Source organism: Rana temporaria, chromosome 1 (assembly GCF_905171775.1).
Source record: "Rana temporaria chromosome 1, aRanTem1.1, whole genome shotgun sequence".
NCBI classification, from domain to species: domain Eukaryota; kingdom Metazoa; phylum Chordata; class Amphibia; order Anura; family Ranidae; genus Rana; species Rana temporaria.
The window spans coordinates 535983025-536127203 of record NC_053489.1 but is presented as its reverse complement, the minus strand read 5'-3'; positions in this window follow the sequence as shown (position 1 = coordinate 536127203).

Sequence of the window (144179 nt, the reverse complement as noted above, 5' to 3'; positions counted from 1 at the left end):
CTGCAGTGTGCACCTAAAGCTATGTGGTGTGTGTACTGTCTGTGTCTGTGCTATTTTTCTCAATGATTTTCATCCATATTGCAGGGACCAGACATTACATTAAAGACGCAAGCAGTTTTAAATGACTTTTTTCTTATAGTAATCTCATTTTGTGCAGGGACAGTTCTAAACACGTGCCACTCCACAGCTATACTATAGACACCCAGCAGGTACAATATTTAAAGGAATTTTTCATTTTCTTTTTCACTTTAAGCATCATTAAAATCACTGCTCCAGAAAAAAACGACCGTTTTTAAAACTTTTTTTTCATTGATGCAAGTTCCCTGAGGCAAAACCCGGGTTCTCAAAGACGTTTCACATCAATAACTTGCATATTAGGCTTTAAAATTAGCACTTTTAAATTTGAACATTCGAGTCCCATAGACGTCAATGGGGTTCTAAATGTTTGCGCGAACGGTCGGTCCTTTCAAAGGTCCTGGTGCAAACCGAATGGGGGGGTGTTCGGCTCATCCCTACACTATAGTATGCATTGTGCTATGATCTTTTTCAGCCTTTATATTGTAAATAGTTGGGAATGTATGCTTAACATAGTGTCTTGCATTTGGATCACTGATCATTTTTAAATTAGAAAGAAAGCCAAAGTTGCTTTTATAGAATGCTGATGGGTGAATGCTGATAATTTAAAAACTGCTGCTCAATGCTCGAGAGTGGGAAAGGAATGGGCCACATGGGAAATGAGGTTGCAAATGATGAACATATAAGAGGCTGATTGAATAGGACAGACACTAAAATGTTTAAGAAGTTTCCTGAAAAAAAAAAAAGAATTCAGAAGGCATCGTAATTTTTCAGAAAATTGTTGTTAAGTTTTGAATAGTTTTGCAAACATTTCCCGTAGATTGAAAAAAACAATAAGGTTGTGGTTAATTGCCACTCTGCATTAAACTGTCATAAACTGGTGAATAGGGATGAGCCTAGAACCCCCCCATTTGGTTCGTACAAGAACCTTCGAACAGACCGAACGTTCGCGCGAACATTTAGAACCCCATTGAAGAGTCTATGGGACTCAAACATTCGAATTCAAAAGTGCTCATTTTAAAGTTATTGTCGTAAAACGGGTTTGAGAACCCGGGTCTTGCCCCAGGGAACATGTATCAATGTAAAAAAAAGTTTTAAAAACGGTCGTTTTTCCTGGAGCAGTGATTTAATGATGCTTAAAGCGAAAAAAAATTTGAAAAATTCCTTCAAATATTGTACCTGCTGGGTGTCTATAGTATGCCTGTGAAGTGGCACGTGTTTAGAACTGTCCCTGCACAAAATGAGATTACTATAAGAAAAAAGTAATTTAAAACTGCTTGTGGCTTTAATGTAATGTCTGGTCCCTGCAATATGGATGAAAATCATTGAGAAAAATAGCATGGGTTTCCCCGCCCCCTCCCCCCAGGTCATTACCAGCCCCTTTGGCCCTATATACTTTGAACAGCAGTATACAGGCGGTGCAAACAAGACAGGTAGAATCTGTTTGTAATTTTGAACTGGTACTTCTTTAAAGTGTAGCTCCAGCCATAAAATGTATTTTTAAGCTTTTCTGAAAACATAGAGAAGGGTTATCACCCCTGTAACATTTGTTTTGCTGTCTGTGTGCATCTGTTCAGAAGATTGCACCTCACTTTCTGTCCCAACAGAAACAGACAGTACACACACCACGTAGCTTTGGGTGCACACTGCAGAGGACACAGACAGTACACACACCACGTAGCTTTAGGTGCACACTGCAGAGGACACAGACAGTACACCACGTGAAAGTACTTGCAGCAATATACCCTGCCTGTAGTATTAATATGAGAAGATCTCTGCTTCTAGGAGTAAATATGAGAAACACCAGCTTAACGTTAGGTGCACAATGTGCAGAGGAAACGGACAGTACACACACCACGTAGCTTTAGGTGCACACTGCAGAGGACACAGACAGTACACCACGTGAGAATACTGAAGCTAGCACAATCACCTGCCTGCCTGTCAGTAAATTAGGAAGAGCGGATCTAGCTAAACTATACAGTGTATAAATATATATACAACACCTGGGATGCATATATGGCCTCTACACACTGTAATTCTAACTGACTAGCCTGCCTGCTCTATCTACCTGCAAAAAATGACACTCTCTCTCTGTCACTCTCTGTTCTCTCTTAACCACCGCAACACACTACACAAGGCCGACCTGCAGGGGGCCTTTTATAGTGTGGGGCGTGTACGAAAACCCCCTGAGCCATAACCAGATTTTGCACTCTCTCGTTTTAATAAACAACCCCCAATGCTGTGCAAGTTGCTCTCTTTTTTCAGAGAGATAGTAAAGAACTGAAAGAGTGAGAGATAATGACAGTGTCTAGTGTACCAACCGGAGTTCCCAGAACATGAGATTACTAACAATTAGGCAATGTTTGATGTAATGCCAAAGCCCTGGGTAAGTATTAAGTATTTTAATGCTGCATTTTTTTCTCTCAATAAAGTTTTATTGAAATACAGTGAAAGCATTACATTAATACAATGCATCTAGGTTGTACAATACGTAATGATGTATGTAACAGTGCGCAATAGCACAATATGTCATAGCTCTGAGAAGCACAGATTGAGTTTGTTCATTTTACATTTATTGTATATAAAACAATATCCTGGTTAAGGCTTAATATTTTTATAAAAAAAAAAAAAATGCACCTTTCTATGGTTAGTTATAGAATTTACAAGCATCAGCTCTGCATAAAACTATTCACCAGTAGGGATGAGCTTCGTGTTCGAGTCGAACTTGCACAGCATTGGGGGTTGTTTATTAAAACGTTGTTTATGCAACTCTGCATAGAAACCAATCAGCTTCATGGGATTTTATGCCAAAATGTAACTGAACAAGCTTAAAGGGGTTGTAAAGGTAAACAATGTTTTCCCTAAATAGCTTCCTTTACCTTAGTGCAGTCCTCCTTCACTTACCTCATCCTTCGATTTTGCTTTTAAATGTCCTTATTTATTCTGAGAAATCTTCACTTCCTGTTCTTCTGTCTGTAACTCCACACAGTAATGCAAGGCTTTCTCCCTGGTGTGGAGTGTCTTGCTCGCCCCCTCCCTTGAGGGGGGGAGGGGGGAGCAGGAGAGTCAGGACGCCCACTAACACACAGCTTCTTTCTCTATCTGCAACATAGAGAGCGTCCTGACTCTCCACACCAGGGAGAAAGCCTTGCATTACTGTGTGGAGAAGAAGACCAGGAAGTGAGGATTTCTCAGAAGAAATAAGGACATTTAAAAGCAAAATCAAAGGATGAGGTAAGTAAAGGATGACTGCACTAAGATAAAGGAAGAAAAATGTTTTACCTTTACAACCCCTTAGTAAAAAGCTGATTGACTACCATGCACAGCTGCACCAGATTTTAAGTGCACCAGTTTTAGTAAATCTCCCCAGCTGTATCATGTAAAAAGGAGAAGCTGACCCACCTAGAAACACATGTAGCAACTCCTTAGAATATAGCTTCCCTGCATTACTTAAATGTTAATGCTGAACTCCAACCATAGTGTTACTGTTCTGCAATGTAGATGTTCAAAAATTATGCCATAGGTTTTTGCAGCTGTCAGGGATGAGCAGGGACACAGAATCCTATGTGGAGAGAAACATGTCTCCCAACATGGACCCAAGACACCATGTTTTTGGAAGTCTTTGATCAACTGTTGACCCCACACAGGGATTATAAAAAAAATATGAAATTTTAGAGCCATCAATCATTCACAGCCTTATGATCTAGCTAGTTACAGCGCCTTGATAAAGAATTCATCCCCCTTGAAATTGTCCACATTTTGTCATGTTACAAACAAACACGTAAATGTATTTTATGTGACAGACCGACACAAAGTGGCACATGATTGTGAAATGGAAGGAAAATGATAAATGGTTTTCAAATTTTCTTTACAAGTAATTATGTGAAAAGTGCGGCATGCATTTGTATTCAGCCCCTGGAGTCAATACTTAGAACGTATACGTAGAACCACCTTTCACTGCAATTACAGCTGCAAGTCTTTTTTGGTATGTCTCTACCAGCTTTGCACATCTAGAGAGTGACATTTTTTCATTACTCTTTGCAAAATAGCTCAAACTCTGTCAGATTGGATGGAAAGCATCTGTGAACAGCAATTTTCAAGTCTTGCTCTGGGAATTATTAAAAGTTTAACAGCCAAACCTATTTAGTGGCCTTTCATTTGTTTCAACACATTTGCCCAAGTTACACTGTAACAATGCTTGTGGTAGCTTCATTATTTGCTTCAGTTATTTATTTTCAAACCAACAAAAAAAATTCTTGAAATGAAAACTTAAAAAAAAAGTTAAATTCATTATTTCCTCCAGTGACACTGTGATATTGCATGTGGTGGACTTTTTCATGTGTTTGTCTTACTGCTGTTCATTCATACCAATGCAGCACCCTCTAGTGTAGGTCAATTTATTTGGTATGACTCATGGTAGTTGGATGAGTCTGAACTTAGGTTGGGTCACTGCAGGTCAAGCTGGATGGCTCTACAGGGCAGGTCTCTGGTACCTCCCCCTGAATCTAGAAGCTTGAAGAAGCTGTTGGACGTTAGTGGGCAGAGGCAAGGAGGTCCAGATCTGCATACTTGGGGGAATCTTGCCAATTCCCAGGCAGAGGGCCTGGCAGGATGGCTGGGTCACCCACTAAATATGGTTGAGCCTGGCCAGCAGGGGAATCAGGTGGAATATGGAGTGCTGAGGTTGCTGTCATGTGGCCTGAGAGGGTACCCCAGGCTGGGGGCTTTGCCTCCGGGCTGGAGCTGAGGAAAGGAAGGAGACCAAGCCTAAAAGAGGAATCTCCATTACCTTTGGACATCTGGGCTGGCATGGGAAGATCTGATCTGTTGGAGGCCTGAACAGGAGTCTTGCTCAGTGCAGCGAGGAGCAAAGGACAGTGTGAGTACCTCAGCACATCCAGGGGCATATAAGGGGAAAGACTGCCAGACATAGCATACTTTCCAAGGACAGTGTTGTGCTAAATCATGATCCCTTGTCTTGGGCAGGTAGTCAAGCAGTCAGGTGGGCTGGTAGTCAAGCAGTCAGGTGGGCTGGTAGTCAAGAAGCTGGGTGGGCTGGTAGTATCTGCAAGTGTCAGTCTACAGAGGAAATATAATACTTCTGCATACAGTTTTAAGCTTTCAGCTAATTCTTTAAAGGGGACCTAGAGCTCCTGGTTCATAAAGAATCCTGTCACTGATCCATAGAGACTGCCTTTATTCCTATAGAGAAGGAAGTTTGTCCTCATCTGTTGTTGTTCCAGTCAAGTTGGGCATCCCATAAACCCTATACCCTATCCAAGGTATTTCCCCTAATAAAACAACAAAAACAAGCCAGTGGACATATTTCTTGTGTCTGGATGGAAGTTGAAAATGCATGTTGTCTGACTGTGCAGGAATAGGGGAACCAGTAACTAGCAGCTCCTGTAGAGGGAGTGTTGCACCAAAATATTAGAAATGTATTTATTAAATTTTTTTAAAGGGGTTGTAAAGGTAAATGTTTTTTCATCTTAATGCATTCTATGCATTAAGGTGAAAAACATATGTGTATTAGCGCCCCCCCCCCAGCCCCCCTTTACTTACCGGACCCTTCGAAAGACCCGTGCCGTGAACGTGCAGGCCTCTGGGTTGATTGAAAGCAGTGCAGCCATTGGCCTGCGCTGCTGTCAATCACATCCAATTATGCAGAGCGCCAGGGGGCAGGGCCGAGTGATAAAATGAGCGGCTATGGCCACTGGCTGTATCACGGGAGCGCGCCCGCAAGCACTCAACACCATGCTCTCTAGCTCCCATTAAGGTGTTGAGTCCTTGCGGTGGGAGCCGAGACTGCTGCCGAGGGACCCCAGACGACCAGGTTCGGGGCCACTCTGTACAAAACTAGCTGCACAGTGGAGGTAAGTATAACATGTTTGTTATTTAAAAAAAAAATACCTTTAGTGATCCTTTAATAAGAAATTTAAAGCTAGTAGGTGGTAGATAATGATGTTGTTAAGGCAATATGGGCACAGGAAGAAGATTCACAGAAGCAACATGCTGGGATAGGGGACAAGGGGGCCAAAAACAGGGACCCGGAACATCAGTCATTAGGTAGCAGCTATAATGCCATTATCTGTCAGCGAGGTACACAGGAACAGCTGCATCCCACCGCCAGGTTTGTTCTCGGGAACACAGTCATTATTTTCTGTTATCTCTCTTTTTGAAATAAAACATTATAATAAAGTAAATACTATAGCATTAAACTAATTATATTAAATACTACAAATTCAAAAGATTATGAGGATATTATAAAAGATTACACTGACATTATATAAGATTACAAATATATTATATTAAGACATTTTTAAGAAAACCATTACTTTAGGCAGATTTAAAAGAAGGAAACATGTCGATATTTTTAAGATACCAAATGTTGATATTTAGCAAAAGCAGATGTGACCAGATCTGTGTAGCTGCACAAATGATATTGGACCAGAGCCAAGTGCAGTTTTAATATTTATAAAATATTAAGATTTATTAGTAACACAGCAAGTGAAAAAACAATCCAACACCTCAAACATATACAAGCAATAGTGAAACACATGTGACCAGTGAAACCTAGTGAAAAAAAACGAACAAACTAACAAAGCAACTTTCATATAGTATATATACAAAGCAAGGTGACAGATTGGGAAAGGCTGGGTCAGGTAGGAGATGCAAGGCACAGTTTGTGAGATGGGTCACAAAGGGAACAGGCAGAGGCAACAGGATCAGGGGAACGTGTTCAAGGAAGTCAGTGTAGCAGGCACAGAAGCAGGATCATTGGTTCAAGGGCAGAAGGATCAAAACTTTGGCACACAGGGAATGTCATGGACGTTCTGCCCGCTTCCGTGGACATGCGCCTGTGCGCATGCGCGAGCGCGCGCCTATGCGCATGTGTGTTACACGGCCGTTGCCCGCATCTGTGCGCATGCGTGCACGTTAGGCGCACGTCATACGCAGCGTCCTGCTGCCTATAAAAGACACTGCCTGAATGGGGCACATTGCGGCTTGATCTGCATGTGTTCCCGTGTTCCTGCTTTTGCATTCTGCATTCTGTTCCAGTGTATGACCCGGCTTCCTGACTCTGCTTCCTTCTCCAACCCTGACCCCGGCTTGTCGACTCAGCTTGTATCCTGCCTGATTACCCGTTACCTGAACACGGCTTGGACTCTGACCATCCTTCTGCCTAGTGTCTATACTGATCCCTCCAAGTGCATGATCCGGCTTGTCTGACTCCGCTACCTACGTCTGCTGCTCTGCTGACCCTCTTCGGCTGCTCTGCTAACCTGCACCCGCTGTTCCGCATTCTCTATCCTGCCGACCAGCATCACCTGCTTCCTGTCCAGCAGTTCCAGCTTCCTCTGCAGCAACATCAGATCCGGCACCTTTACTTCACCGTGCTCAGAGACCACTGTCCCCATTCCAGCGGTCTCTAAGCCGGGGTTGTACGGGAGGTCTCCCTCCACGCTTCAGGCTCACACCCAGGTACGTAACAGGGAAAAACAATGAGGCCCCATTCACATCTCCTGATTTGGGATCACTGGCAGAATTGCTGCAGTTCTAACTGTGATCCCAAATTGAGGGTTGATCACTGCACAATGTACAACATGAGTTTGGGTGTCATTATCCCTTAATTGCACCCCAAATTCAGGTTCAGCACAATTCACCAATGAGTGCCCAGAAGGGGCATCAAACGGCATAGAAAGAAGCACCCTGAATGGGTAGTCCCCCCTGGCGGCGAACACGGGAGGAAATCATTATCAGACAGACTAAAATTATATAAAAGAATATATAATAGAGAACTTTAGGTGAGTCCACACATATGGTGTAAAAGACATACACACAAGAGGTGGGGAAGGAGAATTGGGAAGAAGAGAGGGAGATGTGGGGAAGGGGGAGAGGGAAGTGAAGGGGATATGGTAAGGAAAGATAAAAAAAAGTGGGGGAGGGGGAGGTGGAGAAGCAAAAGGGGGGAAAGTAGGTAACAGGGAAAGAAAAAATAGGAAGTGGAGGGAAAGGGGGGTTGGGGGGGTTATGGGAGAAAAAGCGGAAGAGGGGATTGAAAATAGGGGGTGTGACAGACTCACCTGGGACAGAGAATTTTGGAGAGGACTGAATGCTAGCCTCTTGCCTTCCAATTATGGGCCATGGATTTTAAGGGAACAATACTCTTTGCGAGGTGTATGCCTGGGGACCTTGAAGTAATGTTACTTTGGATTCAAGTCCATGTCCCCTCAAACAGACTCTGGGAAACCTGTATATGCCATATTAGAAAGACTGACTGATTCATACTGTTAGGAGGTGCTGATGTCAACTCCAGCCAACTGTCTGCCTGTTATAATGTAAATGAGTCTAGTGTGGCTTCTCTTTCAGCCATTGTCGTCTGAGCTAATTGACCCTGCAATTGTATGAAGGAGTTCTGTGTTGATATGTATGATAATGTGTATTGTAGTTAGGGAGCTAGGAGACAGCCAGGCTAGGAACTCAAAGGTCATGCCTAGGCTAGAAGGGATTAGTTAATTAGCTCATGTTAATTAGGTCTGGTCACCAGTGTATTTTCAGAGTAATAAGAGCAGGAGGTATGCACCTCCTCGTTTACTGTATATATGATTTGTATTCCTTTCAATAAAATCTCATTCCTGTTTCACCCTCAACACAGAGCCTCGTCTTGTGCTTGGGGAGATATATTTGTATGGGTTTCTTGTTCGACTGGTTGGTCTGTTCGGTAGCTGCCTTTGTGTTCGGGTATGGAATGTCCTAAACGACTTTAACCCTTTTCATGTCGTAACAGGGGGGAAATAAAATGGGGAAAGGGGGTGGGGGAGGAGGTGAGGAAGGGGGAGACGGGGGGAGGAGGGGGGAGGAGAGGGAAAAGGGGGTGGGAGGGGCGGGGGAAGGATTAGGTAAGAGGAATGGGGCAAATGTGTGAGTCCAGTCAAATTGGAAAGTCCCATCCGATAGGAACGTAGAGATAGTATAGCACCCGGGAATGTGTACAAAACAAGGTTTTTGCCCAAATTTAAAACACGAACAAGCGGGCTGGTGGATCCAGCACAATTGTTGAATCAAGGTGAGTTAGCACTGGTACCCTGGAGCTGGTGGTTGTTCAAGGGAAATCTGTGGAAATAAACATGGACACTCAGTCCATAATGAACCTTCAAAAATGCCTGCAGTAAGAAAGCGCCCAGTCAGTGACTTCCTGTCATAAGAGACAAGTGCTGCTGGCTTGGCTAAGTGGTACCTAATAGTAGCTTTGCTGAAGAGGGGAGCATGACTTTCCTTCCTGTATCTGTATAGTAGAAATTCCTAGGTAGCTTCCATCTAGTGAAAGGCAGCCGTTAGGCTGCCTTTTAAGCCTCCAACCCGGAATTACGTCCGGGCGCATGGAACGACGCTGGTCTCTGACGTGATCGTGTCCGTCTTGCCCACTGCGCATGCGTGAAAGTATTAACGAGCGTGCGCATGACCCTCATAGTATTGACGACAATTGCATCTATGGGTGAAGAAGGGGGAGGCATTCCTCGGTTGAAGGACCCTCCTCCTGGTGGAGAGATGCATGTCTGTCACCGGAGGAGAAAAGTACACCTCAAGCCATTGGTTACCATTGTAAGGCATGCCGAACAGTACTAATGAAATAAATACAGAAATAATTAATTTAGTTGGCACAGATCCGCCGAGCAATTACCAACAAATGTAAACAGATAAACACAAACAACAATAATGCTCCAGTCAGAGGTCTCACCCTAACTAGTAACTTAAGATTATAATGGATATCTGAAAAACAGAATTGAATTCATAGGACATGGCATGTTGGAGAGGAGAAAATGTCTCCATTGCGGAGAGTAAAGTTAGTACCCTCCTGGATCCACAGACAATGTAGGCAATGACCACAGCGAAAAGTTCCCCGAGCGCCCTCCATTACCCTTGGGCTGGCCCTGTAGTGACTGTTGGTGACTTTGTCCCTGAGAGTGGTGGTGCTCCTAAATACCAATTCAGGGTTTGGCCTTACATATTTGCCAAGGACATGGTGATCTGTTAAGAGATGCCAATGTTCTAACAGTAATGAATGTAGCTGATTGTGATGGGTAGAAATTTTGGTGACAATTTTCACTGTCTGTGGTCATGCGGCACGAGGGGGGCCATAAAGTAAGCACAGTCTGGTCTGTGCAAGGGCCTTATTATAGGCCTTCCTGAGGTTGGTATGGGTGTATCCCTGAATCAGGAGGCAATCACATAAGGCAGCTGCCTGGGTATGGAAATCCCCATCCTTTCGTTCATTTACGGCGCAGTCTGAGATACTGGGCAAATGGAATACTGCGTATCAGAGGGTGGGGGTGAGAGCTGGAGGCGTGAAGTAGCGTGTTGCCCGCTGTAGGTTTCCAAAATAAGGTACCCACCCCTTCTTGTCTAATCATTTAATTGAGGCAATACCCCTGAATTAACTTTATAACTATAACATACATGTTATACAAACACATTATTTAATTTGAAACTTGCTAAAGAGGGCATGGATTTAATCACTGGTAAAATATAAATTTCTATACATTTTTTACTGATATTATCTGTTTACTGTGCTTATATATAGTCGCTGTTATTGCACTTGTCAAAATATATATTGCTGCTGAAATTTAATTTTCAGTTGCTTTCACAATACATTTTGACCTTGAGAAATACAGTAGTTGGATTAACATAGCTCATTTGCCTTAGGGCAGAAATTAATTAATAATACAAATCTGACCAGTCTCATTATCTCTTTGCTTATACTTTAATGTAGTCAGTCAGTTCCAGTAGCAGCTAACACTGTTTGTTACAATAGAATAGTTTTGCTAGTTTCCTGCATGATGCTATCTACAAAATAATTAACCTCATGCTGCTATGTGTGCTCTTAATCATACTGTATCTAGATTATAGATAATCTGTGTGAGAACATTAGATGGAGGCTACCATTTGACTATGGGGCCAACTGCCCCTTCATTATTCACCTGTACTCCAATTGTTCTATGATAATAAAGAGTTCTTGGAAAACAAAAGTTTAAAGTATTTCAATTTGTTCAATATCTGTTTATTCATTTTCAAATAGTTTCACAAACATAAAACACATACAGTGGGGAAAATAATGGTTTGATCCCCTGCAGATTTTTTAAGTTTCCCCACTTACAAAGAAATGAAGGGTCTATAATTGTTATCATAGGTGTATTTGTGTAGGTGTATTTTAACCACTTAAGGACCGCCCCACATACATATACTGTGGCAGGGCTTGCATCATCACATACCTGTATGTGTATTCTTCCTTTGGTTCTGATGTGCAGGCGCGCGCCACTAGAGCCGCACTGGAAGCCAATCAGTGGGTCTGCCGGCCACCCGAGATCGTTCGGGAGAATGACAGATCTGCGGTCTGTCTATGTAAACAAGGCAGACTGTCGTTCTGTCAGACAAGAAGAGAGAGATCTGGGATTCCTGCTAAATAGGAACACAAATGTGTCTCTTCTTCGAGTGAGTCCATCCCCCACACATTAAGAAAGCACACCCAGGGAACACAGTTAACCCTTTGATTGCCAATGTCATTTATACAGTGTCAGCTCATTTTTTTAGCACTGATCATTGTATTGGTGTCACTGGTCCTCAAAAAGAGTCACTTAGTCAGATTTGACTGCCATAATGTCGCAGTTCAGCTAAAAATCTCTGATCACCGTCATTACTAGTAAAAACAATGAAAAAAAAAGTTCATACATCTATTTGTAGATGTTATAACTTTTAAGCAAACCAATCAATATACACTTATTGGCCTAAACTGATGAAGAGATCTGATTTTTGAATTTTTTTATTGGATATGTTTTATAGCAGAAAGTCTTTTTTTGTTTTTAGAGCAAAAAATAAGAACTGCACAGGTGATCTCAGTAGGAATTTTGGTCCACTCTTGTTTACAGATCTTATCTAAATCCTTAAGGTTTACTGACTGTCCATTGGCCACTCAAAGTTTCAGCTCCCTTCATACATTTTTTATAGGATTAAGGTCTGGAGACTGGCTAGGACACTCCATGACCGTAATGTGCTTCTACTTGAGCCACTCCTTTGTTGACTTGGTGGTATGTTTTGGGTCATTGTCATGCTGAAAGATCCATCCGTGACCCATCTGGATGGAGCTGAAACTTTGAGTTGCTAAGTGACAACCAAGAAGCCTTAAGGATTTAGAGAAGATCTGTAAAAAAAAGAGTGGACCAAAATCTCTCCTGAGATGTGTGCAAATTTGGGGCCAGATTCACATACAAATTCATTATGCTGCGGCAGCGTAGCGTATCCCATTTACGTTACACCGTCGCAAGTTTACAGCATAAGTGCTTGATTCACAAAGCACTTACCTGTAAACTTGCGGCGGCGTAGCGTAAATCTGCCCGGCGCAAGCCCACCTAATTCAAATGGGGCGGGGACCATTTAAATTAGGCGCGTTCCCACGCCGAACATACTGCGCATGCTCCGTCCCTAAAATTTTCCGACGTGCATTGCGCTAAATGATTTTGCAAGGACGTCATTGGTTTCGACGTTAACGTAAATGGCGTCCAGCGCCATTCACGGACGACTTACGCAAACGACGTGAAATTAAAAAATTTGACGCGGGAATGACGGCCATACTTAACATTGGTTAGACCACCTAGAGGGCATGCTTAGTTTTACGCGACGTATCTCTACGGAAACAACGTAAATTTAGAGCGACGGGCAAAGCGGACGTTCGTGAATCGGCGTAACTAGTCATTTGCATATTCTACGCCGACCGCAATGGAATCGCCACCTAGCGGCCGGCCTAGAATTGCAGCCTAAGATCCGACGGTGTAAGTCACTTACACCTGTTGGATCTTAGGGCTATCGATGCGTAACCTGATTCTATCTCAGAGATACGACAGCGTATCAGGAGATACGCCGTCGTATCTCTTTTGTGAATCTGGCCCTTGGTCACTAACTACAAGAAGCGTCTTACCTCTGGGCTTGCCACCAAGGGTTTGTCCACCAAGTACTATATCATGTGTTGCTTGCTAATAATCATACTTATTTCCCTCACTGAACTGCAACTCACTTTATAACATTTGTATCATGTGTTTTTTTTCTTGATTTTTGGTTAATATTCTGTCTCTATCATTTAAAATACACGTATGATAAAAATTATAGACCCTTAATTTCTTTGTAAGTGGGCAAACTTACAAAATCTGCAGGGGATCAAATAATTATTTTCCCCACTGTACATAAAAAAAAGGAAGGAAAATATAACAAATACGAGGGCCCAGATTCACAAAGCACTTATGCCGACGTATCTCCAGATACGCCGCGTGAGTGCAAATATGCGCCGTCGTATCTGTGCGCCGGACCCACATACTAAGATACGCCTAAAAACAGGCTTAATCCCACCAACGTAACTTGCCTACGCCGGCGTAGAGTGGGCGCATATTTACGCTGGACGCATGTGGCGCTCCCATTGGTTTTCTATTCAAATATGCAAATGAGGGAGATACGGCGATTCACGAACGTACGTGTGCTCCCGGCACAAGTGCGCGTAAGTTATACGTACGTCGTAAAATTATGCCCCATAAAGGAGGTGTAACTCAGCAGCATCCATGAAAAGGGCTGCACCAGGGAACACAAGCCGGCGTATTTTACGTAGGACGTGAATATGGCTGAGCGTAGGTTACGTTCATGCCGTAGGTAGTGATCCGATGTATCTTAGGGAGTAGTTCCGATGTGATTCTGAGCATGCGCACTGGGATGCGTCCACGGGACGGCGCATGCGCCGTTCGTTATACGTATCTGTCTGGCACTCGGCCCATCATTTGCATGGGGTCACGCCTCATTTGCATGGCTCACGCCCACTTCCACCCACGCTGGCTTACGCCTAGGAAACCCAGCGCAGTTTTGGGAGCACTGGCTTTGTGAATTCAGTGCTTGCCTCTCTGCGTTGCGTCGGCGTAGCATACAGGAGATATGCTATGGCGGCATAAATGTGCACCGCTGTCTGTGAATCCGGGCCAATATGCTTAGCTTTGTAACAAATGGAAGAATGTCTACAGTTCTTCATCATGATATCTTAATTCAGATAATATGCAACAAACTTAAATCTAAGGATACGCAAATCTAAAAAAACTTTCAGTAATCTGAAAAAAATAAGATTGCAAAAAAAGAAACAAAAGGAAAAAAAAGTGTGTGGGGGAATTGGAGTTTTCCCTTCATTATTCACAGGTTCTGAACAGGTAATAATTGTACTTAAAGGAGTTGTAAAGGACAACATTTTTTTTGCTGAAATTACTGTTTACAGGGTATAGAGACATAATAGTTAACTGATTCCTTTTAAAAATGATTAAAAATAGATAAAAATCAATCATATAATGTACCTGCAGTTTCTAGTTTTGTTTTTGCATGTTGTTTCCTGCTTCTGTGATGTACAGAGCCACAAAGCCAATACAGGACAGTGATGGTTTGGAAAGCGAAACTGATTGGTGCTGTGGGGTTTTAGACACAAAGTAATCACACCTCCTTGATTAGTGACCACAGAGAGAAAGCTCCCAATACTGTGGTTATCAGAAAACAGACAACCAGGAAGTGTGGAGATCAGAGAAGAATTGCAGCAACTTGAGAGCAAAAACGAACAATGAGGACATGAAAACAGCACTGCATTAAGGTAAAGGAAGCTATAAGATAAAAAAAAATCCTTTACAAACCCTTGAAGCCTCAATGAAGCTTAGCCAAAAAATCCAGTAACTTTGAGTCCTTACATGTTAACCCAGTCAACCAAAACTACATATTGCCAGTGAAAAGGAAAACAAAGATGTTAAGAGACTTTCTCTCTTGCTAGAGAAATATTTAACACATTTGATTTGGTTACATTGACTTTAAAATTCCTTAAACGATAACAATAATGTTAAATTCTTTTAGAACAGAATTAATACTAGGCCTAGGTGAAGTAATGTAAAATAGAACATCATCTGCATAGAAAGAAATGTAATATTCTTTATCTTTAGTGATAATAACATGTATAAAAGAGTTGTTGCGTATAGTCATTGCTAAGTGCTCCATTGTAATCACGTATAATAGTGGAGATAGAGGGAAACCCTGATGAGTCCCATTAATAATCTTAAATGGGGCTGAGAGAGTGCTATAGGTTTGTACTTGTGCATATGGAGTGGTGTATAATGCTATTATTTTATTAATCATATTGTTGCTAAGGTTAATCCGACAGAGTGAGTGTAGCAAAAATCTCCAGCTAAGATGATCAAATGCCTTCTCGGCATAGTTCGAAAGCAAGCAGGCCAGAATCTGACGCTTCTGTGCAAAATAAATAAAAGAGAGAGTCTTTATAGTATCGTCACAAACCACTCTGGGTCCTACAAAACCAGTCTGATCTGTATGAATTATACAAGTGAGTATTGGATGAAGCCTATTGGCAATAAGTTTCACATAAAGTTTTATATTGTTGTTCAATAAAGAGATGGGACAATAACTGCTTGGATAGTTTCATCTGTGCCTGGTTTCAGAATTACCGAGATATGGGCATGTAAGGCCTCCTGCAGAAAAAATTGAGACTCCAAAATTGAATTAAAAGACAACAGAAGAAGTGGAATCCATAATGGAACAAAAGTTTTATAAACACTGATTACAAAAGTCATCCAAGTCTGGAGCCTTACCATTTTGTGCAGACTGAATAGCAACTAGAAGTTCATCAGAAGTAAACGGAACATCCAGAGAAGGACTTGTAGGTGGATCAAGCCTTGAGCCATCTTTGTCATGTATGAGATTGTTTAATTTTCAACCTCTTAGAGCCCTTTCACACTGGTGCGTTTTTGCAGCATTTTTGCCGCGTTTTCGCTGTAAAAATAGCGCTATTAAAACGCTCATAAACGCAACAAAAACGCCCCTCTCCATTGAAATGAATTGAAAACGCTGTAAAAACGCTGTAAAAACGTGGTAAAAATGCGGTAAATTTGCGGTAAAATAGTGGTGTTTTACTGCTATTTTAACGCTTCTCTATAGTCGTTTCCAGTGTGAAAGGGCTCTAAGGAATAGTGGGCAGTACCAGAGTTAGATTGTGAGATATTATATAATGAAGAATAGTAATCACAAAACGTCTCAATTTCCGTCGGGATAAAATCCTACGGATTTTTCTGACGGAATTACGTTAAAGCTGTCTTGCATACATCCAAAACACGGTGACATACAACACTAAAACGAGCCGAGAAAAATTAAGTTCAATGCTTCCGAGCATGCGTCGACTTGATTCTAAGCATGCATGTTTTTTTCCGTCTTTTGAAAAAAGAAAATAGAAAAAAAAAACTTCAGCCCTGGAAGATTTTACCACCTTCCTGACCAGAGCACTTTTTACAATTTGGCACTGCGTCATTTTAAATGACAATTGTGCGGTAATGCGTTGCTGTATCCAAACAAAATTTGTGTCCTTTTGCCCCCACAAGTAGAGCATTCTTTTGGTGGTATTTTATCACCTCTGTGTTTTTTTGTTTTTGTTTTGCGCTTTAAACAAAAAAAGAGCGTCAATTTAAAAAATATACTGTATATTTTTTTTACTTTTTGCTATAATATCCCCATATATATATATTTTTTTAAAACAGGCCAACATATATTCTTCTACATATTTTTGGTAAATAAAAATGCAAAAAAAGTATATAGATTGGTTTGCGCAAAAGTTATAGCATCTACAAATTATGGCATTTTTGTTATAATTGTTTTACTAGTAATGGTGGTGATCTGCGATACTGCAATACTACAACATTGTGACGGACATATCGGATACTTTTGACACATTTTTGGGACCATTGACATTTATACAGCGATAGGTGATATAAATTTGCACTGATTATTGTGTAAATTTTACTAGCAGAGAAGGGGTTAACACTAGGGGGAGATCAAGGGATTAACTGTGTGTTCCCTGGGTGTGTTCTAACTGTATGGGGATAGGACTGATTAGGAGAGGAGACAGATCATTGTTCCTACTTAGGCTGTTAAAGGGAAACCCATAAATGTATGGGATTTTGCCCAGAAGAGCCATTGTGCCGCAGTAAATATGCGTGAGCTGGTCGGGTACCGGTTAATATCTAGATATCTAGATCTAGTAAGAATGCAGGACAGAATCTTTTTTTGGAGATTTAAATAAGATGTTTAATTTGTTGAACATTGCCTCCTGTCTGTCTTATAGATAAAAACTGCCTGATCTCTACCCATCAAATCTTAAATACCCATGTTCAAATGGGTAGCCAATATGTTAGCCAAGATCTAGATCTAGATTGTGAGATGGGTCAGAAGTTAGACCAGGAGATTGTGTTTGTAATTTCCTTGAGAATCATGTTGATTGCAGCATAAGCATACTGTAGCTTTGCTCGAAGAGGGTTCAGGTGTACCAGGGTGAGGGGGCCAGATATAGAAGATATGAACGTTAATTTACAAGTTTCTTGGAAGCATCTGAGGGTTGGGCCAATAAGGGGATGAAGATAGGTGTTGATCGGGATGTGTTTTGAGTGCCTGCAGGGTAGTAGGTGCAGGGGGAGTGAGGAGAGGGAGGCCTCAAGGTGGACATAGTCTTTGGATCTATTATGGATATTCCAGTCTACAATTCAAGTGAGCTGGCACGTGCGGTAGTAATTTCTAATGTCTGGTAGGCCTATCCCCCCTTTGAGCTTGGGTAGAGAGAGGTGTGAATAGCTGATTCTGGGTCTGCAGCCTCCCCAGAGGAATCTTATAGCTTTGAAAAAAATGTGTGGGGATATGAATTGGTGCTGCTTGCATAATATAGAGGAGGCGAGGTAGAGCGTTCATCTTTAGACTGGCTACTCTACCAAACCAAGAGAAGATAAGTTTGTTCCACCTTTTAAAATCATTGGTAAGGCATTGTAGGATAGGTAGATAATTCTTGCTGTATACGTTTTTAAGGTGTCATGGGAGTTGAATTCCCAAATATGTTATGTCATCTTCCTTCCATTGGAAAGGGAAGTTGTCTTTGCATTGGGTGTCTAAACGGTTAGGGAGAGAGACATTCAGGGCATAAATTGGTTAATGCTAGGAGGTTGGGAAGTGAGGTATGAGGGTCAGTGAGAAAAAGAAGGATGTCATCAGCGTAAGCCGCTAACTTGTATTCGTTATTGTCAGTTTGTACTCCCTTAATATCTGAGTTGTTTCTGAGGCTGCGTAGGAAAGGTTCTAAGGTAAGCACAAACAATATTGGGGAGGGAGGGCAACCTTGCCTTATGCCATTGCGGATGGGTAAGGCATTTGACTGGAGGCCGTCAACTCTGACTCTAGCAACTGGGTTGGAATATAGCGCCATTATAAGGCTTAATAAGCGCTTATCCATGCCTGTGGATCGGAGAACCAGCTCCATGTAGTCCCAGGCCACCCTGTCAAATGCCTTCTCCACATCCAGGAAAAGGAAGAAACCTGCTTTGTTGTAAGAGGTCAAAAAATAATGTAGGTTTATTGCTTTTGCCAGGGATAAAGCCCACTTGGTCACAATCGATAATGCGTGCGAGGAGAGGAAGCAGACAGTTTACTTTAATTTTTGCAAAGATTTTACTATCAAGGTTCAGTAGGGATGTTGGTCTGTAGTTTGCTATTTGTGTAGGGTATGATATGGAGATGACACATATAATGAAGATGGAAGAGCTGCTCACCCCGGAATTGCATAATATGGAAAGGTTCCCCAGTGGGGTTTTTAGGCAGCGATGTCAGAAAAGTAGGTTAAATTGTTGCTATATAAAAATAGTGTTTATTACTGAAAATCTCAGATGTCAGAATGAGTAAAAATGCAATATATAGAAGGCAGGTACAATAGTAAAATATCACATTCCTTGATGCAGTAAACTCCATATTATTGTACAATGTTGAGCCCCAACACGTTTTGACCTGTTATTGGTCTCTTTGGGGGGACAATTATTTCTAAAAAATATTACATAAGTTCAAAGTTAAAAAAGGAGAACATGTCAACATACATCAGTAGCAATAAAGTGCAGCGCAAAAACATATAAATTAAACAATATAAATTAAACAATAGTGATCAAATGTACAAAAATATATAACTCTGATAAGAACACAAGAAGTCCATAAAGTGCATCAGTGAAAAAGGTCCAAAAGGTGCTCCAAATAATGTAGTGACTTAATGTGATAAATCTCATAAATCTGTGATCAGCAGGAAAGGTTCCTCCACCAATAGTTAAGATGGTCCCTCACCTCAGCCATTCGACCATGGCTAGGTCACAAAACTTTTGAAAAACCTCCAAAGGACGCTCCCAAACTTTTAAAAGGTAACCAGCAGGCAGCAGACGGCTCAGCACTCCCAAAGACCACGGAGAAATATATAAGACAAAAAGGGGACAGACTAGTGCTCTCTGTCTTAAACTGAATTTAATAGGTAAAAGTAACAAAATAAACTCACATAATAGAACACTCAGAGCCGAGTGTGAAGCGTGACAGCATAACACGGAGCTCCAAGGCTGCCGAATCTTTACACAGCTCACACGTTAGCGTTGGGTCAGCGAGCGCGGGTGACGTCACGAAGCTCCTCCCCCTCGTACGCGTTACGTTCCTATGGGCGGAACTTCCTAAGCGTGGGGTGGAGAGGCTAACGTGAACGTCCCGCAACGTCATAAGTAGTGTGTGGTTGCCATCGCAACACACCACACCAATTACCTGCTAACCTGCGCCATCTAGTGTCTAATTAGCAAAAGGCAACTAGTAAGCCATAACTTAATGCACAGGATAAACAGTCCACCTTATAATAGAAGGACTAGCAGGTTTCAAGAAACTTGATAAATAATTTTAAAAATCATTATAAACGTGACGTCAGCCACGATCGCTTCACCATTACAAAAAAGGATACCACATAATATTAGCAGATAAATCCAGTAAAATTTACAACTTAAAAACACATATTTTAGAGCATTAGAGATATAGGCATATATTAACAATATATTCAAGGCCAGATACCACTGCCTTTAAATTTCATTACCCTTATATACAGAAATGGGCATGAAAATTTAAATTAAAAATTGTGTGTGCAGAATCTAGTCATATAAAATGTAAAAGATAAAGATATATGTTAATACCTAATTATTAAGATTAATAAAATGAATAAAAAATTGTATAAAAAATTGTATAAAAAATACTAAAATACAAAATTCCCCAAATACTGAGTAATAAAATTTAACGATTAGAGATAAAACAATTAAGATCGAACTCAACATTGAGGCCTAATGGAGCCGAAACCTTGGTTTCATAAATCCAAAAAGATTCACGACGGCTCAACTGTCGTATATAATGTCCTCCTCTCCAATGTTTAGTGACCTTTTCTATACCCCAAAATTTCAGGCCTTTGGGATCTCTACCATGGCATTCCCTAAAATGTTTAGAAACACTATGAGTCCTAACGCCACGTCGAATGTTGCTAATATGTTCTCCAACCCTCACATGCAACTCACGTGAGGTACGCCCGACATATTGCAATCCACACTGGCATTCAAGCATATAGACCACGCCAGTGGTCGAGCAGGTAATTAATTGTTTGATTGGATATTCCATTCCAGTGATATTAGAAACAAAGGACTTCCGTTCTTAATATTACGTTTAACATGTTTACAGGTTGCGCATCTGCCACAGGCATAAAAACCTGATAAGAAATTAAAAAGTTTGGGTCTCGGGATGACAGGTGGATCTATCACACCTGGAGCCAACCGATCCCTAAGCGAGGGGGCCTTCCTATATACAAATTGTGGACGTTCTGGAAGAACCGGACCTAGGACCACATCTCCTTTTAAGACTGGCCAATGCTTGGCCACAATCTTTTCAAACTTTTTGTGTTGGATGTTATAATCCAACACCATTTTGTAATTGGATCTATCCACTTCAATCGTAGGGGGTTTATCCATAATAATCAGATTCCTGTCTAGGTTTTTAACCTTTTCCATCTCTTGCTTCACTGAAGACATAGAATAACCTTTAGACACAAATCTAGTGGCCAATTCCTCAGACTGTACCGCATAATCGGAATCCAAAGCACAATTCCTACGGAGTCTGACGAACTGGCCACGAGGAATATTACATAGCCATAATCTATGATGGCAGCTTGTTAAAGGGATATACCCATTTCGATCTACAGTCTTAAAGTGATTCCTAGTAGCCAACATGGATCCAGATTTAAAAATCTCAAGATCCAGAAAAATCACCTGATCAGGGGAAACAGTCCAAGTTAGGACAATACCCTTATCATTGGAATTTAATTTTGCCATAAAGGTCTCCAATGAGGACATATCACCCTCCCAGACCATCACCAGATCGTCTATGTATCTGCGGTAGCAAAGAAGCTGAGGAGGTCTGTCATGGAAGACTACATCCCGCTCCCAGTGGGCCATAAAAAGATTGGCCACACTGGGAGCAAAACGGGCTCCCATCGCAACTCCTCGCTGCTGTAGGAAAAATTCCTTATTAAACCAAAAGTAATTTTTTAATAGACAAAATCTCAAACTGTCCAAAAGAAAATCAATATGTTCAGGATTCAGATCAGTGGACTCTAATGCCCATGCCACTGATGCCAAGGCTGCATCATGCCCAATTATGGTATACAAAGAGCCTACATCGGCAGTTACCAATATAGTACTGTCTGTACTATGCAACTTCCTAAGTTGCATAAAGACGCAGAACGACCGCCTGGCCGTCCAATTGTAAATGGAATTGATTCCGTTACGTCCCGTTTGGGACAATATTTAGATGTTTTTTTGCAGCCTTTGGTTCATAGAGTACCTGCCTATCTTCGGGACACAAAGCAAATTATTCAAATCTTGAACTCTATTCCCTGTACAGACAGTACTATATTGGTAACTGCCGATGTAGGCTCTTTGTATACCATAATTGGGCATGATGCAGCCTTGGCATCAGTGGCATGGGCATTAGAGTCCACTGATCTGAATCCTGAACATATTGATTTTCTTTTGGACAGTTTGAGATTTTGTCTATTAAAAAATTACTTTTGGTTTAATAAGGAATTTTTCCTACAGCAGCGAGGAGTTGCGATGGGAGCCCGTTTTGCTCCCAGTGTGGCCAATCTTTTTATGGCCCACTGGGAGCGGGATGTAGTCTTCCATGACAGACCTCCTCAGCTTCTTTGCTACCGCAGATACATAGACGATCTGGTGATGGTCTGGGAGGGTGATATGTCCTCATTGGAGACCTTTATGGCAAAATTAAATTCCAATGATAAGGGTATTGTCCTAACTTGGACTGTTTCCCCTGATCAGGTGATTTTTCTGGATCTTGAGATTTTTAAATCTGGATCCATGTTGGCTACTAGGAATCACTTTAAGACTGTAGATCGAAATGGGTATATCCCTTTAACAAGCTGCCATCATAGATTATGGCTATGTAATATTCCTTGTGGCCAGTTCGTCAGACTCCGTAGGAATTGTGCTTTGGATTCCGATTATGCGGTACAGTCTGAGGAATTGGCCACTAGATTTGTGTCTAAAGGTTATTCTATGTCTTCAGTGAAGCAAGAGATGGAAAAGGTTAAAAACCTAGACAGGAATCTGATTATTATGGATAAACCCCCTACGATTGAAGTGGATAGATCCAATTACAAAATGGTGTTGGATTATAACATCCAACACAAAAAGTTTGAAAAGATTGTGGCCAAGCATTGGCCAGTCTTAAAAGGAGATGTGGTCCTAGGTCCGGTTCTTCCAGAACGTCCACAATTTGTATATAGGAAGGCCCCCTCGCTTAGGGATCGGTTGGCTCCAGGAGTGATAGATCCACCTGTCATCCCGAGACCCAAACTTTTTAATTTCTTATCAGGTTTTTATGCCTGTGGCAGATGCGCAACCTGTAAACATGTTAAACGTAATATTAAGAAACGGAAGTCCTTTGTTTCTAATATCACTGGAATGGAATATCCAATCAAACAATTAATTACCTGCTCGACCACTGTCGTGGTCTATATGCTTGAATGCCAGTGTGGATTGCAATATGTCGGGCGTACCTCACGTGAGTTGCATGTGAGGGTTGGAGAACATATTAGCAACATTCGACGTGGCGTTAGGACTCATAGTGTTTCTAAACATTTTAGGGAATGCCATGGTAGAGATCCCAAAGGCCTGAAATTTTGGGGTATAGAAAAGGTCACTAAACATTGGAGAGGAGGACATTATATACGACAGTTGAGCCGTCGTGAATCTTTTTGGATTTATGAAACCAAGGTTTCGGCTCCATTAGGCCTCAATGTTGAGTTCGATCTTAATTGTTTTATCTCTAATCGTTAAATTTTATTACTCAGTATTTGGGGAATTTTGTATTTTAGTATTTTTTATACAATTTTTTATTCATTTTATTAATCTTAATAATTAGGTATTAACATATATCTTTATCTTTTACATTTTATATGACTAGATTCTGCACACACAATTTTTAATTTAAATTTTCATGCCCATTTCTGTATATAAGGGTAATGAAATTTAAAGGCAGTGGTATCTGGCCTTGAATATATTGTTAATATATGCCTATATCTCTAATGCTCTAAAATATGTGTTTTTAAGTTGTAAATTTTACTGGATTTATCTGCTAATATTATGTGGTATCCTTTTTTGTAATGGTGAAGCGATCGTGGCTGACGTCACGTTTATAATGATTTTTAAAATTATTTATCAAGTTTCTTGAAACCTGCTAGTCCTTCTATTATAAGGTGGACTGTTTATCCTGTGCATTAAGTTATGGCTTACTAGTTGCCTTTTGCTAATTAGACACTAGATGGCGCAGGTTAGCAGGTAATTGGTGTGGTGTGTTGCGATGGCAACCACACACTACTTATGACGTTGCGGGACGTTCACGTTAGCCTCTCCACCCCACGCTGAGGAAGTTCCGCCCATAGGAACGTAACGCGTACGAGGGGGAGGAGCTTCGTGACGTCACCCGCGCTCGCTGACCCAACGCTAACGTGTGAGCTGTGTAAAGATTCGGCAGCCTTGGAGCTCCGTGTTATGCTGTCACGCTTCACACTCGGCTCTGAGTGTTCTATTATGTGAGTTTATTTTGTTACTTGTACCTATTAAATTCAGTTTAAGACAGAGAGCACTAGTCTGTCCCCTTTTTGTCTTATATATTTCTCCGTGGTCTTTGGGAGTGCTGAGCCGTCTGCTGCCTGCTGGTTACCTTTTAAAAGTTTGGGAGCGTCCTTTGGAGGTTTTTCAAAAGTTTTGTGACCTAGCCATGGTCGAATGGCTGAGGTGAGGGACCATCTTAACTATTGGTGGAGGAACCTTTCCTGCTGATCACAGATTTATGAGATTTATCACATTAAGTCACTACATTATTTGGAGCACCTTTTGGACCTTTTTCACTGATGCACTTTATGGACTTCTTGTGTTCTTATCAGAGTTATATATTTTTGTACATTTGATCACTATTGTTTAATTTATATTGTTTAATTTATATGTTTTTGCGCTGCACTTTATTGCTACTGATCACTATTGGGATTTCTATTTGAATTTATCCTCCAGTGCTGGCTTGCATTTTTTTAGTTTAGTTGTGTAAATTTTTCCAGCGCGGAATTCCTTTTCTATTTTTGATGTCAACATACATCACATTGAATCTACCATAGTGATATATTTACCGCTAAAGCAAGGAATCAACGATATTTTGAGCCATTGGATAATCCGGAGGGGCTTGAGGCTACCCCCATCTTCCCAAGAGTGAAGAGCCCACCCAAGAGGGCTTACAAGGAGTCTCATTAAGGACACCCTCTAGGTGATGGAGGAGCCGGCGCCTGCAATGAACACCCACGATAGCCATAATTAGTTAGGAAAAATTGGATACGTTAATTCTGAGCACACCTGCCAGAATGACAGTTAGACCATATGTATAAGAGTATAGGGGCTAAAAGCAATTACAAGTTTCCAATATATATAATGGAAGTCAGGGCAACCTTAGGCTTCCAATAGGGTAGACTAACCAGTAGTGGATAATGGGTAATTAGAATAATCTAATACTATAGTGGGTGCTAGTGTGAGTGAATGTGTGAACCAATTATTAGGAAGTACAATAATGTTGTATATAAAAGACTGCCAGTTGGGACAGTCAAATGGTGCATAGTATAAAATTGTGTGAATACATTAATTCAAGGATTGGTGGAAGTGTAGGGGAAATTAATAAATGCATAGTGTGCCCCAATATAAACTTAAGCAGAGACAAAAATGTGATGGAAGAATAACCAAAATTGGAAAATAATATGCATAGATAGTGTAATTGTTACCTGGTGCGGTGATTAGTTTCTATAAGTTCTGTATCGTATGTTGGTGGGAACCTGACTGCAGTTGTGCAGGACAGGTAGGGACGCGGTGCCGAGAGGACATAGATGCAATGGCATCCAACCTGGCCTGTATGGAATCTAGTAATGATTCCCTAGTGACCAGTCACTATATATAGCCCTGTGGGTGTGGGTGGTGATCAGGATGATCGCACGCAGGCGCCTACAACTCCACCAACCAACCAAGAGATATGGCTTCCCGGCCACCAAAAAAGCGGCCCACGTGTAGCTCCCTTGGCGTCCCGGAAGGCTGTACAGCCCCGACCGCTGTCGTCCCCTCCACCGCAAAGCAATGTGACGTCATGATGCTGTGTGCACGCCGAGACCTTGTGCATGCGCACTACACCAATGTAGTCCAGAGAGGATCAAAGGGACGCCGCCGGCAGGGTGAAGCTTGCATCGGCGTCCGAGGGTTGCCCCTCGGGCGCCATTTGAGCAGAAAAGGGAGACATGAGAATTTGAACATCCCCCCACCCTGCCGGGAAGCACCAAAAGGCAGGACTCCACCTCCCATAGGATTGGACAGGCACAGCCAAGTTCCACCGGAATCCCAAGCGGCCACAATTTTGTAATATATGTATGGCAAAGTACCATCAATATTACCAGCTCATTGTGATATGTTTAAATTTAGGATACAGAGAGAAAAAAAGAAATATATTATTAGATGTATTTACACACGAGCTGTGTGTGGATTCCATGGCTGAAACTCCTTGCATATATTTATATTGGTTAAGTTGGAAAAAATATTCATTAGAATATTTGAACATAACGCACTGCAGGAGTCTATATTAGGTTCCTTCTGATGCATAAAAGGAGAATATTTAAATCCGATCCCCCCAAAAGGAGAGGTGGATATACACCTATAACGCCTAAATCATAGGAATGACCCATTTCACACCCTAGGGTGTGGGTCATAGGTTAAGGGTGCAGAAGTTAAAAGAGCAATAGAAAGGCACACAGCTCGTGTCTTGAGGGAAAGGGGTGTTTCACCACCCAAAATTTGTACGATATGGAGATGACACATATAATAGAGATGGAAGAGCTGCTCGCTCCGGAATTGCATAATATGAGAAGGTTCCCCAGTGGGGCTTTTAGGCCTCGTACACACGATAGGATAGCCAGAGGACAACGGTCTGAAGGACCGTTTTCATCGGTCCAAACCGATCGTGTGTGGGTCCCATAGGTTAGTTAACCTTCGGTTAAAAAAATAGGAACTTGCTTTAAAATTTAACCGATGGACTCCTAACCGATAGGTCAAAAGCGATCGTTAGTATGCAAAAGCATCGGTTAAAAACCAGCGCATGCTCAGAATCAAGTCGACGCATGCTTGGAAGCATTGAACTTCATTTTTTTTTCAGCACGTCGTTATGTTTTACGCCACCGCGTTCTGACACGATCGGTTATTTAACGTATGGTGTGTAGGCGCGACGGACCATCAGTCAGCTTCATCGGTTAACCTAAGACAACTGTCCTTCAGACCGTTCTCATTGGATGGACTGATCGTGTGTACGAGGCTTTAGGCAGCGATGTCAGAAAAGTAGGAGCCCTTGTAAGCCCTCTTGGGTGGGCTCTTCACTCTTGGGAAGATGGGGGTAGCCTCAAGCCCCCCCGGATGATCCAGCGGCTCAAAATATCTTTGATTCCTTGCTTTAGCGGTAAATATATCACTATGGTAGATTCAATGTGATGTATGTTGACATGTTCTCCTTTTTTAACTTTGAACTTATGTATTTTTTAGAAATAATTGTCCCCCTGAAGAGACCAATAACAGGTTGAAACGCGTCGGGGCTCAACATTGTACAACAATATGGAATATAACGATATGTATAACAAGCTATGTCTACTGCATCAAGGAATGTGATATTTTACTATTGTACCTGACTTTGTGTAGGGTATTTCCCTTCCTTGGGAATGATGGATATATGTTCTTCTAGCAGGCTAGGGGTAAGTGGGAGGTCAGGGGAGAGAGAGTTAAATGCTTTAAGGTAAGGGGCGAGAAGTGTACCTGCAAACATTTTCTAATAGACAGCCGTGAGGCCGTCTGGGCCATGGCTTTTCCCAGGTTTTAATTGTTTAAGAGCTGTATCCCATTCTTGTTTTGATATGAGGAGGTCTAACTGGCCTGTGGTGTCTGGTGAGAGTGATCTGGGGCAGTGTTTACCCAAAAAGCTTTCAACGAGGGTTGGCCTAGTTGACGGTCTTGGTTGTTGTGGTTTTGAGGATGAGAGGTTGTACAAGTTTGCGTATAATGGATCTCCTTTATAGTAGAATTAAACTGATTGTAAAGTCTGTTACACCACTCATACCTACAGGTAAGCCTATAATAAGGCTTACCTGTAGGTACTGTAAATATCTCCTAAGGTTGCACAGTTTAGAAGATATTCCCTATATATGATTTTGCCAACGTCATCTGCTCATGTGCACCAAAGAAATGGCCTGCTGGTGCCGTTTCTTCAGGTCCCGTGCCGTGACCAGCAGCCAATCACAGCCCCGAAGCCCATGAACAATAAAGTAACTCTGGTAAAAGATGTTGGCCGTGTACTTGGTGTGTCAGTGCCGATCAAGGGCATTATTGTAAGATAAGTATTGCATAATGAGCTAGTATGCGATGCATATTAGCTCATTATGCCTTTGTCTTGCAGGTTTTTTTTTTTTTTAAATGGAGGTTTACAACCTCTTTTTTTTTCATTTTGTATAGGGTAAGGGAGGGTTATACACAGTACCAAGCACTCAGTGCAACACTTGCTGCCAATAATGAAATTTGGTGTATACTAAAAATTGGATCTTGTATGACAACTAAGATCTCAAAAGTCTAAAATCTCAAATCTCACAAGCATATACCAAAACAGTTGTATATACCTATACATTAAAAACTCTGGTGTGTATGTGTGTATTAAGAACCAATTACACACATAGTATCACCTAACCATATCAAAGAAAGTCCTGGAGGCTAAACAACAGTCTCTGGCTGAAGCAAGGCTGCCTCAGAACCCAAGCACTGTAACAGAAGAAGGGACACCAAGCTGCCAATATAACGCAGCTTGAAAGCTCAGTGTAAAGCTGTTTTCAGACTGTGCTGGAGCCGCTGTGGAGATTGAACAGATGCGGGAAGGTGCAGAAAGCCAAGCAGCCACCAGGGAACAACCACAAGGAAACAGACCGGTCAGAGAGCTGTCAAACAATGGATTGCTGTGGCCAATCAGGAATGCATTTCGGAGGCAGGACCATGCCTCCTTCATATAACCCCTGGATATATATTTTTTTGACATCTGTATTATATTGGGGATATTTCTCTTCACTTCTAATCCCATAACAAGAAAAGATAATCCCTCAAAATTAAGGGTATCCTGGGATGTTTACCGGGGTCACCAGAAGTAGCGTCCCCATTGGAAGATTTCCCCTCTATTACTATTCTGGTGTCAACCCAAAATTTGTTTCTCTTACTTTCACATTTTTGATGATAATGGTAAACAAGACAAATAGAGAGGGCTAATCGCTCCAATGGGGGAACAGATATCATTAAACATATGACAGGTGTTTTAATTCCTCTTCATTCTATCCAAAAGTAAAAAGAGAACGTTTTTCCTTTAGTTATACTTTAATGCAATGGGGTTTTCTAGGACTTGAGAAAATTCCTTTGAAATAGATGGGAGATATAGGTTAAAGAAAATGGTTTTCCATTATCAAAATTATTGCTGTGAAAAGGCGTTTATCAAATTCATGTAGGATTTTGGTTGAGTTGCTTGAGAAATATGTTTGACTGATTTTCAGATGCAGCATTTTTATCAAGAGGTCACTGCATCACAGACATTCGCCAGGAGTGCATAAGTCTTTTTGCCATTAATATAACATTTATTTTATTCCCAGCACAATTGTTTTTCAGCCTGGAAAGCCAATCATAGTAGAATTAACATTTTGCAACAGAGTTGTTCTGCATGCATGTTTTAATCAATCTATATATTGTCTATATAATTCTTTTGTATCCTTATCTACATACTGTATATGTGTTGCTGTGCTGTCATTTAATGTTCTTATCAGTTTTGTAAAACAATGCAATCACAGCTACCTTGCATTATAAAGCAGCATCTACTGTATGCTGCTTGATTTAATAGGCACTAATTTTAAAATCACCAATGCAAAGCCAACATTATGTTTATGTACCCATAAAACTGCCAGGTCTAAGCAGATGCCTAAGCACTTTCTGCCAAATATATCAAAGTACAACCGGCTCAGCAGTTTTTATCAGTTGCATAAGAAAAACAATATTTTACTACCAAAGGAGAAGCATTTAAAAACAACCCACATTCTGGTTATAAAACGCAAAATTCTGTGTCTGAGTCACTGAGAGTATAGAGTTTGCCCAGGCACCAGAGTATATATATCATTTTGTGTCATTTTATGAGAGTTGAACTACAATCTTGTAGAATCACCTGCAGGCGTACTTACCAACTCATCAAGAAGAGGTGAAATACTGTGTATAAAGAAACCTTTGAGAAGGCAGCATTATATCTGATTAATGACACTTTAGTGTTTGACATTTTAATAGCAAAGTTGAAGCTTTTGACTGTATAGTAAACATGACAAGCAACATAGATCATGACTCAAAAGGTGATTCCTGAAATAAATGAACAGCAATTTTACTTGGAATGTAAAGCACAGATACTAAGAGTGTTTACTATACTGATAGCATCCTTATAAAATAGCAAAGTATTCAGCTTGTAGAAGGGAATAAGAAGTATGTTTGCAGTATTTCAATCATGTGGCCTCTTCTGTGAGTGACTGAATAAGTCAAGTGGCTTTTATAGCAAAAGTCAGAAGGTGAGATAAAAAGAACTGGCATTTCTCATACACAGTGGATCGTTTCACATTTTCAGTAAATTGCCTTTCCAAAAAAGAGTGTCGGCAAGGAGAAAATGGCTGTGTCCTTTTGTTTGCACATTGAAATGTTCACTTTAGATTTAAACTACTTTAGGAAAGCAGTGGTATTTATGGCACAGTCCACATTTATTTGGTTTAAAAGAAAACACCCAAGAAAATAATACTGGGTCTCCAAAACGTTTAATATCTGAAGAACAGACAAACTGTACACCCAAGAAAATATTATTGCATCTAAAACTTTTGATATCTGAAGGACAAAAAAAATGTACACGAAGAATGTTCATCCAAAATGCTTAACCTCTTCATGACCATGAGTACTTGTGTATTAGTGACCAAAGTGATCCTGATCAGAACACTTAACCTTTATACTGTGTAATAGTCCATCTCTATCTGGCACTTGGAAAACCGAGACAGACTGGTATAAAAAAAAAAACATTTTTGCAGCGCAGTTTGTCAGGTTATCAAATGAAATCAACTGGGAGTTGATGTGTTTGGCTTTCAGCTCTTTCACTGTCATTGTTGCTGTTGGTATTGTAGTATCTGGTAAAAGTAAATGTACAATGCATTTTAAGGTGAATACATTGTGCACATTCATGAGTATTTTACTGCAGTCAGGCATGCTTTTATTTTTGTGCAGTCACAAGCAAACTCCCTTTATGCCCTGGGACCTTAAAGAACCAATCCGCCTAAATAGTTGTTTCAAGTTTTCATGGTACTGGAAAATGAAAGTATCCTAATAGTGAGGATCATTGTCAGCAGTTAAGTAATATTTCAGCATTACATAGGAGCTCCATTCAAGGAAGCCTTTTGAAGTCTTATGCTGCATACACACCATTGTTTTTCTTGTTGTTCAAAAACCGACATTTTTCACGACATGATTCCTCTCCAGCCTGACTTGCATACACACGTTCATGCAAAAAAAACGTCCGACCAAAGTGCGGTGACGTACAACTCGTATGATGGGACTATAAAGGGGAAGTTCCTTTCAAATTGTGCCACTCTTTGGGCTGCTTTTGGGCTGCATACTTGATTCTGAGCATGCATGTTTTTTTCCCCTCTGAAAAGCATACACACGACCGTTTTTCACGAGAAAAAGACTGATGTGAAACACGACGAGAAAAAAGAGAGCTGGTTTTATTTTTTTGTGGGCAGTTTTTTCGTCAAGAAAAGTGCTAGGGTGCATACACACGACCGGTTTTCTCGTCGTGAAAAACGGTCGTGTGTACGAGGCATTAAAGCATCAACCACCCCTCTACACATTCCCCTGATGACCCAAAAGTGCAAAACATGAAAAGGACCCTGAAAACTTTTGGAGCTCTTCTCCACCCAGAAATCAGGTGAAATACAAGATGGTGCCAGCAGTCAGCATGCTCAGCAGCAGCCATGCTCCCCTGCATCCAGCAGCCATTTAAACTTTCTGTGGAGAATAAGTAGCAATGGAAACATTTATGTGGGGGGATAAACCTCTGAGGTCATCCTATGAGAGCTAAGCTCAGAATGGGATCTCCAGAGCTGGATCCAGAGGTGAGTGATATTCAACACTGATGAGATGAATCTAGGGTATAATACTATTGCAAAGATTTTACAACTTCTGACCAGCCTTTATCAGATACTACTTTTAAAGAGATTATGTTATCATTTAAAAGCTTTCTGCATGCTGATATGACATCTATGATGGTGAATATTAAACCCTTAAACCTTATACCTGCTTCCCGCGCCGAGTTTGAACCACTGCGCCGGCATATACCGAGTGCAGTACACTCGGGTATAGTCGGGCAGGCTCGGCTCCTCTCGTGGTCACGTCCTGGACGTACAGGATGCACAGGACACCGCAGAAGGACGCCGGACCCGACGAGGAGGATACCACCGAAGCCGCAGACGGACGCCGGACCCGACGAGGCCGCCGATGGACGCCGAGCAAGACACCAAAACTGTAAGTACTGAAATGTTTTTTTTACAGGAATGCGGGTCCACTTTAGGGGTGCACGCTATACGCCGGAGCGCGCAATACCCCGATAAATACGGTATATTTTTTACATGAAAGATAAATTAATGACGATAGAAAGATCGCACCTCTCTCAAATTAATATTATGTCATCACATTTTATGCTAATATGTTACAGGAAGAAAAAAATGAATCACAATTATAAAAACTTTATACAATCATAAAATGATATAACAATAAGAATAGTCAGTCAAACTTTTCTTCACAAAAAATAGCAAAACTCATATAGTCACCCTATTGGATAAGGAACCTAAACTTGTTTGAGCCTGGAATATTTTTTTCCTGAGTCTACTTCCAAACATAACAACTTCAAATCAATAGGGCACCCCTCTTCTCCTCCATTAGAGGATACCACTTGAACATCTGCTACAGGTGTTTCTTACCCTCAACCATGTTGTACTACTCATAACAACAAGTGCTCACTGTGGCTTCGACCTACTATGTCCCACCACAATAAAATGTAGCATGTTGCTACCCAAAAAGTTGGTTGCTACATTCTTTTTTTAACTATCTTTATTATTGTTCAAAATGTACTATACTGCATATAACTCTTATTCAAACTACACTCTACCAAAGAACCCCAACTCTTAAATCTAAGGATAGCTGCTACACGACCAATATTGAAGACCCTTGTGTATTTAAGGTAACAGCTTTTCCTTCTTCATTCTGCTTTTCAAGCCAAAGTATGACTGTTTGCACTCATTATGTTACTTAAAATAACATCCTTTAACCACTTCAGCTGAAGGTTTTACCCCCTTCCTGACCAGACAATTTTTTGCGATACTGTACTGCGTTGCTTTAACTGACAATTGCGTCTTGCAGTCAAAGTGCAACATTATAAGCTTGCACAAAACCCATTTTGTCATGGACAAACACCCAAAAATGTCCCAGTATTTAAAAGGCTACAGCTTTTGTAAAATGGAAAAGACAACCAATAAAACACTGAAATTTTTCCTTTTACAAAAACAGTGGAAAATCTCAAAAGAAGATACTTTTCATACATAAGATACATGCTATTACAGTTTTATGCTCCAAATTCTGGTCAGATTGTTTTCCTTTTTGAAACTTTTCTCAAGAGCTCAGAAACTTAAACAAGGATCTCTAAAATATATTCAGAGACTGCAATGTGATACCTAATAATCATATGGACTTCTCAAACCCTTCTGTGAGAAGTAGGACCACTCACTAATCCCTATTACATTAATGAAATGTTGTTGATTTATAGAGATGTCATCACTCCACTAAAAGAGACAATAGATTTTCCTCCAATGTTCATAAATCATATTCTCAATTAGATATTTTTTTTTTCATAGCAGATAAATAGGCTAAATAAATAGCCTCCTCTACTACAGCAGTGGCAATAGAGCAGGTAAATTACTTGTACATAAACTAAAACAATGCCATGCTGCAACTAGAGTTTCTTATCAATATCACATTACAGAGAGAAAAGGGGCCTATATTTAACGTACATCCAAAACAGGGTGATACTGCAGATGCACCAGTAGTCAGTGAGCCACCGTCCCGATATTAATGGAATTGACTAAAGGCTAGTTAGCAGGGCTCAAGTCCTGCGGGAACGTGTGGGAACAGAGTCCATGCACTTTTTTCACAACAGGAACGCAGTTCCCTTTGCAGGACTAGAGCAGCCGAGCCGCCCGAGCCAATCCTTCACCAAGTGGCGATGCCCAACTCAAGTCACTGTCAGGGGCAGGCAAACCTTAGTAATCCTTTATGTTACTGGCCGCTTCCTGTATATGGATTCATCAGGTAGTGTGCGGGTATTCTGTCACTTCCTCGATGCCGCAATGTCTCCTGGGAGTTTTTGTCATTGTTCCCAGGAGACATTGTGGAGGTCTGCCGTGAGTTATCGCGGGATTTAGAAAGAATATACGGTTTAGTAATTATGCATATGAGCGAATCTTTTTGTTTTTTTTTGGTGGGGGAGTGGATCTTGGGTGGGAGTTCCAACACTTTTTTCCCCAGGACTTGACCCCTGCTAGTAAGTTGGACTTTGAAGGCACACGGTACATATAGTAAGAAAAATGTATTATTATAAGAATGTCATAAAAACAGTTACAAACATAAAATCGAAAGAAATTTAGTTGGTCCACATAGGTTGTCACAATAATGATACAGTTCTACCATAAGAGGCTCAAGTGTAAAGCATTATTTTAAAGTTGGCTGTATAATGTGAAACCAAGTGGAGATCCAGAGGAACAGGAGGGCTTGCTCTTCATATCACAATATCACCTTACAACTAAAAGCAAGATCTCTGACTTTTTTCAGACCCTATAAAGTTGATTTACTAAAGGCAAATAGACTGTGCACTCTGCAAGCGCAGCTGCTCCAGATCTTAGTAAATGAGCAGAAGCTCTGCCGACTTCCATCACCCAATCATGTGCAAGCAAAAATGCTGTTTTTTATATTTTCCATGCACATGATTGGGTATTGCTTGCAAAGTGGATATTTACCTCATTTACTAAGCCCTGGAGCAACTGCACTTGCAGAGTGCAACTGCACTCTACAAAGTGTGTAGTCTATCTGCCTTTAGTAAATCCACCTCTATGGGATTGATTTACTAAAGGCAAAACCACTCTGCACTACAAGTGCACTGCAAGTGCACTTGGAAGTGCAGTCGCAGTAAATTTGAGGGGAAGATCTGAAATGAGGGGAAGTTCTGCTGATTTTATCATCCAATCATGTACAAGCAAAAATGCTGTTTTTTTTTTTTTTTTTCCTTGTATGTCCCCCTCGGATCTACAGTGCTACAGATCTTCCAAGTGCACTTGCAGAGCAAAGTGGATTTGCCTTTATTAAATAACCCCCTGCCTGCAAACTGTAGATTGTCCATAGCAACCAAAACGGTCCTATTATGTCAAAAGTGGTTTTAGAGCAGCTCGAAAACAGCGATAATACATTATAATCACTTGCAGAATTGTGCGATAGCGATTTGTGGTGAAATTTGTCATAAAAAATAAAAGTAATGACAGCGACAATTCTGCAACTGAGCAAATTTCAGTGATTTTGAGTTGATTACATTATTGAATAATTTTTATTATAATTATATTATTACTTGTTTTAATTATTTATAATTCTTTATTATATTATAATGTATAATTTTTTTTTTTTTTAAATCATACCCGGGATGCCTACTAGACTCTTGTTTGGACAGATTTAAGTTAGTTATTCCTAAGAATTACAGGCCTACAATATAAAACACCTAATTTCCTTGCAAAATAATGGTACCCCTTTCAGCACCTTTTTTCTGAAATAATCATACCGCCAGGGAGGTTAAACGAAAATTATTATCTAACAAAATTACAAATTTCGAGGTCATTTTATTTTGGTTTTATTGCAGTAAACAATCAGGAAATATAACTTCTGTTTATTTTGTCCATGTGGATTTACAAACTTTGTTCTGACCATGAGTAAACCAGCTTATGGAACCTCAACAAACATTTTCATAAAGGTGAAGAGAAGAAAGAAGGACTGTATGTTTGTCAGGATGTGACACAATAGGAGTGATCGCAGTGTGGTAGAAAAAGGTTAAGATATACTGAAGATTTTTCTTTCACTTCTGAAATGCATGTAACCATTGCCAAGTTTATTGATAACTACAATCGGAGGAGAATCCTTAATTAGGCTTTACTACATGCAAAGTTAGGAGATTGGGGATACAAGACTTATTGAAAAAAGTAATTATGTCTGCGCTGAGAAATACTACCACTAAATGGGGGGGGGGGGAGGGTGTAGGACTGAGGTATGGATGGGTCTGGGGGGACAGGGAAGTAATGAGATGTACATATACAGTGAAGGTCCAACTTGGAAACAGTGATTAAATCAACATAAATCTGGGCAAAACTGTGATAATGTGAAACATAAATCTGAAAAAACTTCAGTGCATCTGTATAACAGTCCCGAGTAAACTCAAATGAAGAGAGGGAGCCAAAGTTCCAAAGAATGCTGTCTGCAGAAATCAATAGGTGAATGGTCGAAAGTGAAAAAAAGTTCCAGAACCAAATGAATGGAGATGGTAAAATCAAATCCAAAACGTGCACCCACACCGTTAGTGATCCTAGCAGCTTACCTCCCGGCTGTCACTCAAAGCCAAAATAACAGTGCTCTAGCCTCTCGGTGAATGGTTGTCTTCCTGGTGGATCTCAGTAGTCGGCCATATATGTGGGAAATATAATGAAGATGCTGAAGCGTGGTTCTAATACCACAAAAAAGGGTTACTCTGTATATAGTGGATGGATGTGAACTCACACAACTTACACTCTGTGTAGGAAAGGGGTGCCTATCTCCACGAGCGCCAAGCTCGTCTCCCTAGCTTCTCACTGCCACAGCTCTCTCCCTTCAATGTCCGTGGAGCCGATCGCTCATATGAAAATGGAGGGGGTGGAGGAAGGAGAAGAAAGGGGGCACATCGCGTAATTCCGTACAAACAGGTTTTATTAAAACGTGAAAAACATCAATAAAAAACTCACATGGGGCAGTCTTGTGGCGGTATCATATCCTACGAGCGCCGTGCTCGTTTACCGTCAGGTGCTGCTACAAGTGCTCAAAGTCCCGACGCGTGTTCGTCACATCACGTGACTTCATCACCCCCTCCATTTTCATATGAGCGATCGGCTCCACGGACATTGAAGGGAGAGAGCTGTGGCAGTGAGAAGCTAGGCAGACGAGCTTGGCGCTCGTGGAGATAGGCACCCCTTTCCTACACAGAGTGTAAGTTGTGTGAGTTCACATCCATCCACCATATACAGAGTAACCCTTTTTTGTGGTATTACACGCTTCAGCATCTTCATTATATTTCCCACATATATGGCCGACTACTGAGATCCACCAGGAAGACAACCATTCACCGAGAGGCTAGAGCACTGTTATTTTGGCTTTGAGTGACAGCCGGGAGGTAAGCTGCTAGGATCACTAACGGTGTGGGTGCACGTTTTGGATTTGATTTTACCATCTCCATTCATTTGGTTCTGGAACTTTTTTTCACTTTCGACCATTCACCTATTGATTTCTGCAGACAGCATTCTTTGGAACTTTGGCTCCCTCTCTTCATTTGAGTTTACTCGGGACTGTTATACAGATGCACTGAAGTTTTTTTCAGATTTATGTTTCACATTATCACAGTTTTGCCCAGATTTATGTTGATTTAATCACTGTTTCCAAGTTGGACCTTCACTGTATATGTACATCTCATTACTCCCCTGTCCCCCCAGACCCATCCATACCTCACTCCTACACCCTTCCCCCCCCCCCATTTAGTGGTAGTATTTCTCAGCGGAGACATAATTACTTTTTTCATATTATCACTTTTTGTCTAAATAGTATAGACCTTTTTGTTTGCTGCAGTGCTCACATTCACCTTCACTTTCCCCCATTGCCCCCCCTCACCTCCCTTCCCTCCACTTATCCATTACAGCGCAGGAGTTCCACCTAGTTTTGTATACAAGACTTATTGCATTTGCAGTTGTGGTGAGTTCATTACCTAAGGGGAGTGGAGCTCCTGAGGTGTGGTGGGAATTTAAAGATCCCATCTGTCCTAAAAGACACGTTATAGTGGTTGCATTCTAGATTATCCATCTCTACAAACTTTTATAAAGAGTAACAGACATTGAATTGTTTTAGCACACAGTACACATAGCACTGTCTTTTTTGCATAAGATTAATATAGGAGTAGCAGGACTAGAAGTAGTAGTTTAAATAATACTGGTGCTTTTTAAAGCGGAAATCAAGAAACAAATAAACAAATAACCTGTTAAATGAAAATTTAAATAGGCAGATTTTGCTCACCTTATCCCCCCTTAATCTAGAGATTCCCCAAGCAGTGCACTTTTTCTAGGAAACACAAGGGGTCTTGTAGAGTAGAGCTGAACCGATCAATCCCCCGGTTTGGTTTGTGCCAGAACTCTCGAACATTACAAAAGTTCGGACCCAAACCAAAAACCCTACTAAAGCCTATGGGACCCGAACTTGAAAAACCAAAAGCAACAATTTTTAAGGCTTATGTGCAAGTTATTTGAGCCATACATATGGTATGGGGGACATGTATCAATGCTATTTTTTTTAAAGATCTTTTTACAGGAGCAGTGATTTAATGATGCTTAAAGTGAAACAATAAAAGTGAAAAATTTCTTTAAATATAGTGCCTGAAAGGTCCTCCCCCAATCCAGTGAACAAAGAGAGAATATGGGATTCCCACCTAATTGTAACTACTGCAGTACTCACCGATATTATCGGGGGGTGCAATCTGATACGAAATATGACAAAAAATAAATAAAAGAGAAACAGACTTCTGCACACCCTAAAGAGTTAACTACAAGTTTATTAGAGCTATAAGCTATATCAAAAACATGAATAAGACATAAAACCTGGCCCCTAAAAATAGGTGGACCTGCCCAGATCATTCCCCATTAAAAGAACCCCAATAACGGCATATACTGGTAACTAAACAAACTCGATTCTTCCGCAGGAGGACCGAGGTACATGGATAACGCAACCACCCTCCACAAAACACAGACACCCCCCCTATAGATAAAGAGCCCAATTGCTAGCTAAATATGTCCCTGATAGTTCCCACACAGGACAGTGGTTCCCTGTAATCACAGGTGATAATGTCCACTGTCTATGTGTGGAAACGCAGTACAGAGAGGGCATCTGGAAAAGAATATGTACAAACCACGTGAATATGGTAAAAATAGTACACCACTCCACTCTGATGGATAGCTTGTGACAAGCAAGATAGTCAATTAAAATACCAGAGGGACAAGGAACCTGATGGGAAGTAGGAAAGTCCTTCCATAGAAATTACCATGTCAGACAGGTGTAACCTCCATATGGATCTGATCTCATTGATTCTTAGAATTGTTTGAGAGACATAGAGGAGATGGCAAGTCACTGTAGATGTTCATAATGTTATTCACCAGAAGTGCAATAAGTAAAGTCGCAATATTATGGCCACAGTTAGACGGATTCCCATATCATACGGGTATAGTCCATTCAATCAAAATAATAGTGATGTAGAAAACTGTGTCCATAGAGCTGTTTGTTATATTGCTAGCAGCTGTTACTCATAGAAGATCAAAATCAATCCATAAGATTTATATCCACAGTGTTGGGTAGGCAGCTTGTAGGCAGACAAGTAGCATTATGGTTATGGAAAACAGTGATTGCAGTAGTATTTCAAAGCAATGTAACACACAGGTTTACTCACTGTTAGCTGTCACAAATAGCTCAGAATCGCAGCTATTCAATCCAATATGTTGTCACAAGTTGCTCAAAGGGATTGCAGCCAATCCATCCATCTGTGTATATCCACAGCACTGGGTGCACTGCTCATTACTAAAGTCTGGTGAAATAATAGTTAGTACTGATGTCCGGTGGGAAACAAAGTTTGGTGCCAGTATCTGGCTAGTGCCAATGTCGAAACAGGATATATAGTAAAATGATGATCTCCAGTCTCCAATCCAAACAGTTTAGAGCAGCTCCATGCAGAGGGTGGTGATTGTCTTCAGTATAGACCATTCATGTCTCCATGTGGTGTCCTCCAGTAAGCTGCATAGTGGCTCAAAGTGTGAATGTCACTGAGCTAAAGGGGGTAGCAAAGCTCAACATGTATGGGGGGGCGTTGATCCCCAAGAGTTTACATGTTTCGTTCCATGTGTCTCAGAACTTCGTCAGAACTCCCCCAATTCATACCAGGCCCTTGGTTGGTGGTTGTGGGGATCTGTGGTCAGAGGGCTTATTGGAATCTGGAACCTCCCTTCAGGCCCCAGATCTTGCCCCCCCCATGTGAATGAGTATAGGGTACATTGTACCCCTACTAATTCACTAAACAAAGGATCATAAATAAATACAGGAGGCAGTATTTGACAATTCATTTATTAAATATTCGGATATTGGATATTTGGACTTGAGATGTAAGCAAGTAACAGAAAAAAGTGCTGCGCTAAAAAATATGCCTTTGTGTTTTTTACACATATATTCACACGCTAGACTATGTCTGTAGAAAACCACATAAGAAATAATATAATGACACCACTAACTCAAATTAGTTTAAGTCTGTGCTCAATTATTGTGCAGCATGTGAACTTTTAATTAATTAGTTTTTCTTATCCATATATCCAAACTCTATTAATTGCCTATAGACGATCACATGCACAAAGTGCTTATTAGTGCCACAACTTAATGCTAATTAAAGTGATTATGTGTGACAAATAAAAATGATATGCATTAATGCTCAACTAACATCTGTCATAAAATACATCCAATATATTTGTGCTCATAACATTCACAAATGTGTTCCCATGCACTACAGAAATGCTATGTGCAAAGTGCTATTTTGCTTGATTCACACACTGACATGCATAATATATACAATCCATTCACAGTTCAAAAAAATCCAAAGCAACTGGTGATAACAAAACGTTTCCTTGTGTCCACTCTGGTGCTCCCCCCTTTCCGTATATGCGCTACCCTTAGAGCGTGTGACCCTGCAATTAAGTCTGGTCAGAACACGCCTCTGGATTCAGTGATTATGTTGGAATCCTGGGCTGGTTGCTGGTAACGTGTTCCACATGTGTATGATGAAAAAACCTTGATAGTGTGATATCGTTTAAACAATTTATTGTGTTAATTAAACTTAGCCCCTACTGTGTGGTACTCACATTTCATGGGTGCTACAGTGTACCACTCTTTACAAGCTCAGGGATACTGCTGAAGTAATATGTCCTTTCATTTAACTGAGAACGCTCCACTGCCTCCTGCACCGTCATGTTCCTTTCCCCTATGCGTGTTGATACCGAGATTAACTCGTATCTTCCTCAGGGGGATATATCCTTTTCATTTTTTTGAACTGTGAATGGATTGTATATATTATGCATGTCAGTCTGTGAATCAAGCAAAAGAGCACTTTGCACAGAGCACTTTTGTAGTGCATGGGAACACGTTTTTGAATATTTTGAGCACAAATATATTGGATGTAGTTTATGACAGATGTTATTTGAGCATTAATGCATATCATTTTTATTTGTCGCACAGAATTACTTTAATTAGCATTAAGATGTGGCACTAATTAGCACTTTATGCATGTGATCTTCTATAGGCAATTAACCACTTGACCACTGGGCACTTAAACACCCTTAATAACCAGACCAATTTTCAGCTTTCGGTGCTCTCACATTTTGAATGACAATAATTCAGTCATACAACACTGTAACTAAATGAAATGTGTGTCCTTTTTTCCCACAAATAGAGTTATCTTTTGGTGGTATTTGATCACCTCTGCGGTTTTATTTTTTTCGCTATAAATGAAAAAAGAACGAAAATTTTGTAAAAAAAATGATTTTTTTTTATTTCTATTATAAAAATTTTCAAAAAGTAATTTTTCTTCATTAATTTGGCCTAAAATGTATACTGCTACATGTCTTTGGTAAAAAAAAAAATTGGATATTATTTAGTCTGGGTGAAAGTTATAGGGTCCACAAGCTATGGTGCCAATATCTGAAAATTGATCACACCTGAAGTACTGACAGCCTATCTCATTTCTTGAGACCCTAACATGCCAGAAAAGTACAAATACCCCCCAGATGACCCCTTTTTGGAAAGAAGACATTCCAAGGTATTTAGAAAGAGGCATGGTGAGTTTTTTGAAGTTGTCATTTTTTCCCACAATTCTTTGCAAAATCAAGATTTTTTTTCCACAAAGTTTTCATATTAGAAGGTTATTTCTCACACACAGCATATGCATAGCACAAATTACACCCCAAAACACATTCTTCTATTCCTCCCGAGTATGGCATTACCACATGTGTGAGACTTTTACACAGCGTGGCTACATACAGAGGCCCAATATGCAGGGAGCACCATCAGGCGTTCTGGAGCACCCAAGCCAATTCTGACATTTCTCTTCTACATGTAAAAATCATAATTTATTTGCTAGAAAATTACATAGAACCCCAAAACATTATATATGCTTTTTTAGCAAAGACCCTAGAGAATACAATGGCGGTCGCGCATGGTATTTGCACAGCAATTTTTAAAGTTGGAAATAAAACAGTTTTGTGCTTTTAAAAAAAAACATTAAAGTTAGCCCAATGTTTTTGCAAAATATGAAAGATGAAGTTAACCACTTACCCCCCGGACCATATTGCTGCCCAAAGACCAGAGTACTTTTTGCGATTCTGGACTGCGTCGCTTTAACAGACAATTGCGCGGTCGTGCGACGTGGCTCCCAAACAAAATTGGCGTCCTTTTTTTCCCACAAATAGAGCTTACTTTTGGTGGTATGTGATCACCTCTGCGGTTTTTAGTTTTTGCGCTATAAACAAAAATAGAGAGCCAATTTTGAAAAAAATTAATATTTTTTACATTTTGCTATAATAAATATCCCCCAAAAATATATAAAAAAACATTTTTTCCTCAGTTTAGGCCGATACGTTTTCTTCTACATATTTTTCGTTAAAAAAAATCGCAATAAGCGTTTATTGATTGGTTTGCGCAAAAGTTATAGCGTTTACAAAATAGGGGGTATTTTTATGTCATTTTTATTATTTTTTTTTACTAGTAATGGCGGCGATCAGCGATTTTTTTTCCGGTATTGCGACATTATGGCGGACACTTCGGACACTTTTGACACATTTTTGGGACCATTGGCATTTTTATAGCGATCAGTGCTATAAAAATGCATTGGATTACTATAAAAATGCCACTGGCAGTGAAGGGGTTAACACTAGGGGGTGGGGAAGGGGTTAAGTATGCCTGGGTGTGTTCTTACTGTGGGGGGGGGGTGGCCTCACTAGGGGAAACACTGATCCTCGGTTCATACATTGTATGAACCGAAGATCAGCATTTCCCCTGCTGACAGGACCGGGAGCTGTGTGTTTACACACACAGCTCCCGGTCCCCGCTCTGTAACGAGCGATCGCGTGTGCCTGGAAGCGATCGCGCCCGCCGGGCACACGCACGGGAGTCGCTGGCGAGCGGGGGGCGCGCGCGCGCCCCTAGTGGCGGCTGGGAGAGAGGACGTCATATTACGTGCTCTCAGGGCCGTCTTTAATATGGTTTGGGCCCTGGGCAAACATTTTTTTGGGGCCCCCCTCCAGCTTATTTTGGGCCTGGCTGGTTCACATGTATGTTTTGGCGGTCCTCATTTGTGCAGGTACAGCAGCCCATTGATTTGAATGGGCTGCCATGCTTTTGTTTCCTGCAGAAGGTGCATTCAGCATTTTAAAAATACAGTTGCCTTGAAATCCATTCTGCTTTTGCACCATGCTACTTACCTGCAGTTCTTGCACACACACAAATGCACTGTGTTTTTAAAAGCGTGACCTAAACGTCTAAAAATGCAGCAAGTTTGACAGTACGGGAACTGCAGATAAGTCACAGCAGACAGCAGAATGGACAGACAGTGCTGTGTTTCAGTGCTTGATGGGCATAGGCATGCCGTGTGCGCAGCCTATTACATGAGGCATGCGCTTTTCTTTGCAGGAAACGCAGGCATGGCGTGCTGTACATTTTAAAACACTGGAAAGGGAAGCAGTACTGTCACTGGCTGCGTACCGCTGATGATTTTCAGCCTGATTTGTGGGCAGCACAGGGGCTTAACGGGCGGCAGGGATCAGGAATTATGGGGCCACTTACACAGCTTCAGGCATGGGCCCCCTGGAGCAGAGAATCGGGATGGGGGGGTGCTGCCGCCTGAAATTGAGAAGCGGGGGGGGGGGGGGCTGCCGCGAATTTAGAAGCGGGGGGCCCTTTACAAAAAAAATAAAAGTAAAATATATATAAAAAAGGGGTGTAGCCATCCGGGGCCCTGGGGACCTCTGAGCACTTTAATAAAAAGAAAAAAAGAAATAAAAAATATATATAAAATATATATATATATATTTTTTTTTTAAAAGGGGGTTGCCATCTGGGGCCCTGGGGACCTCTGGGCCCTTTAATAATTTTTTTTTAATAAAAATAAATTACAAAAAAAGGGGGTTGCCATCCGGGACCTCTGGGCCCTTTAATAAAAAATAAAAAAAATATATATAAAAACAAAAATAAAAAAATAAACATTTATAAAAAAAATAAAAAAGGGTGTTTGCCACATGGGGCCCTGGGGACCTCTGAGCCCTTTAATAAAATATATAAAAAAGAAATAAAAATAAAAAAAAGAAATAAAATAATATGAAAAAAAATTATACAAAAAGGGGGGTTGCCATCCGGGGCCCTGGGGACCTCTGAAACCTTTAATAATAATAATAATAATAATAATAATAATAATATATTATATATATATATATATATATATATATATATATATATAATAATAATATATATATATATATAAAAAATAAAAGAAATAAAGAAATATATAAAAAAAAATAGTTTTTATAAAAAAAGGGGGGTTGTCATCCAGGGCCCTGGGGAACTACGGGCCCCTGGGGACCCCCAAACCTCTAAAAAAAATTGGTTCTTTAATAAAAAAGAAAATACAAATATATTAAAAATATATATTTTTTTTATTTAAAAATAAATAAAAAAAGGGGGGTTGCCATCTGGGGCCCTGGGGGCCTCCGGACCCCTGGGAACCCCTAAAAAAAAATGTCCCTTTGAAAAAAAAACTCTAAAAAAATTGTCCCTTTAATAAAAAATAAAATAAAATATATTAAAAAAATATATTTTTTTTATTTAAAAAATAAATAAAAAAAGGGGGGGTTGCCATCTGGGGCCCTGGGGGCCTCCGGGCCCCTGGGGACATCCGGACCCCTAAAAAAAAAAAAAAAAGTTTTTTTTTTTTTTTTTTTTTTTAAGGGGGGTTGCTTTGGGCCCCCAATAGTGACAGGGCCCTGGGCAGCTGCCCTATTTGCCCTGTGGTAAAGACGGCCCTGCATGCTCTCGCCCAGCAGAGCCACCTTGTGGACGTATAACGACGGTGCACGGTCCGCAAGTGGTTATGCTGAGTAAATTGATACCCAACATGTCACCCTTCAAAATTGCACACGCTTGTGGAATGGCGCCAAACTTACCTACTTAAAAATCCCTATAAGTGATGCTTTAAATATTTTTACTGGTTACATCTTTTTAGTTGGAGAAGAGGTCTAGGGCCAAAACTATTGCTCTCGCTCTAATGTTCGCAGCGATACCTCACATGTGTGGTTTGAACACCGTTTTCATATGTGGGCGGACATCATATGACGGCCGATGGGCAAGAAGTGGTTAAAACACATTTTGTTTTCCAGAGTATTTTCCGGATATTTTATAGTATTGTGCGGGGGTATTGCAGAGTATTGTGCGGGGGTATTGCAGAGTATTGTGTGGGGGTATTGCAGAGTATTGCGTGGGGGTATTGCAGAGTATTGCGTGGGGGTATTGCAGAGTACTGGCAGGGGTATTGCACAGGGGGTATTGCAGAGTATTGTGCGGGGGATATTGCAGAGTATTGTGCGGGGGTATTGCAGAGTATTGCGCAGGGGTATTGCAGAGTACTGGCAGGGGTATTGCACAGGGGGTATTGCAGAGTATTGTGCGGGGGTATTGCAGAGTATTGTGCAGGGGTATTACAGAGTATTGTGCGGGGGTATTTTAAAGTGCTGGCAGGGGTATTGCAGAGTACTGGCAGGGGTATTGCACAGGGGGTATTGCGCGGGGGTATTGCAGAGTATTGTGCGGGGGTATTGCAGAGTATTGTGTGGGGGTATTGCAGAGTATTGCGTGGGGGTATTGCAGAGTATTGCGTGGGGGTATTGCAGAGTACTGGCAGGGGTATTGCACAGGGGGTATTGCAGAGTATTGTGCGGGGGATATTGCAGAGTATTGTGCAGGGGTATTGCAGAGTATTGCGCAGGGGTATTGCAGAGTACTGGCAGGGGTATTGCACAGGGGGTATTGCAGAGTATTGTGCGGGGGTATTGCAGAGTATTGTGCAGGGGTATTACAGAGTATTGTGCGGGGGTATTTCAGAGTGCTGGCAGGGGTATTGCAGAGTACTGGCAGGGGTATTGCACAGGGGGTATTGCGCGGGGGTATTGCAGAGTATTGCGCAGGGGGTATTGCAGAGTATTGCCCAGGGGGTATTGCAGAGTATTGCGCAGGGGGTATTGCAGGGTATTGCGCAGGGGGTATTGCAGAGTATTGCGCAGGGTGTACTGCAGAGTATTGCGCAGGGGGCAGGGGTATTGCAGAGTATTGCACAGGGGGTAGGGGTATTGCAGAGTATTGCACAGGGGGTAGGGGTATTGCAGAGTATTGCACAGGGGTAGGGGAATTGCACAGGGGTAGGGGTATTGCAGAGTATTGCACAGGGGTAGGGGTATTGCAGAGTATTGCACAGGGGGTAGGGGTTTTGCAGAGTATTGCACAGGGGTAGGGGTATTGCAGAGTATTGAGCAGGGATGGCTGAATCTGTGACTGCAATAGTCACAGATCCAGCCCACAGCGCTGCTGACACCCGCGCTCCTCTTACACTGTACCGATCGGTACAGAGCGAGGAGGGAGGAACCGGCGTCATCAAATGACGCCGTTTACATGAGATCGCTCCATCATTGGACAGAGCGATCACGTGGTAAACAGCCGCTATCAGCGGCAATTTACCGTGATCCGTGATGCGCCGGTTCCTCTGGACCCGGCGGTCATGGACACTCCTGTGTGCTTGCCCCAGGGGGCGCGCGGGAGCGCTATTCTGGGAGGACATCCATGGAGTTAAGCGACCTTCTTATAGACGTATATTGGCCCAGATTCACATAGAATCGTGGCGGCGTAATGTATCATAGATTTGTTACACCGCCGCAAGTTTTCATCGCAAGTGCCTGATTCACAAAGCACTTGCGAGAAAACTTCCGCCGGCGGCCTCCGGCGAAGCCCGCGTAATTCAAAGGGGCGTGTGCCATTTAAATTAGGCGCGCTCCCGCGCCGGATGCAGGAACAACGCCCATACTTTATACAGCACATACGTGTTCTGTGTAAAGTTAGGGCACCAAAAATGACGACTAACTTTGCGATGGGAAACTAGACTAGCAGCGACGTAGCGAACGCGAAAAACCGTTGTGGATCGCCGTAACTCCTAATTTGCATACCCGACGCTGGTTTACGACGCAAACTCCCCCCAGCGGCGGCCGCGGTATTGCATCCTAAGATCCGACAGTGTAAAACAATTACACCTGTCGGATCTTAGGGCTAACTATACGTAACTGATTCTATGAATAAGTCGCATAGTTAAGAAGACCCTAAAGCAGAGATACAACGGCGTATCAGGAGATACGCCGTCGTATCTCTTTAGTGAATCTGGGCCATTGTCTATAAGGCGGTGATTAAGTGGTTAATAGAGTGTGGATATAAGGACAAGTAGAGAAACAAATTAATTAATAGTTCACATGCTGCACTATAATTAAAGGGGTGGTTCACCCTAAACACTACTTTTTCTTATTACACTGGCCCCCCACATTACAATACGATTAAGGCTATTAGGGCCAAATCCACAAAGACCCGGCGTAACGGCGAATTTCTAATTTAAGTTACACTGCCTTAAAATTTCTACCTAAGTGCCCGATCCACAAAGCACTTACCTAGAAATTTCTGGCCGTGTAACTTAAATTCCGCCGGCGCAAGGCGTTCCTCATTTCATGGGGGCGATTCCCATTTAAATGAGGTGCGCTCCCGCGCCGGCCGTACTGCGCATGCTCGTGACGTCATTTCCCGACATGCATAGCGCGAAATTACGTTCTGTCGGGCTTTGTGGATTGCGACGGGTCAATAAAGTTGCGTCGGAAAAAAAAAAGATACGGCGGGAAAAAAAAAATTCAAATTCGAAAAAAAAAACGCGTCGCTAGACAGAAGGGTCTGCTTTTACATGGTGTACTAACTTTACACCTTGTAAAAGCAGCCCTAATTTTGCGTATGCAACTTAATACTTACGGAGAAAAAACGAAGCTGAAAAGCTGTGTGGATCTCCGTAAGTGCTAATTTGCATACCCGAGGCGGCATTTCGACACGAAATGCCCCCAGCGGCGGATGCGGTACTGCATCCTAAGATCCGGCAGTGTAATTCAATTACACATGCCGGATCTTCTCCCTAACTATGGAAAACTGATTGTGTGGATCAGTTCCATAGTTAGGACCAGGTATACGACGGAGTAACAGCAGTTACTCCGTCGTATCTCTTTTGAGGATTTGGCCCTTAGTTTTTTTTTGATGCTGTACATACCTTTGTACAGCATATTCACCCGTGGCTTCCGGGTTGCGAGTCCCGCGGGAGTGGGCGTTCCTAACATGCCTGTGATTGACGTTTTGACCAAAAACGAGCTCCCCCCATCGCGTAAGCCGCGTCACGGTTGGCGAAAGGAGCTGAACGGCGAGTCGGCGCTATACTGCGCATGCGCATCGCCGTTCGGCTCCTTTCGCCAATCGTGACATGGCTTACGCGACGGGGGGAGCTCGTTTTTGGTCAAAACGTCAATCACAGACATGTTAGGAACGCCCACTCCCGCGGGACTCGCAACCCGGAAGCCACGGGTGAATATGCTGTACAAAGGTATGTACAGCATCAAAAAAAAACTAATAGCCTTAATCGTATTGTAATGTGGGGGGCCAGTGTAATAAGAAAAATTAGTTTTTAGGGTGAACCACCCCTTTAAGCACAGAGTTATTCCGCGTACACACGATGGGACATTCCGACATCAAAACCGTGTATTTTTTTCCGACGGATTGCTCGCTCAAACTTGCCTTCCATACACACGGTCACACAAATGTTGTCGGAAATTCCGAATGTCAAGAATGCGGTCACGTACAACACTACGACGAGCCAACAAAAATGAAGTTCAATGATTCCGAGCATGCGTAGGAGTCTTGTGCGTCGGAATTGTCGAAATTTCAAAAATAACTTTTGTTGTCTGAAAAATTGAGAACCAGCTCTCAAACATTTGTTGTCGTAAATTCCGACAGCAAATGTACGATGGAGCATACACACGGATTTTCCAACAACAAGCTCACATTGAACATTTGTTGTTGGAAATTCCGACCGTGTGTACGCGGCATTACACTAATTTGAGTTAGTGGTGTCATTATATAATTTATTATGTAGTTTTCTACAGACATATAGAAACTGAGGGGGGAAAATGGGGGGAGAGGGTAGCGCAAGTAATCACTGATATATAGGTTATCGATATAGGTACCTATGGTTGATCATGTACCCTGTTGGGTTTTGTTGCTGTAACCAATAGACAAAACTTTAAAAAGGAGGGAAAGAACTGGGGAAGGAAGATAGCCTAAGGGAATGCTATTCAGAAAGAGGTTACCTATAGCAACAAGTAATGATCTTCACATGAATGTATGATACAATTTAAATTTGTATTCTGTATCAAAAAAAATGTACATAAAAAATTGCAGTTATCTCAAAAGTAGATAGATCAATATGGAATAATAAAAAACACATGAATTGCCATGGACGAAATTGACAGACGGGACTAACAATTACAAAACATAAACACAACACTGTCCGGACGTCATTGGTTCAGCTATAAGTTATATGCACACCGTACATATGGTTTCGTCATAAGTTTGACGTTTTCAATGGGGATCTACATTGAAAACGTCAAACTTATGACAAAACGCGTCTGGGATGGCGTGCAGTGACATCACCGCGTTCAACGCAAGGTGGAAGGGCTCCTATTGTGCTGGCCGGCATTTGTTTGTTACATGCTTACAATTCACGGATGTCTGTGAGTAAGATTTTATACTTATTAAACCTGCTTTTTAAACGTTATCACGTTATGGTCCGGTTTCTTTCAATTATGTTTATGACCCACGGATCAGTCACCTGATACGGATCTGAGTCTCCATATTCTGAGGACAACCCTACTGTGGCTCTGTTATGCCTTGGTTTCATTTGCTGTTGGATCATCATACATTGCTGATTTTTATCTGCAATATGGTAAGCTGCTCTCCATGTTGTGGTGGAGGATTCCACGGATGTCAAGTGCACCTGGGTGTCGTTCCTCCTGATTTTCACTATCTGAGGCGTCCATTCAATATTCAACATTCATTTGGACTTTGTCCATACTGTCATATTTATGCCAGCCTTGCTTGCTGAGTATATGTATTAGTTGGCGCAGTTTACTCTTTTTTCTACTCACTGTATACACAGCACACAAATACCACAGTGCGTGTACCCACAAAATATGCTTTTATTACCGTGCCACAAATGAGAGTCTAACGGACAGCTTTGACAAAAAAACTGGAAGCTAATTGGTTTCTATACAGAGCTGCACCAGATGTGCATATGGTTCAGGAGTGGGTAACACAGAAAATGCAGGGATCAGAAGTGGTTAATACAGACATTACAGAGGTTGAAAGAGGGTAACAACACAGGGTGCAGGGGTTTAGGGTGGGTAACAGGCTATTGTATAGAATTCAGCCAAAATGATTTCCTCCTTCCAGTACAAGCCCATATCTCCCATATTACAGATCTCCACCAACAGCTTTAAATCATCCTTTCCAACCACCCTCCCCTTCCTTTCCTGCCTTACTCCTAGTACAAACCTCTCTCCTCAGTACAGGCTGCCCTCCCAGTCTAGCCCCAAGTACAAACCCCTCCATGTCTAACCCCTAATACAGACATCCCTTTCCCAGCCTAACCGCTAGTACAGACACCCCAGTACAAACCCCCTTCTAGCCTAACCACTAGCAAAGTCTCAGTACAGTCCCCTCTTCTGGCAACCCCCTCACTTCAGGCTAACCCCCAGTAAAGACCCCCTTCAAGCATAAGCTGCAGCACAGACCCCTTATACCACCAGACTCCCCCTTCCCCAGTACAGACTATCCCCAACAAAAATCCCCCTCCACTCAGAACAGATCTTGCCCTCAACGTATTTGATGCAGTGACATATTGAAGTAAGGGGAGCTGTGTCATGTGATTGGACACATAAATGTGCCTCCCTCCACTTTCAACATTATTATTATTATTATACAGGATATATATAGTGCCAACAGTTTGTGCAGCGCTTTACATCAGGGAAGACAGTACAATCACAATACAATTCAATACAGGAGGGATCAGAGGGCCCTACTCGTTAGAGCTTACAATCTAGAAGTAGCTGTAAGACTGGCAAAGTGGCGCTGTGTTCTTATATCTTAGGAACTGCAACATCCTAAAAAAAAAGAACCTCAGAGTGTTGGCACCTGCCGCAGACCGCACCCCTTTAGTAAGTCACTAGTGCTGCAGATCTCAGCATTAGGGATGAGCTGGACTGCCCTGGCCTCAGTTCGAACAGTGTCTGATAAACTTCTAATAAGTTCAAATGCTGTAACCAAACCTTATTGAAATTAATGGGAATTAAATTTGTTAAATCAATAAATGTAATTTTCTAGGGTTATAGTCAAAGGGCTGTCAAATAAATAGCACAGGGGAGAAAAACCCCTTTAGGAAAATGTACCAGCACAAAAAATGTAAAACAATCTATTTTGTGGGATGTAGATTTGTTTTTTTTACAGCACTCACATTTACAAAGGAAAAATGGTTTTAAATTGCCAGCTAATAATATTTAATGTCTTGCTTTAAAAAAAAAAAGCACACAGATACCTTAAAAGGTTCCCTAAAATTGAAGGGTCTGTGTGCCATTTTTTTCTTAAAGTATTCGGTAATGAAATGCCATTTGCTGGCAATTTAAACTGTATATATTTTTTTCTTTGTAAATTGATGTAGCTCTTCCCACTGCAAAATAATAAAAAAAAAAGATTGCATAGACTCTTCCGAAAATGGAGACCAGACCTAGTTTGGATTTTAAGTGGGTACTTCATGCAAACAAACAAAAAATAATGTGAGGTCCCTCAGGAAATCCATACCAAACCTTGGGTCTGGCATAGACGTTATTCATGACCAAAACATTTTTGCTATTCAGCACTACGCTGCTTTAACTGGCAATTGCGTGATCATGCTATACGGTATGCAAATGTAATATTTAGAATTGTCTTCACAAAAATAGAGCTTTTATTTGGTGTTATTTGATCACTAATGTTAATATTTTATTTTTTTGCCATATGAATGAACAAAAACAAAACTACATGTCCCAATAATGGTATATTAACTGGTTGCCGACCAGCCGCCGTCATTTTACGGCGGCAGGTCGGCTCCCCTGCGCGAGAGCACGTAGTATAACGTCGGCTCTCGCGCAGGCCACTAGGGGCGCGATCGCTCGTTACAGAGCGAGGACCGGGAGCTGTGTGTGTAAACACACAGCTCCCGGTCCTGTCAGGGAGAGAAATGCTGATCTTCTGTTCATACAATGTATGAACAGAAGATCGGTCATTTCCCCTAGTGAGGTCACCCCCCCTACAGTTAGAACTCACCCAGAGAACATACTTAACCCCTTCCCCGCCCCCTAGTGTTAACCCCTTCACTGCCAGTGGCATTTTTATAGTAATCCAATGCATTTTTATAGCACTCATCACTATTAAAAATGCCAATGGTTCCAAAAATGTGTCAAAAGTGTCCGAAGTGTTCGCCATAATGTCGCAGTACCGGGAAAAAAAACGCTGATCGACGCCATTAATAGTAAAAAAAAAACTAAAAACCGCAGAGGTGATCAAATACCACCAAAAGAAAGCTCTATTTGTGGGGAAAAAAGGACGCCGATTTTGTTTGAGAGCCACGTCGCACGACCGCGCAATTGTCAGTTAAAGTGACACAGTGCTGAATCGCAAAAAGTGCTCTGGTCTTTGACCAGCAATATGGTCTGGGGGTTAAGTGGTTAATTGTTTTTTTTTGGGGAAAGTTATAGCGTTTACAAATTATAACATTATATATACAGTGCCTTGAAAAAGTATTCATAACCTTTGACATTTTCCACATTTTGTCATATTACAACCAAAAATGTAAATGTATTTTATTGGGATTTTATGTGATAGACCAACACAAAGTGGTACATAATTGTGAAGTGGAAGGAAAATTATAAATAGTTTTAATTCTGTTTACAAATAAATGTGTGAAAAGTGTGGTGTGCATTTGTATTCAGCCCCCTTTACTTTGATATCCCTAACTAAAATCTAGTGGAACCAATTGCCTTAGGAAGTCACCTAGTAAGTAAATAGAGTCCACCTGTGTGTAATTTAATCTCACTATAAATACAGCTGTTCTGTGAAACCTCAGAGGTTTGTTAGAGAACCTTAGTGAACAAACAGCATCATGAAGGTCAAGGAACACACCAGACAGGTCAAGGATAAAGTTGTGTAGAAGTTTAAAGCAGGGTTAGGTTATAAAAAAATATCCCACAGAGCACTGTACAATCCATCATCGGAAAATGGAAAGAGCATGGCACAACTGCAAACCTACCAAAATTGGCTGTCCACCTAAACTGACAGGCTGGGCAAGGAGAGCATTAATTAGAGAAACAGTCAAGAGGCCCATGGTAACTCTAGAGGAGCTGAAGAGAACCACAGCTCAGGTGGGAGAATCTGTCCACAGGACAACTATTAGCACTCCACAAATCTGGCCTTTATGGAAAAGTCGCAAGAAAAAAGCCATAAAAAGTCCAGTTTGCAGTTTGCAAGAAGACATGTGGGGGATACAGCAAACATGTGGAAGAAAGTGCTCTGGTCAGATGACCAAAATGTAACTTTTTGGCCTAAAAGCAAAATGCTATGTGTGGTGGAAAACTAACACTGCACATCACCTTGAACACACAATCCCCCCGTGAAACATGGTGGTGGCAGCATGTGGGGATGCTTTTCTTCAGCAGAGACAGAGAAGCTGGTCAGAGTTGATGGGAAGATGGATGGAGCCAAATACAGGCAATCTTAGAAGAAAATCTGTTATAGTCTGCAAAAGACTTGAGACTGGGGCGGAGGTTCACCTTTCAGCAGGAAAACAACCCTAAACATACAGCCAGAGCTACAATGGCTTGGTTTAGATCAAAGCATATTCATGTGTTAGAATGGCCCAGTCAAAGTCCAGACCTAACCCAATTAAGAATCTGGGGCAAGACTTGAAAATTGCTGTTCACCGACGCACTCACAATCTGACAGAGCTTGAGCTATTTTGCAATAAATAAAGGGCAAAAATGTCACTCTTTAGATGTGCAAACTGGTAGAGACATCCCAAAAAGACTTACATCTGTAATTTCAGCAAAAGGGGGTTCTACAAAGTATTGACTTAGGGGTCTGAATACAAATGCACGCCACACTTTTCATATATTTATTGATAAAACATTTATCATTTTCCTTCCCCTTAACAATTATGTGCCACTTTGTGTTGGTCTATCACTTAAAATCCCAGTAAAATACATTTACATTTTTGGTTGTAACATGAAAAAAATGGGAACATTTCAAGGGGTATGAATACTTTTTCAAGGCACTGTGTCAACCTTTAGGAGATCCCTGAAAATGAATTTATTCAGGGAAGCCTACCCCACACCCACCTAACAACTGTCCCAGAGCCACCTCCATCAAATCATTCTCTGCAGCTATTACCTTTTGTACCACCCCCTCCCTTTAGAATGTAAGCTCTACAAGCAGGGCCCTCCTGTACTTTCTGTATTGAAGTGTACTGCAATTGTGCTGTCCCCCCTCTACATTGTAATGTGCTGTGTAAACTATTGGTGCTATATAAATTGTGTATAATAATAATAATAATAATAATAATAATAATAATAATAAAATGTATGTAGTCTGAGCCCTATGAGAGATGTGAACCACATAAACATGCCCCAAGACTAACAACATAAAGTAGACCTGAAGTGTGCCCTGGTCTGCTGGACAGTATGCCAAGAGAGAGGGGCAAAACACTTGGTTTAGGGAAGTAATTATTTATTTGCCTACTACTGGACAAGCTTGATGAAGCTTGCTGAAGGCTTGTAACATTTCTGCTTGCGGATTGGGAATGTATCAAGAAGAGCAAGTGGATTTCCACCTGCCCAGCTTCTTGATGACATGGTCCGGTACCCGTGTTGTGATGCTGCTGACGCTGCTACGATTCAGAAGGAATGTCCAGAATATTGGCTGGGGTCAAGGCCTAAGTTAAGCAAGAGGATCCAAATGTGTGTGGTGAACTGGGTAACACTCAGAATGTTAGTAGGAAAAGGTAGCAATGGGCTAGACTCCGACAGGCTGGGCAGATGAGCTAACAACTGGTCTAGAATGGCCACTGGGCACCAGGCCTTGTGAGTCTGGAAAAGTTTAATATCTACCCCGGGACCAGACTGTTGCATTTTATGCACTACGAAGTGCAGGATAAAGTGATTCTGATGGCGTGTCAGATGGCAAATACGTAGTACCTGACAGCCGGGGCCAGTCACAGTGAACTCGCTCGGGCGTAAGAAGCCATAGTACCAGGCCAGGTAGATGGCTGCTTGATTGACCAGGCTAGGCAGTAAACTGAAGGGGGAATGTGACAGGATGGTGGACATGTCTCTGAAGATGGCGCTAGTGACGGGTAGGCACTTGCTACTGGTTTGGGGCATCTGCCTGTGGATACCACAAAGGATAGTTTTGACTGCGAGGGCAGCGAACAGGGATGGTTTGGTAGGGTCCTGTAAGGAGAAAAAATTCTGGATGCCAGATAAGTAAAGTCTGATGATATTATGTGATAACGGCAGTATGATATGAAAGCCAGGATGTGCTTGAGATCTCTTGACACTGTCCCAGGTTTAGAGGTTAGGAACCTGTCGTAGGAATTCCAGGCAGTACGGTAGGCCTTCAGGGTGTTGCGGAATAATGACGTTGCTTCAATACAACATCAGCTGTAACCAAGGTGGGATAAGAGATGTGGTCTGGTCGGCTCCAGGTTCCTGTGAAAAGAATGACACAAAGTTAAAGCGGGTTACATTAAAGTTACATTTGCCCGGGATATAGATGAAATGCACATTGAACTGGTGCTGCGCAGGAAGGACATGATGGCTAGCGCTTTGGATCTGCCTTTGTTTATGATATTAGCTGTGGCCTCATTGTCTGTGGCAAAAGTCACTATTTTCCCTGCCCAGGCGCTGACCCAGACTTAAGCTGCTGTCACAGTGTGGTAGAGTTTGAATAGTGAGGAGGATTGATTGAATCTGGGGATCAGGAGGATTTCTGATGGCCATGGCCCTGCAAACCAATGGTGGCCAAAAATTGGTGCATAATGGGTCAACTTGTCAAGTGGAAGGCTGGTCTGCATGGACCATGTGTTGAGCATGACATGGACTGTGCTGGGCCTGTGTTTGTGATCCAAATCCACCACTGCATTTAAGTACAAGTCCAGTTCGTCTCTCCTGTTGGGGTTGGTCATGCAAAGGACGTCTCTGACCACACCGAAGGCAAGCACAAACTCAGTGCAAGTGAGCTTGTGGTTAAGCCTAGGATCTTTAGCTTTAAGGATGACTGAGATGTCCCCCCAGGTATATTATTTCTTGAACTGATATGAGATGGGATGCTTGGTTAACATCTTTGCCATCCAAAATGTCCTTCCTGATGCCAGCTGGGACGAGGTGCGCAGGGAAGATAGTCATGCAGATCTCAGGTGTACCTGTAGGTGAAGACTTTGGGACGGCGATGGTCACCGGGTTTGGTAGGGGCGCAGCGGGGCGTACCTCTAGGGCTCTAGGGCTCCCACTGGACATCGGTGACTGCTGTGGTTAGGGAAATTATACAAATCCTACCTGCGACAGTTGAGTGAGACTCGATCTACGAAAAACCATGAATAGAGAATCGAAATCCTCTGGAGGTTCGGACACGCAACTCATGAAAAAAAGGGGTAAGTTGGGAAGAGTCAGCCTAGTAACAACTCGCGCACAGGAAACCAACAAAGACCACAGATAAGTGGGCTGTCTAAATACCCATCGGACTCCTCCCATAAACTCAGACCACCATACTGGCCTTCTTATGTATATATATATAATATATATATATAATATATATATACCGATTTGGACAGAACAAACTGAGTGGGTATTAGCCACACCAGTAAAATAGGACTTTGTTGGAGCGTTATGTCAATGATAGGTGAGCTAGTAAATTCACAGAGAATTTCTTATAGACAAAATAACAATTTTATTTTAAATACATAAAAACAATAAATAAAATCCATTGTTTGCCCTGATACAGTATAGATGCTATGATTGGTTAGATGGGGTGGTGCTGGTCGCCAACATGTTTTGCATAAATTAGCGTCGTCGGGGCGCCGCATTCATCTATTTCATATCTTCATCTAATAATATGCAAAAAACAGAACAAATTATTTACATATATTGTTACAGGGCATTAAAGCATTTCATAACTGGTAATATTATTATTGCGTAGTATATAGTATAAATAAGCTCACCAAAAACTGTAAACTGTCAGGTCTGGTCTGTAAACTGCACGAGGCATATGGTGACCCCAAGGTGTTAACTAGCCAAAGAGGAGAACGCACCCCCAACGGGAGTCAGAACTGGCAGTGCTTTTTTTTTTTTACTTTACAGTACACTGGCAGTCTCCTGGGAGTGCAAGGGGGCTGTGTAATGTAAAGGAGCTGTGTACTGTTCAGGGAGACAATGCTGTGTAGTGTATGGGGGGAGGGGGCTACGTAATGTGCTGATATCTGTGTAATGTGCTGAGATCTATGCCATATGCTGAAATCTGTGTAATGTGCATGGATCTGTGTAATGTGCTTGAATCTGTGTAATGTGCTTGAATCTGTGTAATGTGCTTGGATCTGTGTAATGTGCTGAGATCTGTGTAATGTGCTGAGGTCTGTGTAATGTGCTGAGATCTGTGTAATGTGCTGAGATCTGTGTAATGTGCTGAGATCTGTGTAATGTGCTTGGATATGTGTAATGTGCTGAGATCTATGTGTAATGTGCTGAGATCTATGTGTAATCGGCTGAGATCTGTGTAATGTGCTGAGATCTATGTGTAATGTGCTGAGATCTATGTGTAATGTGCTGAGATCTGTGTAATGTTCTGGGATCTGTGTAATGTGCTGAGATCTGTGTAATGTGCTGGGATCTGTGTAATGTGCAGGGGGGGTTTGGTCTGTGTAATGTGCAGGGGGGCTTTGGAATATAAAAGGGGCTTTTGAAAGTTTTTTTCCTGAAACTTCCCTCTTAAAATTAGGGTGCGCGTTATACGCCGGTGCATGTTATACGGCGATAAATACGGTATATACTTTTACCTGGGCGGCCTGACACCGCACATGACCACCCAACTATTGGGTAAGCTATTTTCTTTAATTATTATCCTTTTTTATGTTGTAATATGGCTACTGTTGAACTATTATATTTACTTAACATTAATTGTATTGTTTGCTTTATAGATTGGTCCTCTTGAGAAAGCGGTTTTACTGCGAAACTAGTCGAGGCATAGACCAGTCTATACGTTTGTAATAACGGATATTGCTTAGGGGCACCCTGAGTTTCTGTTTTTTCAATTTTAATCATGTATTTTATGTTTATTTTATGTAATAAAAATTTAGTTTTTACTATAACATGTATGTTGCTCCTTACCAAGTACCGAGATAGTTCACCAATCCCAGGGGGAGAGAATGCTATAGTGTCAGCATTAGCCACTGTCCCTTGTCCCCTTGCCCCCATCCTTCTTGTCTTTATATCAACTTGGATGATGGTATGCTTTTAAGACCAATTATTTTGTTTCTATGAGGCCATACTCAATATTTTTGCATATATATATATATATATATATATATATATATATATATATATATATATATTAATTATTATTATTGGTCGAAAAAGATGGTCTTTTTTCAGCCAGACTAACTATGTAACTATTTAAATGTTTTGAGATGTATGGTACCTCAAAAAATTGTGTTTATTTTATTTTAATGATTGTGCTATGTTTATAACACAAACAATTAGTACAAAATAATTATATATAATTATCTGTAATAACTCCAGTATTCATATTGTCTATTTATATTACCACAAAATCAAAGCCATAAAATTAGCAGCCTATTTTAATTTTATGTTTGCTTTCAGCAATTTCTACTATTTTGTTTCTATCTGTATGCCTTTTACACTAACTAGCAGATGCTTTGATGCCAATAGTTACTCCAGTAGCTGTTATGATGTCTCCCTGATGAAATATTAGCACTAACAGAGAAAATAAAATAGATAACAATTTGCATACTATAGGGAAATCCCTGGCCATAGCTAGAAGATACAACCCAGGTAATCACTTCTACAAATGCTTAAATTACAGATTTTACTCAGGGAAAGGCATTATCATTAGAACAACTGCACAGAATTGCAACTTTTGACCCTACTTTCTGGCTTTTTTGGTCATCTTTTCAAAAGCACATTTGTAATCAGTCTGTGTTCTGTGGTATGCATGACTTTATGAACAATACAGATAATCCTGTGAAGCTCAGGGTGATGTACAGCACAGATTTATGCATGCGATCTTATTCAAATATTAAAATATATTTAAAATTCACAACCTCATTAGCTAAAGCCATACACACTGTTCTATAATTCAGCATCAAGCTGAGTCAGTACTGTACCTAGCACAATAAAAGTACTTTACAATTCTGGTCCAAGCTTGTAAAAACGTGTATAGTACAGGCTAGTGAGAAAATGTAGCTCAGCAACAGACACAATTCTGTGGTTAAAAGGTAGAGGATTTTTGCTCCCAAAGATGGTTAAAGGGCCTTGTTCAGATGACTTACTGGGATAGAAAAATTAATTAACTACATAAAAAGTATCACCAATAGTCACCAAGATTTGCAAAGAGCATGCACCAAAACAAAAGAGCAGCTCTGTTTGTCCTACCGTAGGGTAGGACAAACAAGACAGCATAAGCACGGGTAAATTTTACTACAGCATGTATTCATAAGTAGCTATGTATGACAGGCCCGGACTGGCCATAGGGCATACCGGGCATATGCCCGGTGGGCCGCGGCGGCCCGCGAGTGGCCCGTGGGCCGCCAGTGGCCCACGAGTGGCCCGCGACGGCCCTCGGGCGGCATGGCATGTCTCCCCCCCCCCAGCAGTGCTGTGTCTTAAAGCCGAACCCCATGAAAAAAACTTGGGCGGTGATTGTCCAGGCTGGCCGCACTCACTACAATTGCCGGAGGCGGAGCCTAATACTCCGCCCACCTTCCTCCGCACCATCCTTCCTGCCCGGGCTCTGTGGACTGGATGAGAGAGTGAGGGGAACTTACATGCAGACCTGCACGTCCAGCAAGCACTATTGCATCCTCCTCCTAAATGTAAGTGCTAGTTCCACTGCTACTTGCCAAGCCTGTGTGGCACGATGTAGCCAAGGAGGAGTTTGATGTACCCTAGCTGTTGGCTCCTGTCTCTGCCCACCTCCTGTCAGTCAGACCTGTGTAGCTAGCACAGAGCTGAGGAGGATTTTAAGAGCACTTCCTATGGCTCCAATCCATGCTGTATAGGTCTGTCCCCAGCAAACACATGGCTCCAGCAATGTCCCTGTTGGTGCAGACATGGACAAAAGCTGCAATTAAATGCCACATGGGTCTGAGGTGTCCCGTCCATTAAGGGTACATGGGCACTGCCCCCTCTCTACAGCCACCCCCTCTATGTAGAATGGATAGATTCATGCATTGCATGAATCTATCCATGGCTGCCGCTGCCAACCCCTATTCATGCGTCTGGCCTCTTTTCCGATGCCGGGCGTCTGAATTACAGCAGCAGGGGTGTTTTTTTGAAGCACCTGATTAGAGCCGTAGGCTCTAACAGGCTTCAAAAAGGAGGACTGCAAGCACAAAGCATTGTTATTGCAGTCCTGTGTTAGAAAAGCAAATTAATATTTGCTTTTTTAACACTGAACCGCCTCTCCGCCAATCAGGTAGCGTGGGTCTAATACCCGTTACCTGATTGGCTCCTATTGGATGCAATGGAACAACAGAGGAGGGGAAAGAATGGAGGACACAGGAGCTGTCCCACAGCTCGACACCGTCACCCACTGCCTGAGATGGAATAAGTGCCGGGCAGGCAGGGGCCACAGTAGCAGCATTTGATGGGCACAGCTGGCAGCATTTGATGGGCATGAGTGATTTCATTAGACGGGGTAAAAGTGGCGGCATTTGATGGGGTAAAAGTTATGGCATTTGATGGGCAGGAGTGGCTGCATTTGATTGGGCACAAATGGCTGTATTAAATGGGGCACAAGTGGCTGTATTAGATGGGGCACAAGTGGCTGTATTAGATGGGGCACAAGTGGCTGTATTTGACGGGCACAGTGGCTGCATTTGATGGGCACAGTGGCTGCATTTGATGGGCATATGGGCTGCATTTGATGGGCACAGTGGCTGCATTTGATGGGCACAGTGGCTGCATTTGACGGGCACAGTGGCTGCATTTGATGGCTACAGTGGCTGCATTTGATTGGTCACAAGTGGCTGTATTAGATAGGGCACAGTGATTGTATTAGATAGGGCACAGTGGCTGCATTTGATGGGCACAGTGGCTGCATTTGATGGGCACAGCGGCTGCAATTGATGGGCACAGCGGCTGCATTTGATGGGCACAGTGGCTGCAATTGATGTGCACAGCGGCTTCAATTGATGGGCACAGCGGCTGCATTTGATGGGCACAAGGGCTGCATTTGATGGGCACAGTGGCTGCATTTGATGGGCACAGTGGCTGCATTTGATGGGCACAGCGGCTTCAATTGATGGGCACAGCGGCTGCAATTGATAGGCGCAGTGGCTGCATTTGATTGGGCACAAGTGGCTGTATTAGATGGGGCACAGTGGCTGCATTTGATGGGCACAGTGGCTGCATTTGACGGGCACAGTGGCTGCATTTGATGGCTACAGTGGCTGCATTTGATTGGTCACAAGTGGCTGTATTAGATAGGGCACAGTGATTGTATTAGATAGGGCACAGTGGCTGCATTTGATGGGCACAGTGGCTGCATTTGATGGGCACAGTGACTGCATTTGATGGGCACAGTGACTGCATTTGATGGGCACAGTGGCTGCATTTGATGGGCACAGTGGCTGCAATTGATGTGCACAGCGGCTTCAATTGATGGGCACAGCGGCTGCATTTGATGGGCACAGCGGCTGCATTTGATGGGCACAGTGGCTGCATTTGATGGGCACAGTGGCTGCATTTGATGGGCACAGTGGCTTCAATTGATGGGCACAGCGGCTGCAATTGATAGGCGCAGTGGCTGCATTTGATTGGGCACAAGTGGCTGTATTAGATGGGGCACAGTGGCTGCATTTGATGGGCACAGTGGCTGCATTTGATGGGCACAGCGGCTGCATTTGATGTTTTTTTTTTTCAGTATTTTTCAGTTTGTTTGCGCCCCTCTAAAAATTTTGAGCACCAGCTGCTACTGGGTCTGATAGCTTCTGTCCCTGCCTGTCACCTATCTCTTTGATGATAAAAACACCATGGCCCGGACTCACGTAGAGCGGCGTATATTTGTGCGGGCGTAGCGCATCTCATATGCGCTACGCCGATGTAACATTGAGAGGCAAGAACAGTATTCACAAAGCACTTGCTCCCATTACAAGTAGCTGCTACTCACATATAAAACTGCTTGTTCCCAAGCTACAAGCGCTTCCTACTATATGAATTTACACTATGGATACCTGGGCTTTACTCTTTCATGTACATGGTGGGACTGGGCCATTGTGGTGGATAAATCAGACACTGTCACTTTTTTTTGGGACCAGTGACAGTAATACAGTGATCAGTGGTAAAAATATGCCCTATCACTGTACTAGTTATTCATTTATTTCATTTTACGTACTTATATTGTGCCATCAAGGTGGATCCTTAAGAGGAAGAGGTGTGATTTACAGGTGATAGGGCAGGTTTTAAACATGAAGGGGCGTGGCATTGACAGAAAGGGGTAGGTCATATTTAAATTAGGGGGTGCACACGTTTAGTCAGGCCTAGGGCAGCACAAAACCTAAATACACCACTGCCCCCCAGTGCACTCTCAGCTGCGAGTCGGACCTGCAGAGTGAAGTCGCCTCCTTTATGTCTACACAGGGGGAGGGAACCTGACATGCAGTCGCGCACGGATATGAGGTACATTATGGGTCTGAAGGGAGGGTCTGTATTGTAGGGGGGTTTCTGTATTGTGGGGGGGGGGGTTCTGTATTGTAGGGGTGGTCTGAAATGTAGGGGGGGTTTTGTATTGTAAGGGGAGTCTGAAATGTAGGGGGGTCTGTATTGTAGGGGGGGTCTGTATTGTGGGGGGTTTGTACTGTAGGGCGGGGGTCTGTACTGTAGGGGGGTCTGCATTGTAGGGAGGTCTGTGTAACATGCAGGGGGTCCAGAACTGTTAGGGGGGTGTCTGTGTAACAAACTGTGGGCTATGTAATGTAAAGGGGCCCAGAGGTGCAGGGGGCTGTGTAATGTAAAGGGACCCAGAGGTGTAGGGTGCTGTGTAATGTAAAAGGGTCCAGAGCTGCAGGGTGCTCTGTAATGTAAAGGGTCCAGAGGTGCAGGGTGCTATGTAATGTCAAGGGTCCAGAGGTGCAGGGTGCTGTGTAATGTAAAGGGTCCAGAGGTGCAGGGTGCTGTGTAATGTAAAGGGGTCCAGGGTGTTGTGTAATGTAAAGGGTCCAGAGGTGCAGGGTGCTGGAACCCCACATCTCATGATTAACTGCCGCAAAGTGCAGCCACGCCGCCCCCCCCCCACCCGGGCTGCTCAGTCTAAAATGCCCGGGCCTATTTTTTGTCCCAGTCCGGGCCTGATGTATGACACTATGATATCCCTGAAACTTTTTGTACCATAACTATTTAATCTTTCAGTGCCTATTACTGTTGATGTTAGTGCACACTCCCAATGTTATTTTTATGCTAATTGGAGTATGCCTCCAATTAGCTGGCTTATGTTTGGAAGCTGGCAAATGTCATACTTAGCAAGCCACATTTGTTAGCACAATCATAGTTGGTGATCAGATGCGCTAGTATTAGTGCAGTGTTATAAGTACATTTTCTTCAGAGAATCAGGCCTGCACATGCGTATTTACTTAAAGGCGAAGTTCACCTTTTAGGTTATATTAATAAATTCACAAATGTATTTATTTTTTCCTACAGGAGCCTGCAAAGTCTAGAATGCCATCAGTGTGTGGATTATAACAATAACAATCACCACTTTTAATCAACTCCTCTCTCTCTCGCTCTCTCTCTCAGCATTGACAATAGAGGGAAATATCACACTAAGGGGCAAGACCCCAACATAAGGCTGTTCTAAACAATGCGCTGGACAGGCATTGTATAGGGCAGCCTTACACTGAGGTGTGGGGTGTCCTGTCAATGACCCTCAGGACACAGACACCTCAGCAATGCATATAGGCAGAGAAGGCACCTGCACAGTACCCCTCTATTGAGGGTGCTTAGGCACTTGTCTACTCTGCCTTATTATAAATTTAGCCCTGTGTATAGGTTTAGGAAGTGCTGTCATTAGCAGTAAATACTATTCACTGCTATTGGCAGCATTCACAGTAACAACAATATGGATATAATTGACAGTTACTGATCTATTTTTTTTTTCAGTAGTGTAATATGTACCTCTATTGTTAAATGTGTCCATGCTAAGAGAGAGAAAAGACCCCAGAAAATATCTATTTGCACTGATTTGTATACAAAAAAAGGACTCACCGCTTCATTCCTTGTTATAAATGCATGTTTCTTTTGTGTTGAACAAAAAAAAGCATTAATACCTATTGTTGGCCTTTGAACAAGTAGCCCACCCACACACTGAACAGTCAATTAAATTATGTGATGACAAATGCTTGCCGAATAGGCACTGTTCTGGTCTGAACCGATGCACGGCCTGACACGTTCGCCCATCACTAGTGGCTGATGATAATATTCATGAACTGTTAAAAGAGGAGAGGAGGGGGCGCATGCACAGCGCTGAGCGAGATGGATGCCTGACAAGCTAGCTCTGCATACCGTGGGACAGTATCAGCTCACAGGGGGCTACAAACCGCCTCAATCCCGTTATCTCTATCACCCTTCGAAGCACACGGTCACGGTGCATGCCGTAGAAATCCTGGGGCTCCGCTCAGAAGTCTTTAACCCACTATCTCCATCGCACCAGGGAACAGTACAGTCCCAAAATGGCGCTGCGGCCCGAGCACACTCTCCTGCTGCGGCGGCTCCCTCTGTACCTTTGGTTCCTGGCTCTCCTTCAGGTCCTGGCAGTGAGTACACTTCTCTCTCTAAAGCAGACCTAGTTGCTAGCCTAGAGACAATGTACAACCGTCTGGTCACCAAGTTCCAAACGGAGCTACATAAAACCTTCCATGCACTGTCACAGGAGATAGCAGCTCTGGGCACTAGAACAGATAAGCTGGAAACTAAACATAATGAACTGGCCCTGGCATATAATGAACAAACTTAACAGAGCATGAAACGCTGATCACAGCCTTTAATCACATTCAGTCGCAGGTCGAGGACCTAAACAACAGGAATAGACACAACAATCTGCGTTTGCGAGGTATTCAGGAGTCTATCACGGATTTGATACCGAATGCCATCAGGCTGTTCAAGACACTCCTTCCAGAATGTGAATCAATGGCCTTCACTTGCAACAGGTTCCATAGGACTCACAGGGCCATCAGACCCAAACCTCCAGCAGACAAATCGCCACGTGACATAATCCTCTGTATGAAGGATTTCTTGATTAAAGAAGAAATTCTACGGGCTGCCAGAAACATCCCACGGATCACCCTACATAATTACAGTATACTGTACAGATCTATTCTGATATTTTGCGGGCTACACTAGACAGGCGCAGGGGCATGAAGGAGGTCACCGCTGCGCTCCCAGCGGCCCAAATCTGGTACAGATGGGGTTTCCCATTTAAATTGGTTGTATAATATTCTTAGAGATGGTTGTAATTTTTAAAGCAGACAAGAACCCACACTTGGCAACATGCTGTCCCCTAGTCTGTTTAGTTTTTGTAATTCTCCCAAATCATGTACTTGGTTGTCAACTGTGGGCTCATATATGTGTGGTTTTGACACTTGTAAACAGTGTAGGAAACACAAAAAAATGATACCACCAATAGTAATGCACAAAATATCTCCAATGTTTCAAAACATTTCCATAAAAAATCAAGGGAAATCTTGATGCGTTCTCCTTTTCTGGTATTGAACAGGTTACGAGACCCCTGAGGCGATGCGCTTCGTATTTTACTCAAGCGTGAAGTGTGTTGGATACATACCCTTAATACATGGGTGCCCCAAGGCATGAATAATAGAATGGATATGATTTTTTTTATTCATTTTTATAATTAATTCTAGTGATTATTGAACAGATTCTATCTATGTATCAGCCCCTCCTTTTTTTCATATGATATATGCTTTTTTCTTTTATGGAGATTTCCTGTGCCTGATTGTTTCCCCTTGGTTCCTTGTTCCATGTGCTAATAATTACCTTGATTGTTTTTAATTAATGAAACACTGCCTCCCCTTTTGGGGATGTATGTTAAACATTTTTTAGATATATATTTTAAACATTACTGTATCCTATGAGGAAGGCTGCAAAAGCCGAAACACGTTCAAGTATTTTGTATAATGCTTTTATACATGTAGTCAATAAATAATTTTCTTCAAAAGAGCACTCTGAGTCACCGGCTTTAATCTTATTGATATTTACTACCTTAGGAGTTGAACGCCCCAGCCAGAGCACCAGACTCCAGATCCTGGATATAAAACACAGCAGTTGAGTTTGGGTAAAACCTCTCCAGCCTGGAGTCATGGAAGAGATTTATGAGGTACTGTGCCTAGGGAGAAACAGAACAAGCATTGTGGTTGGAGAAGGAGAGCAAGCGTCTCCTCTATCCCATAGCAACTATGAGATTGGTCACTAGGAGAGAGGTGACACGCATTGTTAGTTTGGTGGAACCCTGTACAGGCTCAGCGGTACCGGCTTTAAAATGCTGCACACCTGGAAAGTGGTGTCCTCTATGCATAAGAGTGTCTTAAGTTATTAAGTATCATCAGTGTAACAGAGTCAGTACAGAGAGCAAGGAGTAAACAATGTCATTGCAGCTCACAGTCTGAGAGACCTGCCTTAATGTTGATTGCCACATGACCACAGCTCCCAGCCTGAAGTTCAGGCATTAGCGAGTACAGTTTTACTTGTCCCCACACAGGTGCTTAAGTGCCATCCACAGGCAGACCTGCATGCTTGTGCCTGGGCCCTGCTGTGTGCATCCATAGACACACACAGTGTGGCTCAGTCCCACCCCATGCTCCCTCTTCACAGGATTTGATTGAAAGAGGCAGGAGCCAATGGCTGCTAACTCTGTATACTGTGAGTAATGAACACAGACAAGTGCTGCTGCAGATGAGCACAGCATTGGATAAAGATAGGACTCGGGTAAGTATTTATGGAGATGAGTGGGCAATATAACTACTGGGAAATGTTTTACCTTAATGCAGGGAATACATCCGGTAAAATATGTCCTGGCTTTCGAACCACTTTAACCGGTTATGTCCTCCAAATATTCTGTATTTTTATATATATTGCAAAATATTGGGTATTTAAACCTTTCAATGTTAACAGCATCTACTTCTTTAGTAAATAAACCACATGACATTAGGGAGAGTAAGCTGATATTCAACATTTCAAAAGAATACAATAGAAGTGATGTCTTAACAACTTGCCGATGGGCGCACAACGATTTGCATCGGCAGAATGGCAGGTGCAGGCCAATGGGCGTACCTGTATGTCCCTTTAAATTTGGCACCTAGCGGGCGTGTGTGCTCCAGTGCTCATGCCCGCCAAACACCACAGGAGCGTGCCCTCGGGTCTCGCGAATACGATGTTCGCTGGCGGCCCACTTTCGTAACACGGAGAGGCAGAACAGGCATATGTAATGTCGTGGGTTATGAGGAAAATAATAATAATAATTTAATATTTTCCGGCAGAAATATGAAAGTCCAGTAGGCTTCAAAATTGAAGTGAACTATTGCAAATGAAAACCTTTCAGAGCAAAACAGATGATTTCACAGGCTGTCCAAAGCCTCCAATACATCAGCCATCTTTTAACTTTTACAAGCTTTGTGTTGAATCAGAAACAATGATGCTGTTCGCAACCAAACAAGGACATGCTTACTATCATTGTTGGTTTGAAATCCTGCCAAAGCAAAAGTTCCACAGATAACTAAACTGGGCTATTATCACATGGAAATAACCCACCCCATTGTCTCAAAGAGGAGATCGCCCTATAAAGTAAATAAACAGTATTGACTCAACTGTCTCTTAGACAATAGCAGAAGAACCCAGTTAATTACACACCAAGATGGAAACAGTCACAGAAATTTAAACTAATGTAAATTGACAAATACATGCATCTATCTATGATATGGACATATCATATGATACAAGTCAGAAATATTTTAAAATACACATGATATTAAAAGTAAGAATATATGTTGACATGGAATAAATGAAAAATAATGTTTAGATTATCAATGAAATCTTAAGTCATTGGGAAAAGTATGATGATTATAGCATCTGTTGATCTAGAGACTTTGTTAGAAGAAAGAGCTAATCAACATTATGAAAGATGTTAAATTGTGATTAGAAAAGGAAAAGAATTAACCTGTACTTAGAGTAACACATATTCATCGAACGTATATCAAAAACACATGTATACACATTAATAATTATTTTGTGTAGATTAAGAGATATAATCTGTGACTGTTTAGAATTTTTTTTTCTCAAAGATATACATTTATACAGGAACATAGAAGCATGTTATGTAGGAATCAAAAATATACTAATTGTAGGTTATATAATGGAAAGTTACCAGAGTGTGTGTATATATGCGTTGTCTACCCAGCATCATATAAAGTTACACATATTCTAATAAAATTATATTAACTTAAAAGAGTTAATCTCACAATAAATGTGAGCCACCTGGTGGTTGAAAGTGATATTACTTGAGGATCTCAAAGTCCAGAGAACAGTTATTCATTAAGTTGTCAACCAATAGAAACCAGACACTTTTTGGACAGTCACTCCCATATCTGCAACCAACCTATGAGTTAAGGACACATACCGGTTGGGCAGAACTTAGTATAAACGTTATAGTCTTATTGTCCGGAGGGGTACTTAAGTGAAGGAAAATTAGATGACAGGACGGAGGAAAAAGACTGAAGAAGGGAGAGACCCATGGAGGGGTGACTCAGGACTGACTCCGACGGGGAGGGGCACCCTGGCACAATTGCACTATGCATGAAGACATATTCTTATCCCATGAAGATTCATAGGAAGCCACAGCAGCCATTTTTTTAACTCTGGTCACTTGCCAGTAGGAAATAGCCATTTTGGAATGGGTAATTATGTAATTTTTGATTTTATCTTGAATCTATTGTTGTTCACTAAAATATTGAAGTATTGGTGGTGTTCTCTAAAATATTGAAGTTTTGATGGCGTTCTCTAAAATATTGAAGTATTGAATATTTTGCAATTATGATTTATTCTCATTAATCAATAACTGGTAGATTTTTCTCTAAAGAGTACATTTTTCATTATATTTTTCTTTTTGCATAGTTCCAATTTTAGTGACAAAATAAACGTCCAATTTATTTCACATTGTTAACCACTTACTTGTGTAAATGGAGTCAATCCGCGCTATCCCCAAAAAAGTGTGTCAGTGCCACAAAGTGCACAAAAAAACTGAAATGTTTGTTCCCTTGGGGGCACAAACAAGAAGTGACATATAAATATGACAAGGTGCTGCAATTCTAAATAAGTTCGAATAGTGAACTAAAAGTAAAAGTGAAAAAGAGTAAAAAAGAATGCGCAACCAGAAAAATTGCATGAAACAGCTACTAAAATAGCGATTATTTTAGTTGCTGTTTCATGCGATTTTTCTGGTTGCGCATTATTTTTTACTCTTTTTCACTTAACCACTTACTTACCTGCAGTATAGTAACGGTTGGACATGTGAAATAGACGCTATATTTCATAGTCATTTACACAAGGTTATTGAAACAAATTGACAATATATCATGACACAAATGCATGCTCATTTTGGGGGAATTTTTATTGATTTTCAAGTCGTTCATGTAACGCAATTGGTATTTTAATTTCATGTAAATATTCATGTTTTTGTCAACCAATAAATGTAGCTATTTTGTATGATCATACGTCTCCGTGAATAAGTTTCATACAATACACTATGTCATATAGATTGACTTGTACTCAAAAATATCTTCATTAAAAAGAATTCAAAATAAATACTGTGTGGGCAAACTGACCTTAAAAAAGCACAACAGTAAACAAGATATGTCCCTGCTCTGCCTAGCAACATGACAGAGGTCTACTGCTCCCTGTCATTGGGAGCAGTGATCTCTGTTATGTTGTAGTGAGACTATCCCCCCTACAGGTATAACACATCCCTAAGACACACTTGACCCCTTGATTGCCCCCTAGTGTTTAACCCCTTCCCTGCCAGTGTCATTTATACAGTAATCAGTGGCTATTTGTAGCTCTGATTGCTGTATAAATGACAATGGTCCCAAAATAGTGTCAAAAGTGTCCGATGTGTCCGCCATAATGTCGCAGTCCCAATATAAATCGCAGATTACCACCATTACTATTAAAAAACAAAAATATATAATAAAAATGCCATAAATCTATCCCCTATTTTGTAGACGCTATAACTTTTGCTCAAACCAAAAAAATATACAATTATTGCAATTTTTTGGGGGGTATTTATTATAGCAAAAAAAGTAAAAAATATTGCTTTTTTTAAATTTCCGCACTTTTTTGTTTATAGTGCAAAAAATAAAAACAGCAGAGGTGATCAATTGCCACCAAAAGAAAGCTCTATTTGTGGGGGAAAAAAAGGACGTCAATTTTGTTTGGGTACAATGTCGCATGACTGCGCAATTGTCAGCTAAAACAACGCAGTACAGAATCGCAAGAAATGCTCTGGTCAGGAAGAGGGTAAATCCTTCTGGGGCTGAAGGGGTTAAAGAGAGAAGTGTCCACAATATGATACAATGTAGGTGGACGATTTACTGCAAAAAGGGTAGTATAGGGATGGTTCCAAGCCTTGATGCCCCCAATGACACTCCTTAGCTGTTCAGCACCAGAACACGAACTGCCAAATACAAGATTTGCTAATGCTGTAAGAATCCAAGAACAACAACCTTCAGAAAGTCATACTCTTTTATATATTGTGAAATTGGCTCCCATTTTAAAATGGCACATATATATATATATATATATATATATATATATAGATAGATAGATAGATAGATAGATAGATAGATAGATAGATAGATAGATAGATAGATAGATAGATAGATAGATAGATAGAGTATAATCACATTGTAAATAGAACACATCATGAGTTTCTGGTAACCAAGACTACAACTAACACTTGAATATCTTCTAGAATGAAAGTCATTTATGATGGTAGCAAGTTTTTAAATTGAGTAAAAGTACTGCACAGAATGACTACATAAAGTAAAGATTTGTTATATTTAGAAAACGATATAACTTTCCAAACTGGTCATATCTCTCAAGGCTATGCCATGACCCATCCTATACATTAGTTAACCTCAATTTGCCCTTTTCGTACTGGTACTGTAAGCTTCTGAGTATACAGTAGTTCCACCTTCATTTTATAAACTAGAAACTGTAAAAGACTTAAAAAAGCCACATTAATTTCACTGACATTTCTGCTGATGGAGGTTTAACTGGTTCCCCCTGCTGCATTAACTGTATTCCAGCAGAGAGCATTTTAACTTACAGCCACCGAAGATAAATCTGGAAAAAAACTTTATAGGTATTAGAATGCATTCCGATGATTATGTTGCATTGCTTTATTAACATTAAACTGTGGGCTTTACCTACGTTTACCATGTGTAGTATATTATAATGAATGGTTATTGAAGTGTCATTTTGAAATTACCGTTGGCAACTCCAAGGAGATGTAAAAGACACAAATTAATGCTCCTCGGACTTCTATACTTCACCCACAAATGCATTTTTTAATGCAAGCGCTTAAATATTACTTGGCATCAGTCCCTGTGAAGCAAAGCATGTACTGGACAAGTGAGAAACAGCACAAACACTCAATCATTGCTTATGTGCTAAAAAGGCATATGCTGAAGGAAGGAGAAAGCAGAGTGATAAGTTAGTCTGCTGAATCTACGTTCACTGTTTATTCACAGGGTAGGGTTGGGGGAGACTTGTAATGTTACTGAAATGAAATAGAGAAAAGCAGGTCCTGTCTTGCCAGGCAGTACTGTGTTGTGTGGCACAGTTGTGTAATGCTCATGACTGCTAGGACAGAAATACAAATCCTTTGTCAGAGAAAACAACTCATATATATTAGGGCTGTGGAAATTAAAGATTAATTCCTTGATTAATCGTTAATTGTTTTGGTTGATCAAAATTCTTTTGATCGTTACTAGTGGTGCAACGGATCGTAAATGATCCGTGATCTGAACGGGTCACCATATGCGGATCGGCACACCATGTGATCCGTGGAGCTCCGTTGCTGCCTCGGCCATAGGAAAGGACGCGGCTTCGGCCTAGCTCCCGGAGCGGCGGCCATCTTGGTCTACCCGGCAGCGGCCTAGGTGAGCCTAGAGTGGCAAGCTGACGTCATCACCCGACCTCAACTGCTCGTGTTCGGCCGGCTTCTCTGGTAAGACTAAGCAAGCACTAATCTTCCTGTACAGTGGGGGAGATGTGGACCATATTACAGTGGGGAGATGTCTGTGTATATTACAGGGGGGGAAATGTCTGTGTATATTACAGGGGGGGGGGAATGTCTGTGTATATTACAGTGGGGGAAATGTCTGTGTATATTACAGTGGGGGAAATGTCTGTGTATATTACAGTGGGGGAGATTGTGGATATTACAGTGGGGGAGATTGTGGATATTACAGTGGGAGATGTCTGTGGATATTACAGTGGGAGATGTCTGTGGATATTACAGTGGGAGATGTCTGTGGATATTACAGTGGGGAGATGTCTGTGGATATTACAGTGGGGAAGATGTCTGTGGATATTACAGTGGGGGAGATGTCTGTAGATATTACAGTGGGGGAGATGTCTGTGGATATTACAGTGGGGGAGATGTCTGTGGATATTACAGTGGGGGAGATGTCTGTGGATATTACAGTGGGGAGGTGTCTGTGGATATTACAGTGAGGGAGATGTCTGTGGATAATACAGTGGGGAGATGTCTGTGGATATTACAGTGGGGGAGATGTCTGTGGATATTACAGTGGGGACTATATATGGTGGTGATCCGAAAAATGTATGTGTTATTATAATTAATCGAAATTAGTTGATTAATCTATTTTAAAAAAATCAATTAATCGAACACAAAAATTTTAATCAGTAACAGCCCTAATATATACGAATCTCATCTGTGTATTTAGTTGTTTTCCCAGACTTTAACTTACAGAGTTTTTATATTCACAGTCTTGTTCTTTAGGGCAGTCCAATTAACAATAGTGATATGCAGTGCCATGACTTTAGCAACCAATCGCAAAACTTCTTTTCATTGAACCTTAATTAATTGTTATGAGTTACTACACCTCACTCATTGCACTGATTATGGATCTAATCAACCAGCAGAGCAGAAAAATAAATCATGAAGTAGTGTAGACTGAGTTATCTCTATGAACCCAGTAAAGTTTATAAAAAAAGTATAATTAGTGGATAGATATCAATGTTTCTAAGCACCTCGTCCCAGTAAATTAGTCAATAGAGAATATGAAAGGAAAAGGGTACCAGCGGGACCCGGGGACTATTGATCGGTGCTAGTAGGAAATCAAAAACTAAGAAGTATAGAAAAATAGAAAAATATTTTATTTTTAACAAATAAATATATATATAATAACATCAATCAAGATGAATAAATACGATCTCCAATAGGTTAGACACAGAAGATCGATTGACGCATTGACTTGTATGTTTGATCAACATGTTTCGCTCAACGTGGAGCTTCTTCAGGAGCGTTATAAGCAATGGCCCAGATTCAAGACGCACTTGCGCCCGCGCAACCATAGGTTACGCAGCGCAAGTGCTTACTTGCTCCGGTGTAACGAGTGCTCCTGATTCAGGAACCTCGTCACACCGACTGCAGGCTAAAATCTGCGCGGCATAAGGCTCTTATGCCTCGCAGATTTTAGGCTGCATTCTTGCGGGGGCCGCTAGGGGGCGCTCCCATTGTGTATCAGCATGTAGTATGCAAATTGCATACTACCACTGATTCACAAGCTTGCGCGGGCCCCGCGCAAGCCAGGTACGGAGTTTCCGTACGGCTACTTTTAGCGCCAGGCTGCCCCTTCTAATAGTAGGGGCAGCCAATGCTAAAGTATAGCCGGCCTTCCCGCGCCGTGAAATTTGAATTTCACGGCGTTTGCGTAAGTGAAACGTGAATGGCGCTGGACGCCATTCACGTTCACTTAGAAGCAAATGACGTCCTTGCGACGTCTTTTGCCGCAATGCACATCCGGAAAGTTTCCCGACGGAGCATGTGCTGTACGCTCGGCGCGGGAGCGCGCCTAATTTAAATGATTCCCTTGCGTGCGCTTACGCCGGGCAAATTTGCCGGCGCGCCCTCGCAATTCACGGAGCTACTGCTCCGTGAATCGAGGGCAGCGCAAAATATTTGCGGGGCGCAGGGCAAAATCATTGCCCTGCTCCCCCGCAAATATCGCACAATTCTACTTGAATCTGGGCCATTGAGTACACAAAGTATCAAAAAAGATGCAAAGATTAAGTGCATACAATTATAACAAAAAAGGGATTTTTTTTTTTTTTTTACAAAATTCAAGTTAATTAAGAAGGTGTATGTTCAATCATTCAATGCTAAAAAATCGGCACAGGTTACACTTACCAAAAAGACAGGAATAAAAGAATTAGAAGGTTGTGTATGTTTAGATAAACCAGCACATCCGGACAGCCACCGCACAGCGGAAAAACAAAACCTCAAGAGGCACCAGGGACCATAGCAGGGCCATACCATATAAAACAGCCTACAGGAAATATATAGGAAATATATGTAATTTATCTTTAATTTTATATATATATATATATATATATATATATATATATATATATATAGGATCAGTATATAGGTAGAAAATGAACGAATTCATAAATACCTGACTGTTCCAAATAAACCAGTAGAACCAATCTAGTTGACCCATACAGAGGAATCAGTGAACGAGGGAGGATAAGGCAGAGATTGCCTGGAGTCAAGCAAAAAGGCATATAGCCCAGCAAAAAGCTGGGATCTGCAGGAGAGTAGAAAATAAATAAATGCATATATCTTTCCAAATGAAAAGAATCAAAATGGACCATGGGGTAAGTAAGATAATTACCTGAACACGTCCGTGCCAAAGCTGAACAACTGGGCAGGCAGGGGGACCTGCCTGTGCCGTGGGTTTGTCCGGTATGGTGTAAACACACAGTATGCGGCTTGTAGAGCCGCGCTATTTATATGTCATCTCGGCGTGCGTCGTGGAGATGTGGACATGTGACCAATAACGTCAGCGCTCAGGCTCACGTGATTCGTCAGCTGACCAGGAAGGGCGAATAGACAGCGCTCACCAAGAGGCCAATAGAACAGGGCCTCTGGAAACGGCGCTGAAGAGTCCGCCGCCATCTTGGAAGCTGGAAACATACCACAAAAGCTTGCAGAAGCAAAAACAATAGATGGATATGCTTGCAGAGATCTGACAACAAGAAAGGATGTAAAGTATAAGGAGAAAAGTGGGGACATATATGGTCAAAGAGGTGGACCAGAATCAGCAAAAAAAAGGGGATTGGTTTGCCCACTTGATAAAAAAGGTCCCTAAATGCCCGTACAGTCCAGCTTAGTCAATATGGGGCCACAAGAGGTACAGCTCCGCTGGAGGCGAACATAGTCCGGGCAAAAAATTCAAAATGAACTGGTATACAAATCTATGATAAAGCGTATGCAAAAATAGGTAGAAAAAAACAAGATTAAATCTTAAATGGGGTACTGAGATGCCTCTTCCAGGCAAGGAAGTTAATTGCGTTGAGGTGGCAGGCCCAGATGCCACCCACTGTCAAATCTTGGGTTGAAACTATTAACACAATGATTTGGAGTGAGAGAGTGACACTTACTCGACAGGGGAATTATAGTAAGTTTGTGAGGATGTGGAAACCCTGGCTAGACGAAACAGGAGGTTCTATATAAAAATCGCCATTCAAATTCAATAAATATCTTAACCCGCTATCGGGCATTCCTTTATGGGGAAGACGTATTTAACGAAGTACATTAACTTCAAAAACCTGCTCAAGGTGTGATGGAAGGGTGGGAGGGTGGGTGAGGGTTTGCGGGGTGGGGGAGGGGAGGCGAGGCGAGGTATGACAGTTCAGAAACAAGTGTTTCTTCATTTATTCACAATGTCACAAAGAACGAGGGTAGATAAAGATAAGGGGAAAACAGGGAAAAACGTATGGTTGTGTATTGTTTATAATATGTACGATGATGTAACACTTTTTTTGTATTTTTTTATACGCAAACAACAATAAAAAAACATTGAAATAAAAAAAAAAAAAATCTTAAATGGGGTAAGAAAAGAAAAATAACCACGCCAATTTTTAAGCATTATTGAACAGCATATTCTGTTACATAGATCACACAGATGGACATCGAGATACATTGCACACGATGATACAATTCTAAATATGGAAAATAACAACAAGATGTAAAGAAGCGAAGTTTGAGTAAGAAAAAATAATATAGGATAATAATAGTGAATTAATAAAAAAAAAAATAAACGATGAAAAGACAAAAGGAAAATAGACAATATGATAAACTGCTAAAAAATGTGTATTTGTACAAAATTGTTATTTATTATAAAAAAGGTTTGAAGCTGAATGATTAATTTAAACCAGGGGAGGCCAATGCAGATAAAGAGTGTATCCATTTGGCCTCTTTTTGAAGCAAAATTTTGTCATAATCACCTCCTCTCTCACCTGGAGGGATGTGTTCGAGAGCTGAAAATCTCATTTTTCGGCCATTGAATTGATGGTAAATGCCTGAATGGCGGCTAATGGGGGTCTCCATTTTTTTTCTTAGAAATGAGGGCTATATGGTCACGTATTTGGTAAAAAAACGGATGCTTTTCCCACATAAAATGATCCGCATTCGCATTGCATCAAATATACAATGCCGACGGATTGGCATGTTACAGAAAACGTTGGTTTGTATACACGTCCATTTGGAAGTGCTACTGTAGTGGAGGCGTGAATATAGCAACAGGTACCCGCTGGTACCCTTTTCCTTTCATATTCTCTATTGACCAGTAAAGTTTATGTTTTAAACATAAATGAGTCCACAATTGTATTTAAATGTTCTACTTTCATTTGCACGGAGACTTTGACGATTGTTGTATTCTATCCTCCATACAAAAAAATATATTGTTTTCTATAGTAAACATCCCAACTTCCCACTCCTCCAGTTCTGAAAACTGTTATCAAGATCTTAAAAGTCCTGTATACATCATAGAGACTTGATATATTGTAGCATCAAGAGTTAAATGAAGCAGAAATTATTATTTACTGACAACATTTTTGTGGTTGTTAACCCACAGTATTACATTTACATTATCCTCTTGGTTGATTCATGTAATGTCCCTCTGTGACTGTGCTTTATAAAAAAAATGCATCTATATACTTTGTTTACAGAGCGCTGATCGGGGCTCACATGACCTGCTGGATTTCTCCTCTCTCGGCCTGACAGCTGCGGCGGGTGGGGTGGAGGACCCCCCCGCTGACATCAGTCAGGAGGGGAGGAGGAGAGGGGCAGCCCCACACTGCAGCTGACATGCAAGTGAGGAGGGATATGGCTGGTCACGTGAGCGCCGATCTGCGCTCTGTAAACTGTTATATAGCTGCATTTTTTTATAAAGCACAGTCACAGGGGGGTGTTACATGAATCAACCGAGAGGATAATATAAATGTAATCCTAATTTGAGCAACAGGAGGGAAGGGGGCGGTCACAGACACAGAGCTGACAGGCAGGGAGGAGAGGGGGAGAGTACAGAGGAGAGCACAGAGGAGGACAGAGTGGAGAGGTGATAATGAAGGCATGTAAACTGACCACGGTGTCAGAGCTCAGCAGCCATGATACACTGTGGTCAGTTTACAACGGGGAGGGCAGAAACTGGCAGGATCAGCCAGGTATTTCAGGTGATAGAAGGGGCCAAACATGGGTGTCTTCTCCATAGGGCAAGGGGGGTCATTTAGCCCCCCTGGAATCGACAGAGAGAGCCAGGAGCAGGGCCAAACTGGCCCTGGGGTCGCTTTATACGGCGACTGCAGCGCTCCCCTCCTTCTGTCCTCCGGCACTCATATCATATGTCATGGAGCTGGGTCTGTGTGCAAGGTCCCACCCCCCTAGTTCGGCTCGTCTGATAGTCTTCTAGTGTTCCGCCTATCACACGAGCCGAACTAGGGGGGCGGGACCTTGCACACAGACCCAGCTCTGTGACATATGATACAAGCGCCAGAGGACAGAGGGAGGGGAGCACTGTTTTATATAGTTTACAAGGCCTGTGCTTTGTTTGTTCCAACATCTGTTGCCACAGGTAACACTAGACTATTTTCTGATGTGTTTTTGGCAAGTCTGGAAACGCAGAGCAAACACAACACAGAGTTGTAGCCTACGGCATAGTTTCTAGTTGTCCCTTATTTAGAGTGCCTGTCCCTCCTCTGGAATAAAATACATTTGTCCCTCATTCCAAAAGGTTCCTCTTTTAGACCTGAAATAAATATACTGTCAATATAGTGTAGTGTTTCAGTCAAGGAAAAGGGGTGCTGTGTAATGTAAAGGGGTACAGTGATGCAGGGTGCTGTGTAATGTAAAGGGGTCCAGTGATGCAGGGTGCTGTGTAATGTAAAGGGGTCCAGAGGTGCAGGGTGCTGTGTAATGTAAAGCGATCCAGTGATGCTGGGTGCTGTGTAATGTAAAGGGGTCCAGAGCTGTGGGGTGATGTGTAATGTAAAGGGATCCAGAGGTGCAGTTGTGGAGAGGGGGTATACAGTAGTGACAAAGAGATATTGAAATATGCAGGGGGCACAGTAAGGTGTTTTTACATTTTAACGTGGGGGGGCGCTTTTAACCCCCGCTTGCGGTCAAAAAAAAGGGTAAAATGCGACTGTGTATCGCTGCTGCTGAAGCGCCCCCCCTCCCTGAAAAAATTTCAGCGGACGCCATGGGGCCAAATTACACAGCACCAGTGTGCTCTATAACATGCTTTAAAGGAACATGATCTTTATTATTTTTTTTTAGGTTAACAAACGCTTTAATAGCTTTATATAGCTTTACAACTTAACAAACTTTTTATGTAGAGGGTTCTGCCTGAGATGGGGCTACTTTTGTTAAAGGGGATTGACAAGAAATGTAGCTGTACTGAGAAAACTTTATCCATAAATATGGAACAAATGTGGAGCAAAAGCAAAAAAAAAATGGAAAATATGTTGCATTATTTCCCCATTCACACTTCACGTTTTGCAAACACTTTTTATTTTATTTTAATTATGTGTGTTTATGTGACAGTATAGGGATAGGGATGCTCTAAGGGACAAATACACCAAAGAAGCTCCTGCACCTTTTTTGGTTGCAGAGTGTTTGGGGTGCCATTAACAATTAATTGCACTACAAGCATGGCATGTTTTTCAAATATATGGATTTAGCCTTAGGCCTTGTAAACACGGCCAGACATGTCCGATGAAAACGTTCTGCGGACCGTTTTCATCTGACATGTCTGCTGGGAGGTTTTGGTCTGATGTGTGTACACACCATCAGACCAAATTCCCCGCGGACAGAAAATGCGGTGACGTGGCGGCAACGATGACGCGGCGACGTGCGCGACCCAGGAAGTTCAATGCTTCCACGCATGCGTCGAATCAATTTGACGCATGCGCGGGATTTCGGGCCAGCGGACATGTCCGATGAGTCGTACTAACCATCGGACATGTCCGACGGACAGGCTTCCAGCGGACAAGTTTCTTAGCATGCTAAGAAACTTTTGTCCGCTGGAAACCTGTCCGCTAGGCCGGAAAACTGTCCGGTAGGCTCTACACAAGGTCGGACATGTCCGTGGAAACTGGTCCGACGGACCAGTTTCAGCGGACATGTTTGGTCGTGTGTACAAGGCCTTTAGCCCATCTTCAGGCACAGTCTGCTAGTTTAAACCAGGTATGAGCTCAATCCATATAGCAAAGATTCACCTACCGTATTTGCCAGTGTATAAGGCAACCGGGTGTATAAGACGACCCCCTGATTTTACAATTTTTTAAGATTGTTTGCCTGTACTCACCGTATAAAACGACCCCCCCTTTCGAGGCTTCCGACGCTTCATATTTCTTCCTTCTGGAGCCATATTCTTCTTCCTTCTTGCTTTAGCTGGAGCTATATTCTTCTTCCTTCTTGCTGGAGATGGAGCCAATCACGGCGAGCAATGTATTTTATTAATGAATACAAAGCTGCTTGGATTGGCAAAGGCTGTAACATCATCAGCCCACACCTCTCTGACTGTCAAAAGCCAATCCAAGAAGGCTACTGTATGTAGCCTGCTCGGATTGGCAGAGGTTGTTACTCCAATCCGAGCAGGCTCTGTACTAATTTCAATACATTGCTCACCAGGATTGGCTAAGCAGTATATACTGTATGTAGCCGAAGCTACATACAGTATTACCGCACATCCAGCAGGCATCTGAGCAGCTGACCCGGCGTATAAGACGACTCCTGCTTTTTGGCCAGTTTTTTTAAGTGTAAAAGGTAGTCTTATACGCCAGCAAATACAGTATGTGTATACTACATGTACATAGACAGCTTCCTGTCCAGCAATCCTATTAAAAAAAAGAGTTAGGTGCATTTATAATTTTTTGTCTAGGAACAATTGATGGATTCAAATCTCGGATCAGGTGAACTACCAACAGAGTGATATTTGTTTTAAATCTTGCTATTTACTAGAGTCTGGCAACTTTCTGCTAATAGCTGCAATTCCTGTCATTGTAAATGTAATTACCATGTAATTATTATGCAATATTTTATCGATCCAGCTATATCTCTCTCTCTCTCTTTTTATATACATATATATATATATATATATATATATATATATATATATATATATATATATATTTTTTTTTTTTTATTGTTATTATTTTATTATTTAAAATGGAAATAAAGGGATCCTTAATTACCTTTTCTCCAACATTCCTTTCCCTCGCTTGTGCTGCCATCTTCTTTTGTTTTCTGTTTTCCAGTCTTTGGCCATCTTCATTGGTCAGTGAGGAATGACATCACTCCTGAGCATTCACAGGTGCCAGTTATCTGCCCTGTGCTGTAAGCTGAGCTTCACATGCACAGCTCAGTTTACATATAGATGATCGCTGAAAGCAGACAGGTAGGTACATATTCAGTAAGGTAGGTGTCTCTGCAATAATCCCCTGCCCACTGTAGGTGTTCATTACTGGCACATCAATTACCTTCCTCTGTGCTTTTACTTTTATATTAATTTCCTATATATTTCTGGATTCTATATTGCCAACAAGTCACTCACAAAAAATAAATAAAAAATAAACTTTCATAAAGATAATATAGTGGCTGTCTTTACTAATCCATTCCTTAAAAGATACATATTACCAAAGCTGAAGTAGGCTGTAGATTGATGTTTCATGGCTAGTCCAGGCATCTGTAAGGATCCCAACTTTAAAGTTAGGCTCCACCCAGATGCCAGACCAGCAGCCTCAGCCTCAAAGTTTTGTACCAAATTTTGTTTGGGTGTTCATCCAAACTCCAAACATTTAGCCTGTTTGCCAGGAGCTGAATATCATACTGTATATATCAGGGATATGCAATTAGCGGACCTCCAGCTGTTGCAAAACTACAAGTCCCATCATGCCTCTGCCTCTGGGTGCCATGCTTGTGGCTGTCAGAGTCTTGCTATGTCTCATGGGAATTGTAGTTCTGCAACAGCTGATGGTCCGCTAACTGCATATCCCTGATATATATAGTATCAGTTTTTCAACTGCTATTATTTATGACAGCTTCCTTCTTTTGCTGCCAATGACTTTTAAGGAAGCAGAGATTACTAATACCTTCTGCTTCTCTACCATGGTGGAAGAGATTACGTCATCTGACCCCATTTGCTGCACAGGAATCTCCAGACATGTTTGTAGGATAGGTGTCGTGTGGTGGTTGTCATGCCCTCCATGCTCCCCTCCTCATTGGGTGCAAAGCAAGGGTCACATGAGAGGCTTACCCCAGGGTGGGTTCTTCTGGGCTATGCTAGGCACATTGTACAGGGTCACTGCCTTACACACAGGATACATTTACATGAACAGACAATTAAACTTGCTGAAGCTCTTTCTCAATGTACTAAGCATTACATGGTTATTTGTGCATTTGGAGGAACATATAAAGCCCTTTCCCTCTCCACCCCTGCAGCGTATCACAAATACTGTACCTCACTCCCAGTAAGCACCTAGTGTGAACTCATGCACTTCACTTAAAGTGGAGGTTCACTGCATCCAGCCCAGTTGTGCATATAAAATGACACTGACCTTTTTTTTTTTTCTTCTCGTAGATAGCGGTTAGCCGTGGAATTCACCGCGGCTTCCGGGTAGGGAATCCCGCAGGAGTGGGCGTTCCTATTGACTTGCCAATTGATTCACATATGCAAATGAGGGAGATACGCCGATTCACGAACGTACGTCCGTCCGACGCAGTGCGTGTAATGTCATATGTCCGGCGTAAAGTTATACCCCATAAAGGAGGTGTAACTCAGCAGCATCCATGCAAATGGCTGCACCAGGGAACACAAGCCGACGTATTTTACGTAGTTTACGTAGGACATGAATATGACTAGGCGTAGGCTACGTATCTTAGGGAGTAGTTCCGACGTGACTCTAAGCATGCGCACTGGGATGCGTCCACGGGACGGCGCATGCGCCGTTCATTATACGTATCTGTCTGGCGTTCGGCCCATAATTTGCATGGGGTCACACCTCATTTGCATGGCTCACGCCCACTTCCACCTACGCCGGCTTACGCCTAGGAAACCCAGCGCAGTTTTGGCAGCACTGGCTTTGTGAATTCAGTGCTTTCCTCTCTGCGCTGCGTCAGTGTAGCGTAAAGGAGAAACGCTACAGAGGCATAAATGTGCGCCAGCCTCTATGCCAGTTACTTGCAATGCACCCTTTGAATAATTTCAGACCAGGCAGAAGCAAAGTCTCAGAAGCTTTACTTAAATAAATTAACATAATGACATATACAGACAACAAAGTCCAAAATAAAGTGCAAACATTTCCCTAACATTAAAGGAGTTGTAAAGGAAAATGTGTTTTCACCTTAATGCAATCTATGCATTAAGGTGAAAAAACATCTGATACTGCTGGCCCCCCAGAGCCCCCCTTATACTTACCTGACCCCTTGAAAGTCCAGCGCGGTCCCGCGATCCTCTTCGCCGCTCAGCCTGGCCGCTGATTGGCTAGAGCGGATGGATTGAGAGCAGTGCAGCCATTGGCTGATGCTGCTGTCAATCACATCCAGTGATGTGGCGCGCCGAGGGCCGAGTGATACAGTGAGCGGCTATGGCCGCTCGCTGTATCACGGGAGCGCACCCACAATTAGTGACCACCATGCAAGCTCTTGCATGACTGTGGTGACTAATTGCGGGGAGGACCAGAGACAGCCGCGAGGGACCCCAGAAGACATGGATCGGGGCCACTCTGTGCAAAACGAACTGCACAGTGGAGGTAAGTATGACATGTTTGTTATTTTAAAAAAAAAATCTTTAGTAACGCTTTAATGCTAAGGCTTGTGGCTGCCCCAGCATTCCTATATAGGAAAAAGCCCATCTTTGTCAAAGTCCTTAGTTGGCATGTTCAATAGGGACTGCAAGTCAAGCTATATCTTGATTAACATTAATTATCAATTTTTCTTCATATGTCTGAATTAGCTTCATGAGGTTCAGAGAGTATCCCATTCCGTAAGAAAGGATTCCGAGTGTAGAGGGAATTTTTTTAATTCTTAATTCTCTAGGTATCATGAACTCATCAATATACCTCTGGAGACTGGTATAATCCCACCAGAGCCACATTTGCTTGCGCATTAAGGGCTGGATTCAGATAGGAGATACAACGGCGTATCTCAAGATACGCCGTCGTATCTCTGAGTGCGGGCAGTCGTATCTATGCGCCTAATTCAGAGAATCAGTTACGCATAGATATCCCTAAGATCCGACTGGTGTAAGTGTCTAACCGTCGTATCTTAGGCTGCATAATCACGCTGGCCGCTAGGTGGCGCTTCTGTATAGTTACGCGAGGAATATGCTAATTAGCTATTTACGCCGATTCAGAAACGTACGACCCGCCGGGAACCCCCTATTACCAAGACAAGAAGGGGGATCGATGGTAATGGAGTTCAGATTTGGCACCCAAAAGTCAGTGTACCCGTATCAATGTACATTCGACTCTTTCCTAATCCGGAGATTTCAATTTACTCTTACTTTACATGCTGTATACTTTTTGTGGGTCAGTAAAACAGAAAATATTGAAGACAGCCCTCCATATTCCTCTCATAAATCGTTTTTTTTTCTCTGCTTCTATCAGACACTAATTTATTGTCCTGGATAATATACTGATTATCATAAGGGATCTAACTTATAAAGACTATTTTAAAGGCATTATAAAACTTCCTAGCTGCACGTTGGGTTTTTGACCTGCCTAAAATGTGCATTGATCATGATGTTTTATGGTGCCATTTGTTGGAATGTATGCACAGCCTATAGTAGATTAAATCTTCACATTCCCATGTCTGAAATTTCTTTGTTCAATGTTTGTGTTCAAACGGCATGCAGCATGGCACTGCATAGGCTAATTAATAACCTCTGTCTTTAGTTTGAGAACCAAACTTCCTGTGAAAAAACTACAAATCCCACACTCGCTTGTTCTCTCAGTCTAGTGCTTTGTAGATGAGAACTACACAGTAATTAGATCTGGCACAGACAGATGAAAAAATAGAGAGCTTACCATGCTGGAAGAAACCCCCAAATTTGTAATGCATCACAGAGGTAATTGGTAGACAAGCATTGGACACTGTGACCCTGAACAGGAAGTTTTCTTGTCCCTCTGCTGAATAGAGACAAGCTACCTGCAACAATACATGGATATAGGGGAATTGATCAGCCATGACACTTCAAAATGCAGCTACATTATGTGAGCCCATCACTAAAAGGTAAGGCAAATAAACAACACAGGGAATATACAGTAACTTCATTAAGAAAAACAGCAAAGATATTTGAAGTGTACAATGCCTTGACCCAAATTGATCTAGTCTGTGGTTTAAACTTACCCCCAAACAGTGCTATTTGTGTGTTATTAGTTAGTAAAAGTATCCTGAAACTAAACACATCACCTTGCCTCTTAAAGTATAGATAAACTTAGTCACTAAAATCTCATGCAAATATTACTTGGCCCCTATTTTTTCCATAATCACTTGCCGACCCCCCACTGTAGATATACTGCGGCAGGGCGGGCACTCTACGCCAGATCACGTACCTAGTATGTGATCTGTGCTCCCGAGTAGAGGGCTTGTGTCCGCTGGCCTGACAATGCTGTGATTTGATCCAGTACCGATCAGTCTTCAGCTCCAGGACAATGAGTTTTGGCCTGGACCTGCTGATTGGTTCTGATGAATCAAAGATCAGCATATGCCTACAAAACACGGGCACAGGAAATGACGAGCTATTCTCTCGTGGAGCCCTTTTCAGTTCCATAGAAAGAAGCAGCAGAGCAGAGTGACAGTACTAGGGCCACTTTACCTTGGTGAACTGGCGAGCACCAGCAGCCTAGTACCGCCTGGTCTTAGACACACCAGTACTGCAGTTGGTGACGTATCAAGGCCCATTAGTGCAGCGGGTCTGGCGGCTGCGATGGCCAACGGCGAGAGACAGAGAGACAGAACGGCAATCTGCCTATGTAAACAAGGCAGTCCGTCATTCAGTCAGCGAGGGAGACAGATCTGTAGTTCCTGCTAATCAGGAACACAGATGTGTCTCTTCCTCAAGTCAGTAATTGTCTCTTCCTCAAGTCAGCCCATACAGTAAGAAAACACTTAGGGAACATAGTTAACCCTTTGATTGCCCCTGATGTTAACCCCTTCCCTGCCAGTGTAATTTATACAGTAACAGTGCATTTTTTTTAGCACTGATCACTGTATTTGTGTCACTTGCCCCCAAAAAGTGTCACTTAGTTTTAGATCTGTGACAGTCCCGCTAAAAATTGTTGATCGACCCCATTACTGGTAAAAATAATAAAAACCCTCAACATGGGCATTACAAAAAAGCCACGGGTCATATTGATCCACAGACCTGATTCATTCAAATGGCCAGGCATAGATATGAGAATATAAAGCTATCCATGCATTTCAGACAATGAACTCTGTGTCACAAACTACGGTGAACGGGAGTGAACCACAACTACGGTTAGCGATAGATTTAAATGCACCTCTCTATGTTATGTGAGATTTCAGTATTGGACCCCAGGCGTCATTCCAATCAGAGAAAAGGAGTTTGGTGGTTCTCTACATCATCTCTCTCACATATAGGAATGTGTTGAGCTACTAAGGGTGGTGGTATTACAACATACCTCCAACCCGTAGCATTGAAAGATTACGGTAAACGTGAATGAGCACAACTGCATTAAAGATTCCAATGCACTTCTCTATGCAAGTGATTATCAGTACCGGACCCCAGGCGTCACTCCAATCAGAGAACAGGAGTTTGGGGGTTCTCTACATCATATCACTTTACATAAAGGAATGCATTGGGTCACTAAGGGAGCAGGTATAAAATACCTTCAACCCTTAGCATAAAAAAGTTAGAGCGAAAATGTTCAATAATTTAGGACGGAAGCCCGTATACATTTAACAACACATGTCAAGCACGTAGCATATGGAAATACTGTATGCAACTAGCATTGGCGTAAGAGAGGCAATTATAGCTCACATGGTTTTAGAGTGTATGTCCCTTTAAGATATTGCAGAGCTGTCAGCTGAAGACCTACTAAGTAACCTCAAGCATCAGGATACTATTAATTATACCAGATCCAAATACAGCACTTTGTAAAGGGTATATAAGAATTTGAGTAATTCTAGAGCAATAATAGTACTTATCCGTTTGCAGGGATGAGTGTTTCCAGGAAGCCTGTAGCAGCCTTGGGATTCTGTAGTGTTTAGGGTGTCCCAGCAATGGCAATCTGCATTGGCTTGATTGAGGTAGGGATCCAGCGTGGCATGGTTTGAAGCCTTAGGGATTGATGGTACCCGTAGTTATGTAGCATGGCCGGCTACGGCTGACAATAATAGAACAGTGTGTGTATTACACACTGTTCTGTTAATAGCTGAGAGGCATGTGTGCCGAATGGAGCGTTGATTATGCTCGGCACTTCCGCGTTCCAAGCTGGAACGCATGCGGCGCCGGGCGATGATGTCATTGCGCGGTCGCCGTATGCGCTCCAGCGTGGAACGCAATACGGCGACAGGCGCCGATTACACTCTGTTGTCCTTGGGGTGACCCTGGATTTGATCTGCTCCACAAAATTCAGGCCCTCGTAAATCACTTTAACCAACAATTTGCAGACTTGTATATGCCCAAACAAGTTGTCTTGGCATAGATAAGTCCCTCATAAATTTTTCTGGCCACCTTGCTTTCAAACAATTTCTCCCCAGCAAGTTCTGTCTAAGTTATGTAAGAGGGAAACAGGCTATACATGTTATTTCCTGATTTATGAGGGAAAAGTTAGTCACATGGTACCAACCGGATACCCAGACTACATAGGGAGTAGTGGCAAGATTTTTTGGGACTTGGTATTCGAAAGGGGTAACATTTTTGATTTGATTTTACACAAAGTTGTCACTTAAATGATATATTGCACACACAATAATTTATATTATAAATTATTATTTAGGTACTTATATAGCGCCGTCAATTTACACAGCGCTTTACATATACATTGTACATTCACATCGGTCCCTACCCTCAAGGAGCTTACAATCTAAGGTCCCTAACTCACATTCGTATACTAGGGCCAATTTAGACAGAAGCCAATTAACCTATCAGTATGTCTTTGGAGTGTGGGAGGAAACCAGAGTACCCAGAGGAAACCCACACAGGCACAGGGAGAACAAGCAAACTCCAGGTAGGTAGTATTGTGGTTGGAATTTGAACCAGTGACCCTTTTTGCTGCTAGGCAAGAGTGCTACCCACTACACCACTGTGCCACTAAATGATATATAGCTCAGACGTTTCCAAATAGGGGTCATTTGTTTTTTTTTACTGCCCTGGCATTTTAGCACCTCAAACGTGATTGGCAAGTCAGGAAGTAAAAGCTGCGTAAATTCCACTATATATACCATAGTTTGTAGTTTGTAGACTCTATAACTTTTGCGCATACTAATCAATATACGCTTATTTGCTGTAGCTGAATACATTTTGGACTAAATTAATGACAACATTTTAGTTTATTGGATATATTTATTAACAAAAAGTAAAAAAATATCATTTTTTTTTTTTAAATGTCGGTCTTTTTACATTTATATTGCAAAAAAATAAAAATCCTAATGGTGATCACATAACACCAAAAGAAAACTCTATTTATGTGAAAAAGAACATGCATTGTGTTTGAGTATAGCATTACATGATTGTGCAATTACTAGTTAAAGTAACGCGGGGCCGAGTGGTTAAAATACAAAAAGAGGTTTATACTTACAAGGATATTGCACAGAGTGGTTCCTTGCCTCTTCTTCTGGAGTCTCCAGCTGGCAATGTCTGTTTCTCCTCCCCTTTGTGTGTCCCCATGGCAAGCTGTGTGCTATGGGGGAACACCATGCTGGCACACTGTAGACGGACACATGGCTGGTTCAAGAGAGGACTCATGTAAGCATTTGGGGGGTGGGGGAAACAGCAAGTGGGAGTTTTTTTTTTACTAATGCAGGTAATACCTAAGGTAAAAACCCTTTTGACTTTATAACCACTTTAATATAATTTTAAAATAATGTTCAATATTTTTAAATTTGCAGATTTAATTAAAATGATCCTGCCATAAAAGCCCTTGTTCAGGCACTTTCTGTTATAGGGTGACAACCCTCGGCATCAGTCTCTGTGCATGCATTTTTACACTATTACAAGTGCTTCTCATTGAGACTACAAGTGGCCATTTCAACAAACATTAAGTAGACATGGTCCACTATTGTCCCCCCCCCCCCCAGAAAACGCACCCCAAGTAAGGCCATAAAGCCATTATTGGAATATAGTATGAAAAAGTGGCTGCAAACAGGTTACAGTAGATCAGCAGCTCTAAAATAACACAAAGGATAAACAAAATTAAAACAAATACTTTATTTCCAAAAAATATTTTTTTTTTTTATGATACAGAGTGGTTTAGCAAACGAAAAGTCACTAAATTATAGTTTATATCCACCAACTATTGCATCAAATTCTCTAATCTTTACTTTATAGCAAGACACTCAAGACACATTATAAAATGTTTTGGGATAGTTGATTTGTATATGCAAAACTTTTCTAGAGTGAGGTTTTAGCTTACAGCTGGACTTCCTTAAATGCATACTTTGTCAACATGTTAAAGATAAAAATGTGCTATTTTAACTCCACAGCGGATGCCAAGAAGCACCCATGGAGATCTCGGCAATATGACAGATTGCCTCTTCATATTAATATTTGTCAGCAGATGTGTTAAGAAGTGATTTCACATTAAAATATGGTGTTAAGCATGCAGAGAGATCACTGGAGAGATCACTAATTATACTTGCAAGCAGAACAAGATTCAACTTCATTAGCGCAAGGTTTGATAGAGAGGAAGAAGGTTTTGACCTATGGTAAACATTACAGTATTTCTTTATAAAGTAGGTTTATTAACTCTTCTCTGACAAGAGGTGTATTTTTTAATTTAGTGACATAAGGAATTCTGGTTATAAGGCTTTAGCTTTAATGTAAACTTTTCTTCACAGATGGTTTCAAAGTACTTTGGCACAGCGTTCTTTCTGTTGCAATTTCTCATTCACAGATATGACATAAGAGCCTGCAAACATTGGGGGGATTTACTAAAACTGTTCCACACAGAATCTGGTGCAACAGTGTATAGTAACCAATCAGTTCCTAGGTTTTATTGTCAAATCTTAATCAAACAAGCTGAAGTTAGAAGCTGATTGGCTACCTACTAGATTCTGTGCACCAGTTTAGTAAATCTTCCCCAATGTGTCGTTGGGTGGTCAGCTAAGTAACTTTGAAGGTTAGAAAAGGATAGAAAATCAGCAGTACAATTGGATGTAAAGTCCTATAAACATTTTTATTTACAAAAAAACAAGAAGTGTAGTAAGAGAATCTACTACCGCCCTAGGGGCAGGGGTCACAGTTGTCAATGATGATAATGGTGAACCAGAGTAAGGTGATAGATAGAGATAGAAGGGAATAGGAATCGGGGCAAATTGAAAGGCAGTGGGAAAAGAAGAGATTGAGGTAATAAAAAGGGTAACAGTAAAGAAAAGAATGAAAGGAATGAGGGGGAGGAAGAGAAAGATGTAGCCAAGTTCTCTCAGGCCCCATACACACGACCAAGTTTCTCGGCAGAATTCAGCCAGAAACTCGATCGGAGCCGTATTCTGCCGAGAAACCCGGTCGTGTGTACACTTTTGGCCGAGGAAACCGACGAGAAACTCGTCAAGCCAAATAGAGAACATGTTCTCTATTTCCTCGTTAGTCAATGAGGAAACTTGGCTCGCCTAGATCCTCGGCGGCTTCACAAGGAACTCGACGAGCAAAACAATGTGTTTTGCCCGTCGAGTTTCTCGGACGTGTGTACGGGGCCTCACAGAGCATCAGACCAAGCCAAGAGATCAGCAGCATTGAAATACAATCCAAAGGATTTGTATTTAAAAAAGGTAGTCATTGAAGACACACAATTCTTAAGAAGATTAGATTATTTACCGTATTTATCGGTGTATAACACGCACCCTAACTTTAAGAGGGAAGTTTCAGGAAAAAAACATTCCACAGCCCCCTGCGTATAACAAGCAGGCACAGTTTACCCTCTATTTTCAGGGTAAAAAAGTGAGTGTTATACGCCAATAAATACAGTAATTAGAGTTTACATCACATTTTTGCCAACTTTACCCCTTTGCATTACATTAACAAATACATGTTAATGCTGGAATTGGCTGCAAACTCACACAAAGCCTTCCCTGACACTTTTTTGCTGGTGGTGTGTTGTAGCACAGTGGTCATCAACCCTGCCCTACAGGGCCCACTAACAGGCCAGGTTTTATGTATTAACTTGGGGAGATGCAGTCTAGAATACTGCAATCACTGAGCAGCAAATGATATCACCTGTGATGTATTTCAGTTATCTTGCAAACCTGGCCTGTTAGGGCCATGTAGGGCAGGGTTGATGACCACTGTTGTAGCGTACTACAATGCAGGTGTGTTTCTGTAGTGCATTGGAGTGTCATTAAAAAATAATGCATTGGGGCGCAATAATGTGTGCATTGTGTGGTATTGCGCATACAAAGGTTTTAAAGGGGTTGTAAAGGTAAAAAAAAAAAAATACTAAATAGCTTCCTTTACCTTAGTGCAGTTATGCTTCACTTACCTCATCCTTCGATTTTGCTTTTAAATGTCCTTATTTCTTCTGAGAAATCCTCACTTCCTGTTCTTCTGTCTGTAACTCCACACCGTAATGCCAGGCTTTCTCCCTGGTGTGGAGTGTCGTGCTCGCCCCCTCCCTTGTACTACAGGAGAGTCAGGACGCCCACTAACACACAGCTCCTTTCTCTATCTGCAACATAGAGAGTGTCTTGACTCTCCTGCTTGCCCTCTCCCCCCTCAAGGGAGGGGTCGAGCACGATACTCCACACCAGGGAGAAAGCCTTGCATTACTGTGTGTAGTTACAGACAGAAAAACGGGAAGTGAAGATTTCTCAGAAGAAATAAGGACATTTAAAAGCAAAATCGAAGGATGAGGTAAGTGAAGGAGGACTGCACTAAGGTAAAGGAAGCTATTTAGGAAACATTTTTTTAACTAAGGGGGGGTGTAATGGCGCTTGCAACAGGATCTAATTAAAACTAAATATCAATAACGATTTCCATAATGTGAATAAGTTGTCAGGAAAATGTGCTCCACTGGTTCCTGTGTAAAATGTGTTCCACTCTGAATAAAATCATATACCCACCCAACATTAACTGAGTAATGTGGAGAGTAATAAGAGTGGATAAATGATGATAAAAAAGACAAATGTGCCAGTGACCCGCACATTATTAATAGCGAGTGATCTGGAATCGTTCAGATAAAATTAACAAGTAGTAGCTATCTTCATAAACATATAACATATATAGTGCAAATATGCAAATGAGATCAAACCAATCCAAAGTGCATAGTGCAATAAATGAATAATATCCATAAAAGTGAAAAAAACATCAAAAAGTGGAAGAAATATAAATAATAAAATTCCAATCCATGCATAAAAGTGAAAAAAATTCAACCCATAAATGACTGCAGTGAAAAATGTCCCATATAATTCACCAAGGAATTAAAAAAAAAAAATTGATTAAGTAACGTGTGTTCGTTATGATACGCGTGAGGAAGAGGAGGATTGCTGGTGACTTTATCCGCTCGCGGCCGCAGAGCGGAGACCCGATCGTACCACACGCTGTTTATACAGCTTTGTCTCTAAGTGTTTTAACTGTTTTTACTCATTAAATTGTGAATGGTCTTACGCTATGGAAGCCTCCTTGTGTTCTTTTTGAGTGCCATTGCTGGGATCAGGTCTCTGTTTATGCAGTGTAAGAACGGCAGGCTGGCTGTGGGACATCCTTCATTTATATGTTATAAGGCTTACATACAAGCCACTTCAAGGTAAGGGGCTTGTATTAACTATTTCCATCTTCACTACTGCACTGTGGAAAGGTTTGGAGTCTGTCATTTTGGAAGCACGTTTTTTACTCTGCACTGAAGCACTCATCATGGAATCTTAATAGAAGTGAAGCACAGATGCACTTTATATTCATTTATTCTTTGCTTGATATTGCGTTCTTGACTATTGGATTGGATTGTTTTTCATTTTCACGTTATTATTGCACTGGACATGTTTCTTTATTTATATATATATATATATATATATATATATATATATATATATATATATATATATATATATATATATATATATATATATATATATATATATATATATATATATATTTTATATATATATATTTTTTTATATTGACATTTCTTGATTATTATTTTTTTGGAATTCCTTGGTGAATTATATGGGACATTTTTCACTGCAGTCATTTATGGATTGAATTTTCTTTCACTTTTATGCATGGATTGGAATTTTATTATTTATATTTCTTCCACTTTTTGATGTTTTTTTCACTTTTATGGATATTATTCATTTATTGCACTATGCACTTTGGATTGGTTTGAGCTCATTTGCATATTTGCACTATATATGTTATATGTTTATGAAGATAGCTACTACTTGTTAATTTTATCTGAACGATTCCAGATCACTCGCTATTAATAATGTGCGGGTCACTGGCACATTTGTCTTTTTTATCATCATTTATCCACTCTTATTACTCTCCACATTACTCAGTTAATGTTGGGTTGGTATAAGATTTTATTCAGAGTGGAACACATTTTACACAGGAACCAGTGGAGCACATTTTCCTGACAACTTATTCACATTATGGAAATCGTTATTGATATTTAGTTTTAATTAGATCCTGTTGCAAGCGCCATTACACCCCCCCTTGTCATTAATTGCTCTAAGTGTGTGAACACTATTAGTCGTGGCAGCTGCATTATTAGTTTGATTTTCTTATTTTAGCTTTGTTGAGCCCTTTGTTGAGGTTGGTTTTGCGCATTAGTTCCCCCCGTTTTTATTTTTTTAACTTTACAACCCCTTTAAGCCATCCTTCAGGAGGATTTTTCGAAGGAAACAAATAATCAGAGAAAAGAAGATGAGGGAATTTAAATAGAATTATACAATAGTTATGAACACCCAGTTCTAGATGTGGACACATATAGGAAGTGCCTTTGATGTATAAGAGACAAATTAGTGATGTGGAGAATTGAAAGTGAGAAGATGAAGAGTAAAAGTATAGAATGGAATGAGCTCCGTGGGAGGTCAGCGGCTATCATTGGCTGTAGCGAGACAAACATTTAGAGTTTTAGAGCCATGCTTAGGATACTTGTGATATTATATTGCTTGTATTAATCAGTTTATAATGTAGCATTATAATAGATAGCCTATTCTGCCCTCTGCTTACCATAGCTACTTTGGGCTATCACATAGTACAAAACAAGCCTTCGTTCTGCAGTACTGAATAATGTATGTCTTGAGATAGTTTTAGATTAGTCTGAATTCCTTTTGGGATAACACTGGTTGAATCTGTATATACTCATACATAAACCATGATATTTTAAATTCATCCATAGATTATGAGAAGCTTGAGATAAGGAACATATGAAAGGTCACAACAAAAGTTTCCTCAAGCTTTACAAAAATTGTCCAAAGTGTGAAGGAGCAATTTATGCATATGGCGTCAGCTCATTTGTATGCACTCCAATGTTTTTCAACAATGGAGTAAGCGCATGAATGTTCTTTGTACTTTGGGTTACTAATAGTGAAAGAAGGAGGGTTGCAGCAGGAAGGTAAGTGTAGGCTACAGAGGGATTATAACTTTGTATTTTTTCTGCCTGTGAACAAATTGTATTTCAGCCATTCATTCTCTCTGATTCAATTTTCTGAAGAGATGCGGACTGCTTATGCTCTTCTTTATTAATTCTCCGCATTCCTCACCAATGGAAAAGCAAACAAAGAAGTAAAAGGAGTGACAGCAATGAAAAAGGTAAATTTGTGACTTAAAGTTAAAATGTACTTCTGGCAAAACAAACAGTAAAATCTACAATATTAACCCATAAATGTATTCCAATCCTCTGTCAAGCTTTCTAAAGATCCTTCAGTCATTACTTTTGTACAGTCAGAATCAGAGGGCCCAAAAGAGCTTGCAATCAAGAGGGAAGTTCAAGAGATACAAAAGCAGATGGACACAATAAAGGTAAACGATGGACCGTTTTCATCAGACAAACCAATCGTGTGTGGGCCCCATCGGTTTGTTTTCCATCGGTGAACAAAAATAGAACATGTTTTAAAACGTTCCTATGGATAAAAAAACGATAGAAAAAAAACGATTGTCTGTATGGAAGTCCATCGGTCCAAAATCCACACATGCTCAGAATCAAGTCGACGCATGCTCGGAAGCATTGAACTTCATTTTTCTCAGCACGTCGTAGTGTTTTATGTCACCGCATTTGGACACGGTCAGATTTTTGACCAAAGGTGTGTAGGTAAGACTGATGAAAGTCAGCTTCATCGGATATCCGATGAAAAAATCCATCGGATTAGATTCCATCAAATATCCGATCATGTGTACAGGGCTTTAGAGAATGATTTGGTTGGTATTTTGAAACTAGGTTAGTGATGTAGCTGTGACGAGCCATCCAGCCACTCAGGCTGATTCTACTCATTGTTCTGGTGAGTGGATAGTGGTTGCAAAACAAAAGAACAGTTAGGCAACAAAAAGTGCATAGGTTCCACCACCACTATCCCCTCAGCAAAAGAGAAAAAGACTGCTCAGGTGTGGAAGTCTTCAAGGTGATTGCTTCTCCCAGGACCACGGGTGCAGGCAATGCATATGTGATTGCAAAACAAAAGAACAAATTATTCTGGACAGCCGCACACCGAATCAAAATTGCCTTTATTGTAAAATCCAAAAATAGAACACAGCACTACATGTCACAGCACACCGGTCAAGCTGACACGTTTCACACTGTATTAGTGTTTAATCATAGCTATTGAACACACAAAACATTTACAATTTTAGATAATCCTGTTCACCTTTATTTTGGGCTCAGGATTTTTCACCACATATTTGTATCGCCTATTAATTAGTTAAATGATTTAGTTAATTAATTAATTATACACTAATTATCCACAACCTTTTGCTTTGGTCACTTGACCTATTATGAGTGGTATATAATAGAAATGTTTTGTGTGTTCAATAGCTATGATTAATCACTAATACAGTGTGAAACGCGTCAGTTTTACCGTTGTGCTGTGACATGTAGTGCCGTTTTCTATTTTTGGATTTTACAATAAAGGCAATTTTGATTCGGTGTGCGGCTGTCCAGAAGAATTTGTTCTTTTGTTTTGCAATCACATATGCATTGCCTGCACCCGTGGTCCTGGGAGAAGCAATCACCTTGAAGACTTCCACACCTGAGCAGTCTTTTTCTCTTTTGCTGAGGGGATAGTGGTGGTGGAACCTATGCACTTTTTGTTGCCTAACTGCACTAAGAAGCACTTTTCAGCGGATGTTGTTATGTTGATACTATTGTGTACACTCTGGGGATAGTCGCATTGATTAGCTCTATGATTCTTTTTTTGGACATTCCTTAGCACATGAACTTTTGCACTTTACTAATAATTTAATACTTTAGATTGATTTGTATATATATATATATATATATATATATATATATATATATATATATATATTTATTTCCCATTAACCGCTTGCTGACTATATACTGTATATCTACAGTGGCAAAGTGGCTCTCCTCTGCTGGATCATGTATCTAGTATGTGATCCAGAACTTCTGGGTTGGGGGTGCACAGCTGCTGCAACCTCTTGGCTTGGTCTGATGTTCTGTGCGAGAACCTGGCTACATATTTCTCTACCTCCCCCTCATTCATTTCATTTACAGTGGGAGCCAATCAGCGGGTACCACAAACTCATTATCCACCAGCACCTGCCGATTATTTATTACACAGTCCGAACGTCAGATTGCCGTTCTGTCAGCGGGGAAGTCATTGATCCTGTGTTCCTGATAAGCAGGAACACGGATATATGCCTTTCCCAAGTACAAGCACCTCCCACAATTTAGTAAAGCACAGGCTAGGAACACATTTAACCCTTTGATCGCCCCTGATGTTAACCCCTTCCAGCCAGTGTCATTAGTACAGTGACAGTATTTTTTTAGCACTGATCACTGTATTGGTGTCACTAGTCCCCAAAAAGTGTCTAAAGTGTCAGTTAGTGTCCTGACTGTCCGCCACAATATTACAGTCCCGCTATAAGTCGCTGATCACCGCCATTACTAGTAAAAAAAATCATAAAAATATTACATAGTTTGTAGACGCTATAACTTTGGCCTAAACCTGTTTGTGCCAAGCACTCTTAATATCTTAGCGTTCATTGTTCTTTATGTATAGATATCCAATATCCTGGCTTGGCCATGCCACAAGCAAAATTACATTTCTCTCTACGATCCTAAACTTTTTTGGAGCCCTCTCTCTTCCAGTCCTAACTCATATTTTGCAAATACTGTACTACTAAAACAAGATTTTTAACCAATTCAATTCCAGACACTTTTCCACCTTCCAGCCCAGACCAATTTTCAGCTTTCAGTGCTGTCGTACTTTGAATCACAATTGTGCGGTCAATCAACACTGTACCCAATTTTTTTATAATTTTGTTCACACAACAAGAGCTTTCTTTTGGTGGCAGTTAACCACTTCAGCCCCAGAGGATTTGGCTGCCAAATGACCGGGCCACTTTTTGTGATTCTGCACTGTGTCGCTTTAACTGACAATTACGTGGTCGTGCGATGTGGCTCCCAAACAAAATTGAAGTCCTTTTTTTGCCACAAATAGACATTTATTTTGGTTGTATTTGATCACCTTTGCAGTTTTTATTTTTTGCGCTATAAACAAAGATAGAGCGACAATTTTGGAAAAAGCTATATTTTTTACTTTTTGCTATAATAAATATCCCCCAAAAATATATAAAAAACATATTTTTTCCTCAGTTTAGGCCGATATGTATTCTTCTACATATTTTTCATAAAAAATAATAAGCAGTTATTGATTGGTTTGCGCAAACATTATAGCGTCTACAAAATAGTTTTATGGCATTTTTATTAATATTTTTTTTTTTACTAGTAATGGCGGCGATCAGCGATTTTTATCATGACGGCGACATTATGACAAACACATCGGACACTTTTGATGCTATTTTGGGAACATTGTAATTTATACAGCCATCAGTGCTATAAAAATGCAGTGATTACTGTGTAAATGACACTGCTAGGGAAGAGGTTAACCACTAGGGGGCGAGGAAGGGGTTAAGTGTGTCCTAGGGAGTGATTCTAACTGTGTGGGAGCTGGGCTACATGTGACACGACACTGATCACTGCTCCCAATTACAGGGAGCAGAAGATCAGTGTCGTGTCACTAGGCAGAACAGGGAGATGCCTTGTTTACACAGGCATCCCCTCGTTCTGCAGCTCCGTGACACGATCTCGGGTCACCGGCGGACATCGAGTCCACAGGTCCCATGGGCACGGTCATGGAGCTTGTGGCAGGGGCCCACACGGCTTCAAATTAAAAAGCGACGTACATGTACATCAATTTGCCTGTTTGTGCCATTCTGTCAACGCAAATGTTTGTGCGGTGGTCAGAAAGTGGTTAATTACCAAGTCACGTGTCCAGTGACGTAACGCGTGGGGGAGGAGCTACATAACAGGAATGACGGATCGCACATCCGAATGAGGAGAACTTCTAACCTGAGTGGCTAAAGGAGGATTGTTGGTGCTTATTTTGTCCAGGGGGTTCGTGAGTGCGCCTTTGTAACAAACCTGTCATTTGTCTCCTATTGCTACTTACGTGATTGCGCTATGAGGTTCTCTCTCGCTCTCTCCTTGTCTTGCATGAGCTGTGCTAGTGTGGAAGATCATACACCTGGATGTGAGGCAGCTATCTGAGGTTTGGGAGGCTGATCCCACCTAACACTGTTCAAGTCATTACATCTGTCTTTCTTCCTACACAGAGGGTGCAGTGAACGATTACACACCCAGCCACTGATTGGGACTACTGTTATGGTTTTGTTATATGTTTGTTTAAACACAAATTGCACTACTATTTGTACTGTTGCATTAAGTTTCACATCACTTGAGTTATTTTCAGCGCATACTATTTTACTCATAATTACCACTGGGTTTTTATTTATTGCTAAATAAATGAAAAAATAAAGAAAATTGAGAAAAAAATAAGTGTATTTCTTCGTTATTCATACATTTAGCCCAAAATGTATTCTGTGACATCTCTTTGGTGAAAATAAACAAAATCTGTGTATATTACGGTATTTCGTTCACAAACTATGGTATATATATGAAAATGTATCAAATCTGATGTACTGACATAAAAAAATCAATCCCTCGTGCTAAAGGTACTAATTAATGATTAGGCCTGTCACTGCTGTACTTGACATAGATCAAAACATGGAAAAAAGGGTATGAGTACCACAGCGCTGACAGCCTGAATAAATACAAAAAAGTACAACTGTAGTGCATACAACATTAAGTGCAAAATGAATCCAAAAATATAAAAATATATCAAGCATGTAGCCAGAGAAAATTTAAAAACATGTGCAAATAAGCATAAACTTCTAGTTGGAAGGTTCCTTTCACAGGTGCCTTCCACAGGTGCTGCTGTGCTTGAAATAGTGCAAGCCAATATTAAGCATGTGACCTGTGAAAGTCCAAAAAAGACGTGCACATAAACATATAGCTGATTTACTGTCGGCCTATCTTATTTCTTGAGGCCCAAAAATGCCGGGACAGTAGAAATATCCCCCCCAAAAAAAAAACTTTTGGGAAAGTAGATTGTCCAGGGTATTTGGAAAGCGGCATGTTGTGTTTTTTTTATAGTTGTAATTTTTAACAATTACATTTTTTATCTTTTTTTACATATTGTCTCCAGTGCAGTACAGCATCATCATATAACTGGTGTGGTAGTGATCAAGGACGCTGGCTGGTGACAGTAAAAAATAATAATAATATATAGTTTATTTTTTATTACATTTTTTATTTTTTTATCAAACTGTGATCAGAGCAATATAATGTTACCATAGTAACATTGTACTACTCTGGGGAAGTGATCAGGATTTTTTATTTACTTTTTTGTGGACATTATATTTGCTTATAGCAGTGCATTACACTGCTATAAGCAAGCATTTTACTGAATGAAATTTAATAATTTAGTCTGTTTTGTTGTGATTAGCTGTGATCACATGGTACAGATGGGCTGTCATTAGCCCTGTCTGTACCTTGTGATCAAATTGACCTATTACAGCTAACACCACAGTTGGTGGCATGAAAGGAAGCCATCAACTATGTACAACTGTCATGTTACCTGCTCTGATTCATCACAGTGTTCACATGGTACCGGCAGAGAGTGGTACTCTGATTAGTCATTGGCTGTGTCCCATGACACAGCCTAAGGGTTTAGTTTTGAATCACGCCGCAGCCCCGCTGTCACACGATCAGCGCTTCCCGACAGGACGTCATATGATATCTAATCAGCATGGGAAAGCCACCGACCGACCTTCATTTGTCTATAGGCCAAGAGTAAAGTAGTTAAAATGTTTATTACAAGATAGCCCAATTTTGCTCTTCAAAACTAAACCCTTAGGGGGGCTGAATTTCCTACATCCCACAGAGTAGCTACTACTGTATGTTGCTGCCCAATTAACATCAATAAACATTTCCTGCCGGTATTGGACAACAAAAAATACTCATCCCCAATCTTCACTTTCTACCTTGCAGGGTAATGTTGCCTTCACTATTTTTAATCCCAAACATTTTTTGAATAGGGGCATTCAGTTTAATTTCATTTAAAATTTAACCAACTGTGAAAACATCTGGCTATCTACATCTAAGTCTTCAATCAATACTTTAACCTCAGAAACAAATGACACATTATTAATGTGCTGGTATCTTGTACAAACCCGAATAGCCAAGGCCTTCCCTAGCTCTTCTTCTCACGGTTGCCTTGCTCAAGGTGACTAAACCATGTTTGGTGGTCCTGTTTAATCAGCAACACATTTGGCAAGATGTTTACTCTATAATCTCCATCCTCCTTGGCCACTAGTTAAACATTAATCTATAGGAAGTCCTTTTAAACAAACCACCATACTGTATTCCCGCAATGAAACTGAATTTTGTCTACTCACTTATGTAAACAAAAGGCAAACAAACTTTGGCTAAACCTTGGAAATCACTAACCCTTCCTGCATTTAAAACACAAATGCACCTTTGAATGCTGAATGAAAAACGAACTGCCATTCAACAAAATAACCTACTCACATTTCAAAACAAACAAGATTCAGGGCCCATGGGGTCTGCCCCCATTATTTGATCGAACCATTTAATCAATCTGAACTCTTTCATTTGGTCTAACCCTCTAATCAATTTGAACTTGCATTTCTTACATATCTGGTTCCCCTTCTTACCCCCTCCCCTTTCTCTTCTCCTTTTCCCTTTCTTTTTTTTCTACCCTTCTCCCACTCCTCTCTCCCATTCTTCCCCTACCATTTCTTACAAAATGTATTTTAATTTCCTTTGCACATGTAATAAAATTGAGCACAGCTAAACTTTTTTCACTAACTTCACTAAGTGACTAGCCTCAATATCCTAACCACATTATCTAAAATATCTCAAACTAAGAAGAGCTTGGCATTTTCACAGGCTCCCTTGTAATGCTTAAGTTCTCCCAGCCTAATGTGATCTAGATATTTTTTATACACATCGATAGTAAATCTGCCTGCATTTGATGTGACCCGTCCATGCCTGTTCATTCTATTTTAAGAATCAGACATATCATGATGTTCAAATCAAAAAGTTGATTGTTTTTTGCCTGTATTTTTAGATATGATTCACTTAAAAGGTTAGAATGCTTGAACTTTCAAAACCTTATAGGGAACATTTTATTTTTCCCATCTCCTGTTCCTCCAACAAATTGTGTCACAGGAAGGAGTGTAAATTTGACAGAAGTAAAAAAAAAAAAAAAAAAAAATCCAAAAACCTAAAGTTCAGTACAGTGACAGGTTTAGCAACAAAGTTTTTTTTCAGTATGGTGAGGAGAGGTTAGAACCTATGTATGTTTTTTATTAAGAATGAGACAAATGTAACTGGGTTCGGTAGGAGGCAGGTTCTGCAAATAATATAGGAGGTAAGGCCTTGGTTTTGACAGACTATTCCGACTATTCGGACAACAAAACCTGAAGGTTCAGGCTATAAAAATGTTATTGTAAGTGAACACATGTCCGAATTTCATTTAATTAGTACAGTTTTCGTAAGAGCAAGACATGCTCGGAAACATGGTCAGTGGTCATGGTACAAAGTGAGAGGAAGGTGGAGAGTAAGGATGAGCCGAACACCCCCCTGTTCGGTTTGCATCAGAACTTGCGAACACACCAAATGTTCGTGTAAACTTTAGAACCCTGGTAAAGTCTATGGGACTCAAACATTTGAAATCGAAAGTGTTAATTTTAAAGGCTAATATGCAAGTTATTGTCCTAAAAAGGTTTTGGGGACCTGGGTCCTGTCCCAGGAAACATGTATCAATGCAAAAAAAGTTTTAAAAACAGCAGTGAATTTAATAATGCTAAAAGTGATACAATAAAAGTGTAATATTACTTTAAATTTCGTACCTAGGGGGGGTGTAAAGTCAGCATGTGAAAAAGCGCATGTTTCCTGTACATAGAACTGTCCCTGCACAAAGTGTAATTTCTGAAAGAAAAAAAGGTATTTAAAACCGGCTTTGCGACTCTAATGAATTGTCGGCTCATTTCAGAGATGATTCATTCATAAAAAATAAAAATAAAAAAGCTGGGGGTCCCCCCAAATTCCATTAACAGGCCCTTCAGGTCTGATATGGATATTAAGGGGAACCCCGCCGTCAATTAAAAAAAAAAATGACGTGGGGTTCCCCCTAAATATCCATACCAGACGCTTCAGGTCTGGTGTGGATGTTAAGGGGAACTCCACCCCAAATTTAAAAAAAAATGGCGTGGAGTTCCCCCAAAAATCCACACCAGACCCTTATCTGAGCACGTTAACCTGGCCGGCCGCAGAAAAGAGGGGGGACAGAGTGCGGCCCCCCCGGTATTTCCCGGTCTTTCCCAGTGACGTACGAGGGTGCGTCAGAGGGGGCGGGGGCCGCTTCCCCTATATAAGAAATGTCACAGCTCCAGCGCGTCATTCCGCTGGGCTGTGTCCAGCGGAGAGAGGAGCTGCCTGCTGCGCTCTGGACGGATGGATCTTCTCATCGCTGAACCGGGCCGCTGATCACCAGTCGCTGGAGAGATCATCCATCGCTGGATAGAAGACCACGTTGGAGCGGGGGGCCGGGCCGAGAGTGGATTCACATCGCTGGATTTTTTTTTTTTATTAATAAAGGATTTTTTTCTACGGTGTCTGTGTGTTTTTTTTTAACTATTTACACTTCCTTCGTGAAATGGTAGAGGTACAGTGTACCCCATTACCAATTCACATGGGGGGGGCAGGATTCGGGGGTTCCCCTTTGTTAAAGGGGTCTTCCAGATTCTGATAAGCCCCCCGCCCGCAGACCCCCACAACCACCGGGCAAGGGTTGTGGGGATGAGGCCCTTGTCCCTATCAACACGGGGACATCCTCCCCATGTTGAGGGCATGTGGCCTGGTGCGGTTCAAGAGAGGGGGGGGCGCACTTTGTCCCCCCCTCTTTTCTGCGGCCGGCCAGGTTAATGTGCTCGGATAAGGGTCTGGTGTGGATTTTTGGGGGAACTCCACTCCATTTTTTTTTTAATTTGGGGTGGAGTTCCCCTTAATATCCATATCAGACCTGAAGGGCCTGTTAATGGAATTTGGGGGGACCCCCAGCTTTTTTATTTTTATTTTTTATGAATGAATCATCTCTGAAATGAGCCGACAATTCATTAGAGTCGCAAAGCCGGTTTTAAATACCTTTTTTTCTTTCAGAAATTACACTTTGTGCAGGGACAGTTCTATGTACGGGAAACATGCGCTTTTTCACATGCTGACTTTACACCCTCCCTAGGTACGAAATTTAAAGTAATATTACACTTTTATTGTATCACTTTTAGCATTATTAAATTCACTGCTGTTTTTAAAACTTTTTTTGCATTGATACATGTTTCCTGGGACAGGACCCAGGTCCCCAAAACCTTTTTACGACAATAACTTGCATATTAGCCTTTAAAATTAACACTTTAGATTTCAAATGTTCGGGTCCCATAGACTTTACCGGGGTTCTAAAGTTTACACGAACATTTGGTGTGTTCGCAAGTTCTGATGCAAACCGAACAGGGGGGTGTTCGGCTCATCCTTACTCTCCACCTTCCTCTCACTTTGTACCATGACCACTGACCATGTTTCCGAGCATGTCTTGCTCTTACGAAAACTGTACTAATTAAATGATTAATTAAACTCCACCCCAAATTTAAAAAAAAATGGCGTGGAGTTTCCCCAAAAATCCACACCAGACCCTTATCCGAGCACGTTAACCTGGCCGGCCGCAGAAAAGAGGGGGGGACAGAGTGCGCTCCTGAACCGCACCAGGCCACATGCCCTCAACATGGGGAGGATGTCCCCATGTTGATGGGGACAAGGGCCTCATCCCCACAACCCTTGCCCGGTGGTTGTGGGGGTCTGCGGGCGGGGGGCTTATCAGAATCTGGAAGACCCCTTTAACAAAGGGGACCCCCAGATCCTGCCCCCCCCCATGTGAATTGGTAATGGGGTACACTGTACCTCTACCATTTCACGAAGGAAGTGTAAATAGTTAAAAAAAAACACACAGACACCGTAGAAAAAAATCCTTTATTAATTAAAAAAAAAAATCCAGCGATGTGAATCCACTCTCGGCCCGGCCCCCCGCTCCAACGTGGTCTTCTATCCAGCGATGGATGATCTCTCCAGCGACTGGTGATCAGCGGCCCGGTCCAGCGATGAGAAGATCCATCCATCCAGAGCGCAGCAGGCAGCACCTCTCTCCGCTGGACACAGCCCAGCGGAATGACGCGCTGGAGCTGTGACATTTCTTATATAGGGGAAGCGGCCCCCGCCCCCTCTGACGCACCCTCGTACGTCACTGGGAAAGACCGGGAAATACCGGGGGGGCTGCACTCTGTCCCCCCTCTTTTCTGCGGCCGGCCAGGTTAACGTGCTCAGATAAGGGTCTGGTGTGGATTTTTGGGGGAACTCCACGCCATTTTTTTTTTAATTTGGGGTGGAGTTCCCCTTAACATCCACACCAGACCTGAAGCGTCTGGTATGGATATTTAGGGGGAACCCCACGTCATTTTTTTTTTTAAATTGACGGCGGGGTTCCCCTTAATATCCATATCAGACCTGAAGGGCCTGTTAATGGAATTTGGGGGGACCCCCAGCTTTTTTATTTTTATTTTTTATGAATGAATCATCTCTGAATTGGCAGAGCCGACAATTCATTAGAGCCGCAAAGCCGGTTTTAAATGCCTTTTTTTCTTTCAGAAATGACACTTTGTGCAGGGACAGTTCTATGTACGGGAAACATCCGCTTTTTCACATGCTGACTTTACACCCCCCCTAGGTACGAAATTTAAAGTAATATTACACTTTTATTGTTTCACTTTTAGCATTATTAAATTCACTGCTCCTGAAAAAACTTCAGTTTTTAAAACTTTTTTTGCATTGATACATGTTTCCTGGGACAGGACCCAGGTCCCCAAACACTTTTTAGGACAATAACTTGCATATTAGCCTTTAAAATTAACACTTTAGATTTCTCCCATAGACTTTAACAGGGTGTTCCGCAGCTTTTCAAATTCGCCACGAACACCCCTAATTGTTCGTTGTTCGCCGAATAGGCGAACAGGCAATGTTCGAGTCGAACATAAGTTCGACTCGAACTCGAAGCTCATCCCTAGTGGAGAGTCCTGAAAATGATTTTAGGGACTTAGGGAATAGATTGAGGAAAAGGACCTCCAAGGTAGTTTTCTCTAAATACTACCTGTACCTCGAGCCACACCAGAGAGGCAGCAGGAGCTTTGTGAACTGAACAAGTGGCTGAAGAATTGGAGTAGGAAAAAGGGGTTCGGGTTACTGGAGAACTGGGCTGACTTCTCAGTCGGCTAAAGGCTATTTAGTAAGGACTGGCTGCACCTTAATGGGGATGGTGCAGCCCTATTGGGAAGAAAGATGGCCACAAAGTTGGAGGGGCTTTTAAACCTGGTATTGGGGGGAGGGGGCCAGAGGAAGCAATAGCCAGCAGGGAGCAAAGGACAGAGGGTAATAGTGGAGTCAGCAGGGATAATACAGCCATAACATCTAATCCTAGGGTCAATGCAAGGACAATTCAAAAACAAAGCACAAGGTAAACTAAGGGGAAGTTAATATGCACCTGTACAACGTTGATAGGAGTATACACAAATGCTAGGAGCCTATCTAACAAAATGGAGGAACTGTAGCTGCTATTGCATGAGGAAGACAGAAAATAATCAAAACTTGGTTTGACAGTTCACACGATTGGCTGGCCAACATACAGGGATATTCCTTGTATCAGAAAAACATGGAAGGTAGAAGAGGAGGAGGGGTGTGTCTATATGTAAAAAATGATGTAAGGGTGGCAGAGAGGAGCGACATTGTGAATTGGATAAGGGGGAGGTGGGTAGAACTTCAAAGAGAAGAAGTGGGAAATTAATAGTGGGGGTATGTTATAGGCCACCCAACCTTAAGGAGGAGAAAGACCGAATCCTACTATCACAGTTGGAAACGGCAGCAAGGCAGGGAAATGTTATCATAATGGGTGGACTTCTATTATCCTGATATTGACTGGGCAGAGGGGAAAACTCACTCATTAACCACTTAAAGGGTCACTAAAGGATTTTTTTTAAGCTAAATAGCTTCCTTTACCTTACTGCAGTCCTGGTTTCATGTCCTCATTGCTGTAATACTCCTCTGTTCTGAACACTTCCTGGTTGTCTGGCTCCTTATGAAAAAAGTCATGAGATACTTTAGTTTCGTTTTCCTAGCCATGACTCTCTATGGCACTGTCCAGCACAGAGGCATGAAATAACTTGCAAAGACTAAAGTAGTTTCAGTTTTGTTTTTGCATCTAGAGGAACATTATATGATTGATTTTTATCTATTTTTTTCTTTTTTTCAAATAGTTTTTATTGAGAATTTTCATGGTACAGAGTATTAAACATAGTACAAAGTACAAAATAGCAAAGATAGCAAACAGAGCACAACACAACACAACCCAGTGTACATGAGGAGACTGTGGTCACCGTAAGGCGAGTAATAGAACCTAGATACACACCATTAACAACACATGTTGAGCTCATCCATAAGAGTCTGAGGCACTAATACTGCGGAGGCATCTAGTGCTCCGCCAGCAGGTGGCGTAGGATGGCCCAAAATGACAGAAAATTGTGGACTGGGTGGGTAGAGATAAATAGAAAGATAGCGTATAGGGAATAGAGAAAAGAGAGGAAGAAACAGGAAAGGAAGGAAGGAAGGAAGGAAAGAGTGGGATGGGATGGGAAGCTGTGAATTTTTTTTTTTCAAACTTCATCATACAAATACAGTTGCTTTATGCATATCAAAACATAGTCATTACCAATGTGAAGGCAATTTTAAATTTATTTTGAATCAGACCATACTGTCCAAGACTGTCACTGTTTATTGAATGTAACATTTCTCCCCTCTCTGTATGCCAGATTTTTATCTATTTTTAATCGTTTTTAAAAGGAATCAGTTAACTATTATGTCTCTATACCCTGTAAACAGTCATTTCAGCAAAAAAAAAATTCCTTTAGTGATCCTTTAAGCCCTGGACCATTTGACTGGCCAAAGACCAGAGCACTTTTTGTGATTCGGCACTGCGTCACTTTAACTGACAATTTCGCAGTTGTGCGATGTGACTCCAAAACAAAATTGGCGTCCTTTTTTTTCCCACAAATATAGCTTTTTTTGGTGGTATTTGATCACTTCTGCAGTTTTTATTTTTTTGCGCTATAAACAAAAATAGAGCGACAATTTTGAAAAAAAAAATCTATATTTTTTACTTTTTGCTATAATAAATATCCCCCAAAAATCTATAAAAAACTATTTTTTTCCACAGTTTAGAAAAGTTATAGCGTCTACAAAATAGGCGTAGTTTTATGGTATTTTTATTATTCATTTTTTTTCTACTTGTTATGGCAGTGATCTGCAATTTTTATTGTGACTGGGACATTATTGCAGGACTCATCGGACACTTTTGGCGCTATTTTTGGACCATTCACATTTATACAGCTATCAGTGCTATAAATATGGGGGCTAGGACGGGGTTAAAGCGGTGGTTCCCCTAAAAATAAACTTTTAACATTGCTTTTCCCAAATTAATTACGATTAGAATCGGCTGGTTTTATTAAAAAAAAAACGTCCGTACATACCGTTTGCTATATTCGTTCCCACCGCCACTTCCGGGTACGATGCTGGCGGTGGGCGTTCCTAATTGATGGACAGGCATCGGACCGACGCATACATCGTGTCACGAGATGCCCAAAGAAGCCGAACGTCGGTGCGGCTCTATACGGCGCATGCGCACCGACGTTCGGCTTCTTTCGGCATCTCGTGACGCGATGTCTGCGTCGGTCGGATGCCTGTCCATCAATTAGGAATGCCCACCGCCAGCATCGTACCCGGAAGTGGCGGTGGGAACGAATATAGCAAACGGTATGTACGGACAGTTTTTTTTAATAAAACCAGCCGATTCTAATCGTAATTAATTTGGGAAAAGCAATGTTAAAAGTTTATTTTTAGGGGAACCACCGCTTTAAGTGTGTCCTAGGGAGTGATTCTAGTGATTTTCTGAACTGCGTTAATTACTACATGACATTAATTGGGACCAAATCCTGAGAACATTGGGCCAAATCCACAAAGCAGATGCGCCGACTTAACTCGAGATTTCTAATTTTACTCCGCGCGTATCTTTGCGCCCGATCCTCAAAACGAAAAATCCGGTTTTTCCGTCCTACCTAAAATAATTACTCCGGCGCATTCTCTGACGCAAATTACGCTAGTCACGCCGCTTTATTTGATAGGCAAAGATGCAAATGAGGGAGATAGGGCGATCCTCAAAATTAAGTGTGTGCGCCGTAGATTACGCCCCGTGCGCCGTAGATTACGCCCTGTGCGCACCTGTTAATTTCCTGGAGCAAAATTAGACTTTATAAAAGCAGCCCTAATTTTACACCGGCCCTGTAAAGGTCTGCTGAAGCAACACCATTGAGGAAGAGCTGACAACACTTCTTTGTTGGACTTCAATCTGACTGCCAAAATGCCCGGGCCATCCATGATTATAACGGCACTCGCAACTTTACAGGCGCAGAGAAGGAGGAGGGCACAGAGGAGGAGGAGGAGGGCACAGGAGAGGGTATACCGCCCACGCCAAGATCTCTTTGGCATGACTGCTTCAGAGGTCTTTGGCAACTTCCGATTTAACCAGGAAGCCATCCTGGAATTAACCAGGATCCTGCAGGATGATCTCAACACCCCAACCCAACGATCCCATGCCCTGCCAGCTCACATCAAAGTTATGGCAAACCTGCATTTTCTTTCCACTGGGTCTTTCCAAAGAACATGTGGAGGTCTGGCTGGGATGGTACAGTCCTCAATGAGCAGGTGTGTGCACCAGGTTGTCCCTGCAATACTGAGACGCATGGGCAGTCAATTTGAAAAGCCCACCCAGGAGGACCAGCGAATGAAGATCATGGCCGACTTTTATCAGATTGCCCGATTCCCACGGACCATCGGGGCCATTGACTGTACCCATGTGGCACTACAGCCCCCCCATGATACAGAGCACCTGTTCAGGAATCGCAAAAACTGGCATTCCATAAATGTCCAGGTAATCGTAGATGCCCATGGCCTCATCTGGCATGTCTGTGCCAAATTTCCGGGTTCGTGCCATGACAGCTATATCTTCAGGCAGACCAACATATCACGTGAATTGGAGCTGAATGTGTATGGAGACAGCTGGCTGGTTGGTGAGTGACATGGGTGTCAGGTATGACTGTCCCCCCCCATGATGCAGACATCACAAGGGGCACATGCATGACTAATATCCTCCTGTCTTTTCCCTTCCAGGTGACTCTGGATATGCCCTGGGACCTCACATGATGACCCCCTTCAGGAACCCCCAAACCCCAGGAGAGCAACGCTACAACGAGGCTCATATTCGCACCCGGGCAGTGGTGGAGCGCACATTTGGGCTGCTGAAGTCCCGCTTCAGATGCCTGGATAAGTCTGGGGGTACACTGTTGTATTCCCCAGACTTTGTGTGCCAAATAATAGGGGCTTGTTGTATTCTTCACAACTTTGCAATGAGAAGGGGACTGGAGATTAACTTACGTGCTGACCTGACCCCCCACCCAGGCAATCCCCCCCTAGCCCACTCTACCCGGTCTACTGAGGGCACAGTAGCCAGGAGACGCCTCGCAGAAGGCATCTTTTCACAGTAAATGGCCATAAATCATGTCACAATGATATTATTTGTTTTCACTGCAAACGCACATGAATTATGTCACAATGATATTATTTGTTTTCACTGCAAACGCACATGAATTATGTCACAATGAGAATGTTGCTTTGCACAGTAAACGCACATGAATAATGACACATTGAGAATGTTTTTGTCTCTGGAAACGCACATGATTTATGTCACAATGAGAATGCATGAATGCACACCACTGTGGTCCCTAGCACAGACACATCACATGCACATCGAATTGGATTAGATCCAAGTACCCCCCCCCCCCCTTTGGTACTTGGGAGCAGTAACGCCACGCCACGGCTCCAATTATGTCACTGTGCATTCATACACCATTCAGGAACCTAGGATCACTTCTCCCTGGTCCTGGGGATCCCTTCTCCACCAAAACTGAGGGTGACACCCTTATTTTGTCAGGAATGCCACCCCCCCACATTCACACATCATTCACACACATAAACCAAATCATAAGTACAGTATAATAAACAAAATTATAAAACCAAAAAAAAAAAAAGTACCCCTGTTATTTAAGTCCGGCGGCGAGTGCTCCATCTGGGCTGCCCACGGGCAGGGGCACGGCCACGGGCACGGCCACGGGCACCTGGAGGATCTTTACGGGGGGGGGGAGCAGGGGAGGGAGTATCTTCATGGGGGGGGAGCAGTGGAGGGAGTATCTTCATGGGGGGGGGAGCAGGGGAGGGAGGAGCCTCCCCTGGTGTCTGACCTCCGGCTGGCCTGCCCTCCAAGGCCACTGCTATCCTGTTCAGGCAGACAGTGATGGCAGCCGTATTGGCCTGGCCAGCCCGGGTGTTGTCCTGCACAGCCCGGGTGTTGTCCTGCACAGCCCGGGTGAGGGCAGTCACCTTCTGGGCCACGCCTGTTGTGGCGGTATGCAGGGACCACAAACAGGTGATGACACCCAATGAATTGGTGGCCACATCACTGAGTGACTCCCTCATTACATCCAGGCTGTGCTCCATCTTGGCCATAGTTTTTTTGATGTCACCCAGACTGCGGGTCTGCTGGGCATTGTCCCTCAGCAGACTGGTCGGCATATGCTCAGACCCCCCCCTGGTCTCCTGGGTCGCCATCCTGCCTGCCCCTGAGGCTTGTGGCCAGGGAGGACGGGATAGAGTGACCCTTGTGGGTTGCGGCATGTTGTGGGAGGAGTGGGAGGGGCTACCCCTGATGGTGGCCTGACTGGTGCCAGCCTCTGGGGTAGCCTCTGGGGTAGCCTCTGGGTTTAGCCTCTGGGGGAGCCTCAAGGGGAGCCTCAAGGGGAGCCTCAAGGCTAGCCTCAAGGGTATCATCAAATGTCATGAGATCAGTGGCAATAATGATTTCCCGGCCAATCTGGAGATCTTCTTCCTCCTCCCCCTCATCCTCCTCCCCCTCAGCCTCCTCATGAGGGGAGGTTTGGCCACTCCCCTCCCCTGGGGACTCCTCAGCAGCCTCCTGTCTTTGGGGTGGTGCAGCAGCCTGGCCTGATGGCCCAGCAATCTCCTGGTCATCTGTGGAAGACACCAAACAATCACAGGTTTGAGGATCCACACACTTGGCACATGTTCCCTTCCCCCACCCACACATGCTAATCACCAAATAGAAAAAAAAAACCTTACCTGGCCTCACAGGAACATCAGACTGATAACCAGGCAGGCCCACCACCTGCTCTGGCTCGAAACACCGGGCCACTGCCCATTCCTCCTCAGTCAGCCGGATGGGGCATGGTCCCCCTCCTCCAGTGCCCCTCCTATGCGCAGTGAGCTTGGCCACCTTATTGCGGACCACGCTCCTCAGATCATTGATCTTTTTCTTAATGCCAGCGGGGGTCCTCGTCTCCCCTCCCCCCGCCGCATTTATGTGATCTGTAATTTTGGCATAGATCCTCTTCCTTTGGGCCGGGGAGGTGTTCCGTCTATCAGGCCCATGTAAATATCTTCCATATTGGATGATATACCTGGCAAGGATTTGCTTTTCAACATGTGAAAAATTCAGCTTCCTGCGTTTGGGAGCCATCACAAACACCACACAGCAACAAGAAAACAAACAGGACAAACACACCAAAATACACACCAAACAAATACACAAAAATACACACACAAGCAGACAGCTACTACAAAGTCAAATACAAACACACAAAAACCAAACACAAAATCCAAGCAGAAAAAAAAAAATTAACTGAGCAGAAACAATCAAACAAAAAATACATTTATCACAAACAAACAACAACTACTATCTACTACTCCTCCAACACTTCTCTATCACACACAACTTACCAACAAACACTGACAAACTAAGAGCAGAAGCAAATTGCTCATGGAAGGGAACACAGGGAAATACTTTTGCAAATGAAGTGTGTTTGCCTGGGGCTAGTTAAGCACAGGGCGATCCTCAAACTAAGTACACTTGGCCTTTTACCTATCTCACTGATTGCGCCAAGCAAAGTTCTGCACATGCGCAGTGAGCAGCAGATTCCTGCGCGCATGCGCAGTACGGCCGGACCTTCATTTGCATGGGGTCACGGCTCATTACAATGAAGCACGCCCACTTCCTTCCCACTTGCCATAACCCCGCCTTACGCCTCCGAATTTAGGTTACGGCAGGCGCAATTTTGTGCGCAAATGCGCTGTGGATACGGCACTTACGACACCAACTTAGGGCGCCGTAACTTAAATGACATAAGTTTTAAAAAACTTATTTTGCGCCGCTGGCTGTGGATTTGGCCCATTGAACACAGAAGAAAAATGGGAATGTTTTAGGAGCATAAAAAACAAAGGTATCACAAAGTGCATTCCAATGAGCAATAAATATAGAAGAGCAAAGGTTAAACCTGGGTGGCTAAACCGTAATGTTAAAAGAGAAAAACATGCACTTTAAACAATATAAAGGGGATGGGTTATTGTCAGCATTCAAACACTATAAGGAATACAATAAGTGGTGCAAGAACGCAATAAGGGCGGAAAAAATAAGATTACGAGAGACACATAGCGGAGGAAAGTAAAAAAAAATCCAAGGAAATGGTTTTAGATACATTAACAGGAGACAGGATTATTCAGACCCTGAACATTCCATGAAAGACATCTAGTTAACTTAGACATTTTACGTTCAACAATAAGGGAATAGGATACAAATAATCAGAGATGAGCAAACCAACGACAGAGCAGGCAGAGTAATGAGCAGGTAAAAACAGTCAAAAATTTCTCACTATAAGACAATAGGAGGACAAACTGTCTTGAAGGGCAAACTTGTGGCATACGTATAGAGGAGCAGGCACACAGGGTATGGGTCAGAGAAAACAAAAAAGTCAGAAAAAAAATAAAAATGGTGGAATCCTCATTCAACCAATGCATATACATAAACTGGCCAACAGGGCCAGATAAACTTGCCTAAAGGGGTTCCGCAAGGCCTGTGCCAGACCCTCCTGGGGGGGCAACAGTGGAAGCGCACAACAGTGCCTTAGAAACTTCTCAACATAATCCGCCTTAGCACAGGTAACGTGGAAGGAACGGACATGATAAACAAGGGCACTAGGATGTAAGTCACGGACGAGGAGGTGCTCCCGGTGGCGGATGCCTAGCAAGCACCCTATGTGCGCTTTCCACAGAAAACATAGGGGAGAACACCTCTTTCTCAAAGGCAGCAATCAGCCACTTCTGTATGAACACCACAGGGTTTTTCCCCCTCCATCTTCTCCAGCAGACCTATCGCTCTCACATTATTTCTTCTCATCCTATTTTCCCAAATCTTCCAGATGGGAATAATTCTGATCAATTAAGTGATTGTTATACGTGAGGTCCCTCTGCATGGGGCCCCTATCATCTTCAATGGTGCTCACCCTTTCCCCCAGTGCAGAAGTCCTTTCCTTCATCTTTTGGGTGTCTTGTCTCAGAAATTAAATTTCAGATTTCATCCCCTTTATTTTGGTGGTAAGGACTGCAATAGACACATTACAGGAGGTCACCGCCACAAAAATATCCCTCAGAGTAGGCTCTCCCTCCATACTAGGGCTCACTGGGGCTTGAGGCCTATCAGACCCCGGGGTAGGAGTACTCATTGCATCCCAGACTAGGCCAGGAGTTGACTGTGTCTTCCAGGGGCACTGTATCATCAGCCTCAGACACTCCTCCGGACGCATCCTCCGGTGTGCTGGAGGATGCCACCGGGTCCTTTGACAGCGGCTTGGAAAACAGTTTTTCCAGCAGCCTCCCTGTGCTTCTCCTTGGCCGTGCGGTCTGCAAAGGTGCCATTTTGGGACATGAGGTCTGCCGGCTTGTTCACGAGTTGGCGCTTGGCCGAGGACATCGTGGGAGACTCGGGCCGGGGAAGGTAAGTATGTGTTCCCGGTACCTTCCGACACCCACCCAGGCCTTTCAGGGGTATCAGAGTCCCGTTTCTCAGGATAAATGATCCAAGTATTGGCGGAGCTCACTTCAGTCGCGTCCGGCTACATCCGCGCTGGCCACGCTAGTATTGATAGTTTTAAGAGATTCTTATATGTGCATCTCAAGGAACACAACATACAGGGATATGGGAAATATAGACACTTATGCCGCGTACACACCATCACTTTATGTGATGAAAAAAAATGACGTTTTTAAAAACGTCACTTTAATTGACCGTGTGGGGGAAAACGTCGTTTTATGTCTTCTAAAAAACGACCAAAAAAAATTGAAGCATGCTTCAATTTTATGTGTCGTTTTTCAAAACGTCAACTTTTACTTCACAGAAATTGACCGTGTGTAGCAAAAACGTAGTTTAAAACGACGTTTTTTCATCCGCGCATTGCCCAGAAGCAACTTATGAAGCGAGCTTCAATGGAAAAACGTGGTGGAACGTAACCTCGCTTTGCTAGAACATTGTGAGAAAAACGATGGTGTGTAGGCAACTTCGTCTTTGAAAATTGAAGTTTCAAAAACGTCATTTTTTACTTCACAGAAAATGTCGTTTTTTTTCATCACATAAAGTGATGGTGTGTACACGGCATAACACACGTGCACCTACACAGGTTGAACTGGATGGGCTATTGTCTTTATTCAACCTTACCTACTATTATACTATCATGATATTGAGTTAATACATACAGCTTATGTGTTAATAATAATGGCACCAAAACCACAACTAGTAAATTTTAGGTGTATAAATGGGGCCATACACTATACAGTCTGATTGTACAATATCTGTACATTCTTTAGCTTTTCCAAAACGATATAATAGGAGGACACACTATCTGTCCAATCACTTTGTATCCAATCAGACAGGCCTATACACTACACAATTGATGGTAGAACTTGTAGATTATACAATCAAATTTAATTGTATAGTGTATGGTCAGCTTTACAAACCCAGGACATACTTCTCCTGTTTTAAGACCAGTTCACACCACAAAAAAAGCACACCAGAGATTTTGCTTACAGTTCACACTACGCGCAGTTCAGGTGTGTTTTTTTTATGTTTTTCTATGTTCCAGTTCAGCATACAGCATGTTCTACCTTTTTCTGCACTGGAAACTGACTGAAACTGACTGCACCGGAGTGAATTTGTGCCATTTGAATACATGGAAAACACTGTGAATGCATTTTTTCCTGCAGAAAAAGAAAACGCACTAGACTGCATCTGGTGTTAACTAGCACTTAAATACTACAGCTCTGATCCACATAGGCTGTTATCTGATCCCTCAGCTCCTCTACACTCTAAATGAGTGATATATGCAAGATGAGTGTGAGGTAGGAAAAAAAATCACTGATTATGTATTTTGTGAGAACAGTGATTGCTGATTGCATTGGAAAACCACCTGCAGAGCTAGGTGGGAGCCATCTCCTGGAAGGGGATGGCAGGTACAGGGTGTGTGTTAGGCCCCTTTCACACTTGTGCGACTTCTCCTGTGACTTGAGACTGCAAAGTCGCATGACAAGTCTTGCCACATGATTTCCAACGAGTATTGTTCATATCTGTGCGACTTCAAAGTAGTCCCTGTACTATTTTGGTCCGATTTGATGCGACTTGAGTTCCATAGACCTCAAGATTACACAGACATTGCTTCAAGTCACGTCAAAGTCACATTAAAGTTGTGTCAAAGTCGCAAAGTGTGAAAGGATTCTTAATGAGGTCAGCTGAGCACTGCTTCCTGTGTCTGTGTTCAAGTCCTAAGAGCCATGCAGGAATTTTTATTATACAAGAGGCACTAACTCTAAGGTACAGACCGGTGTAAGACAAATAGAATGTTTTTTTATTTTCTGCAAAATAAGTACATGAATGCTATATTGGTACATAGGGGAGCTAGATTATTTTTTTTTTTAAATGTTGCACTCAGCTGTTAACAAAAGCCCTTGACTATTCATAGCAAAAAAAAATAAAAAATCGAGCCTATTTTATAAAATACAACTGCTGCTATTTTTAAAATAAATGACCTTATACTTAAGACCGACTCACGTACATATACATCGGCACTTTAAAGATGGATATCTCTGTAACGGCAGCAGCTGCTGCCACAATCGAGATATCCATCTTTTCCGTGGCCGGTCCTGTAAACGATAATGGTGGTCTCCGCAGCGAATTCGTCACAAGATCACCGTTATCGGTGGCGGGAGAGGGTAGCGGCGTAGGCGATCGGGTCCTTCTCCCTCTGTGGCATGGATACGAGTGGGGGCAAGATGGCCTCCACCTGTCTCCATACCATAGCAGGGCGGAAGCGACGTCAAATCGTCACTTCCCCCCATGCGTCTTAAAGGCGCATTTTTTTGTTGTCATATTTTCAAATGACATTTTTTTTTTTTGCATTTTTGTCTAAATATAAGATCTGAGGTCTTTTTGACCCCAGATCTCATATTTAAGAGGACCTGTCATGCTTTTTTTCTATTACAAGGGATATTTACATTCCTTGTAATAGGAATAAAAGTGACCCATTTAAAAAAAAAAAAAAAACACTGTAAAAATAAATCAGATTTTTTTTTTTTAAAGCGCCCTGTCACGACGAGCTCGCGGGCAGAAGCATACGTGAGTAGCGCCCGCATATAAAAACCACACAAGTGAGGTATCGCCTCAATCCTTAGAGTGAGAGCAATACTTCTAGCCCTAGATCTCCTCTGTATCTCGAAAGATGCAACCTATAGAATTTTTTAAACATCGCCTATGGAGATTTTTAAGGGTAAAAGTTTGACGCCATTCCACGAGCGGGTGCAATTTGAAGCGTGGCATGTTGGGTATCATTTTACTTGGCGTAACATTATCTTCTACAATATAAAAAAAATTGGGCTACCTTTACTGGTGTCTTATTTTTTAATTAAAAAAAGTGAATTTTTCCAAAAAAATGTGCGCTTGTAAGACCTCTGCGCAAAAATATGGTGTGACAAAAAGTATTGCAATGACCACCATTTTATTCTCTAGGGTGTTAGAAAAAAAAAACAATATATAATGTTGGGGGTTCTAAATCATTTTCTAATAAAAAGTAATTTTTAAACTTGTAAACACCGAGTCTGAAAAACAGGCTTGGTCCTTAAGTGGTTAAAAGCCTGAATCAATTGTATTTACTTAATGTGTTATTTAATTTACTATAATATGTTCCACTAATTTGGACACTTTAATCATACAAATTCAAGTTCAAATAATGTCATAATTTAATAAAGATTAAACATTTTGCCCAGAAAAAAGCAGTATTAAAGGAATGTAACAGACTCGTGATAAGAGTTCTACATACGGGACTATCAGTTCCTGACACAGAAAAGCACATGGGATAATTTTATGATGAACACATCTGATACTGGAAATTAGATTACTTAGATTTTTCCCTTTTTTGATCTTCAGAAAAGAGAAAGAAATACTTCAGACACTTTACATAATTATGGAAATCCCGAATTACATAAAATTGCAATTAATTTTGTTAACATAAACTGTATAGGAAAAAAAATGATCAAGCATGTGGAGGTTGAAAGGAACATATAGGGGTTGATTTACTAAAATTGGAGAGTGCAAAATCTGGTGCAACTGTGCATGGTAGCCAATCAACTTCTAACTTCAGCTTGTTCAGTTAAGCTTTGACAAAAAAAAAAAAACCTGGAAGATAATTGGTTTCTTTGCAGCGCTGCACCAGATTTTGCACTCTCCAGACCAGTTTTAGAATATCAACTCGTTAGATGCATGTGATATGGCAGCAACTTTTTTTTAAAGGGTAAATTTATTGATGTTTCACAAAATAAAACAATAATGACATCATCCAATACATGAGTCTAACCCTGATATCCACTCCAGGATCATCTGTGCCCATGTTAAATCTTTCTGTAGAGCCTGTAATGTCACTCTACTCCATTTTGCAGTATGTACTTGCCCACATGTATTTATACATCAATGTCACCCAAGACTGAAGTAATCCATTCTGACCATAGCTTCTCAAATTTTTTAGGGCATCCCCTAGAGGTATACATTAGCTTGAACATTGGTAGTGCTCTATTTATCAAGTTCACCCAGAATTGATGCCTACAGTCAACGCTGCTGCCTCGCCCTTTATCACTAAGAATGAACTGTCCTCAGCCTTAGAGCACAGAATTGCTGGCATGATTGCCTCCATCCATGTGTGACAGATCCCCCTCCCAGAGCCACCAAGTCTGGAGCAGGAATGGGTTGAGGATGGGGAAGAGCCACCGGGTATTAGAAGAGGAATACCATTGTTATGGTAGCAGCTAGCTACCATAACCCCGGTATGCTTTTCTTCATTGGGTGGTCCTCTTTCAGATGAAAATGGTCTCTGCGGTGGATTTGCTGCAAGACTGGGGCCCCCTCCGGGGATTGAATCTATCCCCTGCCAATTTATTGCCCACTGGGGGGATCATAGGGGCAAATATAGGGTCTACAGGGAAGAAAATGGATTTACTCCAATTGAATTTTAACCCAGAGTAAGTACCAAAATTGGAAATTATAATCAGTGCTTGGTTTAGGGATGCCCCATCATCTGCCAAGTGCAGCACCATATTGTCTGCATACAGGGAGGTTTTCTCTTCCAGGGCATTTATCCAACATCCTTTAACTGTCTGGTCTGCTCTAATTATGGCTGTTGGCTCTATAGCTACGGCAAACAGCAGGGGTGACAATGGACACCCCTTTTTATATGCCTCAACCTATCTCAAAAGGTGTCAGTTATAATATTATTTACTCTCAAACAGGCCAAGGAACTATAATATCCCAAAACCCAGCTGCACAAGTACTGCCATTAGATAAGGCCACTCAATAGATTCAAAAGCCTTACGTGTATCGAGGGAGACCACAATTTGGGTGTCAAGTTCAGGTCCTTCAGATTGCATTAGATCGTAAATAATCTTTGCAGATTAATAGCCATGGATCGTATTGGTAGTGTTTGGCCATTTTTTGGCATAAACATTAAATAGTGAGAAATTTGTGGTCCTTGTGCGTTTTAAAAATCAGAACTATCTAAACCTCTCTGAGAGAGTCTGGGAATATACCCTTATCAAAAGCATCCATATAAACCTCCAATAATTTTTGTGCATAGAATTCCTGATAAGTACAATACCATTCTACCGGATATCCATTCAACCCCAGGGGATTTGTTAGGGTGTAGAGAGTGCATCTCTGCTTCTATCTCTGGCACAGATAGAGGGAGATCTAGTTCTTCTGCTTCCTCCCAGGACAGAGTAGTAAGTGGAGTTTGTTCTAAATACTTCTGTACCTCTGGCATTTTGTAACTCACAGAAGAGTATAGGGTGGAGTAGAATTAGAGGAATGCGGTGTGCATCATATATGCGAGGAATAGAAACAAGGGCATGTTGAGAGTGAGCTAAATAAGCCAGCAGTTTACTATTCTTATCACCATATTCAAAAATGTGCTGGGATTGCTAGTCCCTCCACACCCCAAAGTTAGAGGAGGATGGATTCCTGACCTATAATCACCTCAGCGTCTGTAGCCGCCCATTCACTTTCTCTAAGTTTTCATTCCCTATCAGCTGTGTTTTTTCATGATCTCTGAGGTAGACCTTTTAAGGGTAGCTTTACGCATCCCAGGTAACACCTAATGGAACATCATCCTGGTTAGCATTCCAAAAGTCCCCAATAGAGGTGGCAGAGGAGCGTTCAAAACATTTGTCCTTCAACCATAAGGGACTTAATCTCCATTAGTTGTACTCACACACATGATCCAAAGCCAGAGTCAACATCAATGGTGAGTGATCCGAAATTATCCTTGGAAGATACTGGACCGCTACCAACCTAGGTAAGATATCCTTGTCATAAAGCACATATCTAACTGTGAAATAGTATTGTAGGTAGATGAATAGCAAGAATAAGGACGCACATCTCGGTTTTTCCATCTTCAGGCCTCCACCATGCCATATTGTGTAATACATGCCACTAGTGGGGAGCTGCAGCTGGATTTGACATTCAATTTATCAGGATAGAGCACAGTGTTTAAATCACCAGTTAAAGGATAGGTCCTTCAGCACCTGGAGCGCCTCACCATCACCATATCCCACATGGCAAAAGTAAATGTTGGAGGGACATAGACTGCCACAAATGTATGAGGTAATTTGTTAATGTGGAGGACCAACACAACAAACCTCCCAAACGAGTCAGTGACAATAGTTTTAGGGATACAAGATAGGGCTTGGGAACCAGTACAGAAACCCCTGTACTGGTGAGTACAGGGAATGGAAAGCATGACCTTTTAAATGTCAGTTTAGGAGCTAGAATTTTCAAAACCCACTAGGTGGGTTTCTTGTAGAATTGTAGGTTTACATTTTTGTATATAATTAAATACCAGTGCCCATTTAATTAAGGCTCATCACATTCCAGAAGAGTAGGTTAAGAGTTTGTGTGCATAATGCCATGGTATATAATATAACACAGTCCGTTAAGGCGTGATGGTGAAGGGCTTTCAGAGACTACAAAAAAAACGCCTCCCGCTCGGACACATTTGGAGAATGTGATGACAATCATATACTTTCTTGAATGAGTGAAACACAGCAGTTTTACAGGTTAAAAAAAAGAACTTTGAAAACATTCCAAACACAAAACAAAATAATAACTACGGTTGTCCCGATACCCAGTATTGGTATCGGGACCGATACTGGACCGGGACCGATACTGAGCATTTGCGTGAGTAGTACTCGCGCAAATGCTTTACCGATACTTTATTTTTTATTTTTTTACCCTCTAAGAGCGGGCGGAGAGGGGGCGGAGAGGGGACACAGAGGAGGCGGAGAGGAAACTGAGAGGGGCGGAGAGGAGACTGAGAGGGGGCGGAGAGCAGAGCAGTCCTCGGGTATGTAAAACATGCCACCGGAGGAGAGGAGAGGAGAGCTGATGCTGCTGCCGCCGCCGTCTAAATGATCAGCGCTCAGGGAACATAACAGCTTTCATTTGAATAGCTGTGTGTTCCCCCGCCACACTACGTCATATATAGCCCCTCCCCCTTTTCCGGGCACTTTGATAGACAGATCATCCATCCCAGGATTGGACGGGTGATCTGTCTATCAAAGTGCCCGGACAAGGGGGAGGGGCTATATATGACATAGCGCGGCGGGGAACACACAGCTATTCAAATGAAAGCTGTTATGTTCCCCCGAGCGCTGATCAACTAGACTGCGGGGGGCAGGGGACCTGGCTGGAGACCTACACAAAGCTGAGACACGGCTGCATTTGGGGAGACATTTAAAAAAAAGTATCGGTAATCGCTATCGGCGAGTACATGAAAAAAAAGTACTGGTACATGTACTCGGTCCTTAAAAAGTGGTATCAGGACAACCCTAATAATAACTCAATCTAAAGTGATCCGGAACAGTGAATCTTTACCCCAAACCACCCCTCCCTGCCCACAGTCCCTAACATATTACAGGCTTTGACCCCAAACAACATAACAACTGTGATGTCCAGGATTTGTGTTAGAGATGGCTCCCCTACCTTAACACCCGAGGCTACCAGTGTCGACTCATCTGAGGGATAGACTATCGGGATAGCCAGAGGGTCTATGGCATTCATCCATTCCGACTCTCCCTCAGCCCATGGCTGACCATCAGCAGCAGGGGTGGGTCCTGTATGTCCCAGGTGACATTGTGGCCATCCACGTGGGTGAAGCGGGAGTGCCTTTTTGCGGGTGTCTGCAGAGCAATCAGCCTGTATTTCACCATGGCTAGATGCCTGAACTATTCGGGCAGCAATGCGGTCAGTTTGAGGCAGTGTAGAAAAGCTTTGGGCTGTGTAGGATAATGCAGGATCACGGTGTGGTCCAGAGATCTAGGAAGAAGCTGCTTATGTACCGGAAGTCAGGCACACCCCCACCGAGATGGCAGCAACTTTAGGAGTATGTATGTATGTATGTATGTATGTTTGTATGTATTTATTTATTTTTGATTTAAGCTGAAAATCAGTTTTGATTTTACTTTAAATAGTTAAATCAAAACTGGAGTTCGGCTTTATGTAGGAAAGCATTTAAGCCCTACCCGTTTACTTCTTGCTGTCTGTATCTTGCTTTAGGACACAACAGTGAATGATAAAGCATCTTTCCAAAGTGAGGAGAATTACCATCTTGGACATTTTCACCCGGATATTTGCAATATTAAAACATAACAGACTCGTGATACAAGTTCCACATACAGGAGAGACTATTAGTACTTGACACAGAAAAGCACATGGGATCATTTGATGATGAATACATCAGATACTGGAAATGACATTACTTTTATTTTTCCTTTTTTTGTGATTTTCAGGGAGAGGAAATAAAGATTGAAGAAGTTTTATATAATATAGTTACAGTACTTCTGAATTAATACATGGAGTCGTTGGACCTGATTTATCATTGCATGTAAGGAAAAAGGGGGAAAAAGCCTTTAATAGGCCCCCTTTCCTCATGGGATTTAAGGCAGCGGCAGATGTCTATTAATTTAAAAGGTTTGAAATTATAATATTTTAATTGGTTAAAAAAGATAGCCAATTACAATTAAAAAATAAATAAATCAGAATAGGATAGGTAATTTAGGTCAAGGATTCTCCACCAATAAATGCTCTAGAAAAACAAGGTACCCCTATAAATAAGGATCATCAACAACGGACGTTTGACAGTTGCCAAGAAGAAACTGAAGAAAACAGCTCTCCGCCCCACCCCCTACTCTCTTGTTGCAACTTGTTATGTGGTACTGCAATTTTTGTATACAGTAAATTATTTTTATTTATTATCATTCAGCCTGAGCCGTAGTGGATGGGTTGTATTTTGTAGAGTGATGTTATAAGATGTTTTAATATGGTTTCAGTAAAATTTATAGATATACAATTGTATTTATTAATTTATACCATTAAAACAGCCGTGGCCTATATATTATCCAAAACATTTTCTTTTTTTTTTTAATGACAAGGCTTGTCTGGATTGAATTAAAAAAAAAGTAATTGCCTGCTGCCTTCTATCTCATTGATAGGTAAACCTAGTGTATCACTATACACATGCAAGGTCAATAAATATACATACAATTGTGTCATTGTAAACATAGCTGTTCACTTACAAATGTTGTTTGCTGAACAGTTCCTTCTGTGGGTAGCATAGTGCTCAATGGCAGATGTGTACTGGTGACCATGATGAGTGCACGTACCTGATTTTACACAGTGCTACATGCGACTGAATGTTGTAATGATGAAATCTTGCACTTACGCCGCCGCTGCACTTTATTTTTGTTAATATATATGAAATAAAATATATAAAAATAATGTATTTTTGTGTGTGTGTGTTGAAGAGAATATATACTGTATATGCATGTCAGCAGACAGTATCTTTAGGTGTGTGTATGACCATTTTTTAGGATATTATGTAGGGAAGGGTTTAAATCATTATACATGTACTTGTTGCTGTCTGTGTAATGCTTATAGGAAATATATATATATATTTTTTAGACATTTCACATTTTAGACATTTTTTTACCAGGAAATTGTCTCTATTGGATGGTTTTGCCCTACCATGTTGCTTTCATAAAAAGCTCTAAAAATGTTGGAGTTCCCACCACTTTCGGTATCAGAGACAATGATTCCTGGGTCAAAAAAGGGGTGAATACAGACAACAAAGGAAACTTGACAGGGAATCTAACTTTCCCTTCTTCATCCAAGACAAAACAAAAAGGTTTTGCCACTCAATATACCTTAACACACACTTTCAAGTTCAATTTTGTCCAGACTTTGAAAATTAAAGTTACATATTCTTAAAGCAAAGCTGAGGTGAGTTTCCACCAAGTGTATATTCATCATGGACATGCGGTGAGGTCAGTGGCTGGTGAGGTACTGGCTATTATTAGAGCCAGATACATACAGGTTACATACGCTGCGATTGTTAGAGCGAGAGCAATAATTCACCAAGTCCCCCCATTAGCCACCTCCAAGGGTACCCCTTTGTCCAGCATGCATACATCCACCAGCTTTTGGGGCTGTATGCGTACGTATGTTCCGAGGATAAGACATCCGGGAGCCGAGGGCTGTACTTGAAAAGCCTATCAGAGCCGCTGACTCTGATAGGCACTTCCTCACAGCCAACCAGCTGCCGTTATTCAGGTAGCTGGTGCCCAAGGTCCGGCCATCTGAATAGACCAGCAGCAGCTGGCCACAATAACATACGTTCATGCAAAGCATGAATGTATGTTATTTGCGAGAGCCAGAGGGGGCGGCGCTGCAGTCAATATTAGTAAAAACGACATTCTTAAATTCTTAAAGGGCCAGTTTTTTTTTTACTACAGGAGGGGGGGGTGGCGCCCAGGTGCCCCCTATGGATGGCCGCTACTGAAGAACAGGTTCTCTATTTTTCCGTCTGAAATTCCGACCGAAAGTCTGACCGTGTGTACGCAGCATTAGTTTTAATTTGGTTTAAACAACAGTTCCAACAGTTCAGTTAATTGCCATATTATGAGTGAATGTTCACGTTATCTAATACAGTATCTTTAAAAATGTTCAAAATTGCCAATTCATGCTTTCATGCATTGTTTAACTGCATTGCATACTCATTTTTAAGTTACACAGGTGTGTCAGTGGGATCTGAACAGTTTAAAGAGTCATGGCAGACTAGATAACCCATACAGAATCTCTTGCAAGAGTGAGTCATTTATAAGTATCTATTTATGCTGTTTCTAGAAAATTGTTCCTTAGGTAATCAAATTAAGTATAATTAAGCTTCTAGCTCTGAACAGATGATCAGTTCCATCAATGCTTTGATAAACTGTGAATGCCTGTCTCTTGCTGTTGCTCAGTTCAAAAGATGATGAAACTTAAAAAATTGTTTTACCCACCCTGGCGGTAAACTAGAGTGTGGCTCGAGGTGCATTTTCATTACCAAAAGCGGTAACCCTGAGCCACACTCGGAATTGCATCAAAGTATCCTGGTAAAGTTACTTACCTTGTCCCCAGGATCCTGCAATGTCCTCCCGCTGTGTCCGCAGGCTGTGTACTCTGCTCGATTCATCACTGTGGCGGGCTCCATTCCCTGCGAGCGTCGCGATTCAGTTTGCATTTGTAGCGCTATATAAGTTATTCACTTACTCACTCACTCGAAACGCATGTGGGTGAAGTCCGGTGGCAAATTCAAAATAGTGAAAAATACAGAACACATACAATACACTGTAATCTGTAAGATTACATTACTGTATCAAGTCATTTCACATTCCTTTTGTCCCTAGTACTTTGCCCAGTGCCCTGCATGCACTTTTATATTATATACAGTTGCAATAAAAAGTATGTGAACCCTTTTGGAATGATATGGATTTCTGCACAAATTGGTCATAAAATGTGATCTGATCTTCATCTAAGTCACAACAATAGACAATCACAGTCTACTTAATCTAATAACACACAAAGCATTAACCACTTAAGACCCGGACCAAAATGCAGCTAAAGGACCTTGCCCCTTTTGCGATTCGGCACTGCGTCGCTTTAACTGACAATTGCACGGTCGTGCAACGTGGCTCCCAAACAAAATTGGAGTCCTTTTTTTTCCACAAATAGAGCTTTCTTTTGGTGGTATTTGATCACCTCTGCGGTTTTTAATTTTTGCACTATAAACAAAAATAGAGCGACAATTTTGAAAAAAATTTTTTTTTTTTACTTTTTGCTATAATAAATATCCCCCAAAAATATATAAAAAAAAAAATTTTTTCCTCAGTTTAGGCCGATACGTATTCTTCTACCTATCTTTGGTAAAAAAAATCGCAATAAGCATTTATCAGTTGGTTTGCGCAAAATTTATAGCGTTTACAACATAGGGGATAGTTTTATTGCATTTTTATGATTTTTTTTTTACTACTAATGACGGCGATCAGCAATTTTTTTCATGACTGCGGCATTATGGCAGACACTTTGGACAATTTTGACACATTTTTAGGACCATTGTAATTTTCACAGCAAAAAATGCATTTAAAATGCATTGTTTATTGTGAAAATGACAATTGCAGTTTGGGAGTTAACCACAGAGGGCACTGATGGGTTTATGTGTGACCTGAAGTGTGTTTACAACTGTAAGGGGGTGTGGCTGTAGGTGTGATGTCATCGATTGTGTCCCCCTATAAAAGAGATGACACGATCGATGCTGCCGCCACAGTGAAGAACGGGGAAGCCGTGTTTACACACAGCTCTCCCCGTTCTTCAGCTCTGGGGACCGATCGCGGGACTCCAGCAGCGATCGGGTCCGCGGGTCCCGCAGTCCCGGTCAGGGAGCCTCGGACCGGGTCGCGGGCGCGTGCCCGCGACCCACGGCTGGGTACTAGTACAGGATGTACATGTACGTACATGTGCCCAGCCGTGCCATTCTGCCAACGTATATGTGCAGGAGGCGGTCCTTAAGTGGTTAAATGTTACCATGTTTTTATTGAACACACCATGTAAACATTAACAGTGCAGGTGGAAAAAGTATGTGAACCCTTGTATTTTATAACTGGTTGAACCTCCTTTGGCAGCAATAACTTCAACCAAACGTTTCCTGCAGTTGCAGATCAGACGTGCACAACAGTCAGGAGTAATTCTTGACCATTCCTCTTTACAGTTCAGCAATATTCTTGGGATGTCTGGTGTGTATCGCTTTCTTGAGATCATGCCACAGCATCTCAATTGGGTTGAGGTCAGGACTCTGACTGGACCACTCCAGAAGGTGTATTTTCTTCTGTTTAAGCCATTCTGTTGTTGATTTACTTCTATGCTTTGGGTTGTTGTCATGTTGCAACACCCATCTTCTGTTGAGCTTCAGCTGATGGACAGATGGGCTTAAGTTCTCCTGCAAAATGTCTTGATAAAATTGGGAATTAATTTTTCCTTCGATGATAGCAATCCGTCCAGGCCCTGACGCAGCAAAGCAGAAACCATGATGCCCCGTCTACCATACTTCACAGTTGGGATGAGGTTTTGACGTTGGTGTGCTGTGCCTCTTTTCTCCACACATAGGGCCAGATTCACGTATCTGGCCGTATCTTTGTGCGGGCGTAGCGTATCCTATTTACGATATGCCTCCGCAACTTGGACAGGCAAGTGCAGTATTCACAAAGCACTTGCTCCGTAAGTTGCGGCGGCGTAGCGTAAATTGGGCGGCCTAAGCCCGCCTAATTCAAAATAGGCTGGTAGGGGGCATGTTGTATGTAAATGAATCATGAATGACGTGCCTAACGAACGAAGTGAATGACGCGCCTAACGAACGGCGCATGCGCGCGCATGCTCAGTATCACGTCGAATTTACTCCATAAGATACGCCAGGCCCAATGCCTGTGACGTGAACGTAACCTACGCACAGCCCCATTCACATACGACTTACGTAAACGACGTAAAAAAATTTGCTTGCCGACGTCCATACTTTGCATTGGCTGCGCCTCATATAGCAGGGGTAACTTTACGCCGGACATAAGCCTAACGTAAACGGCGTAGTGGGATTCTAAGAATCAGGCGCATAGATACGATGGCTCACATTCGGACTTACGATGGCGTACGTGGAGATACACCATTGTAAGTCCACTGTGAATCTGGCCCATAGTGTTATGTGTTTCTTCTAAACAACTCAACTTTGGTTTCATCTGTCCACAGAATATTTTGCCAGTACTGCTGTGGAACATCCAGGTGCTCTTGTGCAAACTGTAAATGTGCAGCAATGTTTTTTTTTGGACAGCAGTGGCTTCCTCTGTGGTATCCTCCCATGCAATCCATTCTTGTTTAGTGTTTTACGTATCGTAGATTCGCTAATAGGGATGTTAGCATATGCCAGAGACTTTTGTAAGTCTTTAGCTGACACTCTAGGATTCTTCATCACCTCATTGAGCAGTCTGCGTTGTGCTCTTTCAGTCATCTTTATAGGACAGCTACTCCTAGGGAGAGTAGCAGCAGTGCTGAACTTTCTCCATTTATAGACAATTTGTTTTACTGTGGACTGATGAACAGCAAGGCTTTTGGAGATACTTTTATAACCCTTTCCAGCTTTATGCAAGTCAACAATTCTTAATCGTAAGTCTTCTGAGAGCTCTTTTGTGCAAGACATCGTTCACATCAGGCAATGTTACTTGTGAAAAGCAAACCCAGAACTGGTGTGTGTTTTTTATAGGGCAGGGCAGCTGTAACCAACACCTCCAATCAAATATTATTGATTGGACTCCAGTTGGCTGACACCTCACTCCAATTAGCTCTGGAGTCTTATATATATATATATATATATATATATATATATATATATATATATATATATATGGAAAAATATGCTAAGTCAAAACAGCCCAGCATTAACAGCGCTTCTGAATAAATATCAAAACATATTCAATGGAGTAAAATTTCATACATTGCAGTCTATATGTGAAGCTGAGTTTCTTATCATTCAGCATCAAAAATCATTCAATATCCACTATGTTATAAAGCAACACCAACAAGAGTGATAGTACAGCAGAAAACCCGCTCTTCTTAAAATAATGTCTAGTGAATATAAAAGTTCAGCTGTGGTATAGATTCCTTGATGTGATACTGTAGTTTAAATAGGCATCAATCGAAGGTGCACCATCACCGAATCACTGTGTATTCACCCCTATGTGAGTATGCTTACCAGAGGTAAGATCAAACAATGCCTGTAAGATCCTTCACAGAGCCTGTCAGCACCGCTCGGCTTAAGCAACTGATCCCCTTTAGCACAGTCATTTCACATGGGATGGATGAATCATGTAAGGATACAAGGAGATGCCTCCATAGTGTAAAAACATTTTTTAAAACAAACCGTTTCTTCCACATAAATATGCTTAAAAGATTGTAAAAATATTCCAGCCTATCTCAAATAGTCAAAAACGTTCGCAGTCAGAAGCTCCAGACGAACCTACCACTTAGATGAGTCCTGGGATGACGCTTAGCTTAGAGAGCCAGGTAAGTTGTGTGGTCACTACATCTTCAGAGGGCGTGGCCACGCAACAGGACTTGTTGTTTAAATACCAAAGGGAAGGACAAGGCTTCCGCATTCGTCATCACATGCATCTTCAAACACACCTCCGCCCATGGCTCGGCCGGTTGTGCTTGGGATGTTAACTGCTCAGCCTTCCGACCCTTTAGTGGTCAAGTATAATACTACAAATGGTTTTGCATAAAACTTAACCCTATAAACCTCTTAGTGGATGTCGTTTCCAACAGCCTCTGGTTTATTCTGTGCATATATATATAATATCAAAATCAACAAAATAATTTATATAAATTAATACATCCTAAAACTCTGCCAACTCCGTGGGCGGAGGTGTGTTTGATGATGCCTGTGATGATGAATGCGGAAGCCTTGTCCTTCCCTTTGGTATTTAAACAACAAGTCGTGTTGCGTGGCCACGCCCTCTGAAGACGGAGTGACAAAACACAACTTACCCGCTTCGCAAGCCTGTTTCCTACTGCGAATATGCAAGTCATGCTGCGCTTTTCTGAATGGTCCCTGCTGTCTTCTGGGACCTGTCTGTCTCCCAGAAGTCAGCGGGGAGGAGGAGGGGCCCGGCATTTTAATCTTTCCCTGGAAATGGGAGCAGATACCTGGATTTGACAGGTATCTGCTCCTCCTCCCCCTGAAAGGTGCCAAAAGGCACCAGAAAGGGGGGAGGAATCCAATCATCAATGGGTAGAACTCAACTTTAAGAGCGAAAAAGGGCTGTAGTTTTGACAAAATTCAGGGTTTTTCCCTGATTTGGGTATTGCCACAATATGTGATAGCAACACTTCCTTAAGGGAAAGATGAAGACATAGGGGTAGATCCACAGAGCAAGTACGCCGGCGTATCTACTGATACGCCAGCATATTTTCAAATCCTCAAACCAAGATACGACGGCATCTGGGTAAGATCCGACAGGCGTACGGCTTCGTACGCCTTCGGATCTTAGATGCAATACTTTGGCGTCTGCTGGGTGGAGTTTGCGTCGTTTTCTGCGTCGGGTATGCAAATTAGCGATTTACGACGATCCACGAATGTACGCGCGGCCGACGCATTCTCTTACGTCGTCTCTAGTTTTTTCTGGCGTATAGTTAAAGCTGGTATTTTGCGGCGTATAGATAGACTTGTCATGTTAAGTATGGCCGTCGTTCCCGCGTCGAAATTAGATTTTTTTTTTTTTTGCGTAATTTGTCCGTGAATCGGGATGGACGTAACTCACGTCTAAGTTAAAAAAATTATGTCCTCGCGACGTCATTTAGTGCAATGCACGGCGGAAAATTTCGGGACGACGCATGCGCAGTTCATTCGGCGCGGGGCCTCAATCAAAGTCCCAAAAAAAACGTTTCTTATTTCTGAATTGGGAATTCATGATTGGGTATCATGCACCTCATTTAAAGTCCCAAAACATCCTTTTGCTTTGAGTATATACATTATGACTCAGCCAAAATATGAGATTGTTTGTTTTTAAACTAAGCATTAGTAAAGCTGGCTAGAGATAACAATAGCCAATTCTTGGGGAGTTCGTGCACTATAGACAAGGAGAGACGTAGGAACTACACCTCTTGTGGGTAATCCTATATAAGCTCTCTCCTATTCCCTTCTTGCACTGGGCAGGGCAGGAGTCCTACATTATAAAAATAATGATAACATTCCCCTAAATTCCTGTGTGATATCATGCATTTTTAGGTTTATCATGCATTCTGGGTTTCTGACCCAGCTAGCAGGGACAGGATGTTCCTGTCTATAACAATCGAAGTCTTCAAGTAGTCATTAAAACTCCATATAGAAGTAAGTACCAGTGGCTGTGTATAGTCAATTGTTTTTGCATAGTCCTGGAACTATTTTACATCAGCTGTTGTACTCTTAAGATGGCAAAATTTGATTAGCTGATGAACATGCTGGTGGGTAAAGCTCAAAAACAAGAGGGACTACTAGGGATACACTGACTATATAATTAATCCAATATATAAATATTTTATTATACATAACATGATATGATATGGGGAGAAATATGAAAAGGGGGCTAAAAACAGTTACTGTGAGATCTGGGACAAACGATAGGTCAACACAGTTGCATACACAGATAGGACAATGGACATAACAAAAAACATATAAAGACCGTCCGGACGTCAGATGGCTGAGGGAGGGTGTCTTTCTTTTACTAGGGAAATCCCAGAGTGAAAAAATTAATAATTGTGTAATTAAAGAGATAGGCTAGCCTCCCTGGCCTCCTGGGGGCTCGAGCTGCTGAAAAAGGAGCCATAATGGGCTGCAGCCGTAGACCAAAACATGGTTATGGTTTTGAGTGTATATATATATTGGTTCCAATTGCAATGTAACTGAGAAATATTTTTCATAGATTTCCGTGAAAAAGAATCATTGGTAGTATGTTGATTCAATCAAATTGGCTCATGTCAACAAGTTCCAAAAGTACAGCAAATAATCAGCAAAGATAATTCAAAAGAGACTTCTACTACGTTACCACTCCTGGGTTGTTTTGTGTTTTTCATCCGCTGAAATTTAAATTGTCTCCAATCAACGATATCAGATGAAAGTTCATGACACGGTCAGTATGGTGTCTATGGTGCACTTCGATAGTTGCAGATATATCGTACCTGGAAGCCAGCAAGGCGGGTAGTTGCTCAAAAGCTGCATGTGAAATGGATAACATAGACAGAGCCACGCCAGTAAGGGGTCAAACCACAAGGTTATGGATCCCGGATCTAGGCACTGTCTAAACATGGATACTTTGCTCTATATGGAAGGCTGCTCCATTGATTGTCTCTTAGCAAGTAAACCATCTAGTGGTTTGTCTCCTTGATATTCAGCATCACTTCGGCATCACTATGGAGGAATCATACAAACAGTGATGTTTGTATGACGGCCGGATAGTCAGGTGTAGCGTTGACTAGTTTCGCAATATGGTGCGTTGCCTCATCTGGACGTAATGACGTAGAGCAGGGATTTCCTCTTTATAGCATCCTTCCCTGATTGCCGTCATAATTGATTTTCAATTAAGAGAAGAGGCGAAAATAAAAAATAAAGTGTATGTTCAGCATAGGTGCTTGTTCTTGGGACAGCAGCCTCTCCAGTGGTTTCATCACATCTGAACACATGGTACAGTTATATTATTTATAAGTATCATTCACTGCATTGTATACGAACAAAGAGGAGGCAGATAATATAAAGAAGAAGGAAGAAAAGCATATACTAAATCGACAGACATACACATATATATAGGCTATAGATTTTGATATCTGGCTAGTCATATATACCATTTTATAGCTTACTATATTGACCAAAAAGACACATGGTCCAAAGCTGTAAGAAGCCGGTATATTTAGAGTATGGAGAGATTAGATTGCAGATCTGCTGGATCAATACATAAAAGGTTGATGTATAAATGATTAATTAATTGGAGGCAAATATACAATCATTGATTTACAGCGAGGGCAGATTATCTAGAAACAGATAGTGAGTAGCTTGAGTGCAGAGTTCAAGAGATGAACTATAAGAAGGGGACAAATTAATCCATGAAAGTACTAGGATTAACCCTGTTTCTCACTGACCAATGTTACATATGTATACGAAGTGGATACATTTCAATAATTCTATCATATACCAACCACTTCGTCAGTGGGCAAATATCTTTACAGATAGAGATAGGAATAAAATTAATAAAAATGAAAGTGAAAAATTGAAATAGAAATGGAAAAGGGGTATACTTGGAGAACACATGTGTGGATAAAGGATGTTTATCTTATGCTTTGATTAGACAATCGTGTAAAGATACATATCAATTTGGTGGAAAAGGTTGAAGGTTAAGTTCATTATTTAAGCCTTGAGGCATAAGTGAATTAAGATGAAATATCCGCATTTTTTCCTTTTGAAGGAGGATTTGGTCAAAGTCCTATCTTCTAGGGGAAAGGTTGAGAGAGCATATGCATTTTACTTTCATTCCCTTTAATTTGCCATTATGGAGAAGAGCAAAATGTTTTGATAAAGGTTTTTCTGGATCCTTTTCTTTTATTTCCCTCATGTGTTCTCCGAGCCTTATTCTTAGTTGACGTTTGGTTTTTCCAATGTATATTTTGTCACATGGACACATCAACATATATATGACTCTAGAGGAAGCACAATTTATCAAGTCTTTGATTTTGTAATTGTGTTCGTTGTCGGAATCGTGGAAAGTGTCAGTCCTGTCCACATATGGACAGAGCTGACAGTGTCCACAGGGGAACATGCCTTTGCTTCTTGGGTAGTCTGAGAGCCAATTACTATCCATCGATCTTGTGAACTCCGAGTGTACTAGGATATCTCCGAGATTTTTGGCTCTTTTGGCTGTCATTAGTGGAGCAGGTCCCACTATTTTAGCCAGACCAGGGGTGTTAGTCAATACTGCCCAATGTTTTTGGAGGATCGTTCTCACTGGTTCCCACTGTACACCAAATTGGGTAATCACTCGCACAGGGCTGGGTGTAGAAGCCTCTTGTGTAGCATTGGTTCCAGAGAGAAGGTCCCTTCGGTCGCGTTTCCCTGCCTTGCTTTTGGCTCTTCGTAGTTGTCTATGGGAATAACCCCTTTCTCTGAATCTGAGGAAGAGGGCATCGCTTTCATCTCTGTAGTCTTTGGGATCGGAACAGTTTTGTTTAATCTGAAGGAATTGGCCGATCCGTCTTTCAACATCCTCGGATGGTAACTGTCTGCCCTTAGGAGGGTATTTGCTGCTGTGTTCTTTCTAAATGTCTTGGTCGTAAGGGTCTGAGCACCAACACTTATTTTTAAGTCTAAAAATGAAATAGATTTCTTGTCGTATGTGAAGGTTAATTTGATGTTTCGATCGTTACAGTTAAGCACTGACATAAAGGTCTCAAGGGAAGTGACATCACCCCTCCATATTAGCAGTACATCATCAATGTACCTGAGCCAGGTATGTACCTGGCCCAGGTACATTGGAAGAGCAAAAAACAGATCCTCCTCCCACAGTCCCAGATGTAGGCACGCATAAGCGGGTGCCCCCATGGACATTCCTTTAGTCTGCTGGTAGAATTTACAGTCGAATTGGAAGAAATTGTTGTCAAGAGCAAACATCAGTAGTTCTATTATAAATTTGTTCTGTGCACCACATTGAGGGTAGTGTTTTTCAAGAAAATATTCTACTGCTTTGATTCCCCATTCATGGGGAATTGATGTATATAGGGATTCTACATTGATTCCTACCAACAAGATGTTTTCTTCCAATTCGATTTTGGTGATCGATGCCAATACATTGCGTGTGTCTTTAACGTAGGATTGAAGATCGACCACCATATCTTTCAGCATTCCATCTAAATATTTGCCTATACGTTCTAGAGGTCCCCTTATAGCTGAGACTATGGGTCTTCCTGGGGGTTCCCTAAGGGACTTGTGCACCTTAGGGATTATGTAGAAGGTGGGTATATTGTAATCATTGACTTTAAGGTGTTCTAATTCACGTTTACTTAGGAGGCCCTCTCCACTTGCAAATTTTAGTTTTTGAATAACTGTTTTAATGCCCTTTTCATATTTCTCCCCATATCATATCATGTTATGTATAATAAAATATTTATATTTTGGATTAATTATATAGTCAGTGTATTCCTAGTAGTCCCTCTTGTTTTTCAGCCCTCTATGACTGAAATGTTTCTTTGTATATGCAGTTAGGGATTGAACCCCTGACCTAACATACTTGATATTTATCAATAGCCTAATTTTTCTTTTTTTACTTTATCTATGGTGGGTAAAGCTACTTAACAAACTGTTTCCCACATCTCCACCAAAAAAAGGCACAGTGGGAAAAGGGTTTATGATGATACGACTGTGTGTCCCAAGCGTGTCGAGATCCTACGGGGTAAATGACCACACCAGCCAGGAAGACACTGGCTGCAAAAAGCGCCTAGAGGCGATTCAGTTTGCATGTGTAGCGCTATACAAGTCACTCATTCATTCATTCATGATTCAGGGTCCAATCTTGGCACTTTGTGGGTTAAAATGTTGATACTAATTTAATACTAATAATAATGTGTTATGTGAAGGTTGTTGCAATATTAGTTAAACATTATTATGCAGTTTGTCCTAAATATTTCTGTATACATGAATATTTCTAAACTAGTTCCCTTATTATGCTTAATGCAAATTCTGCTACTGAAATCATTGTATAAGCAGCCTTATCTACAAATGACCTGTCTGTCATATTCGGATTATGAGTTAGCGTGTGTAGCTCGTTTGCACTTTGCTTGACTGTGCCAATATTACCAAGAGACCAGTCTTTAAACAAACTATCACATGCAGGCTGAGACCAGGATGCACATTAATATAAATGAACTTTGATAACTATGTAGTTTATTCATACCCTGCACACGTATCTTTGATAGGATGAATAAAAGCCAACTCTTCCTATGTTTTAACCTCTGTGTTAAAGGCAGGTAGTTAAGGATGAATGGAACATTTCTTGGTAATTTTCTTTGGAAGAAGTTCAAATTAAATCGCAATTAGAATGGGATTAATTTCCAAAAATTAATCTTTTTATGGTCTACACGATAGAAGGAATTGAATACAACATTAATGACACATAAAACAAATGCTGACTGGGTTCCTGGCAGCTTTCATTATGCTAATGTGGAGCAGTGCAAGAAATACCAAGTGAATTTGCTGTTATTTTCCTTTTCATTTGATGTAAATCTTATGGTAATTGTGTGCAGTTTCCTCTGTACACTATGAAAGGACAGCATAGCAGGTCTCATACCCAAATCCAAAGCAGAATTCATTGTTTTACTTGTTTGCCACTTGGACAAGGCCTCAAAGCCACGTTGGTCTGATTAAGTCAAATGTAGATAAACATATCTGTGTACTTCGGGGGTTCAAAGTAGATGTCAGTCGTAGCTCGATGACAAGCGTTTCTAAAACCAAAAACAAAAATAAATAAATTTAAATGCAAATTACCAGTCCTTACAGTAAATTTGGTGGCCTCATTGATTTTTTTTGTTTGTTTTTGTTTTCGTTCCTTTATTTTTTTCCTGGTGATCTGGTCAGAAACAGACTTCCTGTCTAAGGGTGGCTTCACTCTAGAAGAGCAATGGAGCCACCCTTGGTTTACCGCACTCAACCTGTGGAGAGGGTTGTGGTATATGACCTAGCAAATTTACATGGAGTAACAGATTAAAGTCATGCTCTAACAATCACTTTTTAAGCAGTTACAGGAAGAGTATATTTTTCCTTTTGAGATAAATATTTTACATCAATACGAGATAACCATTTTAAGTACCTCTGTCTGTGTTAAATTGTTTCTGTCAACCCTTTAACACTTTTGCTGGACAACTTAGGCCCCGTACACACGGTCAGACAAAACCGATGAGAATGGACCGAGGTTCAGTTTCATCAGTCCAAACCGACGGTGTGTATAGCCCATCGGTCTGTTTTCCTTCGGTCCAAAATTTTAAAACATGCTTCAAAACCGAACCAATGGACCGCTGCCCAATCGGTCCAAATCGATGGTTAGTACAGAAAAGCATCGGTTCAAAACCCGCGCATGTTCAGAATCAAGTCGACACATGCCTGGAAGCATTGAAATTCGTTTTATTCAGCACGTCGTGTGTTTGACGTCACCGCGTTCTGACCCGATCGGTTTTTGGAACGATGGTGTGTACACACATCAGGCCACTTCAGCGGTAAACCGATGAAAACGGTCCGTCGAACCATTCTCATCGATTTTGTCCGACCGTGTGTAGGGGCCTGAGTCTGTTAAAGGATTCCAAAAAAATATTGACTTGCTGGCCAGATTAGAGGGTGAAAATAAAGAAAAATTAAAACTAAAAAGAAGAAAACAAATGCAGCCATCACATTCAAGGTTTGGTAGGCTGTGATTTGTTAACATTTTTTGGGGGGTTTAGATACATATTAAGTTTGCTAACACTGCTTATGATAAATGATTGCAATTTTTTATGAAAGAATACAAAGCTTCCTCTAATTGGCTGTGGCAAAGTTTGTGACATCGTTAGCCTGCTTCTCTGCCAATTAGAGGAAGCGTTGCATTCGTTCATCAAATACAAAACTTCTTCTGAATAGCTGATAAGTGCTCAACCCAACTTGATTTTTGTTCCAGGAGTGGGATGGAAGGTCTAGTTCGATGCATACTAGCCTATTATGCTTTTACTTTGCAAGGAACAAAAGAGGAAGTAAAACTCATCAGGGTTTGCTTCCTCTTTAATTTGGTCCAACTCATATTTAAAGTTAAATGAAACCTGGTGATCAGTTGTTAAAAAAACTCCTCTCTGATTATTCAAGGCGAAAGAGACCAGTGTTTCGAAAACAAGATAGATAGGGCACAAACGTGACCTTTGGAAGAGCAGCTAAAAAACCAAGTACTAGTCCCCACCCATTTTACCCTTTTGCCAACATAATTTTTTCAATGTTATTTATTTTGTTATTTATTGCTATTTATTATTTTTTTATTTGTTGTCATTTATTTTGAATAATGTGTGTTCATTTGCATTTATCACACAAACATGTCAGGGAGGAAAAGCAGGATGTAATTTATGGTATACACGTGACATGCTATCATGTCAGAGACATGTAACATTTTAATAACCCGATGTGAGGGTGCATAATTTTTTTGGGAAGCATGATGTTTTAGCTAAAACATCGATGAACTATTGGATTTTCAGGCTGGAATATTGGCTGGTTTTAACCTGCCACGATACATGTTTCATGCCAGAGAGATCTTTTAGTGAGGCAGGGTGATTAAGAAGGTGAATTTTCATAAACCTGGTTGATGGGGCTTTTTTTTTTTTTTTTGAGGTGCATATTGTTTTAGTGATCAAAATATAAGCAATTGTGTGTCCGGGCTAAAGCGCTGGCTGGAGGTTGTCCAACATGTGCTTCAGGTATTATGCCTAGTACACACGAGAGGATTTATCCGCGGATACGGTCCTCCGGACCGTTTCCGCGGATAAATCCTCTGAGGATTTCGATCTGCTGGATTGTACTCACCATCGGATCGAAATCCGCGCCGAATTCACACCGCGGTGATGTGTCACGCCGTCGCCGCGATGATGACGCGGCGACGTGCGCGACGCTGTCATATAAGGATATCCACGCATGCGTCGAATCATTACGACGCATGTGAGGGATGGGTTCGGACGGATCGATCTGGTGAGTCTGTACAGACCACCGGATCGATCCACTGGAGCTGATTCCAGCGGATAGATTTCTTAGCATGCTAAGAAATTTTTATCCGCTGGAAATCGGTCGGCCCGAAATATATCCGCGGATAAATATCCGCTGGATCGTACACACCAGCGGATCTATCAATTTCAGCGGATCGATCCTCTCGTGTGTACGGGGCCTTAGCCTGCCTTGCTGCACATATCATGTCAGAGTGGGTCTTCATTGTAGCAGGATGTATTTGTGACTGAGAAGTTGTATGTTAATAACTGGGGTAAGGGTGTGCGCTGTTTTGGGTTCACTGTGTTTTTCATTTGTGGTTGGGGTCGGGGGGTTCAAAGGATGCACTGAAGTTCTGCTAAGGAAATAGCATCTCTTGAACAGGATATCAGCAACAACTATCTGATGCAGTCTAAATAATACAAAGTTAAACATTAGAATTTAAATAAAAAATAAGAATTACACATATAATTATATCAATCAAATTTAGTCACATTTTGAAGAAAAAAAATACTGTGTATTATTTCACAGACAACAGCCAGAAATATTGTAAAGACTCTCTCCATGTAAGCACTTTTATAAGGCTGCAATTTAGGAGGGAGAAACCATTATCCACTTAAGGACCTTGCCTGGTTTTTAGACTCGGTCTTTACAAGTTTTATAGCTAGAGAACTGACCACAGTGGCCCAGATTCAGGTAGATCCGCGCAATATTTGCGTGGGCAAAGAGCAAAGATTTTTCTCTGCGCCCACGCAAATATTTCGATTTGCCCGCGATTCACGGAGCAGTAGCTCCGTAAATTGCGCAGGCGCTATGCTAATTAGCCCTGCGTAAGGGCGCCTAATGTAAATGATCCCGCCGGGGGCGGGAATCATTTAAATTAGGCGCGCTCCCGCGCCGAGCGAACAGCGCATGCTCCGTCGGGAAACTTTCCCGACGTGCATTGCGGCAAATGACGTCGCAAGGACGTCATTTGCTTCTAAGTGAACGTGAATGGCGTCCAGCGCCATTCACGAATCACTTACGTAAACGACGTGAAATTTAAATTTCACGAGCGGGAAGGGCGGCTATACTTTAGCATTGGCTGCCCCTGCTATAGCAGGAGCAACCTTGCGCTAAAGTCGCCGTACGGAAACTCCGTACCTTGCGTGCACAGGGCCCGCGCAACTTTTGTGAATCGGTGGTAGTATGCAATTTGCATACTATACGCCGATCACAATGGCCGCGCCCCCTAGCGGACAACGCAAGAATGCAGCCTGAGATATGAAGGCATAAGGATGCTTATGCCTGTCATATCCTAGGCTGCAGTCCGCGTAGCGATGTTCCTGAATCAGGGGCATTCGCTACGCGGGAGCAAAACAGCTATTGCGCCGCGCAACCTATGGTTGCGCGGGCGCAATAGCTTCTTGAATCTGGGCCAGTGTGTTCTCCAGCTTAGTGTGGTAATTTTTCAATAGGAAAAGCAGAGGGACTGACAGGAACACCATGGGTTTCACACAAAGGAAGCAATACAAAAAGAACAGGATTTTTCTCATATAAGTACATGGTACAGCAGGCACATATCAAGAATGTGAAGTTTTGGGGTAACAAATGCTTTAAGTTTAATATGTGAGAGAAAATATCAAGAAATATTGCTTTATTAAGCATGTTTCTGTTTGTCTTCTGTCCAAAGGTTCCCATACAGGCCAGAAGAGCCTTAAGGACAGATGCATGGTTTCAACAGTACCTGCCTGATGGATCAATGCTTCATCTTTATTTAGTTAACAAAATCTTCATGTGACGATTGTATGTCTCGATGTATTATTATGTGACTAGAATTCATGGGTGCTCAACCTGTGGCCCTCCAGCTGTTGTGGAACTACAAGCCCCATGAGGAATTGCAAGCTGCTCAGTTACAAGCATGACTCCCAAAAGCAGAGGCATGATGGGAGTTGTAGTTCCATAACAGCTTGAGGGCCACAGGTTCAGCATCCATAGACTAGATAATTATTATGATATTACTTCAGATAGATCAACCTCTTGAAAGACAAGCTAGTCTGTACTCTGTGGAAGCATTTAAACCGAGAACCGCGTCTTTTTAAATTGCAGAGCCCTTTCATTCCCTACTAGTGGCATGTTCATAACCTCTGCCTCACCCTTTAGGCCTGCCAGACATTATGAATACAAGAAATTGCTTGATCATATTAGCAGCTATGAAGATTTGGGGGTAGATCCACGTACCTGGGCGCATTAATACGCTGGGCGCAGCGTATCTAAGATACACTACGCCGCTGCAACTTATTTTTTTTCGAATCCACAAAGAATTTGCGCCGCAAGTTACAGCGGCGTAGTGTATCTCTGGCGGCGTAAGGGCGCGGAATTCAAATGGATGTAATGGGGGCGTGTTTTATGTTAATACGTTGTGACCCGACGTAAACAACGTTTTTTTAACTGCGCATGCGCCGTCCGTGGGGGTATCCCAGTGCGCATGCTCGAAATTAACCTGGAAAAAGCCAATGCTTCCGACTGTGACGTCATTCTACGCAAATCCCTATTCGCAAACGACTTACACAAACGACGGCCATGCTTAACATTGAGTAACGCCTCATAACAGCACCTTTAACTATACGCCGGAAAAAGCCGAACGAAAACGACATAAAAAAATGCGTCGGCCGGACGTACGTTCGTGGATCGCCGTAAATAGCTAATTTGCATACTCAACGCGGATTTTGACGGAAACGCCACCTAGCGGCCGCCGAAAAATTGCATCTATGATCCGACGGCGTACTAAGACGTACGCCTGTCGGATCGATGCCAGATGCCATCGTATCTTGTTTTGTGGATACAAAACAAAGATAAGACGCGGGAAATTTAAAATTACGCCGGCGTATCAATAGATACGCCGGCATAATCCTTTTGTGGATCTGCCCCTTGGTGCTTTGGTGCACTTAAAAAAACGATCTCTATACCCTGGGAGCACTGGAGTGATGTCATGGCATCACTTCCTGTTCTGGCCACATGTAAATAAAGCCATTTTTTTTTTTGCAAAAGATCACCATTTTTGGGGGATATTTTGCTTTTAAGGGTAGAAGTCTTATATACCCCGTATCTCTCCATAAAGAGGACCTGTCATGCTGTATTGTTATCTCAAGCAATGTTTATATTTCTTGCAATAGCAATTAAAAAGTGACTATTTATTTTTTAAGAGGACAGTATAAAAATGAAAAAGAGTAATAAAAAAATGTTTAAGCATCCCCGTCCCCAAGTGCTTACATGCAGTGGTGAACGCATATGTAGGTCACCCCCTAATATGTAAACAGTGTTTGCACCACACATGTGAGGTATCATCATGAATGTCTGAGTGAGAGCAATAATTCTAGCACTAGACCTCCTCTGTAACTCTAACCTGTTCGTCTGTGGAAATGTTTAACCACTTAAGGACCTTGGCTGTTTTTCAGATTTGGCGTTTACAAGACTAAAACAGTTCTTTTTGCTAGAAAATTACTTAAACCCCCCAAACATTATATATATTTTTTTCTAACACCCTAGAGAATAAAATGGCAGTCATTGCAATACTTTTTGTCACACAGTTTTTGCGCAGCGGTCTTACAAGTGCACTTTTTTGGGAAAAAAAATTTGAATTAAAAAATAAGACAACAGTAAAGTTAACCCCAATTTTTTTATACATTGTGAAATATAATGTTACGCCGAGTAAAATGATACCCAACATGTCACGCTTCAAAATTGCGCCGTGGAATGGCGTCAAACTTTTACCCTTAAATATCTCCATAGGCGACGTTTAAAAAATTCTATAGGTTGCATCTTTTGAGCTACAGAGGCGGTCTAGGGCTATAATTATTGTTCTCGCTCTAACGATCGAGGTGATACCTCACTTGTGTGGTTTGAACACTGTTTCCATATGCGGGCGCTACTCACATATGCGTATTGTAATAGAAAAAAGCATGACAGGTCCTCTTAAATATGAGATCTGGGGTCAAAAAGACGTCAGATCTCATATTTAGACTTAAATGCAAAAAAAAAACACAAATTGTCATTTGAAAAAATGACAACAAGAAAATATTGCTTTAAGAAGCATGGGCGGAAGTGACGTTTTGACGTCACTTCCACCCTGCTATGCTATGGGGATGGGTGGGGGCCATCTTGCGCTCACTCGTATCCCAGCCAAGCAGGAGACAGCACTCGATCGCCTCCGCCGCTGCCAACAGCTCCAGTAAGCGGTGGAGGGCGCGGGAGAGCGGCGGTAGGGGGGGCTCTCTCCTGCCGCCGATAACGGTGATCTTGCGGTGAATCCGCCCCGGAGACCACTGTTATCGTTTACAGGACCGCTCGCAGGAAAGATGGATATCTCGGTTGTGGCAGCAACTGCTGCCGTTACCGAGATATCCATCTTTAAAGACAGGACGTATATAGTCGTGAGCAGGTCCTTAAGTGGTTAATAGATATTTTTAAGTACCATAGTTTGGCACCATTCCACGAGCATGTGCAATTTTAAAGCCTGACATGTTAGGTATCTATTTACTTGGTGTAACATTATCTTTCATACTATACAAACATAATGGGGTATACATAATGTTTTTTCTTATATATATATTCTTTAAAGTGTATTTTTCCCCCCAAAAATTGTGTCACCGTGTGACATAAAAAAATTGCAACAACCGCCATTTTATTTTCTATGGTCTCTGCTAAAAAATATATTTAACCACCTCCCACCCGACCACTGCACATAAACGGTCGGGTGGTCCTTTCCTCGTTTTAAGTGGATGTTCAGGAATGTCCCTTAGAATGAATGCTCGCAGCGCAGCCACGAGGGATGCTGCGGCTCAATCCTGTGAGCATTATGATCACAGAATCTAGCTGAGCAGAGATTGGAATATGGATGCTGTGATTGGCCCTCCTGATTACGT